The following is a 144,179-nucleotide window of genomic DNA, read 5'->3' on the forward strand; positions in this document are numbered from 1 at the left end:
GTACAACGAAATACAGCGACGTCAGATTTCTACACACTGTATATAATTTTTTTTTCAAGAAGCTTACCAAAACTAACGATTTGGGATTTACTTTATTATTTATTCATACTCATTTCAAGCTCCTGGATATGTTGAAATTCTACACCAGATTCGAAATAAGCGACGAAACCGGTGACCCTCTAACCGATCACGACATGACCGAGATCCACTATTCGAACATCGTGTCCCTTCAGGTAAGCAAAAACATCATTCTGACTAATACCCTTTGCTATTATTTGTTATCATTTTCTTTCCAGAAAGCAGCGTTTACCAAATTTCCGGATCTAAGAAGCTTCGCGTTGGCCAATGTTGCCAGCGTGGATACCAGAAAGGCTTTAACTAAACATTTTGGGCCGCTAACGTGAGTTGCATCCGTGTACACGACGATTTATAAAATAGAAATTTCAAAATTTGTGCAAACACAATGATGAAAATAAGATAACTTTTCTTGTCACTAATTTTTAATCCAAACTTTGAAAAAAAGTAAAAAAAAATTAGGAAAAGTTCCATATCACGTTATGCAGGGTGTTGGACCATTTTAAGAAAACCTTTTTATATCAATGTAAGTCCGCATTCGCTTTATTTTTGTTCTACGGGGTGTTAAAAATATTTCATAGATACTGTTTTAGATATTTTGTTGATGGTATGGTAGAAACAAACTATTCCGAGAAACAATGTTAACTTTATTTGATGAGAGTTTTTCATATTTAATCCTAAATTATGGTTGTTTTTGCTTTTAATTTTATTCTAATGGTTATATAAGATTTTTATTGCATTTTAAGATTTTCGCTGAAGATGTGTCGTCAAAAGTCAAGTCAGGTCATTTTAATTACAAAATCAATCTCGATTTTAAAAAACAGTGGTGTACCATTTTTTCGATACAAGTTTTCATGCTAACTAAACACCGCTGGTGCAAGTAGATAAATAATTTTCGCTAAAAAAAAGCGTTTTGCCTTATTTCGTATCTAATTAAAATTTTAAATCATCAAAATTTTGTGGGTTCTCTTTATGCATTTTTCATTTGAAAAGTCCACTGGAGTAAAATCTGGAGCTCTTACAGGCTATTCTACTGAACCATCTTCAACAATTCACTGTCCAGGAAATACCAAATATAAATATTCACGCACGGAGCTTTATCACTCAACAGCATCTGACAAGGAAAAAATGAATTTAAGTTGCACATTTTCATAGTTTCATAAAATAGTCTTCGGTCGTGATCAGCCTCGTTCAGCCCCCGCAACATCCTGACCATAGACGATCTTTTATACTCCCTGTGTCTATAAATTTTCTTTCAATTTTGCTCACTCTGGATTTTGTAATGGGTCTTTCTGGATATTTTGCGTTAAACAAATTACAAATTTATTTTTAAGTTCTCGTGTTGTCTTTATATCCAATAAAAATTAAAATTCCATTTCTCTGGCTTTCATTTAGATGCGTCATATTCAGTTTCCTTTCTAACAGAAATGTAATTGTGACAATTTAAGAACCTTACTCATAAAAAGTATAGGGTATCCTACATGAATTATTAAAATAATGGTGCTCTATTAAAAAAAGGAATTTGGTATCAAAATCTACTTGTTGACACGTCCTGTATATTTACTGCAAAAAATACGTAGAAAAAATTATGATTCTCGTGTGCGAGCATTTTTCTTGAAATCCAATACCTCATTTTTATTATTTAAGCTATTGACTGAATTTTAAAAATAAACTACGGACCTACATTAATGTAAACTTTTTTTCTTAAATATCCAAGGAATCGTACCCTTAAGTATCAGCATCTTATTAGAAAACTCTCTATGTAATGCGGTATTGAATTGAGAAAAAAAAGAAATGCCCGTTCCATTTTTCGTTGAAAAAATATTCTGGGGTCAATTTAAAAATAAAAAATCCGGTATATCGTCGTGTAAAATTTTGTAATTTTTATTTTAAACACTGTGCGCCTAACTGTATAGCATAACTTTTTCGCAATTGTAAACTTCAGACAGGAAAAGTTGAGAGCCATCGCAACATATTTGAGCCTCGTGCCACCTGTCGGCGACGAAGAGAAATACGATTGGATCCGATTGGACGAAGACTTCCTGCGTGAATTGCTGGTCGGTTAAAAGTGCCAGAACCCGGTTCACATTTTTATAACATGTTTCTTCCCGCAGATTTCCAGACACGAGAAACGCGTCTCTCAGCTGGAAGCGCTCAACGAAATGCCTTTGTACCCCACCGAGGCCATCATCTGGGACGAGAACATCGTGCCCACCGCTTACTTCTCTGGCGATGGGTGTTTGGCACTACCTAAACTAAACTTGCAATTTTTAACACTGCACGATTACCTGTTGCGGAATTTTAATTTGTTTAGGCTCGAATCCACATGTGAGTGCGCGGTCTGTTTTGCGCATGCGTATACCGAAAGAGATTTTTTACATTTTAGATGAGATCCGGCAAGATATTGAAGATGCGGTAAGCCGGCTTTGTCCTTGGTAAGTACCCTACATCGTCTATTTACAAAATTCCTAGATTCCTCCTACATCTCTTGTTGATAAATCGAACCTGCTGACCTTTCGTCAATGGCTTCTTGAGAGCTTAACTGAAATTAACTCGCATTCTACTATATACCTCTGTCCTTATATACTGTTAAGTTATTTTTTTTTAATATTGCCTAGCTTTCATGAAGAGGACATGAAGCGCAAAGGTAGAACGTTAGGTCACCAACTGAAACTGGTAAGATTACTCTGTACACTGACTTTTTGGTTACGTTGTAGAGATCCCAACGTTATCCTCAATTTTGTTAAAATATTCCATCACATCAAAACCTCATCTGCTTAGAAAATTTTTCATAAATCTACTTTTGCTTTACTTCGAGAAGGAATTTGTCATACTTGTAAAGAAATAGAATAAACCAATAAGCTAACTATCTTGTGTCTGCACATCTTGAAATTGCTTCCATCTGGTCCCCATCCGAGTTCAATACCCTGTCAAATATGATTCATGACAAAGTTGAAAATCTACGTCTTTTTTCTACAAAGTATCCCATTAAAAAATTTGATAACCTAACGTCAATACCGTGAAACCATCAAATCATTTCAAATGTTGAGTCTATCCTAAACTAACTGACAACAGACAACAGCTAATGAAATTCAAATCTAATCCCAACTTCGTCATTCTATAACCAGAGAAATCAGCCTATGGTGGTCATGAGCACAACTGACTATCTGGAAAAAATTCAAGATATTCTTACAAACGGATACTATTGTCAATTTAAAAAAGATCCTATTTCATCGATAGAACGCAACCTTAAATCTGTTATGGCTTCTTCTCTATTGGAACCTATGAAGAATGTGTCACCCCTCACGACTCTAAAATTCCTCGACTCCTTCGACCTGCCAGCACCTTTGGTTCTGCAACATATTCTCTAGCAAAATATCTGGTTTTTAAACAACTTATAAACCTTTAACCATCGCAAACATGTTTATGGAAGTTTTTGAGAGAAAAAAACCCGACAGCTTTCATCTAAAATGAAAATTATGGAAAGATTACGTCTATGACACTTTTGTTATTTGGCCTGATGGTCAAGAATCCCTACGAGAGTTTCTTAGCCAATTAAACTCTACGCGCTAATATACGTTTTATTATTGGATTAGAAGCTAATAATAGATTCCCATTCTTAGATATTCTTATTAACAGAAAATCGGACGTAACTTTGGGTCTTTTTATTTACATTGTCACATCACCATCCGGTCCAAAAATCATCAGTTTACAGAGTCGTAAAACTATCTCACTCCGAGTAACTGAAATCATAATTGAAATCACATCTGCTCTTCTCTCCAATAATTTTCAAGTCCAAAAACAACACCATCCGTGCCACTGTGGTCCTTCCTTAAATTCATACCATCTTTGACCACATATCAAAAGTTCCTAAGAACTATGACGTTAAAATCACATTTACCAAAATCTTCAGAATCTTCAATGGGATACAGCATTCCATAGCAAAAATACATTGGAAAAACAGGACAAAACATATACACTAGGCTTAAAGAACATGAAAAAGTCTTAAGACAAATAAGCTCATTAGCTGTAGGCGAACACAATCATGAAACTGAACATCAAATCTGAGTCGATAAAACTAAAATTCTTGCATATAATTAATTCTTCTTCCAAAGAAAAATCTAAGAATCCATATAAATCTCTAAACATTCAAACAATTTTAATTACGACTTTGGCTTTACCTTTCACCATTTAGCTCCCCCCACCCCCCTCCTCAAACCAAATATAAACAGGTACAAAGTAGAATGCGAGTCAGTTTCAGTTATGCTCTGAAGAAGACAACAGGATGGCTTTCGAAACGTCAGCTCGATTTCCAGAATCGGAATCCAATATTACGTTATCCTGTGGAAGTTCCTGTAAAAAAACGTACATCGTCGTGTAGACTATAATTACCATCATAAGTTGTTTTTGTTTGTTGGAGTTTTGTCTTGCTTCCGGGATTGGTCAAAATGTAATGAAAAGTTGTGTGGTCTAGTCAAGTTTCAAATAAGCAATTTATGTATTTCCAATTAATTAATTTCCTTGTTATTTAGTTGTACCGACACTAGTCCCCTAATCGTAACTTTGTTGACATTAGAAAGGGTGTTTCTAAGTTAATACCAAATATATTTAGCGGGAATTTTTTTAGCAACATTAGTGTCCTGGTGCCCGTTGTTATTGAAGATACAAAGATGCCGTCCTCACATTACTTTTCCGCTTCTCAGTAGTATTTGAGCTACGAGAAAAGATTTAAACATTTGCTTCCTTAATGTGAAGCATATTTTGATTTTGTAAATACTTGCGACTTAAAAAAAAAGTAGGCATTTTAAATTTAAATTCAAAGCTTTGTTCTTTCAGTGTCTTTAGGATCTTAAATAAAAACGTAATATTTTTATTTCTTTTTATTTAATTTAATCAATTCAATTTTTTTTCTGAGACGTTCTAACTTTTACATTTCTGGTTATACTGAATTTTATGTTTTTTCTTATTATTTCATTTTTTGTGATCTATTCAATATACATGTAAATATAATTATTAATACATAAAACACAGCTTTGATTTGACTCTATCTAATCGCAATTTCAGTCCTGTTAATAAGTTAACAAGTTTGCCTCAAGTCAAAATGTCTTCTATATTAACGAAATTTTCGGTTGTCTAGGAAAGCGGAAGACGGCAGCGTGTACTGGGGTGGATGGGCCAGAATGGCCCAACCGATTGAGCATTTTGCCGTGGTGGAAGTAGCGAAGCCCCACATAGGCGAAAAGAAGCCCAGCAGAGTGCGCGCTGACGTCACTGTGAACCTCTCCGTTAGGCCAGAAGTGAAGGCGGAATGGGAAAACTTGAGAAAACACGACGTGTGTTTCCTTATCACCGTGAGGCCTCCTAACCCTATCGGTAAATTCCCTCCAAATACAATTTTCATAGAAAGTTGACACTCAACACCATTCTCCTTGGTGTAAATTACTTATTCCACTTTTAGTCAGTATTTTAGCTGCGCATAATATAGATATTCCTGTCTGATATTGTTTAATTATTATTTGGTCAAGAAATTTTCACTCATTTGTAGTACTGGGTTAGTGAGTTAATTAAGTAGGAAAAAATACATATTTTTTAAATTTTATTATTTTTTAAGCGGAAAGCAGATGCTATAATAAACTTACAGGCACGAAATACAATTTCAAAGAACCCTTCATCCCCCAAGTGGGTTTGCGCTCTATACGGGGGTGCGAAATTGAAGGCATGTTGGACAGTAACGGTAGGGTTATTGAAGACGGACCCGATCCTAAGCCTATTCTGCCTGGGGATAGACGCACCTTCAGGGTATGGTTGGACTGTAATCAGTATCGGGAAGATATGATCGATACTCAAAAAGGCAAGGACGACGTGTACGAGGGCTTTAATATTATCATGAGAAGAAAACCGAAAGAGAACAATTTTAAGGCAGTGTTGGAAACAATAAGGTATATCCATAGGTTTTCCATTAAGTAACTGTTAGCAGCATTCTCATTTATTTATTAATTTATTTTATTTTCATCTTAATAAAATTACATATTTCTTATACAGCTTTTGCTTACATGTGATGTGTAATAAATAATATTAGTTATTTCCCAACCAAATAATATAGAAAGTATATCCCAACATTTAGCCTTATGGTTGCATAAAGGAGTTGATAACAATTATAAAAAAAAGTTCAAACCCTAGGTTGAAAGATAAAGACATATTAATGTCTGATCCTTGACAAGCAATAAGTGATTAAGTTTTCTACGATTCTAAATAAAAATTGTATACAAGTAAAAACAAAAATAAATTAAAAAAAAAAACAAAAAAGTCGCTGCTACACACAATCATTCTCGAAAAGGTACTTTCTATAGAAATATTCAAATAAGTTTAAGCTGATCAGTACGAAAGCTATATTTATTATAAAGGCACTGGAGACACTTATTCAATATTATATTACGAAACAGAGTAACAGTATAATTTACGCCTACCTTCCTTCCATTGTTACCCATTCTTTGTTTCTTTAAGTTTATATGAAACTGGATCCCACCATACATGAAATGCAAAGCTTACTTTTGGATTATTTTGTATTGTATTGATGTCACACAAATACAGTACCACACAAGTTCAATTGACTAAAAACCAACGAATTAGTCAACAGGTTATTAATAACTTTGACAAAAAATGTCTGTTTGGATATAATATTTTTAGTTTAAAATTAAGTTTAATATTGAATTCTAGTCTCAAATTTCTACCAGTATCGGAGGATTTTATTTCTTCAACTTGAATTTTTATGAGAAAAGTATCGTGAATAGTGTCACACTGCCATTGCATTAATTTATAAATTATGTTTATTTGAAAACTAAATGTATTAATTGTTCGAAATCTTCGTTTATTATTATTCATGCCTTATTGTGAGTTGACTGAAGAAATGAAAGGTACAGTTGTATGTGCTGTATGTCACAAATAGCTCGTAAATAGAAGAGAATAGAGAAGAGAAGGTTTTAGAGTAATATATATTATAATATAAACTTATATAAGACTTTTGATAATACTGGTAGGATACTAATCGGTCTTGGGTCACTAAAATATGAGATTTCAGGCTTTTTATGGAGTCGAATTACTTTCGAGATCTTCCACTTTTCCCAAAACACGTTATCTAATAGACGGGAATTGACAATATTTAATTCATCTTCTTCCGATGCAAGAGTTTTTATTTATAACAAAAACTTTCTAATATTCTGTTCATCAACTGAGTAAAATTTTTACAATTATTTTGATAATTATCCAAAATCCGTTTATTCAATGAATAATTTCGGCCTGACGAGAGCAAAAAACTCTTGTTTATTTTGTTAGATTTTTTTGTGTATATAGTTATATCATTAAGTTGTTCCAAAGAGTCTATTTAGTATTTACGCAGTGTTCGAGATAACGTTTTTTGTCTGCGCGAATGGTCTATATTTGTTTGGTTTTTATTTGTTTGTACGAGTTCTAGTCTGCGTCACTCTTTTTTTTTTCAAACTTACTGGAAGCTACCTAAGAGTACTATTTTAAACAGTTGCATAATAAACACTACAACTAATAATAGTAGTTGATCTCAAAATTAATCCTAATTAGGGCACACCTTAGAAGATCTTCTTGTACTTGCAACTTCCCAAAAAAAAAACAACTTTTCCACTGCAAGCAATGCGATTTGTGAATACTTAGCCTACAATATTTTTCAAAATTTCCATATTACAATTTAAATACGATCAAATTTATATCGTTTTAAGATATTGTTTTCGAGCCGCTTTCCACAACGCACACAATATTGTGCCTTATCCAGGTAGAATGAGGCAGTCACAGATTCAAAAGCATCAAAGAAACAACGAATAAATTCTTGTCGTTTCCAAAATATGAAAATGGCGATAGTCAAACAGCTGTTTTTAGAGCTGGCATGATTACTCGTCTATTATCTATAATTAGATAAAAGTGATTCTAACTGGACGGGATAGTATTTTTTTCCTTTTTCTAGGGAATTAATGAATACGGAATGCGTGGTCCCAGAGTGGTTGCACGACATAATATTAGGTTACGGCGACCCCAGCGCCGCCCATTACGAGAAAATGCCTAACCAAATCAGCACTTTGGACTACAACGATACGTTTATCGACGTCGATCATTTGAGGTCTTGTTTTCCAGAATACCAAATCAAATTCAAAACCGATGATCCCAACAAACTCGTGCGTCCTTTCAAATTAACGTTCGAAAATTTGGCCAAGGACAACGAGGAGCACAAGGACAAAGTGATCGTCGTGGAGCCACACGTCGTGCCCAAGAGGGGACCGTATTTATTCAACGAGCCGAAAAAGTAAGCGACCTGCGAATTGCGTTTGACCTTATTTTCATACCGAATTTGTTACATCAGAAATGCGATTCCTTTTACCTCCACTCAAGTGGAAGCTATCAAATCTGGTATGCAACCGGGACTGACGCTAGTGGTGGGACCTCCGGGTACCGGTAAAACAGATGTCGCGGTGCAAATCATATCGAATCTCTACCATAATTTCCCCAATCAACGTACCCTCATAGTCACGCATTCCAATCAGGCATTGAATCAACTGTTCGACAAGATAGTCGCCCTCGATATCGACGAGAGGCACTTGTTACGTTTAGGTCACGGGGAGGAAGCCTTGGAAACCGAAAAGGTTAGAACTTTAGACTACGAAAAATATTAGGTCACATTTTTGTCTTGCAGGATTTTAGCAGATATGGTAGGGTAAATTATGTCCTGGCTAAGCGGTTGGATTTGCTCGTCGAAGTGCAAAAGCTTCAGGAATCTCTCAACGTCGAAGGCGATCAGGCGTACACTTGCGAGACAGCTGGGTATTTTTACTTGTACCAAATCTTGTCTCGATGGGAGCACTTCTTAAGCATCGTAAAGCCCAAAAGCGGAAAGGTGGGTTGCTTTATCCACCAAAAGTGATGAGCTAATATCTCTTGTGAATTGTAGCCCGTGCCTGTTAAAACGGTTTCAGACGAGTTTCCTTTCCATAAGTTTTTTTGCAACGCACCCCAGCCTCTATTTAAAGGGCATTCGTTCGAAGTGGACATGGAAGTGGCCGAGAGCTGCTTCAGTTACATAGACCACATCTTTAAAGAGTTAGAGGAGTTCAGGGCGTTTGAACTACTGAGGTCGGGCCTCGATCGTTCGAAGTATCTGCTGGTGAAGGAAGCGAAAATAATCGCGATGACTTGTACCCATGCCGCGTTAAAAAGGAAAGAATTGGTGGAAATAGGTAATACATTTAAGGGTACCGACGACATTCTCTTAATTTAATGATATTGCAGGTTTCAAGTATGACAACATACTGATGGAGGAGTCTGCTCAAATTTTGGAAATCGAAACTTTTATCCCATTGCTGCTGCAAAATCCGCAGGACGGTTACAACCGGTTAAAGCGCTGGATTATGATCGGCGACCATCATCAGCTGCCGCCCGTCATTAAAAATATGGCGTTCCAGAAGTACTCCAACATGGAACAGAGCCTGTTCACACGGCTGGTCAGGCTGGGAGTGCCGACGGTCGATCTGGACGGTCAGGGGCGTGCCAGGCCAAGGTACATTTGAACTACTTTCTTTCTTATGTTAAATTATACCGGACATTCCGATTTTTCGTGTTAATATTCAAAACTAAGGTGAAAAAAATGTTCACCCAAAATACGTATAATTTAAAACTGACACAACAGTTTGTTGGGCAAAAAAATCTTTTTTGTTTTTAAGTATTGTGTAATATCTATTACATAAAACAATTCCTCGGGTAAGTTTTTAAATTTAACTTTAATTTAGGATCTTCAACAAGTTAATAAAAAACAGCATATAGGATATTTTCCTCAAATATTTTATGAGGTCTGATAAGGAGAAATACAATAATTTATGTACATTTTTCAATAACTTCTGTGAAATGATGTAAATTACATAGGTACATGCTATAAGCAATTTTTTTTAAGATACTGAACAATATGTGCATTTTTATAAGCAAGTATGTGCAACAAAAAATACAAGGCAGTTCTGAGGCTTTAGTAAACCTTCTAGGAGTGTAATTCTCAAAGAAACATGTGTCCATATACTTTCTCGTTAAAATACCTAACGAACTTCGAGAGTTGCTTGATGAATTTTCACAAACGTTTAAGTAATATTTTTTTAATGAACAATCTAAGCCGGTAAAAAAGTGATGTAAAGTAAAAAGTTCTTGCATAATGTTGTGTGTTATGTCTGTATAATTTGCCTTGGTAATGTAAGTTTTTCACCTTTCGCAACATAATTTGAATCACATAAATTGACTCAAATAATGTGACAACATTCAAAATTAAGTAAATCCTGAAAACCGCCTCAAGTGCCATCTTGCGGAAGATGGTATATGAAACACTGCTTCAAAATGATGAATTAGGTGGGTTGGATTTGTTCACTCTGTGTATCAAGTCACGCGTTCTGTTATACGAAGTGTTGTGCATGGAGTTCACTCCATCCTTAATGCACGATTTTAGGAGCAAATATGCGCAAAATTGTGAAATTGCGGAATTTGCCCTTTTGTTGTATGATGCTATTTGTGTTGGATACTAGGAATAATAAACTATAAAAAAGCTCATAGTTAATAAGGCACAAATGTTAAATTATTATTCCTTGCTAATAAAAAATATTTAACATTTGACGTTCTGCTATACACACGAAATCACTCCTACTCCGAACTGTTTTTATTAGCTGAACTCACCTATTAATAGACAAGTGAAAGTGCCCCATATGTTCATGGTAGAATATCTATATATCATTTGGAGTCACAGGTATAATGTGTACAAAAATAAGATTAAAAATTTACAGAGAAAATTTATGAAATTCCGCTCCTATAAAGGAAATCGTAACTTTTAGTGCCAAGGAGCGCCATCGCGCTGCTGTCCCTAGTTGTGAAAAATGCCAGCATCGTGATATTGCTCCTTTTAACAGTTTTTTATTTATTATATTATTATACGATCCAATCAAATGCGGAACAGCTAAGTATAGATGAATCTCTGGTTTGAACAAGGTGCCAAACCACCATCAAACAATATTTACCAAATAAAATACATCCTAGATGGGGCATAACATTTTGGATGCTCAGTGATTCTATTACTAAATATTGTTTAGGCTTTTATTGTTATCGTGGGGCACAATCTAATAAAGATAAGGATGGAATAAAAAAGACAGCTCTTGGTTCTGTAGTGGTGCAAAAACTCCTAAGTTTGGGAAACTATTTCATTCAGGGATACCATATATTCACTGACAATGTCTATACTAGTATAGAGTCAGCCAAGTCACCTTTGGAGAAAGTCACATGCAACATGGCACTATAAGGCGCAACAGAAAGAGTATACCCAAGGAAGCAAGAATAACCAAAGTTGGTGAGCCTAAATATTTTAGTAAAAGGGAAATTCTAACGTGTTCTCATCGCTATTGGAAATGTAACAGTAAAAGAGAAACATGAAAAGGATGAAACAGAAAAAATGGAGCCAGCTATGATGCATGTCTACGATGGGTGGTGTAGATGAATCTGATAAAATGCTGTACTCATAATCAGATGAAAGAAGAACAGTGAAGTTTTGGAAAAAAAGTAGTGTTTATTATTTTCGGAAGAACGACTCTAAACTCATTCATCAAGTGGCTCGAATTTACTTCCAGTGGAATTTTCTTCTCAATAAATATGCATTAGAAACTGTTAACAATGGATGATTGATATTCTTTTCTTTCATAAAATCTTAAATGGCCGTGTGAACTCTCTCTCTCTCTCTCTCTAAATATTGGCTAGAATTCCATTTAATGTACCACCTCGACACTTTGGGACCATGCCGCTATTTATTATTACCTTTAGAAACACTAACAATTCTCAAAATTCTACAGTGCTACGTACGCTGAGAGTTGCAAACCTTCGATTTTTAGATCTGGATTTATTTACACACATGTTTCCTTAAAGAAGACACTAATTGTAAGACTATTGGATCGACATTTGCTATCTGCTTCTCTTACTTTTACTTATTTAAAGAGTACCCCATAATAAATAAATAAGTCGGAACCTTTTTTTTCTTTAGTGTCTTTTCTTTTTCCTTCTCTATGATGGCTCGCGGATTTGATACGCTTCTCAATCCAAAATATTAGGTTTAGTCTGTTTTGCGTGGTGATGATACAATTTCTTAAACAATATCTGTTTGGTTGGTTTAACTGATGTTTTTGTATTATCGTCACAGTATATGCAGCCTTTACAAATGGCGCTACAAGCATCTGGGTAATCTGAAACACGTCGAGCGATGGTCCGAATATCAACGCGCAAACGCAGGGTTCGAATTCGATTTCCAACTGGTAGACGTCCAGGACTTTAACGGAGTTGGCGAATCCGAACCGAATCCCTATTTTTACCAGGTCAGTTATGTCATTTATCGCAAAATGAACAAATCCATATCCGCTCTTTTGGTTTCAGAATTTGGCTGAAGCTGAATACTGCGTCGCCGTTTTTATGTTTATGCGCCTGATTGGCTATCCAGCGAGCAAAATTACGATCTTGACGACGTATAACGGACAGAAGCACTTGATTCGTGACGTCATTAACGCCAGATGTGCCAACAATCCTCTTATAGGAAGGCCGCACAAGGTGGGTGGCCCTTGTTACAAAAAAAAACTTTTTTTTTTGTTAGTGTTTCCTTACTTCCTGTTTTTATGTTGCTATTGTTCATCCAAAAATGTTCACATTACTTGGATGAAATACTTTTCGAAAACTGTCAGAAAGTTCTTTTAGGTCTCCATAGTCGTTGATTAAGAGAGAAAGTTGATAAATAAATATTTTATATTTTTATGCATCAATTTTGGTCATTTTAAAAATCAAACTGACAGTTTAATTTTTTTTTACCGCTTTTTTTTTGCTTACTCTTTTCATCTTTTGAAAATGGAGTGATATAGAAACATTTTTTTCTATATTATGTTCTTAGCATTAATATATTCATCTCTTTTGCGAGCTAGATTGCGATTAGGTGATCACCGGTAGTTTGAACCATACACGACCTCACTTTTTGGTAGCGTGGACGGATATCTAACACATTATTTACAATATGCTCGTTAACTCGCCGTTTAAGTCGACGCTCTATACTGGACGAGCCCCGGGATCGATCCTGGGTAGACACAAAAAAAAGGTGAGTTATGCCGAATATTTTTTGAGGTTAGTCCGAATAACTACAAGCATTGGGGACCCCCCACTGAGGCAGAGCACACCCTGTAAGCGCTGGGGCGCCCGCGGCCGTCCGGGATACCAAAAAGTGATTTTATGTATGGCTCGAATTCCGTTTGATCATCTACTATTGTGAACGACCCTGTATTTATTCTGTTAGACCAATTTATTTGCTTAATAATTGCAGGTAATTGGGCCGCTAAGTGCAAAATATTGATATTTTTTTATTAATAATTGAAGGTTGATATGTTAAGGCATAAAATTGCCATTTTTCTGCTCTAGGTGACAACGGTGGACAAATATCAAGGTCAGCAAAACGACTATATACTTTTATCCCTGGTCAAAACCAAAGCGGTCGGTCACTTGCGTGACGTCAGGCGTCTGGTGGTCGCCATGTCTCGCGCCAGACTCGGACTATACATTTTCGCGAGAGTTTCCCTCTTCGAAAACTGCTTTGAATTGACCCCCGCTTTCGAAAAGGTGACGCGATCTGCTACCCTTTAGCTAATTTAGCTTGAACTGTAATTTTTAGTTGACAAAGAGACCGACCAAACTGCATCTGGTTTTGAACGAGTTTTATCCAACTCAGAGGCAAAACGACCAAAACAACAACGCAACGCCCATGGTGGTCGAAGACATGACCCACATGGCTAATTTCGTTTACCAGTATTACATGGAGAGAGTGAAACAGTTAAAAACGCATTTCGAGGTAAATTGTGTTGACTTTTTTGCGGCGACACCACCGGAAATTATTTTGTTGCAGCAAACACAGAAACAGTGGGAGAAACCTGGCAACGTCGAACCGAAGACGCACGAAGGTTTGATTTCGGCGCATCCTGGTGAAGATCGTGACACGGATAGTGAAGATGAGGCTGAGGATACGCGAAACCAAATGCGGGTGCCCATAATCGACGAACCAATCGAAGATGCAGTGGTTGAAGAAACAGAAATGGCACCTGAAGAAGAAGAGGACAAGAATGAGGAGATGGAATTAACGACAGATACTGGAGAAGCAGTTAATGATCAATAGAATGTGGATTTTTTAAATAAACTAAATGATTAGTCTAAATTGCTTCTTTATCTTATTAAATGAAATTTATATTTTAAAAACAATTACTTTTTTAACCAGCAACAAAGAAATAATAAAAATACATCCATAAGTATAAAAATACAGTTATGGTGCATTTGAACTATTGCCGCTTTTGGGCTCAGTATCTGATGAATGAGTTGCTATTGTTATATCTTGTCCTGAAGCACTATCTTGTATTTCTGAAGTCTCTCTCTTATATTCTTCCTCATCTTCAGACCCTGATGAACTCAAATCTTCATCCAGTTCAGTATCCACCCTAGAAATAATCAACACTATATTATTACAATTAACAAATAGTGGGATGCTATACCATAACTTCCTCTTTTTTTTTGGACCATCTTGTGTTTCGTGTTTGCGTTTCACACTACTGGAGGCTGAAGCCTCCAGCCCTTTCAAAACGGCATCTTCAACTTTCTCGGGCAAGGAGGATCTTTCCTTATCGTAGTTGTCGTCTTTAAATTCGTGTTTGGGATTCTCCAATAGTTTTTCCAGTTTCTTCTTCTTGCGCTCTTTCGCCTCTTTTTCTCTCTCAGCTTGTTGAGATATCCAATTTTTTAACCTAAAATATTATTGTTTTTACAGATTGCCGTTTTGTTTGGTTCATTGGCTACCTTTGTTCTTCATTGATATCTCTCAATCTCCTGCCACTGAGGTCTCGACATGCCTCTCGATTTGTGGTTTTCTCAATTTGAGCGCCGATCGCTCTTAACATCGAACCAAACCCACCTTTCCCACCCAACACTCGGGGATATATGTAAAGTGTTTGAGTAGAGTCGATGTGTCCGTCGCGGATAATTTTACCATTGCACACTAAATAATACTGATCTGGTCTTATCTCCTACAATAAGGGAGTGAAAATTAGGACATTGATTTAGAAGACTTGGATAAAGGAATCATCTTAAAGACTTATATACTTACAAGTGTTTGAAGTATGAGGTGCGACAAATCGTGGAAATTTATTCCGTTTGTCTGATTATCCAAACATATCCTGTTATTTTTTAGGAGCTTCATGTTTACATTGACAAATACTTCAATTCAATTTAATTATGCGTTTCTCAAGCACTGTTGGGCACGACTGCTAGGATCATTTGCCCACTGCCGACTTCCGTCAAGGATTTTCTCTTTTGGTCAATGACCAACACGTACGAAGAAGAAATATAACCAAAATTTGCTCAGCTAGCAAAAAACGATTTTGACCGATACCAAAAAAATTGGCTTCCCCCGCTACCACAACAGACCACCCGGGCCCATCCGGCCTCCATACCGGCGTGAACCGGGAAAAACGACGGGGCCGACGACGATTATCACTTTAAAACATACACTGAACACTCAAAACACTAAATCCACACTGTGGAAACCGACATCAATTTTTTGGGACGAATACAAGGGATTCTGTCGAGAGCGAACGGTGGTTCTAAAAGATACTTCGGATTGTTTCTTCTTCTTCTATACTTCTAATGGTCAAGAATACATAAGGTCATTCGGCCAGCTTACACAATTATTAACATCATTCAAATATCCTAAAGAATGCCTTCTTAAGAGAAGGGTCTGGACCAATCCGTCATCCTCCGGATTTGTTACATACAGAAAATGGAATTTCAACAAGAAAATGGTTCTTTGACCGATTACAAAAAACGGCCTCCTCCGCTTCCTCCGCGGACCATCCAGGTCCATCCGGTCTCCATACCGGCGTGAACAGGAAAAAACGACGGGGCCGACCACGATTATAACTTTAAAACATTCACTGAACACTTAAAAACACTAAATCCGCACTGTCGAAACCGATTTCAAAGTTTTTGGGGACGATTACAAGGGATTCTGTCGGGAGCGAACGGAGGTTAAACCTTCGCGTGCAATGCTCCACCACTTCGGAATGTTTCAGGTGGATTCTATATTAATGCATAGAAGTGGAAAAAATTAAAATAGCTTTGGGCGAATGGTCCATCAAAACTTAGAATGTGAAAATATGAAATTTGTTTTTAAGGATTTAAAAAAAATGTAGGCTCTGTGTAATCTGTTATGTTGGTTGCATAACCTCCGGATTAAAGACCCTTTAAATTTTAACAGGGAATTAACTTTTGTGGGTATTACAATATTACTTTAAACTCTTTAAAATAACAAAAAAGTTCTCTTTGAAAAACATTTATTTAGGATTCTTTCAGTAATCCCTTTGTAAACGAATTTTTCGAATAAAAAATGTCAACAAAGGCCCAGCGCAATCATCATCTGACTCTTTTTCACGTCCGGATTTTGAAAATCTCCCGAAACCGCTTTGTGGTTGTTATTTTCTCCAGAGACCGATTTCCCGGCAAGTTGCCCTTGTGGCGCCGAATGCACTAGTCTACCCATAAGTGTGGGCGGCCTCTCTTTTCTCGTTTTGTACCATTCGTGTTGCGTCACCCTCTCCAATGTTATGCGCATGGTCAGATCCGGTTCTAGTAGTTGCCTCACCAAAGATTTAACAGTAGGGGAGAGAGTCGCGCGCACGCGCGATCTAAACAACCAATTTTTGGTCATCTGCGCTTTGAGCAGCGTTCTAAGATTCGAGTCGTCAAAAGGCATGGACGCGTTAAGCATAATGTAGAGAACGATGCCGAGCGACCAAATATCTGATAATTTCGGGTTGTAGGGAATACCGTTTACGACTTCAGGGGCGGCGTAGGCCGCCGAGCCACAATACGTCTGGCTAAGTATACGACGGTTGTCTGCGTCTACGCAGTATCTAGCGAATCCGAAATCGGCTAATTTCACGTTAAACTTTTTGCTCAGCAGGATATTTTCGCACTTCAGGTCCCTGTGAGCGATGTTCTTGCCGTGGAGGTACTGGAGGCCGCTGATCATCTGACGGAACCATATTTTCGCTTGCTGTTCCGGAACCACGCCGTTGCGCTTGATAAAATCCAGCAAATCGCCATTATCGGCGTATCTATAAAAGCGTTACCAACTTTAAAACAACAATCATGGTTGACGGTGTTGAAAGTTTCGCCGAGGATATATTTAACGATTAAATTTCGCATTTGATAACCACCAAAAGCTCCACTTTCAGAAAATATCTAGCAATACATAAATGTTGAATTAGTGATTAAGATAAAGTGCATATCTACTACGAGCGACGCACCTTGAGGAAGTAGCAAATATGAAGATCACACGTTAAGGGCGTGGCAAAGACAAATGACACGTCTAAAATGGGACCCTTAAATGAAAGGGAGGTGGTTAAAATTAGATGAAAAATGATCGGTCAAAATAAAAATAGGCGGTGCTATGGCGAACAAAAGCAACGCCCACAGAGGCGTGACGAGAACGAAAGACGAGTACGGGCGTGACTAAAGCAAAAGAAAAGAAATTATATAATAATAATCGAGTTTTGTTTGCGGTCGTACCAACCTCATAAAAATAAAAACTCTCGGGCCCCTTTGCAGTATGCTGTGCACCTGGATAATGTGCGGGTTCTCGATCTTCGTCAGTATTTCCAATTCCCTAGGGAAAAACTTGTCCAGGAAATCTTGAGGCGCCTTTTCCCTGTCGAATATCTTACAGGCCAGACGCATCTTTTTTGGTCCGCTACTGTCCACGTAGTCGGCCAAATGTACAGTCGCGTACGATCCCTGACCAATCTTTTTGCCTATGAGGTAACCTCTTTGTTCCAATGCGTTTACTTCAGAATGTTTCGGGCTGAGGCGCGTAGCCATACTTTCGAGATGTATATCCCAAGCTGCGCAGACTCCAGATTTTTAACCGAGCATTTAAATACTAAGTATCTACTGCGAATTTTTTCTGGGCTTCTTCATGTGTTGGTCATTATGTGTTCGCGTACAAAAATTTGGTCTCGTCTAGTTATTCGATTTGAAAAATATGCGATCTTTCACTTGCCAACGTCAAGTTTCGGCTGCTTGGTTGTCATTTATTAAGGCGATCAAAAAAATGTAGGATATACGGGTCGTCTTTAAATATCACCACATGTCGCAGGTATAATCAAATGGGACGGATCACCAAATGAATAATAGGCGGTTTCAAAAAGCAATGCCTGACAATGATAATTTCCAGAGCAAACTTCTGGCAACAGAAAAAATAAAGATTCGGGTTTTAGCAGAACACTTTGCAATTAATAATCCACTGACTTTTCCTGACTCGCCCCGCGAACAGAATCTAAACTGGTTTGGTTTTGTGCGACAAATTGTATTCATTTGTTTTCTTTGTTATTCACTACTAATAATAACAGTAGATAAATGTAATAAGAGATCGTTTATATTATTTCTCAATTTTTCTACTATTCTTGACCGTGATAATCTTGTGTATGCTAAATACCTCCGAGTAATTTCATGCTGGTGTTAATAATTAAAAATATTTTTTTAAATGGTAACTCCTATGGTTGCATATTGTTGCAGTAAGATTTTCTTTTATACTAATTATTATGTTATTATATCTATTATCTATCCTGGATATCCGCTCTCCTATTATATCTACAGCAAAAGGTAAATCGGGGAAAATTAATGCATTTGATATGTTAAATGGACACCGGTCAAAATGTGATATTGGTCAAACACTTTTTTAAGACGAGTAAGACAGCGTGTATGATATGTCTTAAGGGTCTTTTGTTGTCTCGCAACCCTTCTCAACTTTCATTTTTCTTATGACCGCCATATTGGATTTTTCGATTTTTGGAAAAACGTCTAATTTCTAATTAAGCGATGTCTCATAAAGCCACAAAATATTTCATCACACTTCTTAAGGTTAGGTCTTAATTATTTTATAAGTGGGCCATGATACTTTGAATTATAAATCACGTCCTTCTTATAAAATAATTTCATTCTAACTTACGAAGTGTCATAAAATCTTTTGTGCACTTGTGGTATATCACTTAACTGGAAATTTGACGGAAAATGAAAGTTAAGGCGCTTTGCGAGATTACAAAAGACGACTGAGATATGTCATACACGCTGTCTAAAAAAAGTGCCTGAATATTATCACATTTTGACAGCTGTCAATTTAACCGTTTCCTATTTTCTGGTGAAAAACAAAATGGGCCATTGAAAAAGAAAATTAAAATTCTTCTCATTTGCAAGAAAAAAAAGGTCAAATTTTAAAGCTCTTTTTTGAATTAACACTTTTGAAAAGTTGAAGTTAGAGAATAACTGGAAAGACCATATAGCTACTAGAGATAGAGAGGCTCAGCTTGTACCCATAATACAGGAACTTATGAAGCAACTATAAAAAAAAATTGAAAATGGAATTGAAAATTGAAAATGAGCATTGGCATGTGCTAGATTTTGAATTTCGTTTTTAACCAATGACATTGCGGTATTCGACAACCAACATGGCCGCTGACGGTTCGTCAATAAGTGTTGATTCGGCATTTTCCGGCAGTATTTTGTCAAAATATGCCGAGATCTTATTAAATGTCCTGTGTGGAAAGAAAATTTAGCAAAGTGCAGGTTACCTTCCCGTTGAAAATATCAATGACGTCTGCGGCGCATCATTCTTTACAGTAGTAAAGCCACTAAATTATCTAATAGCTATATGGGAAGGACCGATAATGTGTTCAGATATTTTCAAAGTAAAATGCAGTTGCAGACTGAAATTCTTACGTCCAAATTGATAAAGAGACTAAAGAGAGCAGCGCAAATTACACTCCAGATATCGCGCACAAACTTTAATAGTCGAACCGTTAATTTGTTAACAACGTTTTTGAAACGGTTTGTATTCTTTCATGGGAATGGCGATCATCTTGCACTCGCGCGCCATCTTCAGCGCCAAAACGAACACCAAGACGCTTTTGGCTATTTCCCTGTAGTACCTGGTGTTGTACACTTTCGTAAAAAAGTCCGACACGAAGAAGCAGATCCTATTGCTATCCCAAAGCGTGGTGGTGTCACGCGATATGGTTATATCGTCGGTGGTTGCGGTAGCCGCGATCGCTTCTTCTTCCGTTACGGTAATGCGTTCCTCGTCTTCGGTAGCTTCGCGTTCTTCGTTTTCCGTGCCGGTGGTTTCGTTTTCTTCGGACTCTGTAGTCGCCATGGGTGCTTTTCTAAATTTTGAGGCAAGCTCGGCCAATGTAAAAGCATAACCATAAAAGTGACGCTGACGATTGCTGTTGTACGACAGTCATGTCACTGGTCTGTCTGAGGCTTAGTTTATTTGATATTAGGTTAGGTATGATTAATTACTGCTAGTTGAAATAAGTTAACTATCGATTTGCCATAAATACACATCTATATAGCCCCTAGAATATTATATAAATTAATTGTCTACTTCGTTTCAGCGTATTTTTATAGACCCAGTGGATACAATGGAGCCCACTTAAAGTAAATTCAAACAAGTAAATCAAGTTGAATAAGAAAACCTTATAAAAAATAAGTCCAAGGGATAGTCGTGGAGCCTTTGGTTGCTGGTCGTTTGACCTTGTTAGGCAACGCAGAATCTAGTTAATTCTTAGTCAATCGTTTGAATTAAAATACATTAAACACACATACACAACTTTGGTGTATATACATATATCTTTATAATTCTCAAAATACAAAAAGAAGTAAAAAATATATATTAACCCGAACAAAACAAAAATTAAAACTTAAAACTACAGATGGCAACCCATATAGCTACTAGAGATAGAGGTCCTTCCTATGCCGATAATACAGGAACTTGCGAAGCAACTAGAAAAAAAATTGAAACTTGTGTCTGTGTTAAAGAGAAGTGACCTTAAATTAGAGACCTGTGGGACACCTGATGTGGGCCCAAATAAATCCAATCCCTCATACCCAAAAAACTGACTGCGATTGAAGGGGGGACAATTTTAATAGTAAAAAAAGTTCATTACAGAATCCAAACTGGTCCGAAACCTTTTGATTAATTTACTCAGTCGGTGTAAGTCGACTTGACTCTTTTTAGTGATAGCGTCGCATACGTAAACTGAGAACGAACAAATATTAGTCGACCTTTGTGAATGAAACCCGTGTTGATTTATAGAGAGTTAGTTACGATTTGTAAGAAAGTTACATGAGATAAAGATACTTCGATTATGTTCAGTAAGAGAAGAATCAATCTTTTCAAAAGATAGGACAAACCTTGGAAACCTTCCTGATTTTGGGAGCTACATAACTGTTCAATGACTAGGTAAAAATACGCCAAAGAGGAACACTCATAATAGATCACCATCGGTGAGAGAGATGGTCTTTTTTATTAGCATGTTGCAAGCCGAGAACACGTCCTCTAGTAGGGATAGCGATAGTTTTCATATTGGACTACTATATTGAAAAGCTCAGACTGTCCAGAGGCTTTGCAAACATCCGTAAATAAGTGTGCGGAAGCGGAGATCTTGGCTTTGTTTGTTTGCATAGTTCATTGTAGCTGGGATTCACAATTTTTTAATTTTGATGATAGACTAAAAATATGGAAGCGTTGTAGTTTATGTTTGAGTCCGCGTTCACACAGTAGTACCTGGAGGTCTGCTGAAATTGTAATTTTTACAGGCCGCTCAAGGTCTTGAACGTAGTGAGGTCAGGTGCAGGCGACGACGAACTTTTTGAAAGGTATGGTCTGTTCATAGATATAAGAAAGTGACCAAGTGCTTTTGAATGGGATTATCCAAGGGTAGTCATTAACATACAATGTAACAAGATTATTACCTAAAGTTTCGGAATTTAAATTCAGGTAAAATTGGGGTCCGTAATAGAAAATAATAAATAATAAATGTTAAATAATAATCTTGTTGCATTGTATGTTAATGGCCACCCTTGGATAATCCCATTCAAAAGCACTTATATCTATGAACAGACCATACGCAGGTGACCAATTTGATATTCGAAAACTGATTAAAAAATTCACTGGCGTCAGCAACATTAGAACTGTCAGTAATGCAAGACAAGTCAGTGTGCAACATTAAATCATACAGCCTAGGATACTCGGCTTTACTAAATTTGATGTTGATTTTCATATTTACAATAATAACTTCTTTAAGACATTTTTCTAAAATTTAATTTATTATTTTAAATAAAAAAGTTAAGTAGCATTGTTTAATTTTGTTTGGACTAGAAAGTTTTTCATAAGATTCGAAAATGTTTGTTCAAATAAGATGTTTCGTGTAGGAAAACAACTTATTGGACCCATCCTGTGCAGAAGTTAACGATTTGTAGATATGTAATAACTGGCATATCCAATAAAAGCTAAATATTCTTCAACTTTCTTGGTCATAGAACTCGAAAATGCGCGCAGTGTGACAGAAAAACTGCTATTTTCAAATCTTTAGGATTTCTCCTGGGTCGAATCGAACTTCCCAAATAGCACAAGGATCGTCCTCGGGATATCCGACTGGACGTAGCGTATATCCTAGGAATATACTGTTTCAGCTAAGGGACATCCTTAAGACGTCTCAAGGATATACGATGTTACTAATTGGAAGGTCCACAGTATATCAGATACGTATGTCAGTAGTAATTATTCGTCACTTGACCATCCCCCGTCCCCCGGGGGAGATTTTGTGATTGCAAATTTACAGATCCCCAAGCAACCGAAAAAAAAAAAAATTAGTTTGACCATTCTACGAGAGATGTCGCCACCCATTAAGAGCTCAGGTTTCGATCGCCAGATGTCACCCTGAATGGGGGGGTAGGGGGTAGTTTTCGCGTTAGTGCCTTTTTGGCAATTTCGCCCCGCTAGGGGTAGTTTTTGCGTTAGTGCCTTTTTGTTATGACGTATTTTTGCGCGAGGTGAAAAAAGCGACCGGTGTGTCGCGCGCGGTCGGGGGATTCGAACCTCGAACCCCGCGCGCTACGTTAGTCGAGCCTAGCCGAGCCTAGCCGACGACGATTTCGGCGGCGACGATAAGAGAATTCAACTAATAAAAGGTCGTCGAGGTAGTATTGACATCCGATATGTTTAAAATGCGCGAATTCAATAAACACATTTTTATTAACTTACAATGTATCTGATAACGATAAAAAACATTATACGTAAATAAAGCATATATATTTCATATTTGCTAATGTGATGAAATTTTGTTTAAATTCATCAAGTGTGACCCCGAGGTTAGCTACTTTGTGCGAAATTGCATTGTTCTGTTTCCGCATAAATATAATAAAAGGTCGTCGAGGTCGCGTAAAATATAATTAAATTAAATAAATGTGCACCGATAAAATTTATGATGTAACATTTTTATGAAATATCGCTAACAAATGGCAAGTTGAGTTAGCCAGGTCCCTTTTTTGACTTAAAGTAAGTTGGTGGTGTATGTTGTTTTGCGGTCAGACAGAAACAAATTATAGACCAGTATATGTTTAGGAATTAAATGAAAAATGACATAAACCAAATACGTGTTACTAATAAAATTATTTATTGATTATATATATTTACATCTCGGTTATGTATATTTACATCTCGGTATAAATTCATAGCTTTAAAAAGACTGTGCCTTTTTGACATAATTTTTTCAATATCTTCTCTTTCGAGAAAAATTTGCGACCGTCCATTTTTTAATAGCCTCAAATCACAAAGCTCTTCTTCGTTCCAATACATCACCTCTATGTCGTCACCGATGTGTGCTGAAACGTCGTTCCACTTTAGATGTTCTCCTACTTCTTCGTTTAGAAAATTGAGAAAATCCAAGAACTCTTCTAGTTGAAAATCCATATGTTCGTCCCTGCTGGTGAAACGAACGCCAGTGTTGTAAATTTCAAACAGCATATTTTCGTCAATCCTAACAACATCAGTGGCCATTTTATTTTATTTTTTTTTTGCTGCGTTAAGTACACTTTTCGAGTCACAGTCGATTTAAGAGTTTTGGAATATATGCGAACAATTTATACATCCACATATCCCTACTTGCGAAGATGGGCGGAGCAATGAATTTTTGTCAACTTGTATAAGCACTTTGATAGTAATAGGAAACAAGCACCGTAACTAGATACAGTAGAATCAAAACCTTTTGGAGGTCTGTCCCAAAATTTTCCTCCTTATCACTACGATAGCTGATATTATTGAAAGCAATCGTTTGCCATTCGCCGTGGTCGCCGAAACTGCGATCAAAGAAAACCAAACGGACTTTGTAATTTAGATACTGAGCGGTAACGTTTGGTAACCTTGCTCCAAAAATGTGTAGCTTATCGTTACCGTTAACTGTCATGGGATACAGCTGACTCCATTCTTCCGGCCAAACGCCACTGATATTGTTATTTTTAAAACAAACGTACGCTTCGATAACCCCATTGGGTTTATTTAAGTAGAACATATTTTGCACTACCGCTGTTAATAAAACATATTGAGCACTTAACAAAGCCATGTTTCTCACTATATTGAGGCGATTTAAATCAATGAACTACTTTTTATAACACTCAAACAAAGCGGACATTTATTTTGTGGAGGCACGGGTCCGTCGATATGAGTTCTACTATCCGATCGATTATAGTGAATAAAACAAGGCAAATGAGTCTGCAGGTCGAAATTGTTTTTCTGCTTGTCGGATAACCTATGCCACATAGCCAGCAAGTCGTAGGATTTCACGTATTTGATTAGGTATTCCGCGGGAAGCTCATCGACGTTGCTTATAGGGCGATTCATCACTTAACACTTGAGAATTAATTTTGATTTGCTCGCTTTGCGTTAGTCTGTTTTATATGTTGCCGCACAAAATAAAATTGCAAATTTTGAAAGCACATCTTTTTATTGTCATTTTCATATAGGAATTTTAGCATATAACCAATTGAATAATAATACAGAGTTTCGTAAGGCACACATGCGTAATCCACCATTCATATGAAAGGTGCACTTAGGTCGATCCAATTCAAATTTGAGCGGTATCAGCCAACTGTCGTCGAATTTTTCGATATTAACAATCAAAGGAAGGTGTAGCTGTAGTTGTTGGATCTTCGAAGTCAAAAAATCAATTTTCGGTTGCCCTCTGAGGTATATAATGTCCGCGGTTTCAACCAAACGCCTAACCAATTCGTCGATAAAGTTATAGTCTATAAGACCTGTACTATATTTTAATCCGTGGTGAAAACGCTCGAGCCAACGTACGCTTCGCTTATCAGCATGAGTCAACGTTAAAAAATCTCTCGGCGGCTTCATTATGTAGTGGGCCATTTGATTTCCGTCGTAAATTGCAATTTCTTTAGCGACGAAACCTTCACCGTCCTTCAGATTAAACCCTTGTATATCTAGTGCCACGATCCGCATGATGACAACTGTCAAAAATGTACTGTTTCGCCTGATATTTATGGCAAATTTTTTGAACATCTGCGAATCGGGTTTTTAAAATCCGTTACATTTGTTTTACTATTTTAGTTAGCGGATTGTAACTAAATACTTTGTCATGTAAAATGAGACAATAAACCGATGTATCCTTCTTGATATTAGCGCTAGTTTCAAATTCAATTCGCATTTCCACGGAACCAGTTTGTAGAGACTCTCTTTGATGAGAACAATCGATGTGTGTAATGGGACATTTTTCTTTGAAATGCTGCGGTGTGAAAATTGGCTCATTGGAAATCCCGTAATAAGAGTGTCTAAAATTAGCAAACATATCATACAGAGTCGAATACTTGTTTTCTTTAAAATTTAGGTTTAAATCATGGTACGGATATCGTTCCGAATTTAAAAATACTTTTATATTAGTTAAATCGACGTCATCAAATTGACTCATATCCTTTTCTACTCGACCTTTCCTATTTTCGTGGAAGGCGATAATGATATGACGCGGAGTTTCTAGTTTATTTGTTGTTTTCACGGGCCACGTGTGAGTTGTGGTTTCAGGCAGAGATGAATATTCAATAATTTCCCGAGATCTGAAACCGATTGTTATCTCTTTATTAGACTCCATGATTTTCGTTAATTCAAGTTCTTCTGCAATATTTGTCATTATTTTTGGGATTTTCCAATATATCTTTTTAAGCGAAACTTTAGGTATTTCGGGAGTTGTGGTTTTTGGTTCATTGTCGTCTAAAAAAAGGACCGCATCTAAATCGTTGCTGGCTCGTATTAAAACTAACTCTTGCTTCATATTCAATACAATTTTTTGATAATCTTCGAAGAATCCTGATAGCATTTTCAACGGAATAGAGATGTTAAATTTTCCGTGATCATCGACCATAATTCTGTCACTTGCATTTCGATTTGGAAACCATCCTGCATTTTGAAGTTTTATACTTTCGTTGGTATTATAGGAAAGATATGCTTTTAATGTTGATGCCAAACCAACGTTCCTGACTGCGTCCAAGGTGACGCCATTAAGTTCGTACCGGATCTCTCTAAAGAGAAAAGCAATTCCATTGTTAATAAACCTTAATTTTGCAGTGTACTTGTCATCTTCATTAGTAAGGACCCCCTCGATGTACAACACACTTTCACAGGGTAAAGTGAAGGAATCTAGTTCCTGAATTGGTATGCGTATTTCGTCGTTATAGTCGAATTTTGAAGACACGAATGGTTGATAAGTATGAAACTCTGAACTTACGATGGAGTTGTCGATTTAGAGTTTTTCGTTAACATTTAAAATTGTCATTTTAAGAGCACTTGGAATCCTAATGATTTCAAAAAGGTGCGGTTTGTACGTGTTAAACGTTGGCCGTTTCTAATGGCACTGGATTTGCAAACAATATTTCTCTTTTTATAGTTTTTTTTTGTGATTGTACTGTAACCACTGATGGTTCTCTTATAAAAGTCCTGTTATATCTGGTAACCATTATTGCTTTTTTAAATGCAACCTCACTGTTATCGTTTCGTTTCTAAAATTAATAAGATCTCCGTCTTGGTCGATGATTTTTATAGTGATATTATTAATTGTCTTAACACTGATTGGAAAATAAAGTATAGGTAGGGGCGACTCGACTATTTTATACCCAGGAGCTACAGCCGGAAAAAACTGATGTATTATGTGAACCGGTTTACCATTACTGTATGAGCCAACACATATATTACAATCGACGCAAATAGCATTGACTTTATTAATATTTACTACTTTATTCGACTGTTCTGTAGTCGATGCTTCAACTACTCGCTTTTTAAATCCAAGCAGTCGACCTATGGAATCATTCGAGGAAAAGTCAATTCGTTTAGAACAAAAAATTGAACTCTTTAAAGTGTTGGAATTTGATTCCAGAATAAAATCGACCTTCTCTTTAAATATCTTTTTCACTTGGTTTTTGACGTATTTCTCGATATCTGTTAAATCGTACGTTCCCTCTGGAATAGTTATAACTTTCTCTCCTATATGTAACTTGTTATTACTGGGTTCAATAATTGGTATGCTCATGTACGTCTCGAAATCTGCTAGTCCCAAAAAGTATTCCTTATCATCATCTAAATAAATTGGCGGATTGAAATCGGCGGATAATATAGAAGTTTTCCCACTTATGGAAATCGTAGTGGACATTACGAATCTAAATTAATCACTGACGTTTCACTTTAACGGCATGTTATTATATAGAAATTTTAGTGACAGATGTCCGCAATTGTAAGAACTGGACTTTTGTTTGGTTTCATAAGTGTAATATATGTTAACATTTCCATTAGAATTAAGATATTTAACTAATTCTACAGGTGGTTTCAAATTTCCGTAACCATCAAAGTAGAAAGCCTTAGTTTTGTCCTTTATGTAGCTGACCCAATGAGTTCCCTGGTTTTTCTCACTATCCAAGTTAACAATTCCGCATTCTTCAATTTTAATTTTTCGCGGTAAATTATCACGCATAAAAACGCCCCTGAAATGCGGAATTTGTAGTATTTTTGCATATTTTTCCAGATCGAAATTTGTCAAAGCTCTTCGAGGTAAATTTATTTGGACTTTTTTTTTCTCTTTTGGGTATTTTTCTCCTTCGACACAACACCGCCCTTATATGGTTTAATATAAAGACCTTTTCCTTCACTTCTACTGTTTTTAAACGGTTTTACGTATAGTCCTTCGCCTTGGGCTTCGATGGCTCTGTTATGACGTTCTTGCTCTGCCAACTGCTCTTTGGCCGCTTTAGCATCGTTTACTGCTTTCGCGATACCTGCCGCTCCTCCGCCTAGCGCGCCAAGTGCTCCCAATATCGGTAGTAAAAGAGGTAAAAATCCACCAATTTTATTAGGTGTTTTTATAATACGCTTTTTTTTGCTCGCTTTCATTTTGCTTGCTTTTTTAACACCCATTCCCAATTTTCGCTTTCTTTTCATTACACCTGTTATGCCTAAAGCGGCTGTTTTTTCTCCAAACGAAGAGTCCTTTGCTTTAATTCTCTGCCAAGCTTTATCTTCTAAGATCTTGTCTGCTTCGTGTCTCTTTGTTAAATTGTTAGACTGAGAGTATGCTATATCGTGCTCTTTACAAGCAGCGTCTAAGGGATTTATACCTGGATCACCTCTATTTATTCTCTTTTGTAAATGAGTACCCGGTCCGCAGAATTGGTAACCAGGAATATGCAGTTCGATAGGAAGTTTGTTTATAAGTTTATTTACCAATCCTGAACCTTTCGCCCTGTTTCGATGTACAATCATGAGAGTGTTTGGAAATACTGTTTAAATATTTAGGAATTATGCTATAAATACTTTTGCAGGTTCTTGTTAATGCCTCAGTCGAAATGAAAGTTGTTAAGCAAGCCTTTTCTTTACCCGTAAAAAACCACGACGCAAGCTTGGTCCGCGAATTTCAAAAGCACGGCGATCTCTTTGGAGGTAGTTGCAAGAGGGCACTAATTGTACGACCCTCAAATTCGGGTAAAACCAACGTCATGTTATCATTGCTCGAACATCCTAATGGAATTAGATTTGAAAACGTTTACTTATATTCCAAATCCCTGCAACAGCCAAAATACGTGTATTTGAGAGAACTGCTAAAGCCTTTACAAGAGATTGGCTTTTTTGAGTTTGAGATCGATGAGAATATCGTTTCTCCTCAGGAAATTAAACCCAATTCTGTTATAATATTTGATGATATTCCTTGTCACGACCAAAGTGTCATTAGAGATTATTTCACTCACGGTAGGCATAAAAACACCGATTGTTTCTTTATTTTTCAAGGATATTCTTCTATACTCAAGCGACTTATCAGGGAAAACGCCAACCTTCTGATTTTATTCAAGCAAGACATGATGAGTTTAAAGCATATATATAACGATCACTGTATGTTGGACATGTCATTTGAACAGTTTAGAAATATCTGTGTGTACTGCTGGAACGAACCTTATAACTTTCTTGTGATTGACAAAGATTGTGAGTTAGATAAGGGCAGATATAGGAAAAACTTCGATTCCTTCATTTATATATAATATCCCAAAATGGATAAACGCCTAGCGACGGAGCTAATAAAATCAAGAAACGCAGTTAGAGAAAAATATCAAAGGCTAAAACAAGCCGCAAGTGAATCCCAGACGCAACTCGAACAAACCTATAAACCGATAACTCAGCTTCTGCAGCAATTAATTTCATCAATAAATAAAACGGATATCAAACAAGAGCCGTTTGAAGAAAAAGAAAATATTAAACATGAAGTGTTAACCTCGACGCCTACCAAAATAAAGGAGAAAAGAACCGGAAAAACCCCAATCTTACCTTCAGAATTGCCCTCATTTTTTGATACCTCCTTTCCGTCGATCCAACAACAAAGCAATGTTGTAGCTGAAAGTACGGGTCTTTCGGACAGCGATACTACGTTGGGAAATCTGTCAGATATTTTAGAACAAACTAAGCAAGCTATACAGGATTACGTCGACACTCCCGCTTACGAGCAATGGTTGAATGACTTTAATAAATTCCCACGAACATACATTGATGACAGCGTAAAAGATACCCAACATATATTTGACCATAATTATGGTATCGTTCATGACATAGAAAACGATAAATTTTTTCTGGGCTTAACCCAAAAAGCTGTGGAAATTGTCGGTAAAGATGTGAAGGTACAAGGTATTACATACCCTGGGACTGTGGGTTTGTATGAGTTACTTTTCAAGAAGGTGCCGGTCGGTTTCAAATCGCAAGATCTAGATAATTATATGGATATACTGAAAAGAACAAACGCGTATCGGAGAAACCATGACCCTAATGAACAAGTGCAAGGAAATGCATCATATAAATATATAAATATAATTGGACCTTATTTACAGGAGCGAGGAATAACAAAAACAAAAAACCCGGTGAGACGACTAGCTGACGCATTTTCTAAAGTGCCTCCGCCTTATAGGACAATCAAAACTGGGACGGGGTTAACTTTAAAATCAAATAAAGAAAATACAGATTATATTTATTGGGATAATGTTAACGAGCTTGTCGATAGATTAAGACTGTTATTGGCATCTACTGCTGCGGGGCACACGGGACATGAGAACGAAATAGCTTCAATTATTGAAGAACTAAGAGAGGGAAAAGTTATCTTATAAAAGCACGACTGAGAGTTAGAAAATTATTTGAGTAACAACCGCTGTCATGACTATTAATAAATTTGGTACACACATTAATCACCACCTTAACGAGAAATACGATAATTCAATGAAGGAGTTGGAAAAACATTTATCCAAAATAGAAGAGCTTGAGAAGACATTTAAGAGCTATCAGGCAGATATCAATTCCCAACTTAATAAACTTTTGCCACAACAAAACCGATATACACAATGGGTGAACAAATACAATACGAGTTTGGACCAAATAAATCAGTTAGCGACAACAACTAATGAATGATTTAAAATGGTGTTTAATTCAAATTGACGGGCAATCGACAAAGTAATGAGCAGTGAGAAAGCACAACTCGTCCGAGAGCTGCACAAGCCGGCACGCAGAAATTACGCGCGTCGCAGAACTATAATACGAGGGCTGGATGATTTGTGGCTCAGCTAGACCGATATGTGAAACAAAATAAAAACTTTAAATTCATACTAGTCGTGATCGATTGCTTTTCAAAATACGTGTGGTGTCGACCGTTAAAAACAAAAACCGGTGTTGAAGTTACCAAAGCGTTTACCCAAATTCTCACAGAAGGACGCCGGCCGCAAAATCTGCAAACTGATCTCGGCAAAGAGTTTTATAATATCCATTTTAAAAAAATGACGGGTAGGTTTGACATAAATCACTACAGTACATATAGCAACGTGAAAGCTGCCGTAGCCGAGAGAGTTATACGTACTCTCAAGGAAAAATTATTTAGATATTTTTCGTTAAACGGCACCTACAAATGGATAGATGTTTTATCCTCTGTTGTCGAAAAATATAACAGTAGCGTGCACGGGACCACCGGAATGAAACCTAAAGAAGTGAACAAAGATAACGCGCCTAGTTTGCTGAAATCAGCGTACAGTCACTTGAAAATTGTAGGACCATCTAAACTTAAACTGGAGGACGTTGTAAGAATCAGCAAGACCAAGCACGTGTTTAGCAAAGTTATACTCTCAACTGGACCACGGAATTGTTTAAAATCGTAAAAGTGCAGATTACAAATCCGGTAACTTATCTGTTGGAAGATATGAAGGGTAAGCCTGTAATGGGCGCTTTTTACCAGGAAGAATTGCAGAAAACCGTTAACCCTGACGTCTATCTCGTCGAAAAGGTGTTGCGCAAACGAGGAAATAAGGTTCTCGTGCGCTGGTTGGGCTTGGACAAGTCACATGATTCATGGATCGACACCGCGAATATCCTATAAATTTCTTCTATTATTTTTGATTTTGTGAGCGTCCGAGACAGACATGGAACAAATTGTGTTGCCGGATAATTTTTTAAATTTATTGCAAGAGAATGGTTTGATGGGTCCACCGCCTTCGCAGCCACCAACAGATATTCCAAAACGTAAGCGTACTGCTGCAAATTCACGAGTTAAGAAAATAAAAATTGAATCTCTACCGCAAGCAGAAGGAGAATGGTTCGAGGCGTTCAAAGATGACAACGAAAAAAGGATAGTTTGTGAGGCGTTCAATTTGAAAAACAATTTGGAAAATCAGCTGATGCAATGTGAAGAAGGTATCCAGCAGCTCGAAACTCAGATAGCAGTTGTTCAGGCCGATCTCCAAATACTGCGCTTACGTGCGGAAGAATACAAAGCAAAAATCGGATATTTCCAAAATTTGGCTCCAGGACATATTGTATAAAAATGAAAAAATATTCAGTAACTGTATTTTGATATAAAAATTAAATCGCGTTAAAATATTTTCATTTTATTTCAAATGTTAGCCAGGACGCTTTTGGTCAGATTTAAATTAGGTCTAAAATATCTATGGAACAGCTCTCGAACAGGTCTAGGACAGCCTTAATCAGACCCAAAACCTCTACGGAACAGGTTTCTACAGGTCCGACACAGATATGGACCATTTTGCTTCTTTAAACAGGAATGTTTATTTCGCATTGCGATCGAACAATTATTTTTGGTGACGCAAAGTATAACATACTGACAAAATGAAATTACGGAGTGAGATTTTTTTTTTTCATTTTTGTTCGCGTCGAAGGAAATGCGACGATAAACTCGATGTCGAAGGAAACGCATGCGGTAAGAATATCAAACGTTTCGATTAAACCATTTCTTGTGTCGCAGGAAAACACGTATGCCGTTCCTAAGCGGTCTAATATGAAAGTCTCGTTTAAAACATTTTTTTTTGCGGCGAAGGCAGGCGACGCGATGATCTCACCCGCCAAAGTTTAGTTTAAACATTTCGCAAAGCGATGATGTCATGCATCCGCTGCCGCACACCGGCGACGCGGCGGGCCATGATATCAGCCAGTTGTCAAACGCGACGGCGGCGGTACGCCTGAGTCATCGTACACAATCGCGCTGCAATTTACATTCACGCCGCGACCAACGGTCGAGTTTCGAAGCGAAGCGGCCCCATACGACGACGGTTTGGTTAGGTTAGGTCGCTAACTACGACCAATTTTATCAGCGGGTCGCGTTATATTGCGCAATTCTCGCCAACACAAATCTTAATTATTCTGAAGGAACGTTCTCGAATGTAATTTTAAATTCATTACCCCAGAAAAATTGGCTTAATTAACAAGTGACCGCCGCCATAGTGAGACTTCATTCTTTGGATTTTTGTTTGTGTTTCACCACTTAAAAAAGGTAAGTGTCAAGTAGAGATCTGGAACAGTTGGAGAGTGAGACGCCTATTCCTCGCAGCAAATAAAAATGTTCACCTGCGAATATTGCAACCGCTCGTTCAGCCGTAAAGACCACCTGGCGAGGCACGGGGACTGTCGCGCAGCAGTACAAATTTGTGACGTTTGCGGCGGGATATACAAATCCGAGGGGGCTCTCCGACGCCATAAACGCGAGAAGCATGAGGTTCCCAAGGCGAAAAGACCCGCCGCCGCCCCTATTGCTGCAGACGAACCCAAGCGCCCGAGACTTGACCTACCGGAAGGTAAGGATTTTTGATTTTATATCCCAAACAATTCTCATATTGTATTTTATAGCTTCGACATTATCATCATCACCATCATCCACGCGCCATTGTACGCAGTGTAACTTGACCATTCCTGCAATGAGATGGCAAGGACACTTGCGTACTTTGGCTCACCGCCAAAAATGCAGCGTGGTGCAGGAGCCAGGAGTAGAAATGATACGGACCTCCTTCCGTAACCGCATAGTTACATACCGTCTGGCGTCCACCGTTAACCCTACCGACGTTAAGGGCTTCTTGGACCACCTTAGGTCCAAAATCCTTACGTTGGTAGAGTCGAACGTCCGACGCTACGGCAACGTAAAAGTCGGTATGGAGCTATTCGGAAACTTCCTCTTGCAGACGAAGGAACAAGAGGAGGTCAAGTCCTTCAATACCAAATATCGGCTGGTGAGCGGAAACACCGATCTGGAGGAGCTATACGTCCAGTTCGTCGACATCTTGGCTACCAAAGCGTCCGAGTTTCAGGAAAGGGACAGCGGTATGATTCATAAAAATGTATATTTCCGAACTAATTTCTTTCTCTTTTTTACAGGCTGGGCGTTGGAGGAACTTCTCCATTTAGAAATAGGGATTAACAAGTACAATCCCCTAAGGGCGTCGTCCTATGTTAACCTGCCCAAGGAAATCGAAGCCAAAAAAGCTGTTTTGAACTTGCAAAATACGGACGAAAAATGCTTTATGTGGTCGATCTTGGCTGCTCTTCACCCAATTCACTGGACAAATAACGCTAACAGGGTCAGTAACTATGTAGAATTTCAGAACGAGCTGGATTTTACAGGTATCGATTTTCCCGTTAAACTTAAGGACATATCCACTTTTGAACGACTTAATGAAATTTCGGTCAATGTCTATGGCCTCGAGAGAGTCTATAACAAAGTCCGTAATGATGTTGAGGTCGTTGGTCCTTTGCATTTTACTGAATCTCGTAAAGAGAGACATGTAAACCTATTATTAATTAGTAATAACTATGTAGAAAATCATTATTGTTTAATAAGAAGTATGTCTCGGTTGGTTTCAAAACAATTAACTAAAAGGTCCTCTACAAAGTTTTTATGCGATGGGTGTTTGGTTTATTTTTATAACGAAGAAAAACTAAAGCGTCATAAAGAACACGACTGCACTCACATTTCCATCAAACTTCCGACCACCGAATTGCGCAAGGATAAATACGGTAAAGATGTTCCCGCGAATAAGCTGAAATTTGAAGAATTTGAAAAGAAATTAAAAGTTCCTTTTGTTGTGTACGCGGACTTTGAAACAGTCATGACTCCTTTACAGGTGGAAGGCGAACCGAATCCCGACAAATCGTTTACCGTCAAAACTCATATTCACGAGCCTTACTCTTTCGCCTACTATGTCAAATGTGACTTTGACGATTCCCAGTCTACTTTTAAACAGTACAGAGGTCGGGGCGCACACAAAATTTTCATTGAATGGTTGGAGAGCGACTGCAAAGCGTTCTACAACAAGTTCATGAAAACTTCCGTGCCCATGACCACTCTATCGTTTGAACAAGAGACCGGCTTTCGAAACGCTGTGCTTGTCACATTTGCGAGAAGCCATTTAATGCAGAGGACGAAAAAGTAAGGGATCATTGTCATATGACGGGTGAATTTCGAGGTGCGGCTCACTTCACTTGCAACTTGAATTTCAAAGTTCCGCGGCACATCCCTGTCTTTTTTCACCATTTAGGTTTCGACAGTCATTTATTTGTAAAAGTTATGGCTGAAGAAGGGGAAAAGATCGATGTCATCGCCCAAAACAAGGAACGTTACATTTCCTTTACGAAACATGTCCTAGTCGATAACATTGAGTCGGAGAAAGGAGGCAAAGGGAAAAGGGTATTTTTAAAACTCCGATTTTTAGATTCATTTCGATTTATGGCATCCAGTTTGGACAGATTGAGTCGAAATTTGAACGATAGTCAGTGTCGGGAAGTCAAAAAATTTTTTAAAAATGAACAAGAATTTCAACTTATTCGACAGAAGGGCGTTTTTCCATATACGTATCTAGATTCTTTTTCAAAATTAGACGAAACCAAACTGCCATCGCACGAGGACTTTTATGACTCCATGCGAAAGAGCAACATAACCAGGGAGGATTACAAGCGTGCCTGGACTGTGTGGAATTTGTTCAAATGTAAAACTTTAGGCGAATATTCAGATATTTATTTAAAATCCGACGTTTTACTTTTAGCCGATATTTTTGAAAACTTCAGAGAGGTGTGTCTGAAAACGTACGGTCTGGACCCGAGTCAGTTTTATACGACACCGGGTCTATCATGGACGAGCGCCCTGAAGGCGACAAAGGTCGAACTGGACCTATTGACCGACGTGGACATGATACACTTCTTGAAGCACGGTATCCGCGGAGGAGTCAGTCAGTGTAGTGTGAGAAAGGCCGCGGCTAATAATAAATTTTTACCTAATTACGACCCTTCCAAACCTATTTCTTACGTCATGTACTTGGACGCTACCAATTTATACGGGGCGGCCATGTCACAATACCTCCCAACGGGAAACTTCGAGTGGTTGGAGGAGGGCAAAATTCAAAATTTAGATATTACGCGTATCCCCAACGATTCACCTAGGGGCTATATTTTCGAAGTAGATTTGGACTATCCGGAAGTGCTGCATGACGCACACAACGAACTGCCTTTTTGCCCGGAATCCATCGTTTCGCCAATCGCGAAAACCAAAATGAGAAAACTTATTCCAAATTTAAACAATAAACGTAATTATGTATTGCATTATAGGAATCTGCAACAGGCTTTAAGCAACGGTTTAAAGCTTGTTCGCATCCATCGCGTTCTTGTTTTCGATCAATCTCCCTGGCTAAAACAATACATAGACTTGAATACGGCGATGCGTAATACAGCTAAAAATAAGTTTGAAAAAGATTTTTTCAAACTTATGAATAACGCTGTGTTTGGAAAAACGATGGAAAATGTGGACAAAAGGGTGGACGTGCGACTCGTTTCCCATTGGGAAAATATTGGGAAAAGGTTGGGGGCAGAAGCGTTAATCGCGAGACCTAATTTTAAAAATGTCGCCATATTTAGCGAAAATCTAGTAGCTCTCCAGATGGAAAGGACTAAAGTCGTATATGATAAGCCTATTTACGCCGGATTTTGCATTTTGGATATATCCAAGACTCTCATATACGACTTTTTTTACGGCTATCTAAAGGCTAAGTACGGCGACAAAGCCGTCTTACTCTACACCGATACCGACAGCCTCGTTGTCCAAATTTTTTGCGAAAATTTCTACGAAGATATGAAAGAAAATTTGGACAAATTCGATACTTCTAATTACTCGGAGAACAACCAACACGGCATTCCTGTAAACAAGTCCGTTCTTGGTAAAATGAAGGACGAGTACGCAGGACGGCCGTTGTGGGAATTCTTGGGTACGGGAGCGAAAGCTTATTGCGTAAATGTAGACGGCAACGAGTTGACCAAAAAGGCCAAGGGCGTTGCTGACTCGGTCAGCCAGCGCGAACTTAGTCTCGACGACTATAAGCGCGCTGTCCACGAGGAAGGCACGCTAATCTTGCGCCAAATGTCTTCGTTTCGCTCACATTTACATGATATGTACGTCGAACTGAAAAATAAGGTGGCGTTGTCTTACGCGGATGACAAACGACATCTTATACCCGGCTCAGAGTACACGCTAGCTTGGGGCCATCGAAATTTAGTTGGTTCAAAGGACAGCGGGAAAATCACTGATTGATCGACCACCAGATATTTCTTTTGGCAAACTAATATGTTACGATTCCTTTAGATGATTGTAGTTTATATTTGTGTTTAATTTATGTATCTATTTATGTCCATATATGCTATTTATATAGGTATATCGTTCGAATATATTTATTAATATGTGTCTATCCTGATGGGGTTTTGTATATGATTAATAAAACAATTTGTTCGATATTAGTGTCATTAAACGTCTTTTTCCCTGTTGCATTTTATTTAATCCGCAAAAAAAAAATGTTGTCAATAAATTATTATATTTTAAGCGACCTTTTATTAGTTGAATTCTCTTATCGTCGACGCCGAAATCGTCGTCGGCTAGGCTCGGCTAGGCTCGACTAACGTAGCGCGCGGGGTTCGAGGTTCGAATCCCCCTACCGCGCGCGACACACCGGTCGCTTTTTTCACCTCGCGCAAAAATACGTCAAAACAAAAAGGCACTAAAGCAAAAACTACCCCTAGCGGGGCGAAATTGCCAAAAAGGCACTAACGCGAAAACTACCCCCTACCCCCCATTCAGGGTGACATCTGGCGATCGAAACCTGAGCTCTTAATGGGTGGCGACATCTCTCGTAGAATGGACAAACTATTTTTATTTTTTTTTTTTCGGTTGCTTGGGAATCTGTAAATTTGCAATCACAAAATCTCCCCCGGGTGACGGGGGATGGTCAAGTCACGAATAATTACTACTTATGTCCGTAGGATGTTTGTTAGGACATACTAAGGATATCCAGTTATTCTAGTTGAGACGTTGTTAATATATCCGACTGTGAGAACATAGGATCTTACATAGGTGTACCAGTGGGCCTTACTTATTAGGTTATTTCCAACAGCCTGTGAGAAATACTGGAAAGGTAATGTCCAGTGGTCCAATTGGCTGTACGACTACAAAAATATTATCCCAGTATTTGGTACTCGCTTATGATGGAATTAACCTATTGGGTATGATTGGTGAAGTCATCACAGGAATAGCAAGCAATATTTGAAATGGACAAGTTTTTTACAATGATCTTTAATTTTGCGTTTAATAGTAAAAGTGAAGGACTGCCGATTGATAATAAAACACATTTTATACGCATTTTTTTCTATTGTAAATACGAAAAATAATATAGCAAAAATATAGAACAACTTAACTTAGAGTAATTTTATATATTATATATCTTGAACTAAACTCTAAGAGAATAACTAATTTTTGACAGGTTTTCTGTCATTCTTTGGTGAAAGTAGCTCTTTTCATCCAAGCAGCTATTGAATTCTCACATTCTTTTAATGTTTGTGATGTATTTGTCTTCTTATCCGCATCTGAAAATATTTTGGTATTGAGAAAGACAGATTTTATATATCTGTACTTTATTAAAAAAAATAAAAAGAAAGAGACTGGTATATTATATATTTAAAAAACAGATTAAAAAAATTCCTACATCCGCCTTCTACGTAAAGGCTTGATTTGATATGTATTGTATATATACATTTATGTATTTCATTTAATTAAATACAGAACTCATTAAACTTTCATCGGTAAGGTTTCTTTCATGAGAGTAGATACTATCGAACGCAAAAAAAGCTAGGACAAATATGACTTTTCAGTTTGACAGTAATAGCCAATTGTCATGCAATATTTTTTTTCAATCTAATAATTTTCCTAGTTTTTTTTTGCTCGCAATGGCAAGCCTTAAAAAATACGAAAAACGTTTTCATGAATTAACCCAACAACCATTTTAATGTGAAAGTTGTACTTTATGCAGGATGATTCCTAAAATTAATACTTCGTTTTTGGTGGATGATTCTTGCATCCATTTTAAGAAAAAAATATACTGACTATAGTATAGTATACATAATAAAAATATAATTTTATTATGGGCGATTTTCTCTAACATTGCTTACTTAAATAAAAAATTAGTTTAGTTTTGTATGCCTAAATTTAACTGCTCAAAAAACATGAAGAGAAGTGGATTTTATTTTTGTTTTCAAAAACAAAGCAATAAGATACGAAAAGAAGTCGAGAATCAAAAAAGATATGTAATCTAAAAGGTATAATATACGTAAATAGGTTACAAAAAAGTCAGTTTTATCTCAACTCAGTCCAACAATCACTCCTTAGAAAAAGTCAACTAAGCAATCGCCATAATATATATTTTATTAAATTATTTTTCTTATACTTTATTTATATTACATTTACGTATTATTTATTTTTAAAAAACATAATATCTACTTACCAAATAATAATTTGGCCAATTTTAATTTTGAAAATTTCTCCTTGTTCTTCATGCCCAACAAATTAAATTTAATTGCAAGTTCATTTGAAATCAGCGGGGTCAGAGCTTGTTTTACAAACTCACAACTGCCGCCGCCGCTTGATCTTGTTATCTCATTGACCTACTACACAACAATGGTTTTTTGGCACCATTAGAATGGTTAGAAGTTATCAAATCTTATGTTACATATTACCATAAAGCTTTACTTACATGACTTATTAGTTCTTCGGTAATAATAATACCATACAAAAATAACTGAAATGAAAGCAGTAAGCACGGCACACAAAATACTCAAAATAGACGCCAAGTCAACCACAACAAGGCTGAAAAGATGGCGGACGACGAGACGGAGGAGAAGCCCACGAGACCCGAGTGAGTCCGGCACTGCACGACCGCGAGTAGTTGCGTCATTGGTTGTAGCCGAACAGTGTTGTCAAATAGGATCTTATAAATAAATATCTTATTTTTACTTTTTTGTATTTTTTTTACTTAAATAAATCCGTATTTACTGTGGCATTTTTATTTAAAAAGCGTTTCTTGTCTCGTTTGTGTCCAAAAAGAATAAAAACAAGTTGAATTTAAAGGTTTGGTTGACGTCGATGTAGATGTGCAACAAAACGTTGCCAATAAAATGTCTTCCAAAACACCATAAATCTAAAAAAAACTAAGTATTTTCCTTCTCAGTAGTTGAAAATTTAACTTTTAGGTTTCATTTTGTTTCACAGTTTTTCACCTGTTTCCCCTATTTCTATTCTAATGTTGCCATTATGGCGCCATTGGATATCCTCAGGCCATCTATTTAGAGGATCTGTGGTATATTGTATACAGTAAATCCGCAAGCTATACATTCAGAGGATATCCCTGGGATGTATTTTACAGTATATTCTTAGTATATATGCTATATATCCTAAGAATATCCTCGAGATGCCCGGGACATGCGACTTAAATGGGACATTGATCGGATATACTGGGGATATTGTGTGATAGCTGGGTTGCTGCTGTTTCGCTAATCATCCTCTTAGTTTCATTAGAGCTAAACTGGTGAAACTGGCTCACATTCTATCTCTATCTCTTATTTCAACTCTAAATAGTGAAAATTATCTTTTTACAAATCTTCGTGAGATTTTAACTAGGCAACAGTTGTTTAATTTATACTATCTGAAGATGGAATCTCTGTTTTTTTATTGTATCAATTTGTGGGGACCATCTGTATATGCCGATATAGTATATTATGCAACAAATGCGGTAAAGGTCATTTGACTCACGAGTTTTTAATAAACGAGTGAGTTAAAAAGATTGCCGAACGTGTTGCATACTATACTTTTTCTATGACCGTTGGTTTTTGGGTACATTTTCGCAAAACAACACGAATACTTTCACTGACATGACCGTCAGAATTGACAAACGTCAAAATTCAAAGCGTGGGAAATAACTCCGAAAACATTCGATTGCTCCCAAACCCGTGCGGTAAAATCCCGGAAATGTCCGAAGTGGCGTGGTAAAGTCACGCTTCCCGCACGCTAGGTCGGTGGGTAATTAGGTATTTTACAGACGGGAGTAGAAAAAAGTATTTTTAGCTCAAAAATGTATATTAATTAGTAGTGCACATATTTCCAAGTTGCAGGAGTTTATTTGGCCAGTACAAAATTTTCACACTGGCGAGTGTATTGATTTTTGACATTTCATTTATCGAATTTTAGGTTAGTTGGTGGCGTATATTCTAAGCATACAAGAGAAAGCGGTAAGCTGCATGTTCACTACTGTGGGCGGTCGACGATTTCGAGGTCACCTCATTATTTGGGTGTTCGCATTTTTAACAATTTACCATTGCAGTTAAGAAACAAAAGTTTTGAACATTGTCAAGTTAAAAAACGATTTAAAACATTCCTGTTTTCAAAAATATTTTGTAGTCTAGAAGAATTTTTTTGAGTAAATGTTGTACCTTAGATCCAAACGATATTCTGGTTAGTTTTGACGTAGAATTTATCTTGCCTAAACTCCCTATATATTTCTTGTAACGGTAAATTTATGAATAAATATCAATAACAGCTATCGGTTTTCCATAATCACCAGTCATAGCAAATATATTTAAAATCAAAATTTATAAAAATACTTTTGTTATTTGGCGTCAGATTTTCTTATCCATTTAAACTCTATACCCCATGAACGCTATTTTTTAATGAAGGACGAAATAAACACCGATTTATTCGCAAGGCAAGTATATTGCCAATTGCTGACCGATACAGAAAACGGAAATGATTATCGTTCGGTCATAAACAATCCCAACAACCCTTTATCGTCGGCAGGCTGTAATGTAATAAAACAGGCGCCCGATGGCCGTCGATATATGAGGTTACACCCTGAATATACGTTTTGCCATTGAATTAGAAACTAATAATAAACTACCATTTTTGATATTCTTACATTTCACCACAACTGACTCAAATATTAGCATAGTATTAGCATATTTACAGGAACCTGCTTTTTCATAAATATTCCACGAATTAACTTAATTCAATTTGTTTACATATCGTCGTTAAAAATATATTTATTAAAAATAAATATTTTATTTGAACTGAGGTGGCTTTTACTTGATGAAAATCCATTTATCAAAATAAATAAAAACTAAGAGTTCAGATTTTCACGAAATTATATATTATGACATGACAATTGTTTCGACAACACCGTGCCTTTATCAAATGTAATGTTTACAAACTACCTGCCACTATATATACCGAAAAATGACAATAAAACCTTAATTAATGTTGTTGTGAGAATTTAAGTTCAATAAATGATAGGTATTTAAATTTAATTGAGCGTTAAGCAATACATTTGAATGTGTCATTTTGTTAATCTCCATGGCTTCCAATAAATTTATTTTTCTACGTTTTATGGTTGTATGTAATATATAAAAATTGTCGTCAAAAATGTGTTTTTCTGTGTTTAAGTGTATAGCATAATTAGAATCAAGACTATTGTTTTTAAACGCTCTTATATGTTCGTTAATGCGTTTCTTGAAGGATGTACCTGTTTGTCCAATATAAATTTTAGGACACGATGCGCATTTCAACCTGTAAACACCTGATTTTTGGGATTTTAGACATTTCGTTTTATTGTTTTTTAAATATATTCCTATTGTGTTGTTAGTTCTGAAAGCTATTTTTAATCCACATTTTGACAAATGTTTTGAAACTTTTTCGCTAGATTCTCCTATGTATGTAATTGTTTTAAATTGTTCGTGTTCTGTATTAGGTTTCGCACAAATAGAGTTTACTGTTGTCTGTATTTGTTTTTTATTTATGTAGCCGTTGTTCAGTGCAATTTGTTTAATGATATTAAGTTTTTTGTTGTAATTTTCTGTTGAGAGTGGCGTATTAAGAAGTCTGTGTATAAAAGAGTTAAATGCAGTCATTTTGTATGTATAAGGGTGATTTGAGCTGTTATGTATGACTGTGTCCGTGCGTAAAGGTTTATGATATATTGAAAAATCTAATTTGATTTATACTTTCGTAATAGTTAAGTATAAAAAATTACTAGAGTTATCCTGTTCAATCTCGATAGTGAATTTTATACGATTATGTAATGAATTAATGTAATTTATAAAAGAATTCAATTGTCTGTCCGTTCTAACAAAGCAAGCAAAGACATCATCCACGTATCTATACCACCATAAAAACTTTTACTTAAAGAATGTTGAATGAATCTCGGCTAGCAAAGGTCTAAGTGGGTTTCCCATAATCAAACCTTCTTTAAAGAAAAGGAATCTGTCCATTAAATTCAAAATAATTCTGGTCTAAAGATACTATTAAGCAATCTAATAAATCTTGTTTCACCAATGCATTAACCTGTTTTTTTAACCTGTATTTAACTCTTTTATACACAGACTTCTTAATACGCCACTCTCAACAGAAAATTACAACAAAGAACTTAATATAATTAAATTGCACTGAACAACGGCTACAATCCGTTCATTATAGATAAAATTATAAATAAAAAACAAATACAGACAACAGTAAACTCTATTTGTGCGAAACCTAATACAGAACACGAACAATTTAAAACAATTACATACATAGGAGAACCTAGCGACAAAGTTTCAAAACATTTGTCAAAATGTGGTTTAAAAATAGCTTTCAGAACTAACAACACAATAGGAAAATATACAAAAAACAATAAAACGAAATGTCTAAAATCCCAAAAATCAGGTGCTTACAGGTTGAAATGTGGATCTTGTCCTAAAATTTATATTGGACAAACACGTAGATCCTTCAAGAAACGCATTAACGAACATAGAAGAGCGTTTAAAAACAATAGTCTAGATTCTAATTATGCTACACACTTAAACACAGAAAAACACATTTTTTACGACAATTTTTATATATTACGTACAGCCACAAAAAGTAGAAAATTAAATTTATTGAGACATTCAAATGTATTGCTTAACGATCAATTAGATTTGAATCCCTCTTCTTTATTGAACTTAAATTCTCACAACAACATTAATTAAGGTTTTATTGTAATTTTTCGGTATATAAACAATTGTCATGTCATGATATATAATTTCGTGAAAATCTTTTAAATAAATAACAACTTTTAGTTGTTATTTATTTTAATATTTTATTTAGAAAAATCATTATGTAATTGTAATTAATTATGTAATAAAACATATTATGGGTTACATTAAATAGGTTTATATTGATGTATTAATATAATTATTGAAATAGGAGCTCTTTACTTTTACGTTTTCATTACATTAAAAACTGTGTAGTGAAATTCAATATATACTAGTACTAACTATAACAGAAGGAGGTCTAGTTATTTGTAAGAAGACGACACGCTCGGTAACTCAGTAATTAATTTTAGGCACGTTTATCGCGATTAGAATTTCACATTTTACATCATGCGAGATGGTTTATCGCCTAATCTGGACGTGGCATATATATTTGGCACGTATCACTTCGAAACGGTCATAAAATTTTTAACTTTACTTTTAAATATTCGTCACTCCCCCTGAAAAAAAAAACTGGGCTGGCAATTCACGTTTGTTCCGAGAAATGAGCATTCGGATATCACTTATTACATTCGCAGTTATTTTACAAATTCTATCGGTTAGTTCTAACGGTAAATAAAATATTCGGCGTTGTATAAAACGGATTTAACATTTCCTGCTAGGTCTGGACTCTCATCCGAATTGGATCTATTTGCCAAAAAAACATTGCGGATCCGGCAGACCGATGCATAAAATAGTTGGAGGAAGGGAGGCAGCCCTAGGTCAGTTCCCTTGGATGGTAAGGTTGGGATACCAGAACAATCCGTTCAAGAGCGAACTGAAATTTTTGTGCGGCGGCTCACTGATAAGCAGATACTATGTGTTGACAGCCGCCCATTGCGTAGATAAATGGTACACTTTTATTTTGTAAGTATCCTGGTTTCCATGTTGGATAAACTGCCTCCTTAGAAGTGACAGACGAATTATGATTATAGGGCGGTGGCGAGGCTAGGAGAACACTTGGTATACCGCGACCCAGATTGCGAAGGCAAGGTGTGCGCTCCGAGGGTGCAGGACATACCGTTCTCGAGGTTCCAGAAATACGAAATGTATAATTACGACGGGAATTCCGAGGGTGACATAACTCTTTTGCAACTCAGAACTCCGGCTCGCTTAAATGGTATACCCGCCCCACGATTACGATAGAGTAGAAAATGCGGAACAGATCAATCGCATTGTCGGCATTTTTTTTGGACTTAAAAATAAAACTAAGTTCTGCATTTATATGAAATCTGACAGCAAGGTTAAAAATTATTTAATATTTTATGTATAGTCCTGGCAACTACTACGCGGTCATCGCTGTCTCAACTCATTTTAATGCCCATAGCGTTGTTCTTTTCTGATTCACTTAGTACAGTGCCACATCAATAATCCGGATCTCCATGATTCTTCAATAATTTGGACAGAGGTTTCAATAGCAATTTGTATTTTATAATTCGTATTTGATAGTGTTTAATAAGCAAGATCTGCGATACGTGCATCTTATGACGTCAGAAGATTAATTGCATAACGCTTTAGTTGTTGGTTTAAAAATCTGATATATTTTGTAGTGAAAGTGGAAAAGTGTTTTCAAATGAGTCCGGAGTAGTAACATCAACAATTTCGGATACAAAAACGAAAAAAGAAAAGTAAAAAGGTGCGTATTATTTATTTTGAAGATTATTTTGGACATTTACTATGAACTTCTTTTAGACTCATTGCCAAACGTGATCTGCCAAAGCAAAACTGTTTTATACTGAAACCTACGTCGGTTATTTCCTGATTGCGTTCGCAAATAAGATTAAGCCTCAAACCTACGCATATATAATGCAGATGAATCCGCTCTGTCTTGGAAAATGGTGTCTGAGAAAACGCTGGTTCGTTCTCAGGAGAAGACTACACCAGGTCGGAAAATAAACAAAAAACGCGTTACCTTTCTAGCATGTTGCAATGCAGAAATTGAAGCTGTGAGTGATAGGAAAGGCAAAAAATTTGAGCGTTTTTAAAAATGCGAACATACCTGTTGAATATAAATCATCTTCCAATGCGTACAGCAATTTTCGTAGATTGGTTTTGTCACTCTTTTGTTTGTCAGGTCACAAGTCAGAGCTGACGAGCGAGGATATAAAATTTACCACCTTATTTTTTCCACCAAATTGTACCCCATTTTTGCAGCCTATGGACTAAAATATCATCAGACTGAGCAAATTATTTTTTCGGAATGCTCTTTATACCCATAATTTATCATCTTCCAAAATCCATTAACATGAAAGACGCTGTATGAACACCATGAAATGCTTGAGAAAAGTCTCCCAAGAAGTCTTGGAGAAGAGCTGGCATAATATGTTGGCTCACGTGGCATATACCAAACCCAAACATTGAATATGACGCTGATGATCTCACTTCTCTTAGTCAATTGCGACGTCATCTGCTTTCTTCTAACGAAGAAGTAAAAGAGTTTATGTAAATTTTGATTTTTTTTATTACCTGATTTTTTTTTGTTAATTCGTGGTATTTAACAGAAGTTTCAGATATGCTGAATGTTCCCACAGTGCTGCAGATGAACAACACGGCGTGACAATGAAGACACAGAATTAAGTCATAGAAACCAGACTCTTAAAAATCATGCGACAGTTAAAAGTTGTGGATGTGTGCATAAAGTGAAACAAAATAATAAAAGCAGAAGAAAGAAGAAAATAATATTCCAAAAAATTATGTTCTATTACCTCATTGAACAAAAGAAACAGCTTAACTAACAAATTAATTCACAAATTAATGTTCAATTCAATGAAATATGCTTTTGTTTTGAATATTTTTTTATGTTTGTACTATATTTTAGATGTTTTACATTAAATGTTTTAGTTATTAATACAAAAGTTGTCTTAGTTCACTAATCCCAATTATTTACTTATCCGCATTACACAGTAATATTAATGTAATATTTACGTTTACCTTTACCAATTCAAGTCAAAACAGAAGGCAATGTTGGAAATTCATATGATGTTTTCTATTTGCGAGTAAAATTCTGAGTAACTTTTTTCTATGTCTCTGTATTTCCCTTGCTTCGAAAAAAATTTTTTTTGGAAGAAAAACATGGTTTTAATAAAGATTAATAACATCTTTTTCCGTAAGTGAGCTATTTATTAGAAAATATAATCAATAATTAAGGAATTGTAGGCATTTAACTCATGTTCATGATTTTTGTATCAGGAAAATACTTTCAGTGATTTAAGATAATTTTTATGTTCAGCTTCAATGTAGTTTTCCTGAATTTCTGAAAATTAAAAAAAACTTATTGATATAATGTAGGGTGTCCCGCATAAGATGGTACAGTACAGGAATATTGGCAAGTATACAGGATGGAAATGTTATTAACAGGGAAAAGTTTTAAAAAACTTAATTGGTAGTTAAACATTGTTAGATTTTTTTTCAGTTTTTGAGTTGTTCAAAGAACTAAAAATATCAATCAGTAAAAAAGCGCAATAAATGTTATTAATCAAAATAATTTGGAAAACTGGAAAAACACCATTCAAGCAACTTTCTGCAGTCTTACGACTGGGCTATTCAATTCCTTAGTTGGATGTTTCCTTTCGGAGATAACCTTTCCATTTTTTTTATTATGGATAAAATCAAAAGGTTATTTTTTAATCAACTGGCTTAGATATTTTACTTTATAATAATATTATCATATTTCTTTTTTTAATTCAATATTTCGATAAATTTCTTGATATAGATATACTTAGGACAAACTGCATAAAAAAAATAATATTCAATTTTTCTAAAAGTGAAAATGAAGATCTGATTCCATGTATCACAACATATTGAAATAATTGCACGTAAACGTCTAAACCTACGTTGATTTCGCATAAAATCAAAATATAAAAATAAGACAGGAAATTATTTATCAGGTTTGTTCATTACAAAATTTTAGAAATGATGCTTACTTTTGGATAGCTAGGTTTTGGGTTTTTCTTTTTGTATGTATAAGATTCCATGAAGTTTGTAACATCTTTCACTGTTTTGCAAACTCTAAATTAAACAAATAAATAATTTTGAAAATGATGTCAAATGATCTTACCACATTGGTGCAGATTTAATGGTAGAAATTAAACTACATTCCAATTTGCTCAATATTAATAAATGGTTCCAAATTTACACAAATGTGAGATATGGTTTTCTACTTGCCGCAAATTGGCCCGCGGTATAGAACAGATATTTGTGAGTCCTTAATTGTAAATAAAAAAAAAATCTTATTGGGTACAAAATATCCGTGAAATGTCCATAGCAAAGCGGCATTTTTTCCACCTATAAACAAATAGTAACATATCACCCAAACCATTTTAGAGCGATAAGTCTAAAAAATTACTCATTTTAATGACGTTTCTTTCATTTATGCCCTGAAGAGTTCCCTTTGCTTGTTTGCCTTTCATATTTGTTGAAAGGAACTTATGCATAATAATCATAATTCTCATTCCATTTATTTATTAAATGTTTAAATTTTAAATGTCACCTCAAAATCGAACAGTATCTAAAACATAACCGTTTATTATATCTCACTGAAAACACTACGATTTTGAGTCTGTTTACTATGCTTTCAGCTGAATTTCCCAATTTTTCCAATTCGATACGGTATATATTCCTGACGGGATATTTTAATACATAAAAATCTCAGTCAATGCAAAAATACAATTAACAAATAAAAAGCATTTTTTGCTTTTTAAATTATCTATTAAGTATATATTTATTACTAAACAATTATCTGCACATCATTAAAATCTTTTCGTTTAAATCTTTAATCTGCATGAACAAACTTTGTCGCAAAAATTGTATATTTTGCAACAAGTGAGGTAAACGGCATTTGACTCACGAGTTTATTTGAAAATTTCCGGGATATTACTACACGGGTTTGGCAACAATCAGAGGTTTTCAGAGTTTTTACAGCACGCAATTTCCACTTTTGTAAATTCTGAAGTTTATGACATTTCCGAGATTTACGGCACTGATTTGGGAGCGCCAGGATGTTTCCGCGATTTCACCCCACGGCTTGAATTTTCAAATTTATCATTTCTGACGGTCATGTCAGTAAATGTATTCGTGTTGTTTTGCAAACATGTACCCATGATCCGAGCCACTTCGGACATTTCCGGTATTTTACCGCACAGGTTTGGGAGCAATCGGATGTTTTCGGAGTTATTTCCCACGCTTTGAATTTTGACGTTTGTCAAGTCAAGTCATGTCAGTAAATGTATTCGTGTTGTTTTGCAAAAATGTAACCAAAAAATTTGCGGTGGTAGAAAAAATACAGTATGAAACACGTTTGGTAAACTTTTTAAGTTACTCGTTTATTAAACACTCACTCCGCTCGTGATTCAAATGCCGTTTTCCGCACTTGTTTAATATATCTAAATATTATCACATTTATTGCATTGCGTGTTCATACTAGGGTGGAAAACAACACGAATTCATTCACTGACATGACCGTCAGAATTGAGAAATATCAAAATTCAAGCTGTGGGAAATACGTCCGAAAACATCCGATTACTCCCAAACCCATGCGGTAATATTCCGGAAATGTCCGAAGTGGCTCGCATCCGTGAGAAATGAAACGGAGGTGGTAAAATGACACTTTCCGCATGCTAGATCGGTGCATAATTAGGTATTTTATAGCAAACTTTATTTTCTTTGGTGTTATTTTAGAACAATTTCTAATTAACTGATTTATATGAAATCTTTCAAAAAAAGTCATAACAAACAATTTTTACTCTTCTATCATTTTCCCGTCTCTCAATCCAAATTTGTTGAAATTCTTTTTCTGTATGAAATCGAAAATGATAAGTTTATTACAAATTTAAACGTACATATTACTGCAAACAATCATTGCCTTTATTACAGGCATATCTTAAAGTTAAAATCGTCAGGTATTTGTGCCATAAATTTAACAATTATTTTAAAACAATACATTAGTTGGATGCTGCCAAAGGGTTGAAATTTTTCAAACAATATTTATCTTCTATACAATTTCATTTTAAAAACAATTTATTATAAAACATTTAGGAAACTAAGCAAGACACTCAGGGGAAAACAAAAATGCAATTTTAATGGTAAGATTCAAAATTCCTGCTTTGCGATGGAATAAATGCATTCATGCTGTTTTGCAGACTTATCATAAAATGCATATCGGACATTTTTACGTTTCACCATTATAGGATTAAGACTATTACCATCGAACAACTTATGGTTGGATAAGGTATATATTTTTGATTAAATTAGACGCATTTTGCATTCAAACTAACCGAGCAATGTCAAGTAAAGCAATAATCAGAAACGCCTTAAGAAATGACAGCAACCCACTTGTTTGTTTGTGTGTTTTATCTAAAACTGAACGAGATAAAAAGTTTCTAAATTAATAAATAAAAATTTATAAATAAATAAATTAAAATAAATATATTTTTTATATCTTTGTATATGTTGCTCCTTAAATTTAAAGCTAAAGCTAAGAGTCGTCACCCAATACGATCAGCTCCACTTTTTAAAAAACAATCAGAAAATGTGTTTTTATAATAGCAATACATTTTAATACATTTTAATGTTGATTACTCTAAACAAGTACTCACACCCTCAAGTTTTTTGTATTTGTTTTAAAATGCCTTCATGAGATACTATTTATACCTAAAGTCTGTTCATATATATAAGAAAGTGACTAACTAATACGAATTAAGGAGATACTCGGGCAAACTGTAAGAATGAAATATGGCCGAACAGGTCCGTACTTTGCTTAGTATTGAATTATTTCGGGTTTTGTTAGGAAAGATACTAAACAATATTTATTTATTTATGTATGTATTTATGTTTAAATCTAAAATAAAATTACAAATTATTTTTATTACCTACTTAAATTACTTAAAATTGTTCTAATTATTATTTGTTCTATATTATTTGCAATATGGATATACGATTGTTCTGCTTTTTATATATGTTTAACAGAATTTGCCCAACTTTGTGGAGGGATGTTAAAAACTTCGGTTTCTATAAGTTTGAGGACATTGGAGTTAACACGGGGAAAAACATTGTTACGACGAATGGCAGATTTCAGTTGGTGCCAAACATGTTCAATGGGATTAAATATACAGTGGTAAGGTGGAAGGAAGTCTTAAAACTGTATGACCTAGATTTTTTGCATAATTATCACAGATGTATTCCTTTTGTCGGTTCAAACTTTGTAGAATCTCAATTAATTGCTTTTTGGTATAATCTTCGTGAAAATAAATGTCGTTATTATACATATAGTTTTGGATTGTTGATTTTGTGTCACATGAGGAAGGGGTTTTAGTCAATGACGCTATTTAGAGGAATGTCTGGAACTAGTTTGTTTTTAAAGCAACTTTCAAATAAATCGGCGGTGGTGTCTTCATGGTAATCCAGAGAAGATTCTTTAATATTTTTCGCAGACAGAGAAAGTCCGTTTGGAATCCAACCATCCTTAGACCCAGCACGCAAAATAGTTATTCTTTTACCTCTTTTTGATGGCGCGTTTGTTTTACACTTATCAGTTGAGTCAATCCGGGGTATCATAAGGGTCGAACCAGGGTTCATCCAAGTAAATAACTAGCCTTTGTTGTTCTCTGTAAATCCAAATTTTTTCTAGATATTACTGTCGCCATTTCCGAATTCTAAAAGATTCCATTAAAACTTGCCTTTTGTCAATTTTTTTAAATCTGAAACCCATGTGTTGAATACACTTCCATAAGGTAGCTCTGCCACATTGAACACCGGTTTAATCTTTTTCAAGCCTCCTAATTAAGATATCAAATGTAGGGACACTTTGTTCCTCGTAAATTTTACGCCGTATTATATCTCGATCATTTTCCTCTACACTCGAGAAAATGTCAGCGTCCCTTCTTTTTGTCCTCGCTGAAATGGGATTAATCACAATTTTCCATACAGTTGTAATTTTCGTCAATGTGGCCGTTTTTTCTAAAGATGCTTGCTTGCTGGCACCACGTTCAATGAGAGTCAAATAAACATTGTTTAAAACTTCCTTAGTCTCAATAGAATAGTGTTTTCTACATTTGGGCAGGAGCATCTCTTGAGATACACTAGACTCGCACATATTTTGCATAATTCGCACACGATTCAACACACGCTGCATTACAGACGAAATAAGAATGATTACTAATAAACTTAAAGTAAATATGTAGTATACCAAACCAAACAATATTAAACACATTTAGGTATAAAATTATTTTCTATTACGGACCAAAATTTTACCTGAATTTAAATTCCGAAATTTTAGGTAATAATCTTGTTGCATTGTATGTTAATGACCCCCATTGGATAATTCCATTCAAAAGCAATTGGTCACTTTCCTATATCTATGAACATACCATACCCAGTTTACTGAGAATTATTAATTGAGAAATAAATTTCCACCCCACAACTTCTTTTCTAAAAGTAAACTTGACAAATGACAATGGCGACAATTTAGGTAGCTAAAATTAATGAATCAACCTCTGTTCCATCTTTTGTCAGATTTCGTAAAACCAATTTGTTTGCCGCGCGGCGACATCATGGAAAATCAGCAGAATTACTTAGGAGCAGGATCGGACGTAATAGTAGCTGGATGGGGAGCGACGGACTCTTCCAACCGGCAACAAGCTAGGAAATTGCAGTTTACGAACATACCGGTTGTAGATTTGGACGAGTGTAGGGCAGTGTATACGAGAGAAGTGGACGAGTCTCAAATTTGTGCAGGAGGTAAAGTACATGTTTAGTTTTTATTAGTCGTAAAACCCTTAGCGTACGTGTTTAGGTACGGATGGGCGTGATTCGTGTTCCGGTGACTCCGGTGGACCCATAGTTCAACTCATCTCGCTAAATGGAACTCTGCAGTACTTCGTTTTGGGCGTGGTGTCTTATGGGAAATCGCTGTGCGGCTCTACGGTCGCTGTCTACACGAACGTAGCATTTTTCATGGAATGGATTTTAGATAACATCTACAAGTGATTGTAACACTATAATAAACCTGAGCTTTGAGAGTCATTGAACATGGTCTTGCATAACAATGACTGAAATTAAGTATTTTCGCCACCGTGTTATTTTGTTCACATTCCTTGGGTATCTCGATCCCCACCATATTGTTTTATTAACTGCTGCACGAAACAGTTCCATTGAAAACTTTCCATAATCACGTAGTCTCTCCATTATAAGGTGCAGTATGGCCTATTTCTCAGGGTGATGCATAATGTGACCAAAGTATTCTAGCTTACCCTGGTCTTCTTTATGTTATTGCTGTAACCTTAGGATTATATTGATAACTATCTAAAACAATCTAAATTGTTGAATCCCTCTTTAATATATTACTTGCACCTTGCCTCTTTAGTACATAAAATTAAAGACATTGCGAGCCCTCTTGTTGATTTAATAAATTGTTAAAATGGTCCAACATCCACTAATGTGTTACACGGCACTGCGAGTTGTACATAAGTACATAAATAATTAATCGATTTTCTTTTTTTTTTAAATTATGTATGACTGTTATCCCCACATTACTAATAATGACATTTTGAATTGAACTGAATTGAATTATCCGGATGTTTTTCAATCTATCCACCCATCTGATTTTCAGTAGACGACGGTACACATTTCGAAGGTTTCTAGACCCCTGGTTAGTGAGTCAGTGAGGGTCCAAGGCTCCGTGCCATAAAGGAAAACAGAAATCCCGTAACATTCAAGCATTTTCATTCGCAGTTTCCGTTTTAAATTATGGGTGTAAAGAACTTTTTTTACTTTTACGAATGTTGCGATTCTAATTTTAACTTTAATTATCGTTGCTGCTTCTCAACTTGGTCCAGATGTGCTCCCTCCACATGAATGTCGCCATCCTGAGGTGAGACATGTTTCCTAATAATCGTATATTTAGTGTTATTAATATTTAGTTTAAGTACACACTAAACACACGAGTTAGTAATCTGATTCATCAACAGTATTCTCAATGTTTCAAATGTCATCGCCATATGCGATGTTATTCATAGTTTTTCCATTTATGATCACTCCTGGAATGCTAAATACGGGTTGAACAACAAAGGTGACAGAATACAATCCTGATGTACCTACTCTTGATCTCTGTATGATAGCTGAGATGCGGTTCAATTTTTACCACGGCCTTACAATTTCAATCCAGTGTTATATACAATGTTAAAGAGTTTTGTCATTGCTTCTGTTACTTTATCTTCTAACAATTTCAATATTTCCTTGCTAATTTCCAATCTCAATGAATTTCAATTGTGGTCAAATAATTCTTGAACGTATGCTTTTCATTTTTGAAGTTTTTGATGAACATCTGTGAGTCGCTTTGATCGTCAATAACACTAAACAGTCTGTATTCTCCTATATTCTGTTTCGTTCTTGTTTTTGTATTGAATTCTCTGAACCATAAGACGCAGTGTCATCCATTTTTGTTTTATCTGAGATTTTTCTGCGGAAAGCTTATTCTTTTGAATTTTATTCTGAAAATTATTTTCTGTAATGCTCAGCGTTTGCATCAGATCTTCTTCTTCTCCTATATGCAGTTTGTTTATTTCATTTTTTCATTATGCCTGAGTGGTACGTCGATGCCAGGGCAATAGAGATTTTGAATCTCTTGCTGATACAAATGTAGTCAGTTTGGTTGGTGCAGGTGAATACCAAGTGTACAGGGTCTTTGAGGAAGCTTAAAGAATGCATTAATGATTACCATTTGCTGCTCTCAGCAAAAGGGAATTTCCGATATTTGCACGACTATGGTTACTATGGTTTTGACTTTGCTAAATTTAACCAAGGTATTTTTATTAATGTTAGATATTTATTCGCTTTTACTTGGGTTGACTATTTAACGTCCCTATAATGAATAATGAATTTTGTATTTCCTTCCTTGTTTTTAAAGAAAGTTGGTGGCAATCAAACACGTAATTATTTTGACAGATTAATATATGCCTATGATAGTAATTCAGGCACCTCTGAAGCCAATATCAAAAAGTCGCTTTTTACTAACGGCGTCTTATAACGACTAATTCGACAGTTTTCAGTCAAGAGTGTCATTGTTTTCTCAAAATGTGTAGCAGGTCATCTTGAATTTATCGTTGGATCGCTTTTTAGAAACAAAATTGAGCGAAATTAGCTACATGGGTAAATATCAACTATCCAGAGTTTAGAATTAGTTTTATATATGGTGTATCGAGATTTGACAGTTGGGAGGTTAGCATCTATAAGTCAGAAATCAATCAATTTTTAAGGGTTAATGTGATTAATTAAACATAAATTTTTATTGCAAATCATTGTTACAATCTATTGTCGAGACTTTATGCTCCATAAAGCAGAAATCAATCAGTGCTTTTCGTGTTTTATTGCAATTCCATGATTTTTACAATTTTCGGTTTATTCGATTACAGAAGAACGAAATGTGCAAGTCCGTTTTGATTCTTGTGGCAACGAGTTTCCTATGGATTTTACAGGCGAAATCGACGGGTAAGGAGATAAATGAGGAAAATAAATGATTGCCGTTAGAGATATGGGAAAAAGTTGTTCCGAATATACTATTCTAATCAAATTTCATGACAAAATTCGAATTTTCGGTTTTCTTTATTATTATTAGTTTATTTCTTATTAAACAAACACGTGTTTCATGAAAAGTAATAATTTGACAACTTGTGAAATCATTAATGTACATCAGTTTTATAAATTGAGTTCTATTTAGTAAGCAGTTGCTTTTAAATGAAAAAAAAAAACAAAAACAAAATATCCACTATACAGTTTAACAGAAGACATCTACAACGTCTTCTCATTGCACGAGGAAATGCTTTTTTCAATGAAACTAAAAAATGAATATAAAAAAACAACTTTTAATAAAATAACGAAAAAACAAAAAAAAATGGAACATAGGGTTAGAATAATATTCAGAATAACATTTTCAAATAACTTTCTCTGATATCTCAACTCTAAGTAAAATATCGAAAATTACCGGTTTTTAAATTTAATTTTCAGTTGAATCTCTTAAAAAATGTGAACCATCAATCTGTATGACTGCTAACTAACCAAAACTTCAAATCTGTATCTATTTAAATTTGAGCGATTCAGTGAGCTTAGCAGCTTTTAAATGAAAAAAAAAACAAAAACAAAATATCCACTATATAGTGAAACAGAAGACATCCACAAAATATGGCAATGCTTTTTTTCAATGAAACTAAAAATCGAATATAAAAAATCAACTTTTAATAAAATATTGAAAAAACAAAAAATTTGTTACATGAGGTTAGAATAATATTCGGAACAACTTTTTTAAATAAATTTCTCTGATATCTCAACTCTAAGTAAAACATCGAAAATTACCCATTTTTAAATTTAATGTTCAGTTGAATCTCTGAACCATCATCTGTATGAGTGCTACTTAACCAAAACTTCAAATCTGTATCTGTTAAATTATATACAGTGATGTAAGAGCAGGTGCTTTGTCGCTATATTTTCAAGAATACGGTGTTACCGCTTCTATATAAACGTGGCAACATCTTGCTTAGTTTAAATGGAACTCCTGTGTATATAATTTCATATACTTAAATGTCTTACTGTTATTAATAATAAAAAAAAGTAATTCCAAGAGTTCTTCTAGGAACTGTCAGTTATTTTGTACGGGAGTTCTAAAAACTATCAAAAATAATCTAACTATATTTTTCTTTTTCCGTCTTTGAAACCAAAATAAATTTTTATGATATTTACGTAAGTCAATGGTCATTTCGAAGAAAGCTTCGCACATAGATAGGACGAAATGCGTAAAGCTTCATTTTTATTAAAAAAAGCGAAAGACATCTTCTACATGCTAATGCTACTTATGGAATTATTTCGTTCCACTTCTTGTGTTCCATTTCTTTGCTTCTTATCAATCTCTGTGAACAGGGTAATAATTTAAATAATCACACTTGGTTTGACAGAAACTAAAATTAAATGAAAATGAGACTTTACGAAATTAATTCTGACCATCTGCTTAGCTATCTTCGAAGGCTTAGTGTTACTCCAAAGTGTATTGCAACATAAAGAAAAAATGCTTAAAATCTATCCTAGCATTCAAAAACGAAAGAATGTACTTAATAAATCTTATTTTTTAAACGCCCAAGAACTGTTTGGAAAAGTTTGCCTTGCCGTGCTATTGGGATTTCTTTAAGGGTCCAACTTTCTTAAAACTCTAGGAAATAATTTCTATAACGGTAAGACATGGCTAACAGGGAGACGTGAACAAAATCTTCTTTATTTTTGGAATAGAATATAAACATGAACTGATATACCTAATTGTGATTCAATTTCCTTATATATATCTTTGTCCGTCTTTGAAACCAAAATAAATTTTCATGATATTTGCGAAATACATTAAGTCCTTTCGAAGAAAGCTTCTCACATAAACATAGACACATTTAAAAATAGACAAAGACATCTTCTATGTGTTAATGCTACTTGTGGAATAGAATATAAAAATGAAATGATGCACTGGGGGTGCCTTTTAAAATAAGCAAGATGTTGCTAAGTTTATACAAAAGCGGCAACACCGCATACTTCAAAATATTTGAAAGCGATAGAGCACATCATCCTAGATCACCCTCCATAACTTAAGGTAAATCCGCTGGTCCGTTCACCAAATATTTTGCGCACCACATTGAAACAAAACGTCATATATCGAGAAAACGCGGTCGCAGTCAGCAGGCACCTGATTTGACTATCATGAGTTAATCAAATTAAGCAAAAACAGAGTATTAAACATCATCATCAACCTTTTTCTCTTGTCGATTGCCGAGCATAAGCCTTCTAAAGTCTTCTCCATTTTCTCCACTTTTGTTCTACGATGAATTTCTTCGTTTCTAATTCTATCTTGATGCTTTTGTGAGTGTTAGCCTTTCCGCTCCATAGGTCGGACAAAACGCACTGATTGAAAGCATTTGTTTTAAGAGTAATAGGCTTTGAAGATGTCTCAGTCAGATATCCTAGTCTGCTCCACTGTTTGTTTGTCTCTCCTCAGTTTCACTTCATGACCGCTTTCGCATCTATCGCTATCTTCTCCTCTATAACTTATATTTTCTCTTGTTGCATGTATTATCAGGTTTTCTAGTGCGTTTAGATTCAACCATTACTCTTGTATTGCCTCTATTTTTTTGGTTAAATAAAATGTGTTTTTGTTCTGCAAAATCCTCACACTTCAGTCAAAACTGACCAATAAATTTGAAGGTTACAATTCTTTCCTTACGAGCCAGTAATTCAAAATAATAAATGACCGAAAGTTTGGGTTTCTTCTGCTATCTTGCGCCGGGACTATATAGATTACAGAGATTGTTTAAGCAGATCTTGATAAGCACGAGAATTGGAAACATTTACCCACTGAGGATTGCGGAAAGGCGCCTCCAACGGATAGAATCATCGGTGGTAAAGAGGCAAAGCTGGGTCAATTTCCATGGATGGTTTTCATAGAATTTGACGGAGCGTTTTGCGGTGGGGCCTTACTCAACAAATATTATGCGTTGACTGCTGCTCACTGCATTGGTGCTAGTGTTGACAGGTATACGCGAACTGCAATTAATAGTATGTAATACAAAAGTTCTTTAGCTATATTGGCTATAGCAAAAAAACAACATATTAATAAAAATTAGTACGGCTTTGCTGCTGATATTGGGGTTTCGCAAAAAATATTGTTACATGTATTGCAGAAATACGGTATTAGAGAAAAACTTTTATAGAATTACATAACAGATAGGTACAATATGCAGTTATTACTGAACCAAATATTGTAAGAATTGGAATACTGCTAGGTACAGTACTGGGCTCACTGCTTTTTAGTCTCTATATAAACACAATAAATGATTTAAACCTTTTGAATAGAATGGTGCCATATGCTACTATGGCATGCATATGGCACCATGCAGACTCTTCAGTCATAGTATTTGCGGGTGATACATAACAAAAAGCAATGGTTAAATTACAAGAGGGGCTATTTCGCATTAAACAATATTGTGGATCCTATTTCTAGGAGTTCAAATACACAAAAACTTAAAGTTGTAAATTTAGGTACCTTCACATGCCGGAAAAGATAGAAGCACAATAGAACCTCTGTTAAGACATAGAATATTATTATGCAGTGGAACATATAAAAACAACCTTAAAAATCTTAAAATAACACAAAACGCCATGCTGCGCTCATGTACATAAATTCTACGAGAGGCAAAACACCTTAAACCATCAAGTGCAATACAAACCTAAAAACGAAATTGTAGCAAGCGAAAAGAAGGTACTGCAAATTATAGAAGAAATAATTAAAAAAAAAATTCTAATTCATGGATTTGAAAAAATAAAATGCCCATACAGTCGGTTTATTCAAATACAACCGCATTTTGAAAAGACTCACAAACACATAGATTTTTTTTCAATTCTACTCCACAGGTCCGCACAATATCATTATATAATATTTACTATAAAAGATGTCCAGTATAAGATAATGTAAATGAGGATACTGGAAACTGTAAGAGATACAGCCTTCTTTAAATGGAAGAAAAGTAGCGTATGTAATGCTAAAAAATAATCTAGTTTTCATTAGTTTATTTTAAATCGTAACCCTTATATAGATACAGGGTGAAAAAAGAAAATGTCCAATTTTTTGAAATGTTCCATATTATAAATGTTCAAACCACGTGGGTGTTATTTCTATCAAAGGAGAGAGAAAACTCCATCAATATTTTTTGCTGTGAACAAAAAAAAAAAGCTAAAATACATCGTGAATTATATTTTAAAAGTTATCTAATACCAAAGCAGCCTGACAGTTTTTAAAAATCGCCGACTGATACAAATCACAATTTTTAAAACATAAATACTCTAACCTCATATCTTCAAAAAGCAATGGTTAAATTACAAGAGGGGTTATTTCGCATTAAACATTTTTTAGATAGTTGTTTCCATAAATGACGCAATTAAACCGAAGTATCAAAATGTAAGTGTTAACAATATTGTGGATCCTATTTCTAGGAGTTCAAATACACAAAAACTTAAAGTTGTAAATTTAGGTACTTTCACATGCCGGAAAAGATAGAAGCACAATGGAACCTCTGTTAAGACATAGAATATTATTATGCAGTGGAACATATGAAAACAACCTTAAAAATCTTAAAATAACACAAAACGCCATGCTGCGCTCATGTACATAAATTCTACGAGAGGCAAAACACCTTAAACCATCAAGTGCAATACAAACCTAAAAACGAAATTGTAGCAAGCGAAAAGAAGGTACTGCAAATTATAGAAGAAATAATTTAAAAAAAAATTCTAATTCATGGATTTGAAAAAATAAAATGCCCATACAGTCGGTTTATTCAAATACAACCGCATTTTGAAAAGACTCACAAATACATAGATTTTTTTTCAATTCTACTCCACAGGTCCGCACAATATCATTATACAATATTTACTATAAAAGATGTCCAGTATAAGATAATGTAAATGAGGATACTGGAAACTGTAAGAGATACAGCCTTCTTTAAATGGAAGAAAAGTAGCGTATGTAATGCTAAAAAATAATCTAGTTTTCATTAGTTTATTTTAAATCGTAACCCTTATATAGATACAGGGTGAAAAAAGAAAATGTCCAATTTTTTGAAATGTTCCATATTATAAATGTTCAAACCACGTGGGTGTTATTTCTATCAAAGGAGAGAGAAAACTCCATCAATATTTTTTGCTGTGAACAAAAAAAAAAGCTAAAATACATCGTGAATTATATTTTAAAAGTTATCTAATACCAAAGCAGCCTGACAGTTTTTAAAAATCGCCGACTGATACAAATCACAATTTTTAAAACATAAATACTCTAACCTCATATCTTCAAAAAGCAATGGTTAAATTACAAGAGGGGTTATTTCGCATTAAACATTTTTTAGATAGTTGTTTCCATAAATGACGCAATTAAACCGAAGTATCAAAATGTAAGTGTTAACAATATTGTGGATCCTATTTCTAGGAGTTCAAATACACAAAAACTTAAAGTTGTAAATTTAGGTACTTTCACATGCCGGAAAAGATAGAAGCACAATGGAACCTCTGTTAAGACATAGAATATTATTATGCAGTGGAACATATGAAAACAACCTTTAAAATCTTAAAATAACACAAAACGCCATGCTGCGCTCATGTACATAAATTCTACGAGAGGCAAAACACCTTAAACCATCAAGTGCAATACAAACCTAAAAACGAAATTGTAGCAAGCGAAAAGAAGGTACTGCAAATTATAGAAGAAATAATTTAAAAAAAAATTCTAATTCATGGATTTGAAAAAATAAAATGCCCATACAGTCGGTTTATTCAAATACAACCGCATTTTGAAAAGACTCACAAACACATAGATTTTTTTTCAATTCTACTCCACAGGTCCGCACAATATCATTATACAATATTTACTATAAAAGATGTCCAGTATAAGATAATGTAAATGAGGATACTGGAAACTGTAAGAGATACAGCCTTCTTTAAATGGAAGAAAAGTAGCGTATGTAATGCTAAAAAATAATCTAGTTTTCATTAGTTTATTTTAAATCGTAACCCTTATATAGATACAGGGTGAAAAAAGAAAATGTCCAATTTTTTGAAATGTTCCATATTATAAATGTTCAAACCACGTGGGTGTTATTTCTATCAAAGGAGAGAGAAAACTCCATCAATATTTTTTGCTGTGAACAAAAAAAAAAAGCTAAAATACATCGTGAATTATATTTTAAAAGTTATCTAATACCAAAGCAGCCTGACAGTTTTTAAAAATCGCCGACTGATACAAATCACAATTTTTAAAACATAAATACTCTAACCTCATATCTTCAAAAAGCAATGGTTAAATTACAAGAGGGGTTATTTCGCATTAAACATTTTTTAGATAGTTGTTTCCATAAATGACGCAATTAAACCGAAGTATCAAAATGTAAGTGTTAACAATATTGTGGATCCTATTTCTAGGAGTTCAAATACACAAAAACTTAAAGTTGTAAATTTAGGTACTTTCACATGCCGGAAAAGATAGAAGCACAATGGAACCTCTGTTAAGACATAGAATATTATTATGCAGTGGAACATATGAAAACAACCTTTAAAATCTTAAAATAACACAAAACGCCATGCTGCGCTCATGTACATAAATTCTACGAGAGGCAAAACACCTTAAACCATCAAGTGCAATACAAACCTAAAAACGAAATTGTAGCAAGCGAAAAGAAGGTACTGCAAATTATAGAAGAAATAATTTAAAAAAAAATTCTAATTCATGGATTTGAAAAAATAAAATGCCCATACAGTCGGTTTATTCAAATACAACCGCATTTTGAAAAGACTCACAAACACATAGATTTTTTTTCAATTCTACTCCACAGGTCCGCACAATATCATTATACAATATTTACTATAAAAGATGTCCAGTATAAGATAATGTAAATGAGGATACTGGAAACTGTAAGAGATACAGCCTTCTTTAAATGGAAGAAAAGTAGCGTATGTAATGCTAAAAAATAATCTAGTTTTCATTAGTTTATTTTAAATCGTAACCCTTATATAGATACAGGGTGAAAAAAGAAAATGTCCAATTTTTTGAAATGTTCCATATTATAAATGTTCAAACCACGTGGGTGTTATTTCTATCAAAGGAGAGAGAAAACTCCATCAATATTTTTTGCTGTGAACAAAAAAAAAGCTAAAATACATCGTGAATTATATTTTAAAAGTTATCTAATACCAAAGCAGCCTGACAGTTTTTAAAAATCGCCGACTGATACAAATCACAATTTTTAAAACATAAATACTCTAACCTCATATCTTCAAAAAGCAATGGTTAAATTACAAGAGGGGTTATTTCGCATTAAACATTTTTTAGATAGTTGTTTCCATAAATGACGCAATTAAACCGAAGTATCAAAATGTAAGTGTTAACAATATTGTGGATCCTATTTCTAGGAGTTCAAATACACAAAAACTTAAAGTTGTAAATTTAGGTACTTTCACATGCCGGAAAAGATAGAAGCACAATGGAACCTCTGTTAAGACATAGAATATTATTATGCAGTGGAACATATGAAAACAACCTTAAAAATCTTAAAATAACACAAAACGCCATGCTGCGCTCATGTACATAAATTCTACGAGAGGCAAAACACCTTAAACCATCAAGTGCAATACAAACCTAAAAACGAAATTGTAGCAAGCGAAAAGAAGGTACTGCAAATTATAGAAGAAATAATTTAAAAAAAAATTCTAATTCATGGATTTGAAAAAATAAAATGCCCATACAGTCGGTTTATTCAAATACAACCGCATTTTGAAAAGACTCACAAACACATAGATTTTTTTTCAATTCTACTCCACAGGTCCGCACAATATCATTATACAATATTTACTATAAAAGATGTCCAGTATAAGATAATGTAAATGAGGATACTGGAAACTGTAAGAGATACAGCCTTCTTTAAATGGAAGAAAAGTAGCGTATGTAATGCTAAAAAATAATCTAGTTTTCATTAGTTTATTTTAAATCGTAACCCTTATATAGATACAGGGTGAAAAAAGAAAATGTCCAATTTTTTGAAATGTTCCATATTATAAATGTTCAAACCACGTGGGTGTTATTTCTATCAAAGGAGAGAGAAAACTCCATCAATATTTTTTGCTGTGAACAAAAAAAAAAGCTAAAATACATCGTGAATTATATTTTAAAAGTTATCTAATACCAAAGCAGCCTGACAGTTTTTAAAAATCGCCGACTGATACAAATCACAATTTTTAAAACATAAATACTCTAACCTCATATCTTTAGGTTGTTGCTAATCGGTTCTTGTCTCAATAGGCTTATGGAAATTTAATACTGCTTGTTGCCCTTTTTTGTAGCATAACGGCGACCTTAGGAATTATTTTCAATAAACCTCCATATTGTGAGGGTGATGGTTGTGTCTCCACGGCACAAGTCATGAACATCAGTGAAGCTCACAAATCTGACGATATTGACTTAGGTCTGCTTCAATTTTCGCAACCAGCTGAATATAACGGTAAATAAAACCTATTTTATTTATCTCAGTTCCCTTATCTAGGTTATTGACTTAAAAGAGCAAATTTCATCTTTGAGTATGTATGCTCGCACAACACTTTCTGATAATTTTCATGACTTATTCATTAATTACGGATAATACCATATAATTGCAGATAAAAATGGTACGCAACCAACATTTTTTCAGGTGCACCGTACCTAATTTCGCAGCAGTAGCTAAAACCTAACCTATAAAATATTTTTAATAAAATTTGTTGGAAATTATATCCTTTACGTAGTCGCATGAATTGAGTTTCACGAGAGGTAACTCATTCGCTGTATTAAATGTTAGGTGACGTTTCATTCACCATTTTTTATTATTCCTATAAGCAGCCCTATAAAGCTACCGCCTACACAGGGTGCTTAAAAAATACGCGGCAATATTTAAGGGGTTTATTCCTCAGATTATTTTTACTTTATAGTATGTTTTACAACAAGTGTGGTAAAGGGCATTTGAGAGAGAGCCGCTATTTAACGGTCAGCTCAGAACTGGCACGGACCGGGGGAATCCGACTGTCTAATTAAAACAAAGCATTGCGATGGTCTTAACGTGATGTTGACGCAATGTGATTTCTGCCCAGTGCTCTGAATGTCAAAGTGAAGAAATTCAATCAAGCGCGGGGAAACGGCGGGAGTAACTATGACTCTCTTGACAACCGCTGTCACGTGCGGACGTGTGTCGGTGCGCTCCCAAATAATCGTGCCGTGCCAACCAACAGTTCCGGAACAGTCGCGTGTATCGTCCCTCTATATTGTGTATGTTCGCGACTGTCCTGGGAGACATTTCGGGCAGTTCGGGTTTGCTCTATGTGATGGGCGATTGACCTTGGCTAGAAGAAGCGCCTGGCCCTACCACCCCTTAGTTGACGGGAGCCCCCCCTTTTTGCTTATGTGACCGTCGACGCGGCCGTCTCGGCGCGGACGTTTGGAGAGCGCTTTCGTCCTACCGTTCGCGGTTTAGTGTTTAGTGTCTTGTCGATGCTTCCAGTCATAACCAGTTGGGTCCCTACATTCTAAGGGACCCTGCCGACCGACACGTACTTTTGTGTTACTTTGTCTTTCGCGCGCGTGGTGCGTGTGCGTGGCACATGACGTCTCAGAGTCGCTTCCCCTGCGAGGGGTGCGGCCGTGGTTATCTAACGGCGGCCAGCCTCGCCCAGCATCAGAGGCGGTACTGTCGCGGCCCTGTTGAGGAGGGCTCTAGTGGGTGCGGGGAGTGTGGCCGGGCCTTCGCCACATATGCTGGGTTGCGGCAACATATACGCCGTGCCCACCCGGACTCCTACAACAGGAGCGTCGAGCTGGACTTAAAAAGTTTACCAAAAACTTTTTCTGCGACCATTAATACACGGATACTTTTACTGACATGACCGCCAGAATTGACAAATGTTAAATAACACTTTCTGCAAGCTAGATATTATTATAATTAGGTATTTTAAAGAATGGAGTAGAAAAAACATATTTTTATGGTAAATGGTGTCCCGCAAGCGAAGCAAGATATGACAAAACCCAAGAGACGAAAAAGTAGTAGTTTTAGTTCCTATGTCTCGGGGAAGTTTTGAGATTAAATTAAAGTCAGTGACGTACGTTTTATCAATAAATTTTATAAGGTGACCCCCTCCCCCAACGTCCCCTTTATATAAGAATCAGCCCCTACAAGGAATGCTGCCAAACACAGAATATATTTGAATCTATTATGAGGGAAAACACCGTGTATGGGAATTTCTTCGACAGTTTGACAATTTGACAAATAATATATGGGAGGTGAAAATTTGAAAGATATAGTCATTCATAAAAAGCGAAACGTGGCAATATTTTCATGTTCAATGCTTGCTTCCAAAATAAACTTTGGCCTTCTTTATGGTATATATAAAAATTGATAGATCATAAATCGGTGAACTCGTCTTGGAAAGTAGTCTCCGAATGTGTAGGGTGCTTCAATTAAAATAAAAAGGTTTGTGCTTGGCCTGAAAACGTTCTGTTTACATGAAAACTATGCACTTAAGAAGTTTGAGCACTATAAGAAGCCTACATAACAAACAAAACTCGGATGACCTCATCTTACATCCACCAAGCTGCACGAACCTATAGGGGTTAAGAGAAGTAACCGAGAAAAACTTGTAATTGAATTGAGGTGGCTTTTACTTGATGAAAATCCATTGATCAAAATAAATAAGAACTAAAAGTTCAGATTTTCACGAAATTATATATTTTTATACAACAATTGTTTCAACACCATTGCAACGGTGTTTTGTAAACAATTGTGTAAAAAAAGTTCTTATTTATTTCGAAAACTTGTAATACAAAAATGCATTTGTGCAGTGCATGGCAAAGTTGAGAAACATTACCAAGTTTTTTATTTTTAATTGAAGCAACCAAAGTAGTTTCTGTTACGATCAAAGATCTTATTCACATGATTTCAGGTGTCGCTTTACTTTAAATCGAAACACTCAGTTAAGAAAAAGGGTTACTCAGAACGAACTACTGGAAGAGAAGCTTCAAGTAGTTCTTCTTTTTTATTTCAGCAATAATACTAACTAAACTGAGAGCCGTTGTTAGAAATGAAGATGACGACATGAATATTTCACTTTCTTTTTTAGTAAATCCTTTTAAAAAGAAGTAAAATTCAACGGTCACAATATATAAATGAGGATTCCGATTTTTGGGAAAAATTATTTTTACTGATAAAACCACCTTTACTATGACAGGTATATTAAATCGAAAAAGTAAGTATTTTTGGCAAATGAAAACCCACATAAAATTCAACCAGTGAAAATACAGGGTTCGGTTCCTGTGTGGAGCACAGTTCCACAATACCGACCCAGTTACTGAATGACAGATATGATCATTAACAGTGACCGGCTAATAGGCCGGATTTAAACCCTCTCGATATTTTCCTATTGGAATTTTGGAAAAACCGAGAACACAATGACAGACCTCAAAATATACGAATTTTGAATCAAAAAATTTATCAAGAAAAAATCATTCTCAATAGAAAACATGCAGACTTTATTTTGAATTGCGACTGGATATATAGAAAACACGTAACCATTTACTTCACGTTATATTTTCATTATTGTTAGTTAGTAATTTTTAGAATTATTGGTTAATTAATACTTACTGCAATAAAAAAGACGAACTACTTGAAGCTTTTCTTATTCTGAGTAACCGATTTTTCTAATCGAACGCGTGGTCAACTCCATCCACTTCTGTTTAGGTAATCCAACATTTAAACTTAAACAATATAAGAACGGCTTATTCAAAAAAAGAAGTGAATTAATGACACATAAAAAATAGATTAACTTGGGATAGTTCTGAAGGCCAACAACTTATTTTACGGTAACAAAGATTAATACGACAATGAGCTTTATAAACTGTAATTTATTCGGTATTTATTAAAAAATTAACTATTCAAATCAGTAGATGTTTTTTCTTCTGCTTTAGTTAATTGCGGTTCCGATTACGGTTTTCAAAAAAAATTATGGTTCACTTTCCAGGACGAGTAATTATTAAATATCTTCAGAAATTGTAGTCCGACAACCCGTTATTAAATAAATTCGCTTTATTGAGTGAAAAAATGTCTTCAAACGTTTGACCTCATGTCTAACTGAATAAGAAACAATTGCATTAAGAAACAAAAGCAAAATCGCCTTCGCAAATTTGAAACAATTTCTTAGAAAACTCTATCAACTCAATTTTAACTAGTTGTTTACGGAATAGGTTAGGGTTTTGATCAGAACTTTCACGACGAAACGTAGGTATATTTGGATTTGGATTCGGATTTGCAAATATTACAGTGGACCAGTTCGTTACTTATCATAATTAAAAAAACATATTCCTGTGGACATGCTGGGTATGTAAGCATGGAAATATTGTAAGGGGGCCCCCAAAAACCATATCCAATGTTGCTATTACAGAAAATATCCCCTTTTTTTTAATTTAATTTTAAATTGATTAATACTTCGCAATATCGAAAAAATCAAACGTTGTCCCAGAGATTCAACCAGACCATTAAAGAGCTACTTAGGAGAGCTTCAAAATGATGTATTACTCAACCACCTTGAAACCACCGGGAATATATAAAACTACCCCAATTATGAAATATCCAAAAGTTCGTTATATTTATTTCGCAATCTCAAAAAAATCTGGCGTTGTCCCAGATATTCAATTAGACCACTAAAGAGTCACTGACATTAAAGATCCACTTAGAAAAGGTTCAAAATGATGTAATGCTCAACCACCTCACAACGGTAGGGAAATTTTCTTGATTTTATTTGTACTTTTCATTTTTATATTTATTTATCCGTTCATTAAAAGTTTTCTTAGACGACATTTGCGCACAAATTTGAGTTTAGAAAAACAGAGTGTCCCATTTAAAGATAAAATCGTTGAATCGTTTCGGGATTAGGAGCAATAGTTATCATGCTCATGCTCATCAATTTTTTTCAAATAATTAAAAAAAAAACATGATAAAATATACAGGGTGTGCAACTTAACATTTTAAATATGACAACCATTTGAAAACGAATTCTAGGGCATCTCATAATTCATTTTGAAGCTCTCCGAAGTGGCTCTTTAATGGTCTGGTCGACTTTCTGGAACAACGTCATTTTTTTTTGAGATTCCAAAATAAATAAAACGAATATTCGGTTATTTCATTATTGGTGGTAGTTTTATTTCTTCCCGACCGTTTCAAGGTGGTTGAGCAATACATCAATTTGAAGCTTTCCTACGTGGCTCTTTAATGGTCTGGTTGAATCTCTGGGACAACGTAATTTTTTTTTGGAATTGCGAAATAAATAAAACGAGAATTTGGTTGTTTCATTATTGGAGGTACATTTATATCTTCCCGACCGTTTCGAGGTGGTTCTAAGTGGCTCTCTAATAGTCTTGTTGAATCTCTGGGACAACGTCAGGTTTTTTCATTATTGGGGGTAGTTTTATATCTTCCCGACCGTTTCAAGATGGTTGAGCAATACACCATTTTGAAGGTCCCCGAAGTGGCTAGTCTGGTTGAACATCTGGGACAACGTCAGATTTTTTCGAGATTGCGAAATAGTAATAAAATTATTATTTGGGGTGATGCGAACGGAAAAGGAGTTATTTTCCCTATAGCAACATTGAATATAGTTTTTAGGAGTCCCCTTACAATTTTTCCGTGCTTTCTTTAACGGCATTTCCATAGGAATAGGTTTTTTTAATTAAGGTAAATGAACTGGTCCATTGTAATATTCGCAAATCCGAATCCAAATCCAAATCTTCAAAACTTCAGGCACATGACAACGAGGTGTGGAGTAATTTTTTTTAATCCAGAACACGTTCAACCGATCTGCTTGCCTCGTGGAGATATCGTCAACCATCCGGAAAACTACTTAACGACGGCCAAAGATTTTCTAACTGTGTCCGGATGGGGTGTCGTAAATCATAGAAAAAGAATTGACTCACCATATCTTATGTATGCGAAATTTGCTCTTGTTGACATTGATGGTTGTTCAGATTGCTGCGGCCCAGATACAAAAACAGTATGCGTTGGAGGTAAGTACAGTGGATCCACGGCTTGTTTGGAACTCGACTCTTATCATTAGGATCTTGGATCCAGTAACTTCAATTTTTGTTGTTTACTTCTTCTAGTTTCAAAAATTCTAGGTATTAGACCAAATAGTAGGCTTTGAGTTTTTCAATTTGCTACTTGCGTATGACTACTATAGAAACCGCTCTTTAAAAATGAAATGGCACAAGGTGCAGGTTAGTGAGTGAAGTGTAGTTGGGCCACATCGCATTCTTTTGAAGAAGAGTGGCACAATTACAAAGCTCAATTTTTCTGGAAGGCTATTTTAAACTTTCAATTAATTGTAATTCCCATTGTCCGGTTGTAATAATCAATTTGATTATAAAAATTAGAGGTATTATTGATACAAGTCCACTAAAATGTATTCCATTAATACACAATGAACGTAAAAAAATTAACAATTTCCTTTTTAAATGTGTCCTTTTGCACCAACAGAGGATTTCGAAAACAGACATAAGAAAAATACACAACGATTATTCCAAAACGTATATTTACATTACTATGTAAAAGGCACTAGGCAAGCGTTTATGGAACTCCACTGGAGTGAAAGTCCTCCAGGAAATATTAATAATTAATCAGTATTGCAAAAACAATTGGCCAAAAAAGACGTAATTTACTTTACATAAGAAAGATATGCTGAAAATAACGTACTGGAGATAGTCAATTTGAATAAAACTCTTTGTTGTGAAGGAAATAGCTTTACAACTACATTTAATATTTGAAACGATATTTCCCAAGTTTTCTTAAATATCCAAGCATTAACAGCTGAACTCAATGTGATTTTACTATTTTCTGACCAATAAAGAATCAATTTACAACCTTTTACGAACTTAGTAAGGTGTTTTTAAAAAAAGAATACTCTTATAAATAACTAATAAAAACAATTTACCAAAAAAAAAATCGTTTTACACATTTTCATAAATGTTTTAATAATCGGAAGGAATCACTTTTGACTTAAACAGAAAGAGTCGTACCTTGCTTTTTCTTGTAAGCACTTTTTATGGCAACTTTGCCTATATTCCTATTATGTTTCATATTAATCTTGGAGAAGTTTTCATCACCGAATGATTTTTTATAGAAGATGCTTAGCTCATGTTCTTTTTCAATTTTAAAAGCTCTTGCTCCGCTTGCCAAATCTTTAAATTCACCGAATCTTGATGGTTCATTTCTAATGGGTGTTTTTTTTTCGATGTTTAGAACTTTAAGTTAACATTACTGTTCAATATGGCGACCGATTTAACAGCTGTCAAGTGATTTATTCTCAGTTTGGTTTGGCAATTCATCATGAATGGACTCACGCCTGAACAACGCTTGCAAATAGTGCAATTTTATTTCGAAAATAATGGTTCTGTGCGGATTACGTATCGCGCACTACGTCCATTTTATCGTCGACAAAATGGTCTATCAGAGCAGTTAATAACGATTAACCATGGAACATTTTCGCACCACGTTTACTCTTATTGACAACTCGCATCCCCAGAGACGCCGTACGGTGCGTACAGAAGAAGCTATTGCTGCTGTAGAGCGCAGCATTAAGGAAGAAGACCTAAATGTCCATCCACTTTATGGAAGATTTTGCGGAAGGATCTTGGTTTACGTGCTTACAAAATCCAAGTCGTGCAAGAACTGAAGTCAAACGATCATCAAGTAATTCGTAGATTCGTCGAATGGGCCCAAAACCAGATTGCCGTTGTTCCCGATTTTCATAAGCGAATTTTGTTTAGCGATGAAGGGCACTTCTGGTTAAATGGATACGTCAACAAACAGAACTGCCGCATTTGGAGCGAAGCTAATCCTCAAGTGTATGTCGAAACACCGTTACATCCAGAAAAACGGACTGTTTGGTGCGCTTTATGGGCTGGTGGAATCATTGATCCGTACTTCTTCAAAAACGATGATGGCCAGAAGGTTACAGTCAATGGTGATCGGTATAGAGCTATGATTACTAACTCTTTCATTCCTGAATTGAATAACTATGATGTCCAGGAGATGTGGTTTCAACAACACGGCGCAACATGCCACACAGCTCGTGCCACAACCGATTTATTGAAAGACACGTTTGGTGACCGTCTAATTTCACGTTTTGGACCTGTAAATTGGCCTCCAAGATCTTGTGATTTAACACCGCTAGACTACTTTCTGTGGGGCTATGTAAAATCATTGGTCTATGCGGATAAGCCACAAACGCTTGACGATTTGGAAGACAACATTCGCCCTGTCATTGCCGATATACGGCCACAAATGTTGGAAAAAGTCATCGAAAATTGGACGTCCAGATTGGACTACATCCGCGCCAGCCGTGGCGGTCATATGCCAGAAATCATATTTAAAATGTAATGCCACAAGATTATCTTTCGGATAAATAAAATTCATGTCAATCGAATAACCCATCATTGTTTTATGCAACAGGTTTTGGACCTGTGAATTGGCCTCTAAGATCTTGTGATTTAAGACCGCTAGACTACTTTCTGTGGGGCTATGTAAAGTCATTGGTCTATGCGGATAAGCCACAAACGCTTGACCATTTGGAAGACAACATTCGCCCTGTCATTGCCGATATACGGCCACAAATGTTGGAAAAAGTCATCGAAAATTGGACGTCCAGATTGGACTACATCCGCGCCAGCCGTGGCGGTCATATGCCAGAAATCATATTTAAAATGTAATGCCACAATATTGTCTTTCGGATAAATAAAATTCATGTCAATCGAATAATCCATCGTTGTTTTATTGCAACTTAAAGTTCTATACATCGAAAAAAAACACCCCTTATAACTTCATGGTGTATGAATAAGTGTTAAATCTAGTGTGTAGATTGGACCGTTTCTCCTTGATTTGATATGTCGTTCAATGACAGAGTGGATATTATCACCTTCGTTTTGGTTGTACGTCTTGTGTCTTCCAAGTCCAGAATCGTTCCCATCACGTCACTGTCACTTCCAAAATTAGAATTATGTGCTATGTTGCTCCTAGCCCAATTAAACTGTAACAAACTAGACACTTTTTCAGCCAGTCTTTGGTCAGATTCCTAAATTGCTCTATTTCGATGCAAGTCGCATGCAGGCTGCAGCATCAATCGCGTATGTCAAATTGAAAAGTTAACACAGGGTTATGAGTGGAGACACTTATCTATCTATAGACAATCCTGCTTATATTGCTTCGAGCAGTTTAGCTCCTCAAGATATTCTAAAATCTAACCTTTGGTGGAACGGCCCTAAGTTCTTATTAAATCCCGAGTTAAAGTTAAAAGAGTTTGATATTGGTTGCAAGATATCTGATTTGACAGAAGAGGGAAAGTCGCTTTAAAAGAAGAACTCAAATTTTTAGTAAATGACTTTTGGCACCAAATATTTACAAAATTTTCACGATTTTCTAAATTACATTGCACTTTTGCATTTTGTTTGTGCTTTGCTAACAATTTTCGAAACCAAAGTAAACTCGTTAGTCCTCTCACTCTACAAGAATTAAATAGTGCATTAGACAAAATAATAACCATTCTTCAACAACAATACTTCTCCAAGGAAATTTCTCATATTAAATCTGGACAGTAAATGTCAAATAAGCCAATTTTATCATTGAATCCACTCTTAGATAATTATATTCTGAGAGTCAGTGGCAGACTAGAAAAAGTTGAAATCTCTTATGAGAGGAAACATTCAGCTCTACTACCTTCTAAAAATTATTTAGTCAAACTCATGCTTTTTCAAGAACATACGAGGGGGCACCCAAAAAAAACCGGAATCATTTTTTATAAACTATATATTGTTTTGAAAATCACAGAACGACCTTATCCCCTTCAAAATACCCTCCATTACAACTAATACATTTGTCCCAGCGATGCTTCCACTGTTGGAAACATTTTTTATATTCATCTCTTCAATGTTGTCAAATCGCTGTCCTTTCATGTCTCTTTTCATACGTGGAAATAAGAAGAAGTCACACGGAGCGAGATCAGGCGAGTAAGGTGCATGGGGCAGCAAGCAAATCACCATCGTTTTGATGTTTGATTTGACCTGACGACATTTTTTTGGACTGGGAGACAGTGACGTCTTCCATCGGCTGGACTGTTGCTTCGTTTCTGGATCGGAACCGTAGCACCATGACTCGTCACCAGTAACGATCTTGGAAAGAAAATCTGGATCCGTTTCAAGCTGTTGATTCAAAGCACGACATGTTTCAACTCGATGTTCTTTTTGCATGTCACTCAGAACACGAGGAACAAACTTGGCAGCAACTCTTTTCATTCCCAAATCTTCGGTTAAAATTCGCTGAACCGTGCTTCAAGACAACCCACTAATCTTTGATAATTGTTCAATTGCCTGTCGACGGTCTGTGAGCACAAACTCTCGAATCTTTTCAATATTTTCGTCGATTCGAGCAGTTGATGGACGTCCAGAACGAGGTCGGTCATCAAATGACTCGTCGCCATTTTTGAAGCGAACAAACCACTGGTACATTTGGGTTTTTCCCATCGCATCGTTTTTATAAGCTGTTTTTAACATTGAAACAGTTTCAGCAGCACTTTTACCGAGCAGAAAACAAAATTTCACAGCTGCACGTTGTTCTTTTAAACTTGCCATCGAAAAAAAACGAAATAACAAAAAAACAGCGTTAACAGAAAATGGCACTGCAAGTGAACAAAACAAATTAAATTGAAAGCGTTGAACTCGCAATAAGTTGTACTATCTACCACTTAACGGCAGGAAGGTGTACTATACAAGTTCTGCGCGCGGCAATTCAATTCCTGTTTTTTCGCTTGGGACATGCCGGAGCGCAGAATGTATTGTCCAATTTTCGACTTCGATTCTGGCCATTAAATGCACTTAGAGAAATAAAAAAGGCTATCAGGAGCTGTCTGATTTGCTTTCGTTTTAGAGCTCAAATAGCCTAGCAAATTATGACTAACTTGCCCAAGATTAGATCGCAAATATATCGCCCTTTTCAATAGGTTTGCATCGATTTTGGTAACCCTATTAAGTCGTCGTCTCTAAAAAATCTCTCCTCATTAAAACTTACATCGAATTAGTTAGTGATCTATCTACACCTTGACTTACTCTAAAAATATTTATATCACGAAGAGGAAATCCATATGTAATATTTAGCGAGAATGCTACTAATTTTACAGGATACAGAAACAATCTTAAGGAACTTTATTAACTTTTCAAAAATAAAGATAACTTAAACTGTATTCTAAATATTTTGACAAAAGAAACTGGAGATTCATACCTCCAACTTCCCCCATTGGGGTGGCAATTGGAAAAGTGCCCTCAAGTATGCTAAATACCACATTAAGCGGATGGTCGGAAACTCAGTATTTACTTTCGAACATCTTTAAACAGTCTTGGATCAGATTGAAGCCATAACGAATTCAAGGCCCTTATGCCCGATCTCCAATGACCGCGATAGAGATTTGTGTAGTATATCAGAAAATCTCCTAACGTTCTGGCAAAGATGCTCTAAAATACAACAATTTTGGATCTGATGGTCAATTGAATATCTCAACCGACTGCAAAATCGTCCAAAATGGCTTCGCTCTTGTGAATATGTGTAAATCAATGATCTACTTCTGCTAAAAGATAATGGATTGCCTCCATTCGCAAGATAAATTGATGTTATTGAAAGCTCTGAAAACAAGATTCGAGTTGTTAAACTCAAAACCCTACTGGTGAGTTAATCAGACCAATAACGAAGATTTAAATTTCTTTTATTTATCAACATTTCTCCTTTTGAAGTGCAACTTCAACATGTTTGTTGGATTTGGATTTGGATTCGGATTTGCGAATATTATAGTGAACCAGTTCGTTATTTGCCGTAATTAAAAAAACGTGTTCCTGTGGAAATGCCGGGAAATTAAGCACGGAAACATTGTAAGGGAATTCCCAAAAGTCATATTCAATGTTGCTATCCAGAAAATAACCCTTTTTTGGCTCGCATCATCCCAAATAATAATTTAATTAATATTTCGTTATTTTAACGTTGTCCCAGATGTTCAAGCAGACTATTGAAGAGACACTTCGTGAAGCTTCAAAATGATGTATTACCCAACCACCTTGAAACCGTTGGCAATGTATAAAACTACCCCCTATTATGAAATACCAAAAAGTATTTCGAAATCTCAATAAAAGCTGACGTTGTCCCAGATATTGAATTAAACCATTAAAGAGCCACTTAGAAAAGCTTTAAAATGATGTACTAATCAAACACCATGAAGCGGTCGGGAAGGTATAAAAATTATCCCCGATAATGAAATAACCAAATGTTGGTTTTATTTATTTCGAAATCTCAATAAAAGCTGACGTTGTCCCAGATATTGAATTAAACCATTAAAGAGCCACTTAGAAAAGCTTTAAAAGGATGTACTAATCAAACACCTTGAAGCGGTCGGGAAGGTATAAAAATTATCCCCAATAATGAAATAACCAAATGTTGGTTTTATTTATTTCGGAATCTCAATAAAAGCTGACGTTGTCCCAGATATAGAATTAAACCTTGAAGAGCCATTTAGGAGCACTTTAATCATCATCATTTTAATCTTTCCTAAGTGTTCCTTTAATGGTCTAATTGAATATCTGGGACGTCAGCTTTTTTTGAGATACTGAAATAAATAAAACGAACGTTTGGTTATTTCATTATTGGGGGTAGTTTTATATTTTCCTGACCGCTTCAAGATGGTTGAATATTACATTATTTTAAAGCTCTCCTAAGTGGCTCTTCAATGTTCTAATTCAATATCTGGAACAACTTCAGCTTTTATTGAGATTCCGAAATAAATACAACGAACATTTGGTTATTTCATTATTGGGGGTAGTTTTATAGCTTCCCGGTGTTCTGATGGGCCCCGCTTGTTGTGTGATTGTGATTAAGGCGATTAAACTGATTTGATAAATGTCTTAACTTTGTACCGTCGTCGCTGTGTAACTGAATACAATTTGTGTTGTGTTCAACGGCTATTATTCCAAAATAAACCAGCCCTATACGAATACAGTTTACACTCTCAACAAACACCCCGTTGAATGGCAGCGAAGCAAATGGAAAAGTTTCTTCCCCTTATTTTATACTGATCTATCTTTATGAACGAGTCATAAGATTGTTGTGTTCCTCTTGCTCCGATGCTTTCATGGTTTGCTCCAAATTTATCCAAAACGTAGCCAATAAAATTTGGGGAGTTAAAGTTATTTAAACTAGTACATATTTAACTAAAAAATGAATTTGTACAATTTAACCAGCGCCGTGCGTATGGGTTACTTAAAACAAATTCAAAACAAATCCTGAGCGGACGTCTTTTTCTTTTTTGATATATAATTACTATTAGTGGTACACTCGCAACACAAAAATTGAATATGAAAAAGCAAACACTTGATAATAAGTGGTTCAGTGCAAAATTCCCTTATTATATTGCAACAAATCTATTTAGAAATATAATCCGAAATATACCTACCTAGATTTCTGATTACCGATTTTGCAAATTTCCAGTAACAGGTGGGAATTTTTTTTAATTGCGTCACGTTATGTACTTGTACTACCCAAAACTTCGATTTTTTATATATTGGAAAGTAGCTATTATCGAACGTGCAAACATCTCTAGTTTTATTTTTACGTGAGGAATCTCCACTACAGTAATGGCATACGTTTTTGAAACAACCAACATATAATATAATACAAGACCTATGAAGTTTCAGCATTAATTGAAGTCGCTCGATAAGTGCAAGAACAACATGTAACTACACATATCTATATAATATTTTACATAACTGGGGGAATAACGAGTAACGATAAAAGCAGGTTTTGCAGTTTTTTAAGAAATTGGCAACTCTGGCATCTCTCACTTTTTCCGAGATAACGAACTTGGGTATATTTGATAATCTATTCTCTTAAAAATGTTTTTTTTTTTTGAGAGAACGGAACATACGTTTGCTTCGGAGATTCCGGATCGCCAGCGGTGCAACTGCAGAAGTTAGACGATGGTCCTGAAAAGTACTTTATTTTGGGGACCCACTCTGCTATAACCGGGAATGGGACGTGCGAAGAATCGGTCGGCATCTTCATAAATGTAGTTCACACGTTGAAGTGGATATTGGATAATGTCAATAAATCGTAATACAAAAAAGAATTTAATAAAAACACACAATAATATATGTTCTCTTCTTCCAAAAGAGATAATATACATAAACGAAATAGACATTAAAACCCCAAAAAAAGAGCTCCTAATTTGCTAGCTTTGTTTAGCATTTTCATATTCCGTATTGGAATATGAGGATTCTAAATTTACTATGTACAGTTTTTATATGAGAATTTGCTGAAGTCGATGCAATCCGGTGTTTTTTAAATTTTACATTTACATAGTAAAATCGACTAGATAAATGAAAAATTCAACCATTTTTTATTTAAATCGTAATTGCGAAAGTTTTACACGCGTCTTCTTGGCGTCTTGAGGTTACATTGGACTCATTCGTTTATAGGATCTTTTTGAAATAGTAATAAAGAGATAGTAAATTAACTTAATTGCGTTTTTTTCCTATATGACCTATCGCGACATTACCTATTATCACGAAGTTAACCCAACCTTTCTTTTCTTTAGAACAAAAATGCCAAAATACAAACCTATAAAGTTTTAGCATTAAGTAAGCAAAGTTGAACACCATGTTACTTTATAGCCTTTAAAGCCTTAAAAAAAAATGAGAAAAAATTAGCCTTTCGATCTGTTGGCGGCACCATTGGTTCTATAACAAATTCTCTAGCAAAATAACTAGCTCCTTATATTAAAACCATTTACCCAGAAAAGTGGTTGTTTGGTAATTAATTTTCTTTCAGTTCACTGAACTATCAAAATCCATGACATTAGATCCTAAAAATATTTTGAAGAATGCTTGTCTGCAACATAATTTTTTTGTAATGGTCAAATTTATGGCAAATATATATTATTATAAACCTTTGAGAAGAAACTTGAACTCAAGGTCAAACAGACTCGTCGAGACTATCTTACCAATTTGAACTTTATAGAGCCGAGTATACGTTTTACTATTGAATTAGAAGCTAATAATAATCTCCCAATTTTAGATATTGTTATTAATAGAAAATCAGACCTAACTTTGGGTTTTTCTGTTTTCAGACACACAGTTGGTTTATTCAAGTGTTTTGTAGTACTATATTCCATTTTTTACACAAAATTTTATGCAAATTCTTTGCTCTCTTTTCTTTGACAGCAGAAAATTGCCAAGCACACAAACACGCCTAACGCTTCTGTCTCACAAAAAAAAGGAACATGCAAACTGGCTGAAACTGTGAACATATATTAGGGACATGTGTACCAACATAACCAAAAAATATTGAAGATCGAATGTACATAGCCCGCCCAGTCACAAAAGTCACCTCACTTTTTGAACGTATCTTGTATTAAGCGTTCCATCACAATGAGTGCGACAGCCACTCCATACTTCCCACTGTTATGATTCTGACCCCACGTCAAATGTTCTTAAGAAATATTAAGAAATATAACTTTTAAACCACTATATTTCCGTATGCCTCAGATATAATTCCAAACTTGAATTTTTAAAACAAGGAACAATTTTTCTTCATTGAAATTAAAATTCACTTTCAGGTACGAACTATCCCTTCATAGTGGTGACAACCCTTGCTTAACCAAAACACATTTCCTATGTGAATAATAAAAAACAATTTTTTAATTAAATTATCTACGATATTATTATAATTAGTATATATTCATTACTAAACGATGTTCTGCACATCATTTTTACCATAAAATTTCTTTTTATAGTTTTTCGTTTAAATCTTTAATCCTTATGAACAACCTTTGTGGCAAAAATAGTATATTATTATATTATATTATACTCGTTTATTTGAACATTTTACCGCTCGACTTGAATTTTGACGTTTACAAATTCAGTCGTTTATGTCAGTTTTGCAAAAATATACCCAAAAACTAAATGTATAATATGCAACACGTTTGGTAAACTATTTAAGTCCCTCTCCTTTATTAAGTAATGCCCTTTACACTTGTTGCACAATATACTATAATAGTATTGCATTGCGTGTTCATACTATACTCTTACTACGGCCGTTAGCTTTTGGGCACATTTTTGGAAAATAACATCACATGACAGAATTGACAAATGTCAAAATTGAAGCGGTGCTGGATCTCAATAGCAAACTGTATTTTCTAAGTTTTGTGTTATTTTGGAACAATTTTATTGGTTATAACAAATACGAATTTTTATTCTTCTATCATTTTCCCGCCTCTCAGTCCAAATTTGTTGAAAATTTTAATGTCTTTATTCTGCTGTTACTGTAAGCAGTCATTGTCTTCTGTACCAACATTTATCAATCATTTTCTATATAATTTCATTAACTAAGCAAGACACTTAAGGAAAAGCAAAAATTCAATTTTTATAGTAAGTGTTGAAAATTCCTGCCTTGCAAGGAGTTTCGGTTTGCAGGCTCGCGCATGAAATGCATGTCTGCTATTTATACGTTAGTGTAATTCATTATTATTGGATTAAGACTTCCTATTGAACAATTTATGATAGGATTAGGTATATATTTTTGATTACATCAGTCAAATTTCCTCAGCAAACCCGTAGTTTCAGTTTGCAGGGTTGCAGATCCATCAGTCCTGCGCTACCAACCGAGTGGACAAGGATAAGTACCCCGTAGGGGAATAAAAAGACAGTTTGCGGATCAACAACTGTGTATTCTCAATGATTCAAATGTCATCGGCATATGTGATGTTATTCTCAGTTTTTCCATTTATGATCACTCCTGGAATGCTAAATACAGATTGAACAACAAAGGTGACAGAATACAACCCTGATGTACCTCCTCTTGATCTCTATATGATAACTAAGATGCGGTTCAATTTTTACTACGGCCTTATGATTCGGATTCGGATATCTTGAAGTTGAAACAGTTTGGCACATCATCACTCAAGTCCTGACATCTCTCAATCAACCCTTTTACGAAACCTCTTCTGCGATTCACCAATTCTATGTTCCAACTTACTGGATATGGTTTCGTGTATTATGCGCAAGAATAATTTTAAAACGTGGCTCATAAAGCGATAGTCCGATGGTCACTGCATTTTGTTCTATTCTTCATTAGATGCACAAAAAAAAAAGATTTAAAGCAATCTTCTGGCATTATTCCAGTGTTATATACAATGTTGAAGAGTTCTGTCATTGTTTTAATTCGTGCATCTTCTAACAATTTAAATATTTTCTTGCTAATTTCAACTGGATCCGGCTAGATTGAAAGCGGAAAGCTTATTTTTCTGAATGTACTTAAAAATATTTTTCGATTTATTCCATAATTCTTCAAAATTATTTTCTGTAATGGTGAGCGTTTGCATCAGATCTTCTACTTCTCGTATATGCACTTTGTTTATTTCATTTTTCATTATGCCTGAGTGGTACGTCGATGCCAGGGTAATAGAGATTCTGAATCTCTTGCTGATCCAAATGTAATCAGTTTGGTTGGTGCAGGTGAATGCCAAGTGTACCGGTTCTTTGAGGAAGCATAGATAATGCATTAATGACTACCATTTGCTGCTCTAAGCAAAATGGAATTGCCTCAGACTATGCTCTGCTATAATGTCTTTCTGTTCTCTCTTTCCGATCTTTGCACCACTATGGTTACTATGATTTTGAGTTTGCTAAATTTAACCAAATTGTTTTTTATTAATGTGTCAGATATTTACCGCCTTTTACTTGCGTTGACGATTTAACGTCCCTATAATGACTTGATTACTTTCAGGTTAAATTTTATACTTCCTTCCTTGTTTTTAAAGGTTTAGCTCACAATCCGACAGTTTGTTTTCTAAATGCTGGTGGAAATCGAACACTTAATTATTGTGCCTATGATAATAATTCAGGCACCTCTGAAGCCAATATCAAAAAGTCGCTTTTTACTAACGGCTTCTAATTACCGATACGGCCGTTTGTCAATTCGACAGTTTTCAGTCAAGAGTGTCATTATTTTCTGAAAATGTGGCTCAGATCATCTTGAATTTTTCCGTGTTAGTATATGGATCGCTTTTTAGAAAGAAAAGAGCGCGAAAATAGCTACATGGGGAAATATCAACTCTCCATAGTTTAAAATTGGTTTCTTAACTGTTATATATGGTGGGATTCTAGCCTCTATAAAGCAAAACTCAATTAATGTTTAACCGATAATATAATTGCTTATACATAAATTTTATTGTAAATCAATGTAATTTTATTATTTTTACAAGGTATATCTGTCGGGATTTTATGCTCCATAAAGCAGAAATCAATCAATGTTTAAGCGATAATGTAATTAATTAAACATAAAGTTTTATTGCAAATCATTGTTACAATCGACTGTAGAGACTTTATGCTCCATAAAGCAGAAATCAATCAGTGCTTTTCGCGTTTTATTGCAATTCCATGATTTTCACAAATTTCGGTTTATTCGATTGCAGAAGAACGAAATGTGCAAGACCGTCTTGATTCTTGTGGCAACGAGTTTCCTATGGATTTCACAGGTGAAATCGACGGGTAAGGAGATAAATGAGGAAAATAAATGATTGCCGTTAGAGATATGGGAAAAAGTTGTTCCGAATATACTATTCTAATCAAATTTCATGACAAAATTCGAATTTTCGGTTTTCTTTATTATTATTAGTTTATTTCTTATTAAACAAACACGTGTTTCATGAAAAGTAATAATAATAACTTGTGAAATCATTAATGTACATCAGTTTTATAAATTGAGTCCTATTTAGTAAGCAGTTGCTTTTAAATGAAAAAAAAAAACAAAAACAAAATATTCACTATACAGTTTAACAGAAGACATCTACAACGTCTTCTCATTGCACGAGGAAATGCTTTTTTCAATGAAACTAAAAAATGAATATAAAAAAAACAACTTTTAATAAAATAACGAAAAAACAAAAAAAAAATGGACCATAAGGTTAGAATAATATTCAGAATAACATTTTCAAATAACTTTCTCTGATATCTCAACTCTAAGTAAAATATCGAAAATTACCGGTTTTTAAATTTAATTTTCAGTTGAATCTCTTAAAAAATGTGAATCATCAATCTGTATCACTGCTAAATAACCAAAACTTCAAATCTGTATCTATTTTAACAGCCAAAATGTAGGGTGTCTTCATCTTAAATGAGACACAATGTATATAGACTGGATCAAAATTAAGTGCAAAGATTTCAATGAGATGAAAATTTTACACTAGTTTCATACACGAACTCTATGTTCTAAAATTCTACTTTATATGTCTGTAATGGAAGTCGATTATTTTGAACTGTACACCATTTTTCAGTATTTTCTACCACAGTATACTGGGTGGCGCACAATGGATAGTCTACTAGTAGTATCTGGAGAACGGATTATCCAATATTCTTTAAATTATATAGAGTGATGTAAGAACAGGTGTTTTGTCGATATATTTTCAAGAATACCGTGTTACCGTTTCTATATAAACGTGGCAACATCTTGCTTAGTTTAAATGGAACTCCTCTGTTTTCAATAATAAAAAAATTATTTCATGAGTTTTTCCAGGAACTGTCAGGCATTCTCTCTTCTAAAATTTTGTACGGGAGTTCTAAAAACTAGCAACCTGTAATTGTTTAATTTTCGAATTTTAGGAAAAAAAAAGTTAATTGTGATTCAGTTTCTTTATACATATCTCTTTCCGTCTTTGAAACCAAAATACATTTTCATGATATTTGCGAAACACATTAAGTCTTTTCGAAGAAAGCTTCTCACATAGACAGAATGAAATGCGTAAAACTTCGTTTTCATTTTAAAATAGACTATCTTTTATGTATTAATGCTACTTGTGGAATAGAATATAAAGATGAAAAGATGTACTGGGGGTGCCTTCTAAAATAAGCAAGATGTTGCTAAGTTTATACAGAAGCGGCAACACGGGATATTTCAAAATATTTTAAAGCTTATAGAGCACATCATCCTAGATTACCCTTTATAATTTAAGGTAAATCCGCTAGTCGGTTCACCAAATATTTTGTCGTCATATATCTAGAAAACACAGTCGCATTCAGCAGGCACCTGATATTTTGACTATCATTAGTTAATCAAATTAAGCAAAAACAGAGTACTAATCACCATCATCAACCTTTTTCTCTTGTCCAACGTCGAGCATAAGCCTTCTAAAGTCTTTTTCATTCTAAAGTCTGCATCCAATTTTTTCTTTATACCTTTTTTATCCATAGATGTCCCTTACCCATCTGCCGTCCTGTAGTCTCGCAATGTGTACTGCCAATTTCAACTTTACTTTTGTGATATATTCTATTATATCTTCCCACTTTCGTTCTATGACGAATTTCTTCGTTTCTAATTCTATCTTGACGTTTTTGTGAGTATTAGCCTTTACGTTCCATAGGACGGGCAAAACGCACTGATTGAAAGCATTTCTTTTAAATGCAATAGCCTTTGAAGATATCTCTCAGTCAGATATCTTAGTCAGCTCCACCGTTTGGTTGTGTTTCTCATTACTTTGGTCTTCAGATAGTTTATACGTAAGCCGACTTGTAATATGGCTTGTTGTAATTTCCGAACCATGCCATTTCTGCAAAGCAGAGATGACAATAATACGCTCATCTTTTCCATGCAGGTTGATCATTTTAAAAGCGTACTCCAATTCCATTGTGCCGGCTTGTCTTTTAACTTTCTTGGTTGGAATCTACCTAGCATCTTCGTGTTGGTTCGTGTGGTTGATGTGGGGTTTTCCAAGATGTTCCTGATCAAATCTGAATATCTATGGTATATTCTACTTTGTTCCGGTGCTTTGAGAATAACAGGTTATTCAACAGTGTCGGAAGCATACGAAAACAAGAACTTGCGGTCTGTTGTCTTTTAGAGTCTATTCAATTAACGCTTTTAAACACAGTAGTTGATAGTTAGTTTGGTATCCATTGCGAATAACCGCCTGGTCCCTGGGCTGGAATAATTGCTGGAATAGACTGTTCCATCTTCTCCTCGATAACTTATTTTCTGAATCTCTTGTTGCATGTATTATTATGTCTTTTAGTGCGCTTAGATTCAACCATTATTCTTGTATTGCCTTTATTTTTTTGGTTTAATAAAATGTGTTTTTCTCTGCAAAATTGTCTCACTTCAATCAAAACAAAGTTTGAAGGTTACAATTCTTTCCTTATGAGCAAGTAATTCGAAATTATAAGTGACCGAAAGTTTGAGTTTCTTGTTTAAGCAGATCTTGATAATCACACGAATTGGAAACATTTGCCCACTAAGGATTGCGGAAAGGCGTCTCCAGCGGATAGACTCATCGGAGGTGAGCAGGCGAAACTTGGTCAATTTCCATGGATGGTTCTGATAAAATTTAATGGAGCGCTTTGCGGTGGGACATTACTCAACAAATATTACGCGTTGACTGCCGCTCACTGCTTCAATGAAACTGTTGAATAGTATGTAATACAAAAGTACTTTAGGGAAAAAACAATATATTATTAAAAAATCAGTACGGCTTTACTGCTGGGGTTGATACAATTGATGCCATGTATCAGCCTCTAACCTCATATCTTTAGGTTGTTGCTAATCGGTTCTTGTCTCAATAGGCTTACGGAAATTTATAACTGCTTGTTGCCTTTTCTTGTAGCATAACGGCGACCTTAGGAATTATTTTCAATAAACCTCCATATTGTGAGGGTGATGGTTGTGTCTCCACCGCACAAGTCATGAACATCAGTGAAGCTCACAAATCTGAGGATATTGACTTAGGTCTGCTTCAATTTTCTCAACCAGCTGAATATAACGGTAAATAAAACATAATTTATTTGTATCAGTTCTTTTATCTATTTTATTGACTTTCTTCTATCGATTTAAAAGACTAAATTTCACCCTTGAGTATGTATGAAGTTTCGTTTGCTGCTAGCACAACACCTTCTGGTAATTTTCATTACTTATTCATTAACTACGGATAATGGCTTATAATTGAAGACAAAAATGGTGCACAACTAACATTTCTTCAGGTGCACCGTACCCAATTTCGCACTAATGACTAATACGTAACACATATTTCTTAAAAAGGTTGCTATATTTATTGACTTTATAGTATTAATATTAAACAGATTTTTAATAATATTTGTTGCAAGTTATCTCCTTCACGTATTTGTATGAATTGAGTTTCATACGCTGTCTTAATTGTTAGGTGGAGTTCCATTCACTATTCTAGGGGATTAATACCTTCGGGCATGCATAGCGTGCTCAACGTAAGATTATCCACTAACCGGTCTGAAAATGAGAGGACCTACCAAAAAGTTTAATGCAAAGGTTTTTTATAACTACATAAATGATTTCTGTTTGTTTTTTCTGGTCAAATACAAATATTTAAAATACAATATTCGGAGCATTTGGTCCGTTCTGGCTAAATGAAGTTAGTGACTAAAATCGCGTTTGTTGTTAAACTTGTTCCATCATATATTATGGCCAAAAATTCAAAATGGAAAACTAGTATGCATTGCTTTTAGATTTTGGTTTTTTGTTAATTTAAATATTATTTATAGTATATTTTGCAACAAGTGTGGTAAACAGCATTTGAGAGAATAATTCGACAATTTGACAAATATTATACGGGAGGTGCCAATTTGAAAAATACAGTCATTCACAAACAGCGAAACGTGGCAACATTTTCATGTTCAATGCTTACTTCCAAAATAAACTTTAGCCCTCTTTATGATATATATTAAAATCGATCGATCATAAATCTGTGAACTCGTATTGGAAAGGCGCCTCCGAACGTGTAGGGCGCTGCAATTAAAATAAAAAAGTTTATGCTTGGAATGGAACACCCTGTTTACATGAAAACTATGTAATTAAGAAGTTTGAGCACTATAAGAAGCCTACATAACAAACAACACTCCGATGAGCTCGTCTTACGTCGATCAAGCTGCACAGGGATATTTTTTATATTTGCGTACCAACCTACAGGGGCTAAGAGAAATAACCGAGAAAAACTTGTAACACAAAAATTGCATAATTTGTTCGGTTCATGGCAAAGTTGAGAAACATTACCAAGTTTTTTATTTTTAATTGAAGCAACCTAAATATTTTCTGTTACAACAAAAGATCTTTTTCACATGATTTCACTGAAACACTCAGTTAAAAAAATGGGTTACTCCTTTTTTATTTCAGCAATAATACTAACTAAACTGAGTGGAAAAAAGAGGGCCGTTTTTAGAAATGAAGACGACACAAATATTTTGTTTTCTTTCTTTTATGAAAATTTACTAAAAATGAAATTAATTTTATTACTTTTTAGTAAATCTTTTTAGAAGGAAGGAAAATTCAAGAGTCACAATACATAAATGAGTATTCCGATTTTTGGGAAAAATTATTTTTACTGATAAAGCCACCTTTACTATGACAGTTATATTAAATCGAAAAAGTAAGCATTATTAAAAATACAGCAATGGCCGGATTTAAACCCTCAAAATATACGAATGTTGAATCAAAAAAAAATCATTCTCAATAGACTCTATTTTGAATGCGAGTGGATATATACAAAACACGTAACCATTTACTTCACGTAATATTTTCATTGTCGTGCCTTTAATTATAGTTGTTATCGGTTTTATTATCGTTTGTTGTTGATGTTATGTTCTATAACATTTTTAGAAATATTGGTTAATTAATACTTACTGCAATAAAAAAACGAACTACTTGAAGCTTTTCTTACTCTCAGTAACCTATTTTTCAAACTGAATTTGCGCAACGCCTGGCCAACTCCATCAACATTTGTTTGAAATTTGCAAAAAAAAATACCGAAAAAAATTATACACTGGAACTTGATCTATCACCTCTTCAAGCATTCTAGGTAATTCTCCTAGGAGAAAATGTAAATAAAAGTTTTCGCCACGGTCGCAGGCTGCGAAAAAAGTGAATTAATGAAACATCAAAAATAGAATAACTTAGGATGGTTCTGAAGGCCAACAACTTATTTTAAGGTAACAAAGGGTAATACGACAATGAGCTTTATAAACTGTAATTTATTCGGGATTTACTAAAAAATTAACTATTCAAATCAGTAGATGTTTTTTCTTCTGCTTTAGTTAATTGCGGTTCCGATTACGACCTTTATCTATTTTATATACAGTGACTGAGAGCTTAAATGATGCAGTAGCTACAACAAAAACAAAATGTTTTCGGCACCTATTTATTTATTTGGAAAAAAACTAGTTTTCGAAATTAAGTTGAGAAAGAGTCTTCAAAAAAATTATGGATCACTTTTCATCTTAAACATGCATTGCCATGACGAGTAATTATTAAATTTTTTTCAGAAATTGTAGTTCCACAACCCGTTGTTAAATAAATTCTTTTTATTGAGTGAAAACCTGTCTTCAAACGTTTAACCTCGTGTCTAACTAAATAGGAAACAATTGCATTAAGAAATCAAAGCAAAATCGGCTATATAAATTTCAAACAGAACTGAATTTCTTAGAACACTCTTTACCAACTCAAATTTAATTAGTTTACGCAATAGGTCAGAGTTTTGATTAAACCTTTTACGATGAAACATAGGTAGGAGGTTTGGAGTAATTTTTTTTTTGTCCAGAAAACGTCCAACCGATCTGCTTGCCTCGTGGAGATATCGTCGACCATCCAGAAAACTACTTAACCATGGGCAAGCATTTTTTAACTGTATCCGGATGGGGTTACGTAAATCATAGAGAAAAAATTTTATCACCATATCTTATGTATGGGAAATTTGGCTTTGTTGACAATTACGATTATCCAAATTGCTGCGGCCCAGATAAACTAGTAGTAAGCGTTGGAGGTAAGTTTGGTAGATAAACGGAGCGTTTATATATATATATATATATATATATATATATATATATATATATATATATATATATATATATATATATATATATATATATATATATATATATATATATATATATATATATATATATATATATATATATATATATATATATATATATATATATATATATATATATATATATATATATATATATATATATATATATATATATATATATATATATATATATATATATATATATATATATATATATATATATATGATGACACTATATTCCGGGATATCATCCGTTCGCTCGTTGAACTCCGACTGGAATCCTGCAAATCCTGCATTCGACTGGAATCCTGCAGACGTTTCGCCAAAATCTCACTTGGCATCTTCAATGCTCGCGCTCCGAAAACACTTCGAACACGAACAGTGAGCGAACGGATGATATCCCGGAATATAATGTCATCACATTTTTCCATCCGTGAATCAATACGTGAGAATATATATATATATATATATATATATATATATATATATATATATATATATATATATATATATATATATATATATATATATATATATATATATATATATATATATATATATACACAAACAAACTGTTAATTATTGGGATCACCCCAACTTCGATGGATCGCCGTAAAGGGAGCAATAAAAGATGTTGAAGCTCAAAGCAAACATCATCTTTTATTGCTCCCTTTACGGCGATCCATCGAAGTTGGGGTGATCCCAATAATTAACAGTTTGTTTGTGTGTTACCAGTAGCCCCGTTACTGTCCTTCGCTTCTTATATATATATATATATATATATATATATATATATATATATATATATATATATATATATATATATATATATATATATATATATATATATATATGATGACACTATATTCCGGGATATCATCCGTTCGCTCGTTGAACTCCGACTGGAATCCTGCATCCGACTGGAATCCTGCAAATCTTGCATCCGACTGGAATCCTGCAGACGTTTCGCCAAAATCTCACTTGGCATCTTCAATGCTCGCGTTCCGAAAACACTTCGAACACTGGGAGGTTATCGGCGGTGCGTGCGGTATTTATTATATTTATAAATACCGCACGCACCGCCGATAACCTCCCAGTGTTCGAAGTGTTTTCGGAACGCGAGCATTGAAGATGCCAAGTGAGATTTTGGCGAAACGTCTGCAGGATTCCAGTCGGATGCAAGATTTGCAGGATTCCAGTCGGATGCAGGATTCCAGTCGGAGTTCAACGAGCGAACGGATGATATCCCGGAATATAGTGTCATCACATTTTTCCATCCGTGAATCAATACGTGAGAATATATATATATATATATATATATATATATATATATATATATATATATATATATATATATATATATATATATATATATATATATATATATATATATATATATATATATATATATATATATATATATATATATATATATATATATATATATATATATATATATATATATATATATATATATATATATATATATATATATATATATATATATATATATATATATATATAGTAGCTATTATCGGACCTACAAACATCCCCTCTAGCCTTAATTTTACGTGAGGAATCTCCTTTACAGTAATGTCACACGCATAATACCCAGCACATAATATAGTTTGCATACCTGGGAGAATAACGAGATTGTTTGATGGTGGTTTAAGGAAAACAAATGCTGAAGACAATATTATGTTTTGCAGTTTTTTAGTAAATTGTAATGAATAAATTTAAAAGTTAATTAATGTAATTACACTTCTTAGCGTTATTTCGAATCACTCCGCATCTCTTACACTCTCTCAAAATGTTTTTTTTTTGAGGGAACGGAACAAATATTTGTTACGGAGATTCCGGATCGCCGGCGGTGCAACTACAGAAGTTAGACGAAGGTCCTGAAAGGTATTTTCTTCTGGGGGTCACATCTGCCATAAGCGCGGATAGGACGTGCGAAGAAACTGTCGGCGTTCTCGTAAATATAGCTCACGTATTGGAGTGGATACTGGATCATGTCAATAAATCGTAATACAAAAAGGATATAATGAAATAAAAACGCACTATAATATTTGTTTTTTTTCTTCCAAAAGAGCTAATATACATAAACTAATTAGACACTAAAATCTCTAAAAAATGAGCTTCTAATTTGCTAGCTTTGTTTAGCAAATTCTTATTCCGTATTGGATACCAAGAGAAGCTTCTTAATTTACTATGCTCAGTTTTTATATGAGAATCTGCTGGAGTGGTCCATGCAATCCGGTGTTTTCTTAGCGTCTTGAGTGTACTCATTCACTTATAGGGTCTTTTTTAAATAGTGACGAAGAGATAGTAAATGAACTTAGTTGCGTTTTTTTCCTATATGACCTATCGCGACATCACCTACTATCACGAAGTTAACCCGACCTTTTTTTTCTTTGGAATATAAATGGCAAATTACAAGACCTATGAAGTTTCAGCATTAGTTGAAGCCGCTCGATAAGTGCAAGAACAACATATAACTATTTATAGCAGCAGTAAGCAACGTTAAATATCATGTTGCCTTATAGCCTTTAAAGCCTTAAAAAAAATTGAGAAAAAATTACTCCTTCAATCGATTGTCAGCACCATTGGTTCTATAACATATTCTCTAGCAAAATAACTAGCTTCTTATATTAAAACCATTTATCAAGAAAACCGATTGTTTCGTAATTAATTTTCTTTCAGTTCACTGAACGATCAAAATCCATGACATTATCCTAACAATATTTTGGTTAGTTTCGACGTAAAATCGCTTCAAGAATTCAGAATCAAACCTTCTCATGTTAATTGAAGAATGCTTGTCCATGAATTGTTTCAACACCATCGACGTTTTCTTGGCCATCTTGGAACACCTTGCATCACTTATAAACATTTTTTTTCTCAAAGTATATTCACCATATGCAGTTGTCAACATTTCAAGTGTTTTGGTTAGTGTTGGTTTGTTCAAGTGTTTTGCAGCACTGTATTCCATTTTTTACACAAAATTTTATGCAAATTCTTTGCTCCATTTGCTCCAAAAAATATTATAATTATAAAAGTCACCTTACTTTTTCATCGTAGCTTGTATTAAGCGTTCCATCGCAAAATACTTTTCACCACAACCTTCCAAAAACAATGAGCGAGACAGCCAATCCATACTTCCCACGTCAAATGTTCTTAAGAAATATTAAGAAATATAACGTTTAAACCTACTACTACGATATTTCCGTATCCCTCAGATATAACTCCAAACTTGAATTTTTAAATCGAGGGACAATTTTTCTTCATTGAAATTAAAACTAGTACAAAGTACTTAACGAAAAAATATAAGTAACAAATAACAAATGTTTTTTGCTTATTAAATTATCAATGTTATTATTATTAGTATATATTTATTATTAAACAATGTTCTGCACATCATTATTACTATAAAATAATTTTTTATATGTTTCCGTTTTCTACGACTTTTCGTTTAAATCTTTAATCCGTATGAACAACCTATGTCGCAAAAATAGTATTCATGCAGGTGTGGTAAACGGAGTTTGAGTCACGAGTTACTAGTTTATTTGAACATTTTAAAGCACATCAATTTTGACGTTTGTAAATTCCGACTTTTATCTCAGTTTTGCAAAAATATACCCAAAAACTAACATTCTTATAAAAAGTATAATATGCATCACGTTTGGTAAACTTTTTGCATAATATACTATAATAGTATTGCATTGTGTGTTTATCTTACATCTAGATCGCAATAGCAAAGTATGTTTTCAAAAATTTTGTCTTATTTTAGAACAATTACATTGGTTATAACAAATACGAATTTTTACTCCTCTATCATTTTCCCGTCTCTCTATCCAAATTTTCTGAAATTCGTTTCTGTAGAAAATTGAAAATGATACGTTTTTTATAAAATTTAATGTCTTCATTCTGCTGTTATTGCAAACAGAAATTGTATTTTGAGTCAACATTTATCAATCATTTTCTATATAATTTCGTAAAAAAAAGTAGTAAAAAATATTTCGTGAACTTTGCAAGACATTTGAGGAAAAACCTAGCAGGCTCCTGCATTAAAAGCACATCTACCATTTATACGTTAATGTAATTGATCATTATTTGATTAAGACTCTTCCTATTGAACCATTTAGGTATATATTTTTGATTTTGCATTCAGACTTAGCGTGCAATGTCAAATAAAGCAATATTAAGAAACGCCTTAACAAGTGACAACAGCTCATTTGATTTTTTTTTGTTTTATCTAAAATGTATAGTTTTTTTAAATCAGAAACGGTATATATTAAGAAAAAAATGAATGAGATAAAAATGGTGCTAAATAAATAAATAAAAAGTTATAAATAAATAAATTAAAATAAATATATTTTCTGTCTTTCCATAAGTTGCTCCTAAAATTTAAGAAGTGTCGTCCAATTCAATCAGCTCCACTTTTTAAAAAACATTGAGAGTGTGTTTTTATAATAGTAATACTTCCTGAATATTTTAGTGTTGATTATTCTAAACAAGAACTCACCTCCTTAAATTTTTCGTATTTGTTTTAAAATACCCTGCTTACATACCATTTCTACCTACCTAGTTCACTAAGAATTATTAATTGAGAAATACATTTTAGCGACCCTTGTGTATCTAAGATTAATGAATAAAACTCGGTTCCATCTTTTGACAGATATTGTCAAACCAAATTGTTTACCAAGCGGCGAGATCATAGAACACCCACAGAATTACTTGGGAGTAGGATCGGACGTAAGAGTAGCTGGATGGGGTGCGACATACTATTCGAAACGGCAATAAGCTAGTAGATTTGGACGAGTGTTGAAAGACAATTTGCGAGTCGTTCTTATACTTACTATGCACTCGGTGGAGATATTACCTATTCATATTTTCTTTTGGATGGTCCGTGATATTATCAATATTATTGAATTAAATGTAAACTGAACTTCATCGACCATTTAATTGCCCACTGCATAGCGTAATTTCCAATTCCGAGCGAGATTTTTAGAATCTTTAAAATACATTTTAAAATAGTCGAAAGCATTCCATTCACTGCGGTCTTAACTGTGTCCCTTGCTTAAGGCTCCTCGATATGTGGTGCTTGAAACTTATTCGCGAGTCTTCAGAACACTGAGAGGTACATTTATTTATGTATTTAGACAGCGAGACTAGGCATCTTAGTAAGGGGTGCTTTTTTTCGATGTATAGAACTTTAAGTTGCAATAAAACAACGATGGATTTTATTTATCCGAAAGATAATCTTGTGGCATTACATTTTAAATATGATTTCTGGCATATGACCGTCACGGCTGGCGCGGATGTAGTCCAATCTGGACGTCCAATTTTCGATGACATTTTCCAACATTTGTGGCCGTATATCGGCAATAACATGGCGAATGTTGTCTTCCAAATGGTCAAACGTTTGTGGCTTATCCGCATTGACCAATGATTTAACATAGCCCCACAGAAAGTAGTCTAGCGGTGTTAAATCACAAGATCTTGGAGGCCAATTCACAGGTCCAAAACGTGAAATTAAGCGGTCACCAAACGTGTCTTTCGATACATCGATTGTGGCACGAGCTGTGTGACATGTTGCGCCGTCTTGTTGAAACCACATCTCCTGGACATCACGGTTATTCAATTCAGGAATGAAAGAGTTAGTAATCATAGCTCTATACCAATCACCATTGACTGTAACGTTCTGGCCATCATCGTTTTGGAAGAAGTACGGACCAATGATTCCACCAGCCCATAAAGCGCACCAAACAGTCAGTTTTTCTGGATGTAACGGTGTTTCGACATACCCTTGAGGATTAGCTTCGCTCCAAATGCGGCAGTTTTGTTTGTTGACATAGCCATTCAACCAGAAATGCGCTTCATCGATAAACAAAATTCGTTTATGAAAATCGGGAACAACGGCAATCTCGAGTTGGATTTTGTAAGCACGTAAACCAAGATCCTTCCGCAAAATCTTCCATAAAGTAGATGGACACAGATCCAATTTCTGTGCTCGATGGCGGATGGACTCATTCGGGTCTTCCTCAATGCTACGCTCTACAGCAGCAATAGCTTCTTCTGTGCGCACCGTACGGCATCTCTGGGGATGCGAGTTATCAATAAGAGTAAACGTGATGCGAAAACGTTCCATGATTAATCGAATTAACTGCTCTGATGGTCGATTTTGTCGACGATAAAATGGACGTAGTGCGCGATACGTATTCCGCACAGAACCATTATTTTCTAAATAAAATTGCACTATTTGCAAGCGTTGTTCAGCCGTGAGTCTATTCATGATGAATTGCCAAACCAAATTGAGAATAAATCACTCGACAGCTGTTAAATCGGTCGCCATCTTGAACAGTAATGCCAACTTAAAGTTCTATACATCGGAAAAAAACACCCATTATTTGTAAAAAGTTTTTCTCAAGCGCGTCTTTACCAAAGGTTTAGGATTAGCTTAATAATAAATTAAAAATAGAGGGTCCATTTAAATAGATGCTGGATTTGAGGAGGTTACGGCGAGAATGCTTGTTGACGTTATTGCTATAACCTCAGGAAATATGATCTTATTACTGACTATCTAAAACAGCCTAATTGGTTGAATCTCTCTCAAACGTACTACTTATACCTTGTCGATCTAGTACATAAAATTAAAAACACTGCGCATTAAAATGGTCCAACATCCACCAGATTGTTACACGGCACCGCAAGTTCTACCCTAATCCCGAGAACAATACTGTCAGATTTCATAGATCCTATAATATAATGCTATTAAATTTGAAAATGATGAACTGTTAAAGCCTGTCCATCTGATAAGTAGTTTATAAATAATTTCAAAGATGAATTCTTAATGAGGAGAGGATCGACTTTTTCTTTAATTTATATGTAAGCGTTAAAGTATAATTCTTACAATGTCTTCTTAGAGGTGGTTAGATGAGAAGGTATGATGGACCCCCCTAAGTATCTTCCTCTATGCATTACATACCCCTACAATACAGTGGGGTTCTGAAGCGTCTCAATTAGACTCGCCTACTCAAATGCCAACCTCGCCTTTACTTGGCGAACCCTGTTTTCACAAACAAGGCTTTGACGACCGAGTATAGGCGGTATAACCTAAGGATAGCACAGAGCAAATGCCGTCGCTATATGTGGAAGAAAGAGGGACCCCACTGCATCACGTTACATATAAAGACATCCCAAGAATCATCATGAATGATGAAACAATCATGGGCATTAGACAATTTAACAAGTCGGACGATCCAACAAGCAATTGGCGCTGCTTGGGGTGCGGGCCTGACAGTGTGAAATTGGCTACCGGCCATATGGGTGTAGGAGACCAGGCATCTCATGGAAAGAGGGCTACTGGAATGAAACTGTACACTACAACGAAGAAATCCACCTGAAATTTGTCATATCATGTCTGATAGTTGGCATCGCAGAGACACATTGGAAGGGATAGGGCTATTTCACTAGCAACAACAATAACACGGTGTACTATTCAGGTCATGAATCGGCTGCAAGAAACTGAGTTGCGGTGATAGTAGGTACGCACAGCAATAAAGCTGTTAAAGAATACATAGCAGTGAGTGATCGAATCATAGTGCTTAGATTCGAATCAAGGCCCTTGAATCTTAACATCATACAAGTCTATCCACTGACAATCGATGCAACAGAGGAGGTTGTGGATGCATTTTACGAAGATTTGGGAAATGGGCTCGAAAGACTACCAACTAGAGACATGACCCTGACTAATACCAAGGTTGGTTCCACCATGGAAAATAATGATATAAGAAACACTGTTGCCAAGTATGGTCTAGGGGAAAAAACCAAAGAGGAGAACGACTAATCGATTTCTATGCTGAAAATAATCTATTTATTTCAAATACTGGTTTTTAACACCACCCAAGGCGTTTGTGCACGTGAAGGTCACCACGAGAGATCTACAGAAATCAAATAGATTTGATACTTATCGAAAGCCGCTTTAGATCATCGATTAAAGACGTAAGAACATTTGCAGGCAACGATTGTGGCAGTGATCCACAGTTCCTGGCAGCAGAAGTCCGCATGAAAATGAGATATAAAATGAATAAAAAACTGAACACAGAAATTGGTCACTAAAGGAAAACACCGTACATAAAGATGTAGCCAAAAACAATCTACGGGAAATCACCGCCAACACAGATGACACTTCAAACTCTAAATGAGAAAAGATAAAACGTGCAATTACCGATGCAAGTGAGAAAGCTAAAATCGAAAGGACTGACCATCGAAGAAACTATAAATGAATGTGGTAAGTTCTATAAAAAGATCAAACGAACGTGCAGAGACGACAAAAACAAAGATCTAAGCAATATATGCCAAGAAATCGAAGCATACCAGAACAAAAATGAGACCAGAGATCTGTTTATGAAGACCAAACAACTAACGCGAAAATTAGCCCCAAACCACAATAGTATAAGATCGGAAGATGATAATTCTAAGGGACACAAATAAAATACTGGAACGATCAAAATCATATTGTCAGCAACTCATGCCTCATCCGGAAGCTACAGAAGATATTGCAGAGGAGATAGCAAATGTTTTAGATCTTGAACCTGGCGTCTTACCGCACAGGAGAGAGAGGTATAACATTACTTCATGAACGGTGAAAGAGCATTTGGTGCACATGTACATGGCCAGAGGACTGGACAATCTCTGTGTACATACCCCTACACAAGAAAGGGTCAAAAGAAATTTGCGACAACTATCGCAGCATCGCGTTAATACCTCATGCGAGTAGATAGTGCTACAGCTAATTCTGGAGACACTTAAGGTACACCTGCTGCCTGATATACCCGAAGAACAGGCCGGGTTTGTTCCTGGTCGTGTCACCAGAGAGCAGATTGTTAATATCAGGCAAATAATAGAAAAATCACGAGAGTTTAATGTTTGCTGCCTATATCTGTTTTATAGACCATAGCAAAGAATTAGATGGCAGGATGTATGGGGGTATCTCTCCCAAATGGGTACCCCAGAACACCTCATTAAACTATTAAAAGGTCTATATCAAAATAACACTGTGTTGCGAGTCCACTTGTGTTTAACATGTATGGCGAGTGTATAATTCGTAAAGCCACAGAAGGTTGGGAAGGAGGTATCTCTGTGGGTGGTAGAACGATTAATAATCTTAGGTATGCTTACGATACTACTTTATTTGCCGGCACGAGCAAGAAATAATGGAACTGTTGCAGCGAGTCGAGACTGCTAGTAGCGAGGCAGGACTGACCATTAACAGATTAAAGACAAAGATAATGATTATCGATTAAGAAAATTAATGGTATAGATGTCGTTAATCAGTTCGTGTATCTTGGCTCTGTCACAACTAATTCAGGAAATCAAAAGGCGGTCAGCAAAACTATGATATTCTCAGTCTTCCTTTATGCATTGGAGTGCTGGACACTCAAGGAAACAGACAAAAGTACTAACGATGCTTTTGAAATGTGTTACTCATGAAAGATACTGCGCAGATCATGGGCACAAAGAAGAACGAACGAATTAATTTTAAACCAGTTAAAGATTAAAAGAAGACTGCGCACCATCGTCTCCGAACGAATAACATCCTTTTTTGGAAATATCGTTAAAAGAAACGGACTGCAAAAACTCACTATTCAAGGGAAGGTGCAAGGAACGAGAAGCCGAAGAAGATCTCCAGTCAGATATGTGGACCTCATTGTCAAGGAAACCGGAGTACAGCTCTGTTTAGAATGTTTTTGAACCGCTGAAGACGGGTGGAAATGGAAAGACCTCACAGATCATAGATCATGATGGTTGATCGTCCGAAACGGGTGACCAAATAAGAAGAACAGTACTAATAAGGACATTGTGAAATAAATTGAATTATATGGATGTTTATTCATTTCTAGCACTACCGAGTTTTTCATTCTATCCACCCATCTGATTTTCAGTAGACGACGGTGCATACACATTTCTTATGTTTCTAGATGCCTGGTTAGCGAGTCAGTGAGGGTCCATAGCTACGTGCCATAACGGAGAATAGAAATCAAGTAACATTTAACCGTTTTCATTCGCAGTTTCCGTTTTAAATTATGGGTGTAAAGAACTTTTTTTACTTTTACGAATGCTGCGATTCTAATTTTAACTTCAATTATGGTTAATATCACTGCCCAAAGACGTCAGCTTCTCAACTTGTTCCAGATTTGCTCCCTCCACATAAAAGCCTAAAGCCTAACTCATGTTAATGACTACCATTTGCTTCTCTAAGCAAAAGAGAATTTCCTTTCTTACACTCATTCCTCTCATCAGTTCTCCCTTTCTAATTTTTTCACGACTTTGGTTACTATGGTTTGGCTTTGCTAAATTTAACCAAGGTATTCTAATTAATGCGTCAGATATTTATTGCCATTTACTTGCGTTGAGGATTTAAGGTCCCTATAATGACTTGATTACTTTCGGTTTTAATTTTATACTTCCTTACTTATTTTAAAGGTTTCCCTCCAATCTTGAAAGTTGATGGAAATCAAACACGTAATTAGCCAATATCAAAAAGTCGCTTTTCCCTAACGGCATCTAATAACCGATATACCGTTTGTCAATTCTACAGTTTTTAGTCAAGAATGTCATTATTTTCTCAAAAATGTTCGCTTTTCACAAAGAAAATGGGGCGAAAATAGCTTCTTGGATTAATGTTTTCTTAACTGTTGTATACGGTGTATCGGATTTGGCAGGATGGGAGGTCAGCCTCTATAAAGCAGAACTCAATCAATGTTTACAAGGTATATCCAACCGGCTGTCGAGACTTTATGCTCCATAAAGCAGAAATCAATCAGTGCTTTTCGCGTTTTATTGCAATTCCATGATTTTTACAATTTTCGGTTTATTCGATTACAGACAACCGAAATGTGCAGGACTGTTTTGATTCTTGTGGCAACGAGTTTGCTATGGATTTTACAGGCGAAATCAACGGGTAAGAGGATAAATGAGGAAAATTAATGATTGTCGTTAGAGATATCAGAAAAAGTTGTTCCGAATATACTATTCTAATCAAATTTCATGACAAATTTCGAATTTTTAGTTTTCTTTCTTATTATTAGTTTATTTTTTATTAAACACGTTCGCTATGAAAAGTAATAATTTGGCAACTTGTGCAATCACTAATCTCCATCAGTTTAAACTTGCAGTTTTTTAACTTTAGCGAGCTCACTATGCAGTTTAACAGAATACATCCACTGTTTTTAAATTTAATTTTCAGTTGAATTTCTTTAAAAAATGTGAACCGTCAATCTGTTTGACTGCTAACTAACCAAAACTTCAAATCTGTATATATTTAGACAGCCAAAATATGGGGGTCTCTTCATCTTAAATGAGACACACTGTATATAGCCTGGGTCAACATTCAGTGGTAGGAATTCAATGAGATGAAAATTTAACACTTGATCCATACATCAACTCTATGTTATGTTCTAAAATTCTACTCTATATGTCTGTAATGGAAGTCGATTATTTTGAACTGTATTTTCTACCACAGTATAGTGGATGGTCTACTAGTAGGATCTGGAGAACGGACTAATCATTTTTCTTTAAATTATGTAGAGTGTGTAAGAGCAAGTGCTTTGTCGCTATATTTTCAAGAATACGGTGTTACCGCTTTTATATGAACGTGGCGACATCTTGCTTAGTTTAAATGGAACCGCTCTGTATATAATTGCATATACCTAAATGTGTTCTTGTTATCAATAATAAAAAAGTAATTCCATTTTCATTCCATAATTCGTGAATGCCATTTTACACGCAGCATCAAAACTTAAAAAAAATGTACGAGAGTTCTAAAAATATGTAGTTTTTTTTTAAAAAGCGCAACTTGAAATTCTTCAAATTTCAAATTTTAGAAAGAAAATAACCCAATTTTGATTCATGCCTATCTCTTTCCGTCTTTGAAATCAAAATAAATATTCATGATTTTTACGTAATATATTGAACATAGTCATTTCGAAGAAAGTTTCGCATATAGACAGACCGAAAAGCGTAAAACTTTTCATTTCAAAAAAGACAAAGACATCTTCTATATGTTAATGCTACTTGTGGAATTATTTTGGTCCACTTTAATTTTGGAGCTTGATAAAAGTTCAAAATCAATCAAGACAGAAGATTTCTTAGCTTCCTATCAAGTGCTAAAGCCTTTTCTGTGAACAGGGTAACAATTTAAGTAATCACACTTGGTTTGACAGAAACTAAAATTAAATGAAAATGAGACTTAACGAAATTAATTCTGACTATCTGCTAAGCTTTCTTCGACAGGACTGCGTTTAGTGTTACTGCCAATTAGTAAGTATATTGAAACATTAAGAAAAAATGGTGAAAATATATCCTTGAATTCAAAAACGAAAGCATGTACTTAATAAACAGTGTTTCTGGAATTCCCATACACAAAATCCTATTTTTAAAATGTCCTATATATTTTTTCTAAAACAATATGCCACTATAGAATGGCTTAGCCCTCCCAAGAATTGGGAAAGTTTGCCTTGCCGTGCTATTAAAAACTAGTAGGATTTCTTCAAGGGTCCACATTTCTTAAAACATTAGTAAATAATTTCTATAACGGAAAGACATGGCTAACAGGAAGATATGAACAAAATCTGCTTTATTTTTGGAATAGAATATAGACATGAAATGATATACTGGGGGTGCCTTCTAAAATAAGCAAGATGTTACTAAGTTTATACAGAAGCGGCAACACCCCATATGTCAAAATATTTTACAGCGATAGAGCACATCATCCTAGATCAGCCTTCATAATTTAGGGTAAATCCGCTGGTCCGTTCAACAAATATTTTGCGCACCACCATTATTTAGACAAAACGTCATATATCGAGAAAACGCAGTCGCAGTCAGGAGGCACCTGATATTTTGACCATCATTAGTTAATCAAATTAAGCAAATACACAGTATTAAACATCATTATCTACCTTTTCTCTTTTGCATTGTTGAGCATAAGCCTTCGAAAGTATTTTCCATTTTCTCCTATTCTGTGCTGTCTGCATCCAATTTGCGTCGTCGGTCGATCTCGCAGAGGTTTTCTCTATACCTTTTTTATCCATAGATGTCTCTTACCCATCTGCCATCCTGTAGTCACCCAATGTGTACTGCCAATTTCCACTTTGCTTTTGTGATATGTTCTATTATATGTCCTCACTTTTGTTCTATGAAGAATTTCTTCGTTTCTAATTCTATCTTGACGCTTTTGTGAGTGTTAGCCTTTGCGCTCCATAGGACGGGCAAAACGCACTAATAGAAAGCATTCTTTTAAGAGCAATAGGCTTTGAAGATCTTTCAGTCAGATATCCCAGTCATCTCCACAGTTTGTTTGTTTCTTCTCAGTTTCACTTCATGGCCTCTTTCGCAACCATTTGTTATATGTTTCTCATAATTTTTGTCTTCAAATATATAAGCCGCCTTGTAATACGGCTTGTTGTAGTTTCCGAATCATGACTGTTATTTCTGAGAAATTGTCCTCTATGAGGAGTGGTTGGAGTTTACCTAGCATCTTCGTGCAATCTTATGGTTGATGAATCGTTTTAATAGATGTTCTTGATCAACAGGCTATTCAAGAGTGTCGAAAAGCTATATGGAAGAACAAGCGGTCTGTTGTCTTTTATAGTATATTCAATTAACGTTTTTAAACACTGTATCCACTGCGAAAATCGGCCTGATCTATCTTCTCCTCTATAACTTATTTTGTGAATCTCTTGTTGCATGTATTATCAGGTCTTCTAGTGCGTTTAGATTCAACCATTACTCTTGTATTGCCTCTATTTTTTTGGTTAAATAAAATGTGTTTTTGTTCTGCAAAATCCTCACACTTCAATGAAAACTGACCAATAAATTTGAAGGTTATAATTCTTTCCTTACGAGCAAGCAATTCAAAATAATAAGTGACCGAAAGTTTGGGTTTCTTCTGCTATCTTGCGCCAGGACTATATAGATTACAGAGATTATTTAAGCAGATCTTGATAAGCACGAGAATTGGAAACATTTACCCACTGAGGATTGCGGAAAGGCGCCTCCAACGGATAGAATCATCGGTGGTAAGGAGGCAAAGCTGGGTCAATTTCCTTGGATGGTTCTCATAGAATTTGATGGAGCGTTTTGCGGTGGGACCTTACTCAACAAATATTATGCGTTGACTGCCGCTCACTGCATTAATGCTAGTGTTGACAGGTATACGTTAACCGCAATTAATAGTATGTAATACAAAAGTACTTTAGCTATATTCGCTATGGCAAAAAAACAACATATTAATAAAAAATTAGTATGGCTTTACTGCTGGGTTTGATATAGTTGATGCTATGTATTAGCTTGACTGCAAACCTGGATGAAAATAAAAAAAGTGTTGGGATATTGGGGTTTCGCAAAAAATACATGTATTGCAGAAGTACGGTATTAGAGAAAGTACGTCCAAACTTTTACAGAATTACATAACAGATCGATACAATATACAGTTGTTAGCGAATCAAATATTGTAAGAAGTGGAATACTGCTAGCTATAGTACTGCTTTTTAATCTTTATATAAACACACTAAGTGATTTAAACCTTTGGAGCAGAATAGTGTCATATGCAGACTGTTCAGTCATAGTATTTGCGGGTGATACATGGCAAAAAGCAGTGATTAAATTACAAGAGGGTTTATCTCCGATTAAACATTTTTTATATAGTCGTTTCTATAAATGACGCAAATAGACCGACCTATGAAAATATAATTGTTAACAATATTCTCGATCCTATTGAACAAATATCTGGGAGTATAAATAGACAAAAAACTTAAAGTTGGAAATTTAAATCACATACATTACGGAAAAGATAGATTTCTTACAAAAAATTAATCATGTTATTAAATAAAGCCCTCATGGAACCTCTGTTGAGATATGGAATATTTTAATGGAGTGGACCATATGAAAATAACCTTGAAAATCTTAAAGTAATGCAAAACGCCATTATTGAGATTATATTTTAAAACCAATATTTTTTCCACAAACAAATTGTACAACTATGAAATTAGTGACTTAAAAATATTTTTCATTACTGCCTGCTGCGCTCATGTTAATAAATCCTACAAGAGGCAAAACATATTAACCCTAAACCTAAACCAAGTGTAATACAAACCTAAAAACGAAATTGTAGCAAGCGAAAACAAAGTACCACAAAGAAATTTAGTGAACTTTCTATAAATTATAGAAGAAATATTAAAAAAAAAATTCTTAATGATGAATTTGAAAAACTAAAATGCCTAGACAGTCGGTTTATTCAAACGCCACAGCATTTTAAAAAGACTCGATACTAATTGAATAGTAGATCATTGGAATAAATAATCCGGTTACTCACAAATATTTATTTATCAATTCTTCTCCAAAAGTCCGCACAATATGATTATACAGTATTTACTATACAAGATGTATATTGGAAACTGTAAGAGATAAATCGTTGTCTAAATGGAAGAAAAGCAACATATGTATATGAAAAAAAAATAATCTAGTTTTGGTTAGTTTATTTTCAATCATAGATACAGGGTGAAAAAAAAATATCCATTTTTCTAATTTTCCTATATAGAATCTCAAATGTTCAAATTTTCAGTTACAGTTTCCAATCTCCTCATGTACATCATCTTATACTCAACGCCATGCAGGAAAACTTGAGTTTCAATATTTACTTTACATATTTATTGTAAAATTCATAGTTATATTGTTCTGACGAACTCAGCAATAAATACCAAGGAAATGACCAGAGAGAAGAGAGAAAACGCCAACAATCTTTTTTGATGCAAACAAAAACTTAAAATACATGGTGAATTATATTTTAAAAGTTATAACCGTTAAGTGTTCTTATCTCAGTAGACTTGTCATTTGTAAAATACTATGGAAATGTAAAATTAATTGTTGCCTTTTTTTATAGCATAAAGGCGATTTTGGGAACTATTTTCAATAAAGATCCATATTGTGAGGGTGACGGTTGCGTCCCTACCCCACAAGTCATGAACATCAGTGAAATATACAAAATGCCTGACGGCATTGACTTAGGTCTGCTTCAATTTTCTCAACCAGCTGAATATAACGGTAAATAAAACAAATTTGATTTGTATCAGTTCTCTTATTTAGGTTATTGACTTTCTTCCATCGACTAAAAAGAGCAAATTTCACCTTTGAGTATGTATGCAGTTTCTTTGCGGCTCGCACAACACTTTCTGATAATTTTCATTACTCATTCATTAATTACGGATAATGGCATGTAATTGCATATAAAAATGGTACACAACTAACATACGTACGTAACGTAACACATATTTCTTAAGAAGGTTTGTTATATTTATTGGGTTTCTAATATTAATATTAAATAGTTTTTTAATAAAATTTGTTGGAAATTATCTCCTTCACGTATTCGCATGATTTGAGTTCCACACGCTGTCTTAAATGTTAGGCGGAGTTTCATTCACTATTCTGGGGGATTAATCCCAACACGCATACATAGCGTGCTCCACATAAGATTATCCAGTAACCGGTCTGAGAAATGATAGGACCTACAAAAGAGTTTAATACAAAAGTTTCTTATAATGGCATAAACTTTTTCTGATTGTTTTATCTGTTTTATCATTTGATCCGTTCTGGCTAAGTGAAGCTAGCGGCTAACATAGCCTTTGTTAAAGTTGTTCCATAACATATTATACTAAGAATTCAAAATTGGAAACTTGTATGCCGCGCTTTTAGACGTTGTTTTTTTATTATTACTATTAGCAGCCAAATAAACCTACCGCCTATAAAGGGCATTTAAAAAATACGCGGCAATATTTAATGGGTTGATTCCTCAGATTATTTTATGAATAAAGTTTTTTTAAATGTCCAACAAGTGTGGTAAACGACATTTGAGAGAAGAGTTGAATGAATGACTTAAATGGAATTGACAAATGTCAAAATTCAAGCCGTGGTAAAATAACACTTTCCGCAAGCGCATATTTTTATAGTAAATGGCATCCCGCAAACGAAGCAATAGAAAAACCCAAAAGACGAAAAAGTAGAGAGATTAAATTAAAGTCAAGTTTTGTCAATAAATTTTATAAGGTGACCCTTTCCCCCCTAACATCACATTTATATAAGAATCAGCCCCTGCCAAGAATGATGCCAAACACATCACAGGAGATATTTGAATTTATTAAAAGAGAAAAACAGCCTGTATGGGAATTTTTTTCCATAGAATGATCTGGGGAATTACCAATCTAAATATGGTCTATTGTTTTTTACACGCCCTGTTTATATATAAGCAGTTTGACAATTTGACAAATAATATACGGGAGGTGCCATTTTGAAAAAAGCGAAACGCGGCAATATTTTCATGTTCAATGCTTGCTTCCAAAATAAACTTTAGCCCTCTCTATGGCATATATGAAAATCGATCGATCATAAATCGGTGAACTCGTCTTGGAAACTAGTCTCCGAACGTGTAGGGTGCTTCAATTAACATGAAAAAGTTTGTGCTTGGCCTGAAAAGGCCCTGTTTACATGAAAACTATGTACTTAAGAAGTTTGAGTACTATAAGAAGCCTACATAACAAACAAAACTGGGATGACCTCATCTTACATCGACCAGCTGCACTGTTATTTTTTATATTTGCGTACCAACTTACAGGGGTTAAGAAAAGTAACCGAGAAAAACTTGTAACATAAAAATTGCATAATTTGTGCGGTTCATGACAAAGTTGAGAAACATTACCAAGTTTTTTATTTTTAATTGAAGCAATTTAAGTATTTTCTGTTACGACCAAAGATCTTTTTCACATGATTTCAGGTGTCTAGCTACTACTAAGCAACTAAACTGAGTTGAAAAAAGAGAGTCGTTGTTAGAAATGAAGATGACGACATGAATATGTTGCTCTCTTTCTTATATGAATAATTAATAAAAATGCGAATTAATTTTATTACTTTTTAGTAAATCCTTTTGAAAGGAAGTAAAATTCATTTTTGGGAAAAATTATTTTTACTGATAAAACCACCTTTACTATGACAGGTATATTAAATCGAAAAAGTCAGCATCATTGGGCAGATGAAAACCCACATAAAATTCAACCAGTAAAAATACAGGGTTCGCGTGCCAACCCAATAATCGGACCGATTTTTGGTTAGTAGGTGTAGGCAAAAAGATGGAGCACAGTTCCACAATACCGATCCCGTTACTGAATGACAGATATGATCATTGACAGTGACCGGCTTATAGGCCGGATTTAAACCCTCTTGATATTTTCCTATTGGGACTTTGGAAAAATCGAATATACAATGACCTCAAAATATACGAATGTTAAGTCAAACAATTGATTGCGATTGGATATATAGAAAACACGTATATTTTCATTATTGTGCGTTTAATAATAGTTGTTGTCGGTTTTGTTATATATTTATATTTATATTATATTATATATTTATAAAATTATACAACTTTTGTATTAAAAGTTTTTCTGGGCGACCCGTGCAGGTGGGTAGGTAAATATAAAAATAACTGTGTACAAAATTTGATCTATCACCTCTTCAAGTATTCTAGGTAATTCTCCTAGGAAAAAATGTAAGTAAAAGTTTTCGCCACGGTCGCAAGCTGAAAAAAAAAGTATTAATGAAACATTAAAAATAAAATAAGTTGGGATAGTTCCGAAGACCGACAACTTATTTTAAGGTAACAAATACGACAACCAGCTGTATAAACTGTAATTTATTCGGGATTTACTAAAAAGTTAACTATTCAAATCAGTAGATGTTTTTTCTTCTGCTTTAGTAAATTGCGGTTCCGATTACGGCCTTTATCTATTTTGTATACAGTGACTGAGAGCTTAAATGATGCAGTCACTATAACAAAAACAAAATGGTTTCGGCACCTCTTTATTTATTTGAAAAAAAAACTAGTTATCGAAATTAAGTTGAGAGAGTCTTCAAAAAAATTATGGCTCACTTTTCATCTTAAACATCCATTTCCATGACGAGTAATAATTAAATTTTTTTCAGAAATTGTAGTTCGACAAAGTGTTATTAAATAAATTAGTTTTATTGAGTGAAAACCTGTCTTCAAACGTTTAACCTCGTGTCTAACTGAATAAGAAACAATTGCATTAAGAAACAAAAGCAAAACGCCTTCGCAAATTTGAAACAGAACTCAATTTCTTAGAAAACTTTATCAACTCAATTTTACATCGTTGTTTACGGAATAGATTAGGGTTTTGATCAGAACTTTTACGACGAAACGTAGGTAAGACAACGAGATGTGGCTGAAGTTTGATTTGGAATTGGATTCGGATCTGCAAATATTGCAGTGAACTAGTTCGTTACTTGTCATGATGTGGACATGCTGGGTACGTAACCACGGACATATTGTAAGGGGGCTCCCAAAAACCATATCCAATATCCTTTTTTAATTTAATTTTAAATTGATTAATACTTCGCAATCTCGAAAAAATCTGACGTTGTCCCAGAGATTCAACCAGATTATTATAGAGCCACTTAGGGGAGTTTCAAAATGATGTATTACTCAACTACCTTGAAGGGGGGAAGATACTAAACTACCCTCAACAATGCAATAACCAAATTTTCGTTTTGTTTATTTCGCAATCTCAAAAAAATGGGACGTTGTCCCGGAGATTCAATCAGACCATTAAAGAGGTCGCCATTATCAACGAAAAGGTTTTTTTTTTGGCTCGAAATTTACTCGCAAACACACGTTCATCGATTATGTATTTTGGCGATATTCAGAAAACTCTCTTAATTTTATTTGCACTTTTTGTTTTCATATTTATTTAGCCGTTCATTGACAGTTTTATTAGACTACATCTGCGCACAAATTTGAGCTTTTGAGATCAATCACAATTGCGTATTATGTTTCATTACAAAATGTTTCCAGTATAACAAACACTGTTATTCGACACCGGACTAAATTCTGTACTTGATGACGTTCCCATTTAAAGAAAAAATAGTTGAATCTTTTCCGGACTAGCAGCAATAGTTATCATTCTATTTGTACAATTTTTTTCAAATAATTCATAAAACAAAAAGGGACAGGCATATACAACTTTCGAAAAGTAACCTATAATTAACCATAGCAATGAGAAATGATAATATATACAGGATGTGCAACTTAATATTTTAAATATGACAACCATTTGTAAACGAATTCTAGGGCATCCCATAATTGGTGGTAGTTTTTATCGTCCCAACAGTTTCAAGGTGGTTGAGTAATAAGTCATTTTGAAGCCCTCCTTAGTGGCTCTTTAATAGTCTTGTTAAATCGCTGGGAAAACATCCGTTTCTAGGTGGTTAAGTAGTACATCGTTTTGAAGCTCCTTAATTGTTTAATTGAATATCTGCGACAACGCCAGATTTTTTTGAAATTGCGAAATAAATAAAACTAACATTTGGTTATTTCATTACTGGGGTAGTTTTATATTTTCAATGACTTTTCAATGGTATAATTGAATATCTAGGACAACGTAAGGTTTTTTTGAGATTCCGAAACAAATAAAACAAATAATTTGTCATTTCATTATTGGTGGTAGTTTTTTATCTTCCCGATTGTTTCGAGGTGGTTGAGTAGTACATCATTTTGAAGCTCACCTGAATGACTCTTAAATGGTCTAATTTAATATCTGGACCAACGTCAGGTTTTTTTGAGATTCCAAAATAAATAAAACTAATATTTGGTTATTTTATTATTGGGGGCAGTTTTATATGTTCCCAACCGTTTCAAGGTAGTTGAGTAATACATCATTTTGAAACTCTTCTAAGTGACTCTTCAATGGTCTAATTCAATATCTGGGACAAAGTCAGATTTTTTTGAGATTGCAAAATAAATAAAACGAGTATTTGGTTATTTCATTATTGGGGGTAGTTTTATATCTTCCGACCGTTTCAAGATATTTGAGTAGTACATCATTTTGAAGCTCATCTAAATAGCCCTTAAGTGCTCTAATTTAATATCTGGAACAACGTCAGTTTTTTTTGACATTCCAAAATAAATAAAACCAATAGTTGGTTATTTTATTATTAGGGGTAGTTTTATATCTTCTCAACCGTTTCAAGCTCTTCTAAATGGCTCTTTAATGATCTGATTGAATCTCTGGGAAAACGTCAGGTTTTTTTTAGATTCCGAAATAAAAAAACGAATATTTGGTTATTTCGTTATTGAGGGTAGTTTTATACGTTCCCGACGGTTTCGAGGTGGTGGAGTAATACATCATTTTGAAGCCCTTTAACAGTCTAATTGAATATCTGGGACAATGTTAGGTTTTTTTGAGATTCCGAAATAAATAAAACATATATTTGGTTATTTTATTGTTGGGGGTAATTTTATGTCCTTCCGACAGTTTTAAGGTGGTTGAGCAATTCATCATTTTAAAGCTCACCTAAGTGGCTCTTCAATGATCTAATTCGATATCTGTGACAACCCAAGATATTTTGAGATTGCGAAATAAATAATGCGAACGAAAAAGGAGTTATTTTCTGTATAGCGACATTGAATATGGTTTTTGGGAGTTCCCGTACAATATTACCGTGCTTATTTTCCAGGCATTTCTACAAGAATACGTTTTTTTAAATTAAGGTAAATAACGAACTGGTCTGCTGCAACATTCGCAAATCCGAATCCAAATCCAAATCTAACTTCAGTCACATGACAACTAGGTGTGGAGTAATTTTTTATATCCAGATCACGTCCAACCAATCTGCTTGCCTCGCGGAGATATCGTCGACCATCCGGAAAACTACTTAACAACGGACAAAGATTTTCTAACTGTATCCGGATGGGGTGTCGTAAATCACAGAGAAGGAATTAACTCACCATATCTAATGTATGCTAAATTTGCTCTTGTTGACATGCATGGTTGCTCAGGTTGCTGTGGCCCAGATACAAAAGTTATATGCGTTGGAGGTAAGTTTGGTAGATCCACGGAGTGTTTAGAACTCGACTCTTACCATTAGGATCTTGACTACAGTAACTTTAATTTTTGTTATGGAGACCACCCTTGATGTTTACAGTTTTGAAATTCTTATTCACTATCTACAAGTTAACATCCTAGTTCCAAAAATTCTAGATATTAAAGCAGATAATAGGCTTTGATTTTTTCAATTGGCCACGTGCATAACACTACTGTAGAAACAGCTGTTTGTAAATAAAATGGCCTGCGGCACATCAGTTTTTTCCATAGTAGGGCCACATCGCATTTTTGGAAGAAGAGCGGCACAATTACATAACTCATTTTTTCTGGAGAGTCAATTTAAACTTTCAATTAATTGTAATTCCCATTGCCTGGTTGTAACATTCAATTTGCTTACAAAAATAAGTGGAATTATTGATATAAGTCTGCTAAAATGTATTCCATTAATAAAGATCATTTTGGAAGTCACAACAAACACAAAAAAATTTAACAATTTTTGTTTTAAATGTGTCGTTTTGTTCCAAAAAAGATTTCGAAAACAGACACAAAAAATACATAACGATTAGTCCAAAACGTTTATTTCCTTTATCATGTAAAAAGCACCACCAGCTTTTGTGGAACTCCACTGGAGTAAAAGTCCTCCAAGAAAATATTAATAATTGCTCACTGCTGCAACAAAACTGGTCGATGGAGGCTCAACTTTCAATTTAAGTGGATTTGAGACTATGAAGAAGACAAGAATACTAATATTTTTGATTACTACTACCAGGCCAAAAAAAAAAATTACTCATTTACTTTAAATAAGAAAAACTCAATGTAATTCTACTAGCTTCTAACGAATAAGGAATAAATTTAGAACCTTGAATTGTAATAAACATATACTGAACTTAGTAAGGTATTTATTTAAAAAAAAGAATATTCTTATAACTGTAAACAAACAAACAAACTATTAAAAACAATTCATTACCAAAAAAAATTTTTTTGTACACATTTTCATAAATGTTATAATAATCGGAAGTAATCACTTTTGAGAAAATCAGGAAGCTCTTTTTTCTTCTTTCAGTCATACCTTTCTCTGGTAAGCACTTTTTATGGTAATTTTGCCTTTATTCCTTTTATCTTTATATCAATCTGTTAGAAGTTTTCATGGCCGAATGATTTTTTATAGATCATGTTTTTTTCAACTGTAATCTAAACACGAATCCGCTTGACAAGTAATTTAAATTCACTGAATCTTGATGGTTCATTTTTATAGCTTTATGCCGTTTACCTGTGTCAATATGTGTAAAATAGTGACCTGGTGTGTAAATTAGACCGTTTCTTCGTGAACCTTTGATATGATAGGGTGGGCAATATCACCTTCGTTTTGGGTATGAACTTGCACTATAAATTTTTGTGTGAAGTGATATGCAGTGTCTGCTAAGTGGCCATTATAAAGCGATTCTTTTCTTGACCCCAACAACTGTCTGTGTAGAAAACTACATCAAGGCTTTCATTAATTGTAGAAGACTTAGTCTCTAATCCTTTTAAATATTGAATTACCTGTCGGGCAAAGAGGTAATCTTGGTGATAGGGATGTTGTAAAGTTTAAATCTTTTAAGCATTTATGAATGATTCACAATGCGATAGGAAAATTGTCATCTGTCTCACCTAATTGTTAAATTAAACTGTTAAGTTACCAGAGATTAAAATTAACCAATTTTCCAATAATAAAATCTTATTTGAAAGGTGACATTTTAGATTCCCTTGGTGTGACGAACGAAATTTTCGAAATCGCGTTGAAAATTCTGAGAGACAGATATAAAAATAAGTGTTTACTTTTTAGCCATTTGTTAAATTCGCTATTAGACTTGCCGACTGCTCAGAATTAAAGAGAGTTTATAGTAAATTGCAAGAAAAATATTGAGTATTTAAAAAATCTACATTTCTCTGATAAATAACTGTTTCAACTAGTTATGATATATTTGTTCCAAAAGAAACTAGATTACTCCTCGAAGAAACTTTTTGAGGAAGAGAGAGGTAAGAACGTTAAAAATGATTTACCCATTTTGAACAATTTATTTACATTCTTTGACACCCGCTGTGGTGTTTTAGAAAATGTATTTGTTTTTGAAACTACATTTGCAAAAAAAAAAAGATAAAAGTACTTTAAATACAAATAATAATAACGCTTACAACTCCAAAAATCAATGTTTTAGGAAAGGTCATCGTATCTATACGTCCTATGGATCTACAAGTTTACTGATGTCCGAAAAACAGGAATTTGTAAAGTCAAACAATATTTTTATATTTATTTAGGCAATAAACTCTTTTTACAAAACTTCTGGATTCCTCCTGCGTCGAAATTGCTGACGTTTCGCCAACCATCCTCTTGGCTTTTTCAAAGGTGGCGCATATTTTACTCTGTACCTGCTTATATATTGTTTGAGGGGTATAAAGACCGTATCGGATGACTAATTCCCAAATTGGTAACAGTCTTAACAGCTGAGTCACTGTTAAGATTATTAGGTTGTTTATAGATTTCTATAGACTCTTGGACTTTTCGATGGTAGAAGAACTGATTACATGCAAGAATTTTAGTTTTATCGAATAAAATTTTTTGACCGGTTTCATGAGTGTGTTCAGCAACAGCTGATGAGTTTATTTGCCTTAGTCATAGAGTCACTGAAAACAGAATTAAACACCTTACCTCTGCTCTTCTCTTTAATTATTTCCACATTAAAGATATTAAGCGTTCAATCAAAAAATATAGTTTACCACAACCTTCCAATAGCAATGAGGCCGAAAGCAATCCTACACTTGCCAGTATGGTCCTTCCTTCCATTCAAAACATGACTGAAAATATTTCAAAAGTTCTAAAGAAGTATAACGTCAAAACCAGATTTACCACTTGTCCAAAAATCTCTTAACATATGCGGTCCGTCAAAGACAAAATTCCATTTGACACGCCATGCATATGCGGCAAAGAATACATTATAGATACCGGACGAAAAATATCAACTAGGCTCAAAGAACACGAAAGAGCCTTACGACTAAGACAAATAAACTCATCAGCTGTTGCCGAACACACTCGTGAAACCGGTCATAAAATTTTATTCGAATAAACTAAAATTCTTGAATGTAATCAGTTCTCCTACCAACGAAAAATCCAAGAGTCTATAGAAATCTATAAACAACCTAACCTGTACCTGTCACCAATTTGGGAATCAGTCATCGGATACGGCATTTATACCCCTCATTAGCGCCTCTCCCAAAAAATATATAAGCAGGTACAGAGTAAAGTACGAGCCAGTTTCAGTCAAGCTCTGAAGAAGCAAACAAGATGGTTGACGAAACGGCTGCAATTTCGACTCAGCAAAAACCTTCGCAGTAGGAATCCAGAAGTTTTATAAAAAGTATTACAGTAGCCTGTGGAAGTTTCTTTGAAAAATTAACTCTAGCTCTGTCCAACAAATATTTTTGAGCAACTCTGGGAACCCGTCGACATCTTCTGAAGTGAGAATCTCTTTCACACGCATCTACATCAAATTCTCAAATGCTATTAGCCAGATGGAAGATGGAACTCCTATGCAGGTCAAGGATCTATTGGATTCTGCCAGTCAAAGCTGAATAGTTATTTTCAAGGCTTAGGTGCCGATCATTTAAAAAACTGTTGCCTATTTCCGGAATTTCCGAAAATTATGTACCGTCACATAGAATGGCAGATATGGTTGTATACTCTGATGTCAATCCTGATGTGGAATTTAAGGTCACGTGTGCTATTCTTCCAAAAATTACCTAAAAATTACCCCTAGTAGAAACTAATGTTTCCTCCTTAAAAATACCTGAAAATTTCGAACCTGCAGATCAAAATTAAAGAGCAAAATTCCCACTTTGACTATTTGATAGCTGGAAACGTTCCATCGCTGACAACTTTGTCCAGTGTTGCCGCTAATTTTACGACCGTTGTACATGGAAAGGTTTCCCTACTCAAGCAAAAAGTTAGAAAAAACAATCAGAAAATTATGGGCGGAATTTGCTTCCGCCTAAGACCTTCTTAAATAACGAAGAGTCCGCTGCCAAAAAAATATTTACTTCGACTACTAAAATCTTAAAAGTCATCAAGTTTGCATTCCCCTTAAATCCCCCACAGAATACGAGAAACTCGGAAATTCTTACTCGAATGCATCAAAAACATTTATGAGCCTAAAAAGAAGATTCGAAAAGGGCCCCTCTCTTTTGTTTGAATACAAGAAGTTTATCGAAGAATTGGTTCAATTAGGACACGCTAGGAAAATCCCTTTAACTCTGAAAACTCCTGAAGGTCACAACAAATATTTCAACTCTCATTTGTGCGTCTTGAAAGATTCAAGATTACCAAATTAAGAGTCGTCTTTGACGCTTCTTGTCCGACTTTTTCTCGAATATCCCTAAACGTTACGACTTAGCAAGGTTAGTAAGTACAACCGTTATTATATGATATATTTGCACATTCAGAATCTTCAAGTTTGTGCTAACTCGTAATATCATACAAGTTAGAGTTGATCCCACACAAACCTTCTTCTTCTTTGGCGTGAGAAGCCGGAGCTCCCCTTTCAATGTTTAGAGCTTTTAGTGTTAACCTACGATATAAAACACTATTGCTTTCTCGTCACTCTCATACTTAAAGAAATAGCCATGATTTCTGGTCGTAACCTCGCATTAGGTAGTGGCCATTGTTAAATATGGTTGCAACAGTTTACAAGATTTGCCAGTTCTGTTCAGCAAACTCAATACATTATTGATTCAGGCTGGTTTTGAGTTGTACAAATCAAAGGATTTTCTTAATCAGATTCCTGTTATACCAGATCTTACTGGCCACATGAATTTGGAAAATTCTTATGCAAAAACTTTGGCTTCAAATGCCAAGTTGGGACGCTGAAGTCATAGAAGAGTCGATAGTTCTTGAATGGAACAACTTCTGCCACAATCTCTGTAAGCTACATCTTCTCAACATCTCCAGACCAATCTTTGCGGATGGAAAGATCAAGAACATTGAGATGCATTGTTTTGTCGATGTTAACATGAAAGTTTGAGAGATCAAATATTTCGTCCTTTTCAAAATATTGGAATCGATTTTGGTAGCCCTAATGTGGTTAAGTCGTCGTCTCTAAACAATCTCCCCTCATTGAAACTTACATTGCCATTGTGTGCTTGGTCACAAAATCAATGTACATCGAATTAGTTAGTGATCTATCGACTCGGACATTTTTACTTACTCTAAAAAGATTTATATCACGAAGAGGAAATCCATGCAAGGATCCAAAAACAATCTTAAAGAACTTTATCAATTTTTCAAAAAATTATAATCTATTCGAATTTTTTTGACTTCCAATCAAATAAACATTGGGATGGCATTTGGAAAAGTGCCATCAAAGGTGCTAAATAATGGGTGTTTTTTTTCGATGTATAGCACTTTAAGTTGGCATTACTGTTCAAGATGGCGACCGATTTAACAGCTGTCAAGTGATTTATTCTCAGTTTAGTTTGACAATTCATCATGAATAGACTCACGCTTGAACAACGCTTGCAAATGGGCCGAAAACGAGATTGCCGTTGTTCCCGATTTTCATAAGCGAATTTTGTTTAGCGATGAAGCGCACTTCTGGTTGAATGCCTACGTCAACAAACAAAACTGCCGCATTTGGAGCGAAGCTAATCCTCAAGTGTACGTCGAAACACCGTTACATCCAGAAGAACTGACTGTTTGGTACGCTTTATGGGCTGCTGGAATCATTGGTCCGTACTTCTTCAAAAACGATGATGGCCAGAACGTTACAGTCAATGGTGATCGGTCTAGAGCTATGATTACGAACTCTTTTATTCCTGAATTGAATAACCATGATGTCCAGGAGATGTGGTTTCAACAAGACGGCGCAATATGTCACACAGCTCGTGCCACAATCGATTTATTAAAAGACACGTTTGGTGACCGCACAATTTCACATTTTGGACCTGTGAATTGGCCTCCAAGATCTTGTGATTTAACACCGCTAGACTACTTTCTGTGGGGCTATGTAAAGTCATTGGTCTATGCGGATAAGCCACAAACGCTTGACCATTTGGAAGACAACATTCGCCGTGTTATTGCCGATATACGACCACAAATGTTGGAAAAAGTCATCGAAAATTGGACGTCCAGATTGGACTACATCCACGCCAGCCGTGGCGGTCATATGCCAGAAATCATATTTAAAATGTAATCGAATAACCCATCGTTGTTTTATTGCAACTTAAAGTTCTATACATCGAACAAAAACACCCCTTACCACATTAAGCGGAATGTCGAAAACGCAGTATTGACTTTCGAACATCTCTATTCAGTCTTGGCTCAGATTGAAGCCATAATAAATTCAAGACCCTTATGCCCGATCTCCAATAACTCCTATAGGGATTTGTGCAGTATATCAGAAAACCGCCTAACGTTCTGGCAAGGATGCTCTAAAATACAACAGTTTTGGAAACGATGGTCGATTGAATATCTCAACCGACTGCAAAATCGTCCAAAATGGATTCGCTCTTGTGAACATGTAAAAATCAATGATCTAGTTCTCCTAAAAGATGATGGATTGCCTCCTTTTAAGTGGTCACTCGCAAGAATAATGGATGTTATTGAGAGCTCTGACAACAATATTCGAGTTGTCAAACTCAAAAACCCCTATTGGTGAGTTAATCAGACCAGTAATAAAGATTTGTCCCTTGCCAAAGGACGAATCCACTCTTCTCGACATTAACCTTTAAAGTTATTTTATTTATCAACATTCTTGCTTCAACCGGCTGAGAATGTTGACGAAACAACCTAATACCCGCCAATATTACGTTATACGCGACAACGTCGATCGTCTCTTTTGGTCTCGCTTTATAGACGTGACTGGCCACCCCGACGGCGAAGGTTTTTCAGACATGTTTTGCGAAAAGCAGTAAGTCGACCGCGACCGCCCTTGATAATAAGCACATGAAATTCGTCCTATGGCTAAACCTCCTTTAAAGTACTTTTCACTATTAATATATCCAGTCATAAGTCGGTGCCCTGATCGGACCTGCCTCTGAAGAGGTTTGTTTAGAGAGGAATTTGGTCTTTATTTTAACGCAACTTGTGTGATGGTGATATAAACTGTGTTGTGTTAAACGGCTATTATTTCAAAATAAACAAAGACCTTTTTGTATGGCAGCGAAGCAAATGGAATAGTTTCTCCCCCTTATTTAATATGGATGTATCTTTATGAACAAGCCAATATTGAAATTGAGTCTTTCTCTTGATCCGATGCTTTCTTGATTTATCCAAAATGGATCCATATTTTACTATAAAAAGAGTTTGGACAATTTAACCAGTGCCTTGTGTATGGGTTATTTCTCCAATACTTAAAACAAATCCTCCGCCGACCTCTTTTTCTTTTTTGATATATATTGGGTTGTTCGGAAAGTCATTTCGTTTTTTTTGGGGAACATGAAAGACAGTTTTCGTATAATGAATAAATATTTTATTAAATTTTATATTGGCCATTCTGGTCCAACACCTTTTGCCATCTTTCTGGCAGTAACATAATTCCCCTCTCATAAAAGTTTTGGTCCTTGCTGGCAAAAAACTGGTTCAGGTGGTTTTTGACATCTTCATTTGAGGTAAAGGTTTTGCCATCCAAAAAATTTTGCAGGGACCGGAACAAATAGTAGTCGGAAGGCGCCAGACCTGGAGAATATAATGGATGTTGCAGTACGTCCCATTCAAGCTGTAAAAGTTTTTGGCGAGTGACCAAACTTGTGTGAGTTCTCGCATTATCCTGGTGGAACACTACACCCTTCCTGTTGATTAATTCGGACCTCTTCTCTTTAAGTGAATCATTCAATTTGTCCAGTTGATGACAATAGACACCTTTTTTTGGTGAATGTTGGATTTTGACACGCTTTGAGCCGGTTCATCTTTTCTGCTCCATGACCTCTTGTGTTTAACATTGTTGTATACAACCCATTTTTCGTCCCCAGTAATAATCGGCTTCAAAAATGGATCATTTTCTTGACGTTTGAGGAGCGAATCACACACGTCAACGCGACGACACAAATTTCGCTCCGTAAGGACACGGGGCACCCACACATCGAGCTTCGAGGTTAAGCCCATGCCTTTCAAATGGCCATAAACAGTCGAATTCGACAAATTTAATCTCTCACCGATCTCTCGTGTGATTATTTGCCGATTTGCATCAACTAATGCCTTTATCGCATCTTTGTCAGCCTCGACCGGCCTTCCAGACCGTGGTACATCTTCGACAGCAAAATTGCCGGATCGAAATTTTGCAAACCAGTTCTGGCACTGGCGTACTGTTAACACGCCTTCTCCACACACATCCGTCAATTTTTTTCTCGCTTGGACAGCATTTTTACCTTTTCTGAAGTAAAAAAGTAAAATATGACGAAAATGCTGCTTATTGCTCTCCATATTTAAAAGGGCACCAACCAAAAACTAGTGCGTAGAATTAATAGAACTTTTTCACACACAAGCCTTGCAATATCAGCTCTCAAGACATATAATGGATATGCGGCTTAAGTGTGAAGTTGGTTTCGAGAAAACGTAATTAAGTCCTCTGACGGGAAAAAACGAAATGACTTTCCGAACAACCTTATAATTACTAATAAATATAATCTGAGGGATACCTACCTAGATTTCTAATTACCGATTTTGCAAATTTCCAGCAATTGGTGGAAAAAATTTAATCTATTAATGTAATTTTTAATTTTAGCAATTCGTTTTGGACATTTAACATTCCTATTATCGCTCCTCGACACACTCCTTAGTCCTATTTCCAATCACTCTGGTATCTCTCACCGTTTCCGAGATGTCGAACTGGGGTATATGTAAGGATCTTTTCTCTTTAAAATGTTTTTTTTTTTTTTTGAGGGAATGAAACAAATGTTTGTTTCGGAGATTCCGGATCGCCGGCGATGCAACCGCAGAAGTTAGAAGATGGTCCTGAAAAGTACTTTATTTTGGGGACCCAGTCTGCTATAATTGCAGTAGGGACGTGCGAAGAAACATTCGGCATCTTCATAAATGTAGTTCACACGTTGGAGTGGATACTGGATCATGTCAATAAATCGTAATACGAAAAAGATAGAATTTAATTAAAACACACAATAATATTTGTTTCCTTCTTCCAAAAGAGCCATAAACTAAATAGACACTAAAACCTCGAAAAAATAAGCTTCTTAATTGCGAGCTTTGTTTAGTAATTTCATATTCCGTCTTGGATGCTGAGAGAAAATTCTTAATTTAAAATATTCAGTTTTTATATGAGAATTTGCTGGAGTGGTCGATGCAATTCGGTGTTTTTTAAATTTCACATTTACTCACGAAGTTAACCCAACCTTTTTTTTCTTTGGAATAAAAATGCCAAATAGCAAGACCTATGAAGTTTCAGCATTAATTGAAGCAGCTCGATAAGTGCAAGAACAACATATAACTATTTATAGCAACGTTAAATATCATGTTGCCTTATAGCCTTTAAAGACTTAAAAAGAAAGAGAAAAAATTACCCCTTCGATCTATTGTCAGCATCATTGGTTCTATAACATATTCTCTAGCAAAATAACTAGCTTCTTTGTTCTTCTCTGATTGTTTCGTAATTAATTTTCTTTCAGTTCACTGAACACATTAGATCCAAACAATGATTTGGTTAGTTTCGACGAGGAATCGCATCACGAATTCAGAATCAAACCTTCTCATGTTAATTGAATAATGCTTGCCTGGAAAATAATATTTTTTAATAGTCAAATTTATGAACAAACGACGGGAACAGCTATTGGTTCTCCATTATGACAAACACATTTATTACAAGCCTTTTAGAAGAAAGTTTTCGATACCTTCCATGTAAAACCCAAATTATGGACTCGTCGCGACTACCTTAACATTTTAAACTTTATACAGCCGGGCATACATTTTGCTATTGAATTCGAAGCTATTTTTATATATTCTTATTAATAGAAAATCAGACCTAATTTTGGGTTTTTCTGTTTTCAGACACACAGACCGATACACATACATCACACACATTTCGGCCCAAAAATTATCGGTTATCAACTCTCTTGTTTACATTGTGGTTTTACTTTTGGCCAAAAAGTTAGGCACAAGTAACGATGAGTGAGCAGGCGCATTATTGTGATGCAAAATAATCCACAAACTGTTTCAACACCATCGAAATTTTCTTGGCCATCTTGGAACAGCTTGTAATACTTACAAACATTTTTTTTTCAAAGTAGATTCACCATATGCAGTTGTCAACAATTACAAACATTTTTTTTTCAAAGTAGATTCACCATATGCAGTTGTCAACAATTCAAATGTTTTGGTTAGTGTTTGTTTGTTCAAGTGTTTTGTAGCACTATATCAGATTTTTTACACAAAATTTTATGCAAATTCTTTGCTCCATTTTCTTTGACAGCAGAAAATCACCGAGCACACAAAACACGTCTAACGCTTCTGTCTCACAAAAAAAGGAATTGAATTGATCGAACGTACATAGCCCGCATAAATTCCAAAAGTCACCTCACTTTTTGAACGTACCTTGTATTAATCGTTTCATCACAAAATACACTTCACCACAACCTTCCAAGGTCAATGAGTGCGACAGCCAAATATTAAGAAATATAACGTTTAAACCTCTTACTATATTTCCGTATGCCTCAGATATAATTCCAAACTTGAATTTTTAAAATGAGGAACAATTTTTCTTCATTGAAATTAAAAGGTGCTTTCAGGTACAAAATACGCCTTCATAGTGGTTACAATCCTTGCTTAACCAAAACACATGTCCTATATGAATAATTTATTTACAAAATAATGCAAAAACGTAAATCACAAATAAAAAAATTTTTTGCTTATTAAATTATCTATGTTATTATTATTAGTAGTATATATTTGTTACTAAACAATGTTTTGCACATGATTCTTACTATAAAATCTCCTTTTATAGGTTTTCGTTTTCTACGACTTTTCGTTTAAATCTTTAATCCTTATGAAGAACCTTTGTCGCAAAAATAGTATATAATGCAACAAGTGTCGAGTCACTAGTATATTTGAACATTTTACCGCTCGACTTGAATTTTGACGTTTGCAAATTCAGACGTTTATGTCAGTTTTGCAAAAATATACCCAAAAACTAACGGCCATAGAAAAAGTATAATATGCAACATGTTTGGTTACTTGTTTTAGAAAATAACACGAATGCATTAACTGACATGACAGTCAGAATTGACAAACGTCAAAATTGAAGCCGTGAGAACACATCCAAAAACATCTCTGGAAAAAGAATGTGACGTGCTAAAATGGCACTTTCCGCACTCTAGATCGCAATAGCAAAGTGTGTTTTGTGTTATTTTAGAACAATTTCATTGGCTATAACAAATACGAATTACGCCTTGAGAAGTGACAGCAGTCCACTTGATTTTTTGTATACGAGAAAAATCGACGAGTCTCAAATTTGTGCAGCGGGTAAGGTACGTGCTCAGTTTAGGAGTCGTAAAACCCTGAGCGTACGTGTTTAGTGATCATCATCATATCGCAGAGAACTCTGCAGTACTTTATTTTGGGCGTGGTGTCTTGTGGGAAATCGCTGTGAGGCTCTACAGTCGCTGTCTACACGAACGTAGCATTTTTGATGGAATGGATTTTAGATAACATCTGCAAATGATTTAATACGAAAATAAGCCTGAGCTTTTAGGGTCATTCAACATGGTCTTGCAGAACATTGACCAAAATTAATTATTTTCGCCACCGGGTAATTTTGTTCACATTCGTTGGGTATCAGCTTCCTCACCATATTGTTTTATTCTAGCTTACCCTGGTTTATCCTCCTACGATTCGAAGAAAAATGGCTCTACAGAATTTTACAAAAACGATAGCAGTGATTGAAGGGCAATCCGAGAATCTATATGAATTTTTAAAAATTTTGGAAAAGTTCGTTTAAAAAAAAACAAGTGTATGTGTGTGCGGCCAAGATTACAAAAAAATGTTTTTTTTTTAATTTATCCGTTTACACCTCATGGAATACTTAATTTTCAATTTTTAATTTAATTTGCCAATTCAAAATTTGATTTTTCATTGTATTGTATTCTCATCATATGGTTATATTTTGGTGTTATAGTATTTCGTTACTTCGCCGTATCAGTGATTCTATTTTGTCAGATTGGTGCTCCGAATTTTGATCAAAAATCGTCTCCGTGTCTTAGGTGATCTAGATAACAGAGGCGAGTTCTACCTTAAATATATTCTTCTCATTCCCATTTGGATCCGGCAGTACTATAGCCATCTTTCTATCTTTAAGCGTTTAGGCCATCTTGCTTTGCTCACTATCGTCCCCATCCCCCAGGGTCGTAGGGTACCTGGTTACTGGCTGTTCGACACAAATTCCCTCAGTGAACCCGTAGTAAGTACCCCGTAGGGGACTAAAAACACAGTTTGCTAGTCGTTGTTATACTTACTACGCAGTCGGTGTACATATACGCTATACATATTTTCTTTTGGATGGTCCGTGATAATATAGTAAATTCTACAAACATTGTACTTATATTGTTTCTGTATGTTATTGTGTGGTTCAACTGAATTTAATTTCAGTTTCAACCGTTAAGATATGATATAGGTTTAGGTGAATATTATTTGTCAGTCGTGGCTCTCGACAATACACCGGGTTTATTTTATAGGGCGATTTTTCGGAAACGTCGTAAAGTATCACATGTGTAAAGTCGTCCCGGTTGTATTATCTTATCAATATTATTGTATTAAATGCTAACTTAACTCGCCAACCGTTTTATTACCCACTGCATAGCGAACGACATTTTTAGTTTTTTGGTCATTTCAACGTCTTAGTTAAAGAGAGAAGAGTGTGTGAGTGATTAAACATTTTGCGCCCAATTAAACATTGTAACGCACTATAAACCGATGACCCACCCCTACTCCTTTGGCTAAGTCGGCATATACTTCTATGTTAATAGCAACTCAAGAGTTATGTAACATAACTCAGGCAAATGCATTCGGTGATTACGTAGGGTTGGACTGGATCTTGGTGTACCATAGCTCACCAGATTTCTGTTTGTTTTCCTTAGTAAATATCAAAGTCTAAGACTAATCCTGCTGGCACAAACAAAATTTTTAAGACCTTCTGAGTTTGGTTTGCCTCTGACAAACTGCTTAACTTTACCAACATCCGTAAAAGGAATCATTTGCTCATCTCTAGCCACTGTAGGATGTCGCTCTCAGGATAAACAGGTATCTATTATTTTGTTGATAAGTGGTCTTACTTTCCATAATTTTTCCTCTATTTTTGGTTTTCTGGAACGTCGACGACAATTTTTAGAGACATTTTAAGGCTAAAAAAATTCAGTTCTAGTTATACTCTTAATTATTTTATCACCCTAGTGAGGGTAGTCCAATACATTTTCATTTCATTGTGTTCTGTGAAGTATTTAAGGTTCTTACAAGCACAAATGTCTGCAGCATCAGAATCGTTAAAATATATTTTAAAATAGTCAAAGCTTTTCGGTCGGTCGTAACTGGACTCCTCGATATCTGGTGCTTAAAACCTATCCGCGACTACTCAGAACACTGAGAGGCACATTTATTTATGTGTCTGAATGTGACAGATCCCGGTCTGCGTTTTCATCGACTTCCATTTCAGCGTCATCTGCATTTTCATTGCTGTTAATAAATATTTTATACACTTAAGTGTATACTATATTTTTTTGATTGTGGCACATGCAAGTAATAATAATAGTAATAAATATAACATAAAAAACATTTATTGTAGTACATGCAAGTAATAATAATAGTAATAAATATAACATAAAAAACATTTATTGTAGTACATAACATAAAAAACAAAAAAAATAACATAAACGGTACTTAGACAGCGAGACTAGGCATCCTACTACTTGTTAAAAGTTTTTCTTTATTTATTTTTATCACAAAATCATAAACACTACCAGCCAAGCGTCTGTTTACCAAAGGCTTCAAACAAAATATCTTACTCCCGTTTTTGCATAGATGGCAGTACTCATACATCCATTTTAATGTACAATTGAATTTTAAAGTATAAAATTACCGATTAGCTTAATAATAAATTGAAAATATATGGTCCATTTAAATAGACGCTGCATCTCAGGAGGTAATGATGAGAATTCTTGCTGACGTTATTACTATAACCTCAGAAAATATAATCACATTACTGACTATCTAAAACAATCGAAGTGGTTGAATCTCTCTGAAATATATTACTTGCACCTTGCCACTCAAGTACATACTGTTAAAGCCTGTCCATCTGCTAAGTCGTTTATAAATAATTTCAAAGATGTATTGTCAATGAGAAGAAAATGAATCCTTTCATTAAGTATATAAATAATCAATCGACTTTTTTTGAAAATTATGTATGATTGTTAAATTATAATTTTTATCATAATTTCTTAAAGATGGTTAGATGAGCAGCTATGCTCGACCCCGCCACTATCTTAACGTATTGTATAACATATCTCTATAGTACTAATGAAGACATTTTGAATTGAATTGAATTGAATTGAATTATCCGGATTTTTATTCATTTTTAGCACTACTGAGTTTTTCGTTCTTTCCACCCATCTGATTTTCAGTAGACGACGGTACATACACATTTCGAAGGTTTCTAGACCCCTGGTTAGCGAGTCAGTGAGGGTGCATGACTCCGTGCCATAAAGGAGAAAAGAAATAAATCACGTAACTTCAACCATTTTCATTCGCTTCCGTTTCCTTTTTAAATTATGGGTCTAAAGTTTTTTCACTTTTACGAATGCTGGGATTCTAATTTTAACTTCAATTATGGTTGACGTCACTGCCCAAATACGTCAGCTCCTCAACTTGTTCCAGATGTGCTCCCTCTATTTATTAACATTTAGTTTATGTACATACTGAACACACGAGCTAGTAATTTCATTCATCAACAACTGTGTGTTCTCAATGATTCAAATGTCATCGCCATATGTGATGTTATTCTCAGTTTTTCCATTTATGATCACTCCTGGAATGCTAAATACATTTTAAATAACAAAGGTGACAGTATACAACCCTGATGTACCTCCTCTTGATCTCTATATGATAGCTGAGATGCGGTTCAATTTTTACTAGAGCCTCATGATTCCCATACAGATTTTGAATAATTCGGATATCCCTCATCAATCCCAGACCTTCGAAGGAGTTGAAACAGTTTCGCATATTATCACTCACGTGCTGACATCTCTGAATCAGACCTTTTATTAAAACTCATCTGGGATTCACCAATTCCATGTTCCAACTTATTAGATATTCTTCCATGTATTATGCACAAGAATAGTTTTAAGACATAACTCATAAAGCTGATAGTCCGATGGTCACTACATTTTGTTCTATTCTTCATTAGATACACAACGATAACTGATAACGATAATCTTCTGGCATATTCGAGTGTTATATACAATGTTGAAGAGTTCTGCCATTGTTTATTTTAAATATTTCCTTGCTAATTGCATTTGGATCAGGCGCTTTTGCAATCATTTACTAGATTGATTGCTCTTTTGACTTTATTGACGGTCCAGTGTGTGTCATATTGTCAGAATCAGTTTGAAAATTTCAATTGTGATCAAATAATTCTGAAACATATGCTTTCCATTTTTGAAATTGTTGATGAACATCTGTGAGGCGCTCCGATCCTCAATGACACTAAACAGCCTTTTCGATCTAGTTACATCTCTTATTTTTTATATAGGTGAAATACATCGTGCTGTCTCTAAAATTCTTCAATTTCTTTACACTTCTTTTGCTTGTCGCATATTCCTTCTAATTTCTGATTGTATTCTCCTATATTCTCTTTTGTTGTTGTTTTTGTATTGAATTCTTAGAACCATAAGACGCTGTATCCCTTCTGTCATCCATTTTTGTTCTTCCTGAGATATTTCCTTATTTTTCTGAATTTATTTCAAAATATTTTTCGATTTATTCCACATTTCCTCAAAATCATTTTCGGTAGCGCTCATCGATTCAATCATTATTTTATTATGTTATAGAATTGCTGAATTTCTTGCTGACACAAATGTAGTCAGTTTGGTTTCTGACGAGTCTGCTAGATGTATCTTTAGGTGGCTTCCAAGTGTACAGGGTCTTTGAGGAAGCCTAAAGGCTGCATGAATGGCTACCATTTGCTGCTCTAAGCAAAAGGAAATTTCCTTTCTTACACTCAGACCATGCTCTTCTATAATGTCTTTCTGTTCTCTCTTTCCGATCTTTGCACGACTATTGTTACTATGGTTTTGCCTTTGCTAAATTTAACCAAGGTGTTTTTATTAATGTGTCAGATATTTATTGCCTTTTACTTGCGTTGAGAATTTAAAGTCCCTATAATTACTTGATTACTTTCAGTTTTAATTTCATATTTCCTTCCTTGTTTATAAAGGTTTCCCTCACAATCGAACAATACGTTTTCTAAAAGTTTTTGGTAAGCTAGCTAGACAATAATTCAGGTACCTCTCAAGCCAATATCAAAAAGTCGGTTTTTACTAACCGCGTTTAATAACCGATATGGCCGTTTGTCAATTTGACAGGTGAGATCGCTTTTTAGATTGAAAAGGGGGCGAAAATAGCTACACGGGGAAATATCAACTATCCAAAGTATAAAGCAGAACTCAAACAATGCTTAACCGATAATCTAATTACTTTAACATGAAGTTTTATTGCAAATCAATGTTATTTTATTATTTTCGCAAGGTATATCCAATCGACAGTCAGGATTTTATGCTTTATAAAACAAAAATCAATCAATGTTTAACCTATAATATAATTAATTAAACATAAAGTTTTATTGAAAATCATTGTTACAATCGACTGTCGAGACTTTATGCTCTATAAAGCAGAAATCAATCAGTGCTTTTCGCGTTTATTCGTTCACTGAAGAAGGAAATGTGCAAGACTATTTTGATTGTGGTAACGAGTTTCCTATGGATTTTACAGGTGAAATCCACGGGTAAGGAGATAAATGAGGAAAATTAATGATTGCCGTTAGAGATATCGGAAAAAGCTGTTCCGAATATAATATTCTAACCAAATTTCATGACAAAATTCGAGTTTTTAGTTTTCTTTATTATTATTGGTTTATTATTTATTCGAGAAACAAGTGTGCTGTGGAAAGTAATAATTTGACACTTGTGAAATCATTAATGTCAATCAGTTTAAACTTTCAGTTTGTTACATTGAATTCTATTTAGTGAGCAGTTGATTTTAAATTTAAAAAAAAAAAAACGAAATTTACACCCTTGGAAATGTTCTTTTTAATGAAACTGACAGTGTTACTCTTATCTGAATATTTTTATAAATTTATGTGAATATAAAAAATCAACTTAAAATAATGAAAAACAAAAATGCGAATTTTTTCAGTAAATGAGGTTAGAATAATATTCGGAACAACTTTTTCAAATAACTTTCTCTGATATCTCAATGCGAAGTAAAATAAAGAATTTAAATTTAATTTTCAGTTGAGGAAAAATGTGAACCGTCAATCTGTATGACTGGGTAAAACTTCAAATCTGTATTCATTTAGACAGCCAACATATGGGGGTGTCTTTATCTTAAATGAAACACACTGCATATAAACAAAGTCAAAATTCAGGGCTAAGATTCCAAGGAGATAAAAATTTAAAATATAATATAAATAAAAATATAATAAAATTATATTCCATATGTCTGTAATAGAAGTCGATTATTTCAAACTGTAGACCATTTTCCAGTATTTTCTATCACAACATTTGTTCCAGACAGTTCCTGAAAAAACTCGGGCATTCCCTACGGGGATGCCATTTTAGACGGAGCATAAACAATTTTTCCAAAATAAATAAAATTTTGTATGGAAGTTCTAAAAACACGGAGGTTTCTTTAATTTTCGAATTTTAGGAAAAAAACAATTTTGATTCGGTTTTCCTATGCCTATCTCTTTTCACCTTTGAAACCAAAATAAATATTCATGATTTTTACGTAATACATTGAACATAGTCATTTCCAGGGAAGCTTCGCATATAGACGTACCGAAACCAAAGAATATACTTAATAAAGCGTGTTTCTAGAACTCCGGTACAATGTCTTATCTATAAAACACCCTGTACATGACATCTAAAATAATATGTCAGGATAGAATGGCTGGGTCCTCCCCAGTACTATAATGATAAGAGATAGGTGATAGGGAAACCCGAACAAAATCTTCTTTATTTTTTGAGTAGAATTTAAAAATGAAATTTACTGGTGGTGCCTTCTAAAATAAGTAGGATGTTGCCATGTTTATATAGAAGCGGACCGCATATTTGAAAAAATTAGACCACTTCATCTTAGATCACCCTTTATAATTTATTATAAATCCGCTAGTCCGTTCATTAAATATTTTGTGCACCACCATCATTGAGACAAAACGTCATATGCCCAGAAAATGCAGTCGCAGTCAGCAGACACCTGATATTAAGAGTATTAATCATTATTAATCATCATCATCATTCTTATTTTCTCTTGTCTATTATTGAGCATAGGTTTTCTAAAGTAATTTCCATTTTCTCCTATTCTGCATCATCGGTCCATCTCGTATGGGGTTTCCACGTTGCTTACCCATCTGCCGTACTGTAGGCTCGCAATATGTATCCTCATATCCACTTTGCTCTTGTGATATGTTCTACTTTTGTTCTGTAAGGAATATCTTCGTTTCTAATACTATCTAGAGGTTTTTGTGAGTGCTAGCGTTTGCGCTCCATAGGACGGTCAAAACGCACCGATTGAAAGCATTTCTTTTAAAAGAAATAAGTATATCAGTTTTCCATATGCCGCCCATCCCAATGATATTGTACTAGTCAGCTTCGCTGTTTGGTGGTCGCTTCTTAGTTTAACTCTCATGGCGCTTTTGGCCGACCATGTTTTTCATCATTTTGATCTTCAGATTCCGAACCATGGCCCTTATTTTTGCAAAATTGACCGCTATAATAAGATGACATCTATACGTTTTCCTTGCAGGCTCCTGATTTTATTACTGTAATAAATATTTTCGGTGGTAGGGTGTCTTTTCCTGGTTGGAATCTATCTGATGTCTTCGTGCAATCTTATGGTTGATGTGGCGTTTTCATAGATGGTCCTGATCACGCCCGAATATCTATGGTCTATTCTACTTCTTTCAGTGCTTTGGGGATAAGAGGTAATTCAACAATTCAATAGTGTCGAAAGCTTTATAGAAGCCAACAAAAACATGTGCATGTGTTACCGTGTCCTCTAGTTCGTTTAGATTTAGCTATTATTCTTGTATTATTTGGTTAAATAAAATGCTGCGAAATCCTTACGCTTCAATCAAAACTGACCAAAAAATTTGAAGATTAGAATTCGATTCGTACAAGCAAGTAATTTAAAATAATTACTGATCAAAAGTTTGGGCTTCTTCTGCCATTTTGCACCAGGACTATATAGGTTACAGTGATTATTTAAGCAGATCTTGATAATCACACGAATTGGAAACATTTGCCCACTAAGGATTGCGGAAAGGCGCCTCCAACGGATAGAATCATCGGAGGTGAGAAGGCGGAACTCGGTCAGTTTCCATGGATGGTTTTGGTACGTTTTAATAAAGCGTATTGCGGTGGAACTTTACTCAACAAATATTATGCCTTGACTGCCGCTCACTGCACGAATGCCACTGTTGACAGGTATGCGCTAACTGCAATTATTAGCATGTAATACAAAAATACTTTAGCTATGTTGACTAGAGGAAAAAAAACAATATATTATCAAAATATCAGTACGGCTTTACTGCTGGGGTTGATACAGTGGATCCCATGTATTAGCTTTACTACAAGCATGGATAAAAGTAAAGAATGTCTTGGGGTATTGGGGTCTCACACTCAATATTTTTACAGGTATTGCAGAAATACGGTATCAGAGAAAATACTGTGAATCAAATTTTGTAATAATTGAAGTTAGGTATAGTACTAGGCCCACAGCTTTTTATTTTTTATATAAACACACTAAATGATTTAAACCTTTGGAGGAGAATAGCGCCATATGCAGACGGTACAGCCATAGTAATGGGTGTTTTTTTTCGATGTATAGAACTTTAAGTTGTTTAACAGTTGTCAAGTGATTTACTCTCAGATTGGTTTGTCAATTCATCATGAATGGACTCACGCCTGAACAACGCTTGCAAATAGTGCAATTTTATTTCGAAAATAATGGTTCTGTGCGGAATACGTTTCTCGCACTAAGTCCATTTTATCGTCGACAAAATCGTCCATCAGAGCAGTTAATTCGATTTTTCGCGTTCCCTGTGTTAATATGCATTGAAATTTATTATGAAACTCGTTATTCGACTCCTTTCTCTACAACAAAAGTGAAATAATAAATGCTTCCGAATGAAGAAATGGGAAATTAAAAATTTCAACGACAGTTGGACTACGACATTATACATAAAATATTTCTAGAATTTTGTATATAATTCAAAAATGAAGCAATATACCTATTAAACACGTTCTATATAATGGGGTTTTTTTTTTCGATGTATAGAACTTTAAGTTGGCATTACTGTTCAAGATGGTGACCGATTTAACAGCTGTCAAGTGATTTATTCTCATGGCAATGCATCATGAATAGACTCACGCCTGAACAACGCTTGCAAATAGTGCAATTTTATTTCGAAAATAATGGTTCTGTGCGGAATACGTATCGCGCACCACGTAAATTTTATCGTCGACAAAATCGTCCATCAGAGCAGTTAATTCGATTAACCATGGAACGTTTTCGCACTACGTTGACTCTTATTGATAACTCGCATCCCCAGAGACGCAGTACGGTGCGTACAGAAGAAGCTATTGCTGCTGTAGAGCGTAGCATTGAGGAAGACCCCAATGAGTCCATCCGCCATCGAGCACAGGAATTGGATCTGTGTCTATCCACTTTATGGAAGATTTTGCGTAAGAATCTTGGTTTACGTGCTTACAAAATCCAACTCGTGCAAGAATTGAAGCCAAACGATTATCAAGTAAGGCGTAGATTCGTCGAATGGGCCCAAAACGAGATTGCCGTTGTTCCCGATTTTCATAAGAGAATTTTGTTTAGCGATGAAGCGCACTTCTGGTTGAATGGCTACGTCAACAAACAAAACTTGCCGCATTTGGAGCGAAGCTAATCCTCAAGTGTATGTCGAACCACCGTTACATCCAGAAAAACTGACTGTTTGGTGCGCTTTATGGACTGGTGTAATCACTGGTCATCCGTTCGATTGTTCAACTCCGACTGGAATCCTGCAGACGTTTCGCCAAAATCTGATATATATATATATATATATATATATATATATATATATATATATATATATATATATATATATATATATATATATGATGACACTATACTCCGGGATATCATCCGTTCGCTCGTTGAACTCCGACTGGAATCCTGCATCCGACTGGAATCCTGCAAATCCTGCATCCGACTGGAATCCTGCAGACGTTTCGCCAAAATCTCACTTGGCATCTTCAATGCTCGCGCTCCGAAAACACTTCGAACACTTCGGAGCGCGAGCATTGAAGATGCCAAGTGAGATTTTGGCGAAACGTCTGCAGGATTCCAGTCGGCTGCAGGATTTGCAGGATTCCAGTCGGAGTTCAACGAGGGAACGGATGATATCCCGGAGTATAGTGTCATCACATTTTTCCATCCGTGAATCAATACGTGAGAATATATATATATATATATATATATATATATATATATATATATATATATATATATATATATATATATATATATATATATATATATATATATATTCTCACGTATTGATTCACGGATGGAAAAATGTGATGACACTATATTCCGGGATATCATCCGTTCGCTCGTTGAACTCCGACTGGAATCCTGCATCCGACTGGAATCCTGCAAATCTTGCATCCGACTGGAATCCTGCAGACGTTTCGCCAAAATCTCACTTGGCATCTTCAATGCTCGCGTTCCGAAAACACCCAGTGTTCGAAGTGTTTTCGGAACGCGAGCATTGAAGATGCCAAGTGAGATTTTGGCGAAACGTCTGCAGGATTCCAGTCGGATGCAAGATTTGCAGGATTCCAGTCGGATGCAGGATTCCAGTCGGAGTTCAACGAGCGAACGGATGATATCCCGGAATATAGTGTCATCATATATATATATATATATATATATATATATATATATATATATATATATATATATATATATATATATATATATATATATATATATATATATATAGAGCTATGGTTAATAACTCTTTCATTCCTGATTTGAATAACCATAATGTCCAGGAGATGTGGTTCCAACAAGACGGCCCAACATGTCACACAGCTCGTGCCACAATCGATTTATTGAAAGATACGTTTGGTGACCGCCTAATTTCAGGTTTTGGACCTGTGAATTGGCCTCTAAGATCTTGTGATTTAACACCGCTAGACTACTTTCTGTGGGGCTATGTAAAGTCATTGGTCTATGCGGATAAGCCACAAACGCTTGACCATTTGAAAGACAACATTCGCCGTGTCATGGCCGATATACGGCAACAAATGTTGGAAAAAGTCATCGAAAATTGGACGTTCAGATTGGACTACATCCGCGCCAGCCGCGGCCTTAATATGCCAGAAATCATATTTAAAATGTAATGCCACAAGATTATCTTTCGGATAAATAAAATTCATGTCAACCGAATAATCCATCGTTGTTTTATTGCAATTTAAAGTTCTATACATCGAAAAAAAACACCCCTTATTTGAGGGTGATATATGGCAAAAAGCAACGAGCAATGAGCAAGAGGGTTTATCTCAATCAAACATCAAACAGACCGAACTATAAAATATAAGTGTTAACAATATTGTGAATTCTATTGAACAAGTGACTTTTACTAAATATTTAGGAGTACAAATAGACAAAACTTGGAAGTTGGAAATTCACCCTACATACATTATACAAAAGATAGGAGCATTAATTTCTTACAAAAAATAATCGTGTTACTATATGGAACCTCTGTTTAGATATGGAATATTAATATGGAGTGGAACATATCAAGACAACCTTAAAAATCTTAAAGTAATGCAAAACGACATTATAAAGAATTTATTTTAAAACCAAGATTTTTTCCGCAAACAAATTTTACTACTATGAAATGAGTGACTTAACGTATGGCTGTGTTCACGTACATAAATCCTACAAGAGGAAAAACACTTTAAACCATAAATATATCAGGAAATGTAATACAAACCTAAAAACGAAATTGTAACAAGCGAAATGAAGGTACCGCAAATAAATTTAATGCATTTTCTATAAATTATAAAACAAATAATTTAAATAAAGTCTTTTTCATGACTTTGAAAAAATAAATTGCCTATAGAGTCAGTTTATTCAAATGCCACAGCGTTTTGAAAAAACTCGATACTAATAATTGAGTCTTGGATCTTTGGAATAAATAATCGGCTTACTCACAAATATGTAGATATATTTTTCAATTCTTCTCCACAGGATGTCCAGCATAAGATGATGGAATTGGGGATATTGGAAACTGTAGGAGATACAGCGTTGCCTAAATGGAAGAAAAGTAGCGTAAGTATATGCCAAAAAATAATCTAGTTTTGCTTGGTTTATTTTAAATTGATACCCTTATATAGATACAGGGTGAAAAAAATCCATTTTTTGAAATTTTCCATATTATAGAATCACAAATTTTCAGTTACAGTTTCCAATATCCCCATGTACATTATATTATACTGAAGACCCTGCAGGAAAACTTGAGTTTCTATATTTATTTTACATTTTTATTGTAAGATTCAAAGCTTTGTTGTTCTGTCGAACGAAGCAAAGAAGAAATCAAACCCCAACAATCTTTTTTGACGTGAACAAAGTTTTTTAATATCAGCGTTTTAGAACCGCCAAGTGTTAAAAATCACAATTTTTTAAATGTAAATACTCTAACCCCATAACTTTAGATTGCTGCTAATTGGTTCTTATCTCAGTGGGCTTGCCAAAGTAGTATGGAAATTTAAAACTACTTGTTGCCTTTTTTTGTAGCATAAAGGCGATCTTGGGAACTATTTTCAATAGATATCCATATTGTGACCGCGACAGTTGCGTCCCCGCCCCACAAATCATGAACATTAGTGAAAAATACATAATGCCTGACGCTGTTGATTTAGGCCTGCTTCAATTTTCTCAACCAGCTGAATATAACGGTAAATAAAACATATTTAATTTGCTTCAGTTCTCTTATCCAGGTTATTGACTTTCATCTATCGATTTAAAACACTAAATTTCACTTTTTAGTATGTATGAAGTGTTTTTTGGTGCTCGCATTACTCATTCGTTCATTACGTACATAACTAACAGGTGAATATTTTATTTATTTCACTCATTTCTCCATAATAGTCACCCCATGTATTTGCTTGACAGTGGCATATAATTGAAGAAAAAAATGGTACATAACTAAGAGGTGAATATTTTATTTATTTCACTCATTTCTCCGTAATAGTCTCCCCATGCATTTGCTTTTCATATACACCATACCTAATTTCGCAACCATGACTAATAAGTAACGGATATTTCTTAACAAAGTTGTTATATCTGTTTGGTGATATTAATATCAAATAAATTCTTATAAAAAATTGTTGGAAATGATCTTTTCCACTCAAGACATTGTTCTGTATTCGCGCTGAATTGAGTTTCACAAGAGGTAACTTATTCGCTGTCTTAAATTTTCTAAAATGTTAAGTTGCACTTCATTCACTAGGCTAGCGGATTAATGCCATTGCACATGCACAGCGTGCTGCACGTAAGATGATCCAATAATACAAAACAATACAATACAATACATTCTTATATTGGCATAATTTTTTTCTGTATGCAGGATACTTTGACTTTTCTGGTCAAATATAAATATTCAGAATACAATATTTGCCAAAAATTCAAACTTAATGTCAAACTAGTATGTGATGCCACTAGACTTTGTTTTTTATATTCGTATAAGCAGCCATATAAAGCTATCACCTATACAGGGTGTTTAAATAAGACGCGTCACTATTTAAGTAGTTGATTCCTCAGATCATTTTATAAATAAAGTTCCCATTAATGTATGTCCGGAAATGCATTGTTTCCAAGGTATATTGTGATCAATTTGAAAATATATATTTTTTATAGTATATTATTCAACAAGTGTGGTAAACGTCATTTGAGTCACGAGTTTTCGTGTTTTACAAATGAGTGATTTAAAAAGTGACTTGGATTCGTAGGAAACTAAACTGACGTTGTAAAATAACATTTTCCTCAAGCTGGATGGGTGTACAATTGGGATTTTACGGAAGGGAGTTGAAATTGGAATTGGAATTGAATTATCTTAAGACGGATCTGTTCGAAATTTGGCAGCAATGTTTCTGTTGATAAGCGCTAATTTGGCCGTAACTAAATAAAAATTCAAAAGTGGCATGGGGGGGGGGGGGGAATTTTATAATATTTATTTATAAAAATATACGCCACAGTTTCAATTTAATTTCTACACTTTAAGAAATGAAACACACGCTTCTTGGATTTCTAGACAACTTACAATTGGCAATAAGAAATGCAATAAGATTTATGTTGGCTGGCGTACCAGCTTATTTTTTTTCCTGTGGGGCTACCTTGGTTTACAGAACACCTGTGGAAAATGTGGAGCCTTAGAAAATCGAGTTATTGGTGCTTCAGTCAATTACGGTTCCGATTTCCTCCTTAATCTATTTTTTATGCAGTAACTCACAGCTTGAATGATGCAGTCGCTACAACAAAAACAAGATTGCTTTCGAAAAATCATCACTGGGCGGGGCAAGTTCGTAGCGCGTAGCGCGTAGCGCGAAGCAGCTTTTTATTGTAAAAGGAAAAGGCTTCGCGGTTTCATGTGGTAAAGGGACGCATTGTTTTTCTGTCGTGTTAACGCTGACCACTATGGAATTTTCGAAAAATCGATTTAATTTAATTGTGCATGCACCCTGTACGAAATGTCTTTCAGATCTCGTCGAACTTCAAAGCTACAGCAAACATCGGTAAATATTAAAATTTGCACAAATAATATCGTTGTCGAATGATATTTTTTCGAATATCTCGCGCCCCGTATAATTGACGAAATCTGAAACTCTCTCTCGTCAAATAAAATTATCCCATCTTTAACGGGTTTTCATTTGTCGCCAATAATTTACCCACAATAACGGAAATTTTTATGACATTTCAGATTTTTTGCCCATAAACGACACACCCTGTATATGATACGATCATTGTTCGAAGTAGAGGTTATAGCCCTGGATTTTCCACCTGTCCTGATTCAAGAATTTTTTGAAAATAGTAAAAGGTTTTCGAGAAAATAAGTTTTTTCTGAAACCATGCAGTGCGCCGTAATAATCAATGACGTCATCGCATCTTGACAGCCCCCGAAATAACGATTTCAATATGGATTTTTTCAAATATCCAGAGCAGCGAAAACACAAAAAAAATGTAGGTCTTGATACGGCCTATGACACGGTTTGAATGAATTAGCCATATTTTTTACGATTTTTGTAAAAAAACAATTTTCTGGGTCTTAGAGACTTGCCAATAATTTGAAAACCCTGTATATAATCGAAAAAATGCCCGAAATAAATGTTATTGAACGATTGAACGGATGAACGATTATGGAGGAAAACATATTTTTCTGGAAGCTAAAATTACCAATAAGAAATTTTCAAGCATTTTTAAAAAGTACTTGGTAAAATTGGATTCGGCCAAATTTCTATCGTTTAAATGTGGACATGGACTTTTACTTCTCTGCTAAATTTGAAGTTGATATCTGCAAATTTAGGACACCGAACACATTTTTCATTTAGCGAGAAATGTCGGGAAAACCTTAAATACAAAAGTTTGTGCTCTATATTCGGACTATATTGCAATATAAAAGAAAGTGAGATCTGAATCATAGTCTTTCAGTTAAAACCAATTTTCAATAATAGGGAGACCCATTTTTCAGTTTTTTTTTTAATTTGCGGCGCACCCTGTATATTTTTGAAAAGTTCAAGAATAAAAATTCCTAGAGTCATATCTTCTGCGTCTTCCGGTTTAAGAATTTTTTTGGTATCGTAAAGAGTGTTTGAAAAATGATGTTTTTTGAGACCCTTGCATACGAGATTTTTTATTTTTTTAGAATACGTCCCTACCCCCTAGCCCTCCCATTTTCAATAGGTTCTGTCACTGGGCAAAGCTGCATAGATGTGCCAAATATGAAGTGCATTGCTTCAAATTTCAATTTTGTAGCTCCAACCAAAAGCCAAAAGACGAGAACGGAAAACGGAGAACGGACAGACAAAAACAATTTTTTTTTCGACGGTGATCATTTCTGTACCAAGTACCCGTAGGACTTACCGTTACCGAGATTTCATCGATTTTTCGAAAGTAACAAGCTGGTCTGGGTACCTCATCATTTACTTATAAAAAACCAGTAATCGAAATTAAGTTTGTAAAGAGTATTCAAAAAATTGTGGATTACTTTTTATCTTAAATATCCATTTCCATGACGAGAAAAAAATAAATTTTCTTCAGAAATGGTAGTTCCACAACCCGTCTTTAAACAAATTCGTTTTATTCAGTGAAAACCTGTCTTCAAAGTCGCCTTTACAAATTAAAAACTGGATAAGTTTTGAGCTCTGTTATAATTTAAATGTGGCGTTTAATTAATATTTAAGATAAAAGATAATTCATAATTTGTTAAGATGTGGAGTAATTTGTTTTTGTCTAGAACACGTCCAACCGATCTGCTTGCCTCGTGGAGATATCGTCGACCATCCAGAAAACTACTTAACCATTGACAAGCATTTTTTAACTATATCCGGATGGGGTTACATAAATCATAAAGAGAAAATTAGGTCACCATATCTTATGTATGCGAAGTTTGACATTGTTGACTTGGATGGTTGTCCAGATTGCTGCGGCCCAGAAAGAATATGCGTTGGAGGTAAGTTTGGTAGATCCACGGGGTGTTTGGAATTCGACTCTTGCCATCGTGGATGCGGTAACCTTTTTCTTTCCTTATGGAGACCATATTGGATGTTTGCACTTTTGTACTCTTATTCACCGTCTACAAGTTACCCTTCTAGTTTCAAAAATTCTACATATTAAAACAAATGTGTTTATACCATAGTAGGCTTTGATTTTTTCAGTTGGTCACGTGCATATAGCCACTAGAGATATAGAGAGAAAAATTTGTGTTGAAACTGCCGTTTAAATATAAAACGACTCAAAGTGTAGGTTAGAGGGTGAAATGTGGAGGCATGCACGGAAAATCAATACTTACAAATCATTACCAACAAAAAAATGTTCGTTTTACAAGTTTTCATAAAACTATAATAGGAAGGAAACACGTTTGCCTTAAAAAGATCAAGAAGTCCTTTTTTCTTCTTATCAGTCAAACCTTGCTTTTCCTGTAAGTACTTTTGATGGTAACTTTGGTATTATCTTTTATATCGATCTTGCAGAAGTTTTTATGGCCAGCTGTGAAATTTTGTTTGCTGCTCGGTAAAAGTGCTGCTGAACCTGTTTCAATGTCAAAAACAGCTTATAACGACGATGCGATGGGAAAAACTCAAGTGTACCAGTGGTTTATTCGCTTCAAAAATGGCGACGAGTCAATTGATGACCAACCTCGTTCTGGATGTCCATCAACTGTTCGAATCGACGAAAATATTGAAAAGATTCAAGAGTTTGTGCTCACAGACCATCGACAGACAATTGAACAATTATCAAAGATTAGTGGGTTGTCTTTTAGCACGGTTCAGCGAACTTTAACCGAAGATTGGGGAATGAAAAGAGTTGCTGCCAAGTTTGTTCCTCGTGTTCTGACTGACATGCAAAAAGAACATCGAGTTGAAACATGTCGTGCTTTGAATCAACAGCTTGAAACGGATCGAGATTTTCTTTCAAAGATCATTACTGGTGACGAGTCATGGTGCTATGGTTACGATCCAGAGACGAAGCAATAGTCCAGCCAATGGAAGACGTCACTGTCTCCCCGTCCAAAAAAATGTCGTCAGGTCAAATCAAACATCAACGGCGTAGTTCATGCAGAGTTCGTTCCACCCGGTGAGACCGTTAGTCAAGTTTTTTATCTGGAACTTTCAAGAAGATTGCCCAACAGTATTCGACAAAAAAGACCCGATTTGTGGGGGACAGGGGACTGGTTCTTTTACCACGATAATGCACCTGCACACACAGCCATTTCTGTTAAGCAGTTTTTGGCTAAAAATGGCATGGTTCCTCTGCCCCATGCACCTTACTCGCCTGATCTCGCTCCGCGTGACTTCTTCTTATTTCCACGAATGAAAAGGGACATGAAAGGACAGCGACTTGACAACATTGAAGAGGTCAAGAAAAAAACGAGGGATGAGCTGTCGGCTAAAGCCAAAGATGAATATAAAAAATGTTTCGAACAGTATTAGTTGTAATGGAGAGTATTTTGAAGGGGATAAGGTCGTTCTGTGATTTTCAAAACCATATATAGTTTATAAAAAATGATTCCGGCTTTTTTTCGATACCCCCTAGTATGTGAGGATCTATTTCTCTTAAAAACGTTTTTTTCTTTTTAAGGGAACTTAACAAGAGTTTGTTTCGGAGATTCCGGATCGCCGGCGGCGCAACTGCAGAAGTTGGACGATGGTCCTGAAAAGTACTTTATTTTGGGGACCCAATCGGCTGTAGGAGGATGGATGGGAACGTGCGAGGAACTAGTTGGCCTTTTCATAAACGTCGTTCATGAGTTGGAGTGGGTACTGGATAATGTTAATAAATCGTAATACGAAAAAGAATGAATTTAATAAAGCACACGATCATATTTGTTTTCTTCTTCCAAAAGAGCTAAAATTATACATTGTATATTTTTTCAAAGTTTCTTTGGTATGAATAGTAATATAGAGATAATAAATTAACTTAATTGGGTTTTTTACCTATATGAACTATCGCGACATTGCTTACTATCACGAAGTTAACCCAACTTTTACAGGACCTGTGAAGTTTCAGCTTTAATAGAAGCCGCTCGATAATTTCAAAAACAACATAAAACTATTTATAGGCTCGGTAAGCAAAGTTGAATACCATATTGAATTAAAGCCCTTAAAGCTCTAAAATACTTTTTGGAAAAAAATGAAAACCAACCAACTAAGCAAGTTTCCAAGGCGGACCATTAGCTCTTACAGCAACCCTTGAGCCTCAACTATTTGACTGCATGACAAAAATGCAAGTGATCAGAAAAACCGCCGCGAAAAGTCCAAGATTATTTTACAAAATTAAAAGAATTTCTGAATAAAACAAGTGTGAAGAATAGGGAAGAAAGATTTTGGAATTGCCAAAAAACAGGCCTCAGCTACTTTGTTAAACCAAATAAAGTTGTGATTGCAGTTGGAAAGTGTAAATGTAACATACATTTTGTAATGGTTTCGTTATTTTTATTAGATTCCTCTTGCTCAGTCTGTTGTATTATTCATGGATTGGGAAATGAAAACGGAATTGGTCTTTTTACATTCGCTGCACACACCAGTTACATTTTGCACCTCCAGATTTTTAGGGTTTGTAAATCATTGAAGTCTCACTGGCAGAAGAGCTTGGCTCAGTCAGAATAGTCTGATAGCGGGTGTTTTTTTTCGATGTATAGAACTTTAAGTTGGCATTACTGTTCAAGATGACGACCAATTTAACAGCTGTCAAGTGATTTATTCTCAGTTTGGTTTGGCAATTCATCATGAATAGACTCACGCCTGAACAACGCTTGCAAATGGGCCAAAACGAGATTGCTGTTGTTCCTGATTTTCATAAGCGAATTTTGTTTAGCGATGAAGCGCACTTCTGGTTGAATGGCTACGTCAACAAACAAAACTTCCGCATTTGGAGCGAAGCTAATCCTCAAGTGTATGTCGAAACACCGTTACATCCAGAAAAACTGACTGTTTGGTGCGCTTTATGGGCTGGGGGAATCGTTGGTCCGTACTTCTTCAAAAATGATGATGGCCAGAACGTTACAGTCAGTGGTGATAGGTATAGAGCTATAATTACTAACTCTTTCATTCCTAAATTGAATAACCATGATATCCAGGAGATGTGGTTTCAACAAGACGGCGCAACATGTCACACAGCTCGTGCCACAATCGATTTATTGAAAGACACGATATTTTACACACTGTTTCAAAAAGTAAAAAATTAAATTTACTAGAAGCTATGGAGATTAATAAGATGAGAGGTTCGAATGTATTACTTAATGACCAACTGGATTTGAATGGATCTCCCTTGTTAAATCTCAAATTAATACCTCACATTAAGTAATTACTACCTGTTTTGTATTTATGAACATCGGTACCGTTTGATATTCGCATTTGATAAAGGCACGGTGTTGCCGAAACAGCTGTCATTTAAATATATTAATGTGAAAATCTGAACAACGTTTGTTCTTATTTAACTATTTTAAATGGATTTTCATCAAGTAAAAGCCACTTCAATACAATTTTGAGTTCTACTTCCTTAATTTTAATATTCCATATTTTTTTAGAAAATCCTAAGTGTTCTACACATGAGGTTAAAAAATTATCGGGAAACACCTATAGTAAAATTCAACTTTATAAGTTTTTAAGTTCCTTCCAGTGCAGAATTTAACCGATGAACATAAAAGGCAAAAGCTCGAATTTTGCACTGAAATTTATTGAAGATCCCAAGAAGATTAAAATTCGTTCACAACAGCAGGTGTGAAGAAGAATAAACATTTTTGGTCCACCAATAATCCACCCAAAATGCAGGCAGTGAATATCCAAGGTCGGGCGTCAGTTAATGTATGTTGAGCAATATAGTGGGCGGACCAATTATATACGAAGAATCCTTGAATATCCAACGATATTTAAATTTCCTTGCAACAGAAATAGAAGATTTGTTAGAAAATGTGCCAGTTAGGAATTATTTAAATTTAATTTGGTATCCAGATGACGCACCTAAACATAATGTCCAACCGGTTACCGATTATCTAAATAATAAATATAGACTTTGGATAGGTAGATAAGGAACTATTAAATGGACTGCCAACAAGCCGACCTGAATCCTTGTGGCATTTTTTTGTGGAGATACTTAAATAATAAAATTTATTATAATAGGCCTGAAAGTTTACAAATGATAAGAGAAACACTTAATATCGTTTTACAAGATCTGATTTTATCAACTCGTGTATTAATAGGAAATTGAATGTATACAAAATAATGGATTTTAGGTGCAAAATGTTTAGCATTAATTATTAAGATTTTTATTGTTTGAATAACATAATATTATTATTTTTATCGTTTTTCTTCCTCAGTATAACCGATTTTAAATATCTTAAGTTATTTAACTTACGCTGCAGATCTTTAGTTTTGATTAGTGCGATGCGATTTGAGCTAATAATATGTAGGGTATGTTGGTGTCATTTTGACAGTTCGACGTTTGTTTTTTCATAAGATAATAAAGCAAAAAATCTTCAAACTTTTGTATTTACACTTTTTTTCTATTTTTCAAAATTAACCCTGTAGATGGGTGTCAAAATATAATGATTAACCGTTAACGTTAATAAATGGCAAAGAAAATAATCTCCATTACTATTTGTCTCACTCTAGACAAAATTTCTTTTAGAAAATATATATTGACTGTCTAATTAGAATCAAGTTAGATTCAGTTTTCTATTTTAAAACACCAATTTCTTAAAGCTGAAGATGAATGTAAACCAGGAGTTTAAATCTAAACTGCCAAACTAATATTGCGGACTGTTATCAGCAAGGACTACGCGAATCTGTTGTAACTCTGGTCATTTATATGAGACCATCAAAATTTGCACTGTAGATTTAGGTTTGACGTAAGATATGTTCTGCAATGCGGCGTGTGTCGACTCCAACTACGAATATTCGCGTCTGTTTTATCTCATTATAACCAGATCGAACCATGAAAATTTGTCTGTTGGACATAGCCTCTGTTTCATATAATATTGTAAACTAGGGACAAGCTTACGATTCTGAAGGTGTGTTGATATAGGAAAAGAGGCAGCTTAGGCTGATTTTTAAACTCTCTCTGAGACAATCCTGCAGAGAGACTTTTTAAAATACTCTTAATCACACATAAAGAAACACCCTGATGTCTACATATACCCGTCATAGAGAACAGTTAATCAAACCAAAACTTAACCTGATGTTTTATGTAAAAGTTCCCTAAATTACGCAGGACTATACTATTATAACCTGCTTCCTCCACACCTAAAAAAAATATTTAAAGCATTCGGAGCAATCAAATGACATGTAATTGTTTTCAAAATAATTATTTTGTTATTTATGCCATATTCTATATGAACAACAAGTGATAAGACAGCGGAGATACG

At 34.9% G+C, this 144,179-nt stretch overlaps 9 protein-coding genes across 13 annotated transcripts in view; 7 read left to right on the plus strand and 2 right to left on the minus strand.

Moving 5' to 3' along the window:
- The window catches only part of LOC132708270 (RNA helicase aquarius), a 35,612-nt gene extending 21,278 nt beyond the window's left edge, over nt 1-14,334 (plus strand). For all 3 annotated transcript variants that reach the window (XM_060680487.1, XM_060680488.1, XM_060680489.1), the window contains 17 exons: nt 120-233; nt 297-400; nt 2,021-2,132; nt 2,190-2,403; nt 2,462-2,510; nt 5,213-5,448; nt 5,717-6,014; nt 8,066-8,401; nt 8,459-8,738; nt 8,789-8,989; nt 9,044-9,329; nt 9,382-9,649; nt 12,305-12,476; nt 12,535-12,705; nt 13,558-13,755; nt 13,808-13,984; nt 14,039-14,334. In XM_060680487.1, the coding sequence (XP_060536470.1) occupies nt 120-233; nt 297-400; nt 2,021-2,132; nt 2,190-2,403; nt 2,462-2,510; nt 5,213-5,448; nt 5,717-6,014; nt 8,066-8,401; nt 8,459-8,738; nt 8,789-8,989; nt 9,044-9,329; nt 9,382-9,649; nt 12,305-12,476; nt 12,535-12,705; nt 13,558-13,755; nt 13,808-13,984; nt 14,039-14,305 (3,483 nt within the window). In that variant the 3' untranslated portion in view covers nt 14,306-14,334. The remainder of the gene's footprint in view (nt 1-119; nt 234-296; nt 401-2,020; nt 2,133-2,189; nt 2,404-2,461; nt 2,511-5,212; nt 5,449-5,716; nt 6,015-8,065; nt 8,402-8,458; nt 8,739-8,788; nt 8,990-9,043; nt 9,330-9,381; nt 9,650-12,304; nt 12,477-12,534; nt 12,706-13,557; nt 13,756-13,807; nt 13,985-14,038) is intronic.
- Nucleotides 14,105-15,772, minus strand: LOC132708274 (splicing regulator SDE2). Its single transcript, XM_060680496.1, has 5 exons — nt 15,284-15,772; nt 14,977-15,203; nt 14,676-14,924; nt 14,393-14,621; nt 14,105-14,231 (listed from the first exon to the last, which is right to left on the minus strand). The coding sequence occupies exons 1-4, from the start codon at nt 15,374-15,376 to the stop codon at nt 14,450-14,452; spliced, it is 741 nt and encodes a 246-aa protein (XP_060536479.1). The 5' UTR covers nt 15,377-15,772; the 3' UTR covers nt 14,105-14,231; nt 14,393-14,449.
- A 748-nt stretch (nt 15,773-16,520) lies between these two features.
- Nucleotides 16,521-18,337, minus strand: LOC132703213 (testis-specific serine/threonine-protein kinase 3). Its single transcript, XM_060672342.1, has 2 exons — nt 17,750-18,337; nt 16,521-17,291 (listed from the first exon to the last, which is right to left on the minus strand). Exons 1-2 carry the CDS (start codon nt 18,052-18,054, stop codon nt 16,565-16,567), a joined length of 1,032 nt encoding a protein of 343 aa, XP_060528325.1. The 5' UTR covers nt 18,055-18,337; the 3' UTR covers nt 16,521-16,564.
- Nucleotides 18,338-33,061: 14,724 nt separating this feature from the next.
- On the plus strand, nt 33,062-35,298 carry LOC132708035 (uncharacterized). Of its 2 annotated transcripts, XM_060680135.1 has the most exons (4): nt 33,062-33,368; nt 33,426-33,669; nt 33,722-34,189; nt 34,244-35,298. In XM_060680135.1, exons 2-4 carry the CDS (start codon nt 33,435-33,437, stop codon nt 35,296-35,298), a joined length of 1,758 nt encoding a protein of 585 aa, XP_060536118.1. In that variant the 5' UTR covers nt 33,062-33,368; nt 33,426-33,434. The 2 variants fall into 2 exon arrangements, with proteins under 2 accessions (XP_060536118.1, XP_060536117.1); XM_060680134.1 differs by having other exon boundaries at nt 33,722-35,298.
- A 9,459-nt stretch (nt 35,299-44,757) lies between these two features.
- LOC132702671 (phenoloxidase-activating factor 3-like) lies at nt 44,758-53,248 on the plus strand. The gene is made up of 5 exons (XM_060671459.1): nt 44,758-44,825; nt 44,890-45,133; nt 45,202-45,386; nt 52,775-52,999; nt 53,055-53,248. Exons 2-5 carry the CDS (start codon nt 44,952-44,954, stop codon nt 53,246-53,248), a joined length of 786 nt encoding a protein of 261 aa, XP_060527442.1. The 5' UTR covers nt 44,758-44,825; nt 44,890-44,951.
- Nucleotides 53,249-55,665: 2,417 nt separating this feature from the next.
- Nucleotides 55,666-78,274, plus strand: LOC132705465 (collagenase-like). The gene is made up of 5 exons (XM_060676055.1): nt 55,666-55,747; nt 58,601-58,814; nt 64,163-64,320; nt 69,672-69,893; nt 77,823-78,274. Exons 1-5 carry the CDS (start codon nt 55,681-55,683, stop codon nt 78,023-78,025), a joined length of 864 nt encoding a protein of 287 aa, XP_060532038.1. The 5' UTR covers nt 55,666-55,680; the 3' UTR covers nt 78,026-78,274.
- Nucleotides 78,275-82,328: 4,054 nt separating this feature from the next.
- On the plus strand, nt 82,329-90,844 carry LOC132704100 (testisin-like). Its single transcript, XM_060673871.1, has 5 exons — nt 82,329-82,457; nt 85,157-85,370; nt 85,562-85,719; nt 88,517-88,738; nt 90,616-90,844. Exons 1-5 carry the CDS (start codon nt 82,391-82,393, stop codon nt 90,816-90,818), a joined length of 864 nt encoding a protein of 287 aa, XP_060529854.1. The 5' UTR covers nt 82,329-82,390; the 3' UTR covers nt 90,819-90,844.
- An 8,836-nt stretch (nt 90,845-99,680) lies between these two features.
- LOC132702773 (tryptase delta-like) lies at nt 99,681-119,847 on the plus strand. The gene is made up of 5 exons (XM_060671576.1): nt 99,681-99,752; nt 102,790-103,003; nt 104,733-104,893; nt 110,508-110,729; nt 119,645-119,847. The coding sequence occupies exons 1-5, from the start codon at nt 99,686-99,688 to the stop codon at nt 119,845-119,847; spliced, it is 867 nt and encodes a 288-aa protein (XP_060527559.1). The 5' UTR covers nt 99,681-99,685.
- A 7,786-nt stretch (nt 119,848-127,633) lies between these two features.
- On the plus strand, nt 127,634-140,680 carry LOC132701596 (thrombin-like enzyme elegaxobin-2). Of its 2 annotated transcripts, none has more exons than XM_060669684.1 (5): nt 127,634-127,757; nt 130,245-130,458; nt 134,837-134,997; nt 138,552-138,767; nt 140,396-140,679. In XM_060669684.1, exons 1-5 carry the CDS (start codon nt 127,694-127,696, stop codon nt 140,599-140,601), a joined length of 861 nt encoding a protein of 286 aa, XP_060525667.1. In that variant the 5' UTR covers nt 127,634-127,693; the 3' UTR covers nt 140,602-140,679. The 2 variants fall into 2 exon arrangements, with proteins under 2 accessions (XP_060525667.1, XP_060525656.1); XM_060669673.1 differs by having other exon boundaries at nt 127,655-127,757; nt 130,242-130,458; nt 140,396-140,680.
- The last annotated feature ends 3,499 nt before the right edge of the window (nt 140,681-144,179 follow it).

Source organism: Cylas formicarius, unplaced genomic scaffold (assembly GCF_029955315.1).
Source record: "Cylas formicarius isolate icCylForm1 unplaced genomic scaffold, icCylForm1.1 PGA_scaffold_10__41_contigs__length_53128322, whole genome shotgun sequence".
Taxonomy (NCBI): domain Eukaryota; kingdom Metazoa; phylum Arthropoda; class Insecta; order Coleoptera; family Brentidae; genus Cylas; species Cylas formicarius.

What these genes read in the sequence shown, in the direction of transcription:
- LOC132708274 (XM_060680496.1), bottom strand. Translation starts at nt 15,376, where the DNA reads ATGAAGCTCCTAAAAAATAACAGGATATGTTTGGATAATCAGACAAAC. An exon ending in ACCTCATACTTCAAACACTT is followed by an intron (nt 15,204 to 15,283) that starts GTAAGTATATAA and finishes CCCTTATTGTAG; the next exon opens with GAGATAAGACCAGATCAGTA. An exon ending in GATATCAATGAAGAACAAAG is followed by an intron (nt 14,925 to 14,976) that starts GTAGCCAATGAA and finishes ATAATATTTTAG; the next exon opens with GTTAAAAAATTGGATATCTC.
- LOC132703213 (XM_060672342.1), bottom strand. Translation starts at nt 18,054, where the DNA reads ATGGCTACGCGCCTCAGCCCGAAACATTCTGAAGTAAACGCATTGGAA. An exon ending in AGAGTTTTTATTTTTATGAG is followed by an intron (nt 17,292 to 17,749) that starts GTTGGTACGACC and finishes ACGCTTTTATAG; the next exon opens with ATACGCCGATAATGGCGATT.
- LOC132708035 (XM_060680134.1), top strand. Translation starts at nt 33,435, where the DNA reads ATGTTCACCTGCGAATATTGCAACCGCTCGTTCAGCCGTAAAGACCAC. An exon ending in GAGACTTGACCTACCGGAAG is followed by an intron (nt 33,670 to 33,721) that starts GTAAGGATTTTT and finishes TGTATTTTATAG; the next exon opens with CTTCGACATTATCATCATCA.
- LOC132702671 (XM_060671459.1), top strand. Translation starts at nt 44,952, where the DNA reads ATGCATAAAATAGTTGGAGGAAGGGAGGCAGCCCTAGGTCAGTTCCCT. An exon ending in AACTCCGGCTCGCTTAAATG is followed by an intron (nt 45,387 to 52,774) that starts GTATACCCGCCC and finishes ATCTTTTGTCAG; the next exon opens with ATTTCGTAAAACCAATTTGT. An exon ending in GTCTCAAATTTGTGCAGGAG is followed by an intron (nt 53,000 to 53,054) that starts GTAAAGTACATG and finishes GTACGTGTTTAG; the next exon opens with GTACGGATGGGCGTGATTCG.
- LOC132705465 (XM_060676055.1), top strand. Translation starts at nt 55,681, where the DNA reads ATGTGCAAGTCCGTTTTGATTCTTGTGGCAACGAGTTTCCTATGGATT. An exon ending in TTTACAGGCGAAATCGACGG is followed by an intron (nt 55,748 to 58,600) that starts GTAAGGAGATAA and finishes TTGTTTAAGCAG; the next exon opens with ATCTTGATAAGCACGAGAAT. An exon ending in GCAACCAGCTGAATATAACG is followed by an intron (nt 64,321 to 69,671) that starts GTAAATAAAACC and finishes TTTTTAATCCAG; the next exon opens with AACACGTTCAACCGATCTGC.
- LOC132704100 (XM_060673871.1), top strand. Translation starts at nt 82,391, where the DNA reads ATGTGCAAGACCGTCTTGATTCTTGTGGCAACGAGTTTCCTATGGATT. An exon ending in TTCAATGAAACTGTTGAATA is followed by an intron (nt 85,371 to 85,561) that starts GTATGTAATACA and finishes CTTTTCTTGTAG; the next exon opens with CATAACGGCGACCTTAGGAA. An exon ending in TCAACCAGCTGAATATAACG is followed by an intron (nt 85,720 to 88,516) that starts GTAAATAAAACA and finishes TTTTTTGTCCAG; the next exon opens with AAAACGTCCAACCGATCTGC.
- LOC132702773 (XM_060671576.1), top strand. Translation starts at nt 99,686, where the DNA reads ATGTGCAGGACTGTTTTGATTCTTGTGGCAACGAGTTTGCTATGGATT. An exon ending in ATTAATGCTAGTGTTGACAG is followed by an intron (nt 103,004 to 104,732) that starts GTATACGTTAAC and finishes CTTTTTTTATAG; the next exon opens with CATAAAGGCGATTTTGGGAA. An exon ending in TCAACCAGCTGAATATAACG is followed by an intron (nt 104,894 to 110,507) that starts GTAAATAAAACA and finishes TTTTATATCCAG; the next exon opens with ATCACGTCCAACCAATCTGC.
- LOC132701596 (XM_060669673.1), top strand. Translation starts at nt 127,694, where the DNA reads ATGTGCAAGACTATTTTGATTGTGGTAACGAGTTTCCTATGGATTTTA. An exon ending in TTTACAGGTGAAATCCACGG is followed by an intron (nt 127,758 to 130,241) that starts GTAAGGAGATAA and finishes TGATTATTTAAG; the next exon opens with CAGATCTTGATAATCACACG. An exon ending in TCAACCAGCTGAATATAACG is followed by an intron (nt 134,998 to 138,551) that starts GTAAATAAAACA and finishes GTTTTTGTCTAG; the next exon opens with AACACGTCCAACCGATCTGC.